Source organism: Acipenser ruthenus, chromosome 12, assembly GCF_902713425.1.
Source record: "Acipenser ruthenus chromosome 12, fAciRut3.2 maternal haplotype, whole genome shotgun sequence".
In the NCBI taxonomy this organism is placed as follows: Eukaryota; Metazoa; Chordata; class Actinopteri; order Acipenseriformes; family Acipenseridae; genus Acipenser; species Acipenser ruthenus.
The window spans coordinates 17,026,277-17,170,455 of record NC_081200.1 but is presented as its reverse complement, the minus strand read 5'-3'; the positions used below and the strand labels follow the sequence as shown (position 1 = coordinate 17,170,455).

The window sequence follows — 144,179 nt, the reverse complement described above, 5'->3', positions numbered from 1 at the left end:
ACAGGGGTGTTTACCCACTATTTTATTTACCACTACACCACTGCATAGTATTAATATTATCAATGTTACCTATTGGATGACTTTAGGATTTCTAGAGAGTTTAAACTTTTAATAAACGCCCTTCAGTTCAGATGTCCTGTTTTTTTTAACCTCAGAGGTGGTAACCCTACTGTCCTGTCACATCTTCAACTTCTTCTATACCCAGGCCTACCAAAAAATAGAAAGCTTCTGCTGGATTGTGGTACTGGGGTGGGGTATTTGTTATCTGTGTAACCACTGAATTGATAATTACCATTCTTCAAAATAGGCAAGCAAGTTTATTAAGCAAGACTGACACACATGCAGTGGTGCGCTAAATGTAATTCATTTATTGTCAATGTACAACAAGGGTGTGGATAGTTCAATTTATTCTTTGCTAGATCTATAAAAAATAATTCAAAGGTAAACATTATAACACCTTGTCAGGGTTTCTGTCTTACCTGTGCTTGTTGTCTGCCTGCAGGCTGGCTGGAGGGGCAGAGGCTGGGGGGAGAGAGGGGCTAGTTTCCATGGTGCTTTGTCAAGGAGATCAGCAATGAGCATGTGCAACGGAGGAACCTGTGGCAGAGACACAGAGTCCTGCAGACCACCAATAAACTAGTGAGCCGCTGCACCTCCTCCCGGGACTGTCTAGTCTCCACCTGCTTCAGATTAAGCCCTGCCCCCCTTACACCTTGAGGAGGCTAAGTGTAATGAGGTCAAGACCTACAGGACAGGGAACACAAATACTGTATGTGTCTTGTCACAAAGACGGCTGCAGTGGGTGACGTCAGACCAGAAACAGGAAGTAACACACAGAGACTTGGGGTTTTGGAGAAGCTGAGCGCGTGATCGCGCTCAGCATTTAATAATTAAACAAAACAGAAAATAAAAGGGTTGAACACAAAAACAGGACACGGCACTTATGCCAAAATAAATAGACAAACAAAACGAACTAACACACAAAACAAGTGGACGAACGTTTAAACAAGTACCGTGCTGGCACTTCCAGCACGCTGTAGCAATTGTTATTTCTAACCTCTTTCTCTCTCCCGTTCTCCACTCATGAACACCCAACCCTGAGTGAGTCAAACGTGCACCTATATATACTGTTGTGCTGGGATTCAACTACTAATTAATTATTGACTTGAATCCCAGCACGTGAATTAATTATGTGCAACCTCGTGCTCACATATTACATACTTTAAATGCACGTGAAGTGATGTGCAATCCCGTGCCTAAATAAAACTATACATTTTAAATCACACGTGAAACACAGACCCGTTTATATCCCGTGTACCAACTACAATACACCAACATTAACACAGCACACGCAACAAACAACACAGAAATGCACAGAGGGGCGGAGCACATTGCCACATATACCCCCCCTTGTGCTCAGCACATATGGCCTCAACGGCCACCTCCCCCCTTAAAAGCCCAAAAGTCCAACACAAAGTCCTGGGCCAGGACCGGAGGCTTCAAGGGGCCCACAGGTGGCAATGTTGCCAGTAGCCAGGCTGCTACTGGCCATGCTGTCAGCAGACGTGCTGACAGCTCCCAGACTGACTCCTTCAGCCGGGGCAGTTCTGGCAGCGGAAAGGCTGCTTGGGGGGTGGTCTCCTGACCTCCCCCCTTCTTCGTAGCCGGCAGCTCCCTCTTCCGGGGCTCCGGCCACAGTATCTCCTGTAGCACAAGTGCTGCAGTGGGAGCAGGTCTCCTGACCTCCCCCACGATCTCCGGCAGCAAAACTGCTGCTGGGGTTGGTGGTCTCCGGACCTCCTCCCCATTCTTCAAAGCCAGCAGCTCCCCCCTGTTGGGGAAGGCGGAACCAGCAGGTATTCACCCTCTGCTGGTGGAGGTGGGAGGGGCAAGCAGTCCTCCCACGACAATGAAGGCAGAACCAGCAGGTATTCACCCTCTGCTGGTGGAGGTGGCGGAGGCAGCTCCTGCTGCTCTCCTCCTGGTGGAAGCGGTTGAGGTGGTGGAGGCAGAGGCAGCTCCTGCTGCTCTGCTCCAGGCAGTGAAGGAGGTGGAGGCAGAGGCACCTCCTGCTGCTCTGCTCCTAGTGGTGGAAGCGGTGGAGGTGCGAGCAGCGTGTAGTCTCCTAGCGATGGAGGTGGGAGCAGCGTGTAGTCTCCTGGCGATGAAGGTGGGAGCAGCGTGTAGTCTCCTGGTGATGAAGGTGGGAGCAGCGTGTAGTCTCCTGGCGACAGAGGTGGGAGCAGCATGTAGTCCCCTCTTGCAGGGAACTGGTGCTGCTCTCCCTCTCTTGCAGGGGACTGGTGCGGCTCTGCCTCTCTTGCAGGGGACTGGTGCGGCTCTGCCTCTGAAGGGGAAACCAGCAGGCATTCTTCCTCTGCTGGTTGTGATGGGGAAACCAGCAGGCATTCTTCCTCTGCTGATTGTGATGGGGAAACCAGCAGGCATTCTCCCTCTGCTGGTGGTGATGGTGGAGGCAGAGGCAGCTCCGGCTCCTCTCCTCGTGATGGTGGGGGAAGTGATACCAGCAGGCATTCACCCTCTGCTGGTGGAAGTGGGGACAGCAGGCATTCTCCCTGCTGGTGGAAGTGGGAACAGCAGGCATTCTCCCTCTGCTGGTGAAGGTGGGAACAGCTGCCTCTCAGGCTTTGGATTCCCGTGGTCCCCCCGTCTGGGCGCTGGACACTCGCGGTCCCCCCGTCTGGGCGCTAGTTCCTCCTCTTCATACTGCGTGGGGCATATGGCTAACGTGTGCCCATAAGCCCCACAGCCAGGGCATAACTCTGCCGCGAGGTTCTTTAAAAAAACCTCCCAGCCATCATCCCCGACCTCCTCCTGCTGTTGCTGCGGTTGCTGTTGCTGCGGTTGCTGTTGCTGCTGCAGCTTTCCTTTCCCCCTTCTCTTCTTACTCCTCCTCCCTACCTTCCTCTCCTGGGCCGGTTGCTCTTCCTCCTCACCTTGGAAGGGGCAGATCGCCACCGTGTGTCCGTAGACCCCACAGGCAAGGCACCAGCCTTGGTCCTCAAGGCCCCCGAGGAGGTCCTCCAGGTCCTCGGCAGCCGTCTCTCCAGCCTTCCATTTTCCTTTTTTTTTTGAGAACAGTCCTGTGTTTTTTTTTTGTTTTTTTTTTAACACAACAACCCCTCTCCTGGTCTGACGCTTGGAGGCGCTGTTATCCCACGCAGGACACCATGTGTCACAAAAACGGCTGCAGTGGGTGACGTCAGACCAGAAACAGGAAGTAACACACAGAGACTTGGGGTTTTGGAGAAGCTGAGCGCGTGATCGCGCTCAGCATTTAATAATTAAACAAAACAGAAAATAAAAGGGTTGAACACAAAAACAGGACACGGCACTTACGCCAAAATAAATAGACAAACAAAACGAACTAACACACAAAACAAGTGGACGAACGTTTAAACAAGTACCATGCTAGCACTTCCAGCACGCTGTAGCAATTGTTATTTCTAACCTCTCTCTCTCTCCCGTTCTCCACTCACGAACACCCAACCCCGAGTGAGTCAAACGTGCACCTATATATACTGTTGTGCTGGGATTCAATTACTAATTAATTATTGACTTGAATCCCAGCACGTGAATTAATTATGTGCAACCTCGTGCTCACATATTACATACTTTAAATGCACGTGAAGTGATGTGCAATCCCGTGCCTAAATACAACTATACATTTTAAATCACACGTGAAACACAGACCCGTTTATATCCCGTGTACCAACAACATTAACATTAACACAGCACACACAACATACAACACAGAAATGCACACAGGGGCGGAGCACATTGCCACAGACTAATACGTGTTTGGGATTACTGTAGATGATGGGACTGAACATACCCTTGAATTCATTTAAGATGAGTGCTGGTGAACAGTAGGCAATGAATCGAAATAAAAAATAAAAAAACACTATTTCCAATGCTACAATTCAAATGTGATGTCGATAAATTGTGCTTGGACAATTTACTTGACTGCTTGTGCCTAAATTTCAACTTTAGCTATGGCCTCTATTATTGATCTGAACAGTTTAGATCTTAATCCTTAAGACTCCTAAACCTCTCCATGAACTTTTTACCAGTAATGTTAAGGTCATGGGAGGCATGATTCAGCATTGCTTAAATCATTAAAACAGACCCCAGCAAATTCCAGTTTAGGACATTACTTTGCCTAAAAAAGCTCACCAAAATGAATTTTGTAAAACTTTCCTTGCAATGGTATTAGTCTCAAATTCTAGTTTTAAAGAACCACCATTCATTTATCAGATTCTTAAAAATGTATTCTGACAGACTCCGGGGGAAAATTGTAGAGGATAGATAGCTGTAGCTGTACCCTCTATAACAGGGGTGCCCAATCCTGGTCCTGGAGGGCCCTGGTTTTTGTTCAAACTGTACACTAAATTGATTAATTGGACCAATTAAGCTTCTAATAAGGGCTTGATTGGTCCTATTAAGTAATTTATTGCACAGTTGCAACAAAAGCCAGGAGGGACATCGGCCCTCCAGGACCAGGATTGGGCACCCCTGCTCTATAACAAGTAAATATGGAGAATATGTAGTCCTATGAGTTTTAAAGTAGGTAGCGGGACCACACTCCCCAGAATGCCCGATGGTTGGTAAACATGGCTAACCAGAAAAAAACAGTTTCTTAATAAGGTGCACCTGTCAATAATTAAGGACACAGGTGTATATAAATAGGGCAATGTGGCAGTAGTCAGTTGGTTTGTGAGAAGGCTATCCTGTGTATATCACCCCCCCCCCAAAAAAACGGGATATTAAAACTTTGTTTGGATTTATTTTGTTACACTGCTTTGTATATCGGGAAATAGCTTATCCATCTGATATTTAGTTAAAAAAAGAATACAAGTTCAGTTAGCACACCACAGGAGTCAGGACTTTGTTTGTTTTTGTTTTGTGTTACTGTGGCCCTCCCATGTAAAAAGGAAAAGGACGCTGTGACAATAAATATACGGGCACTGCCTCATTGAAACATATTTGCTGTCGTGAGCTGTGTTTATTTATACCAGAAGACAGTGGAAAAGATCCTGAAAGTGACAGAGCTTACCCCACTTTGTCACAGTATGAATATCAAGTGGGATTTAAAAAATATATTTTAGTGCTCTGATTTCTAGATTGCTGGAATCACATGAGAATAATTTATTAGAGCGAGATCTGTGGTTTGAAATAGGGCTTAACAAGACATTTTGAGTTTTCTTTACATAGAAAATTGTGTTAAAGTAAAGGGTCATATATACTATTGTGTGGGTGTTCCAAAGCATATTTGTTTTTCATATTTAAATTTGTAGCAGGGAAGTCTTACGACTCGCCAAGCTTCAAAGCTCCCCACATCAACGTCAATCTTTAATCTGTAAAACAAATATAATTAAATAAAATCTGTATCATAAGTAAATAGTTAATTACGTGTCAAATAAACAGAAAAAAACAATGGTTCTTTGCAGATAAATAATACATTTGTGAGTCAAGACTAAATTGGGACTTTGTTACCCACTTTCCTACAGTAAAAAGGATTGCCTAGTACAATCTCAAGTATATGAAAAAGGATATGTGGTAAGTTGTTTTTCTATTTTTTTTTTTTTTTTTTGTATCCTTACTATGTTACTGGTCATCTCAGTGTCTTAATGCTACACTTCATTTTTGTATTTTAACGTTTTCCTAAAATAAATATTTTACGATAGTATGTAGTTTGTGGGTCAAGGGTTTTTTCGGCCAGTACACAAATGACATTGATTCTTTATAAACCGGCAGACGGCAGGCAAAGTTACAAGGTCCTGCTTTTTGTGCTCTGCCTGTGGATACACTACGATGCAATTTCAGTGTGATCAACTGCTTGGCATGAAAAAAGAACAATTCTCTTGCGTTTACACACATACAAAATCTATCCAATTAATACTGCTTCTGTTAAGTTTAGTAGGTTTTTTTTTTTTTTGATTAATAGACATTTTCATAAAAAAATCTATGGTACTTATGACTTGACTAACATTATTATTATTATTATTATTTATTTCTTAGCAGACGTCCTTATCCAGGGCGACTTACAATTGTTACAAGATATCACATTATTTTTACATACAATTACCCATTTATACAAAACTGGAGCAATCTAGGTAAAGTACCTTGCTCAAGGGTACAGCAGCAGTGTCCCCCACCTGGGATTGCACCCACGACCCTCCGGTCAAGAGTCCAGAGCCCTAACCACTACTCCACACTGCTCACATGAAATACACTTTGCATAGTGTATCTAGGCCTTTAAGGGGCCAATCATAGGCATGATTATTCCACATTATAACCAGTCCCACAGTATAAAGGGACGACTTACAGTAAAGGAGCACTGTCACTATTACACACATAGCGGTTTGCAAATTATTGTTCAAGGATGAAATTTAGCCCGGATATTAACCTTGGCGACCAGAGTTGCTGGGGACATCCAAGATGTCAACCAGCCTGTTTAAATAGAGAACAAATAAAAAAATGTAATACTGTGATTGAACAAAATAAAAGTGACAGATATAAAGAAGGGAGAGAGAGGATGTGACAGGATTTTAGATTTGTCAGTGGAGTATAAATGTAATATTTTCCAGTTTAAAGGGGCTACAACTAATTGGCTTAAGGTGGAAATCAAAATGCACTTTGACAGTGCAAATTAAACCCTACATGTCACATGAATGCTTTTTTCATTTCATCTTGCTAGAAAATGGCGTCACAGGAGGGAGCGAGTGGGTTTGATAGCTGGATCTTCAAAGAATATTTCGTGCGGCAGAATGACCAAACTCTATGTGAACTGTGCCTAGGAAGTAACTATTTGTATTGTTACTGTAACTAGTTACATTTTTTCATGCAGGGAAATATTCCTGAGAACTGTCTTAAGCCAGGAAAGCATTTAGTATGCTGTTATTTATCATTGGAGTTTATTCCAATTGTGCGAGGGGGGCAGGTTTGAACTCAACAGTTTCCTACATATTTAATTGTTCTGGAGAACAGGACTGTATGCTCGACAGTAAGGTAAACATGTGCTACTTAAACAGGTTATGTGATAATAGCAATGCAATGAATATATAATTTAATACTGTTGCCATGTGTTAGAACAAATGAAATACACTAAAACTGCATATAGGGCTGACATTCTATCTCAAGGTTTAATTACCAGAAACCCTTAAAGTGGTATCTAACAAAATACTTAATGTTCTTCTCTGTCATGCAATTGTATTGACTATATTGGTCATGGCAAACATGTATTTGTATATTTAAAAAATGACATTAGAGGGCTCCCAAAGTGTCCGCGGATCACCGCGCACCAGCGACCCCTGTAGTCTGGCCAGACGCCTGCGGGCTTGCCTGTAAGCTGCCCGAGAGCTGCGTTGTCCTCCGACGCTGTCGCTCTGAGGTGGCTGCACGGTGAGTCTGCAGTGTGAAAAAAAGCAGTCGGCTGATGGCACACGCATAATCGGTTATGCCAAATTCGGAGAAAATAATAAAATAATTGGCGATTACTAAATTTAAAAAAAAATTTAAAAAGGACACTAGCAGTGTTTTCAGGTTCTAGTATCTTATTGGCTGCAAAGAATGTCAATCATTAGAAGAAGCACCTGGTTGATTAATGACATGAAAGAAGCCATTGAAGGGGTAGGGACAGTTTTACCTCCTGGTGAAAATGACCATGAAAGAAAGGGCAAAACTATCAGAAAACAAGGCCTACTTTAACCTAGTGTAGTACCAGATATCATATACAGTACATAGAACAACATACATTTTAATAATTTATATAGCTTTCTACAGAAGCTGGCAAAAATCCTATGTTAATGTTTTGATTTGCTGTGAACTTTGATATCAGTTAAAAGTTTTTAATTTTGGGAAAGACATTTTCTCCATAGATAGCAAAAATAGCAAGCTGGTGCAATGCTGTGCTATACCCCTATAATGATAATATACATATATTACTGCTGTGCAAAAGTCAGACATGTTGCATTTTTCTACTCTAACGCATTATGAGCATCAACAATTTACTCAGAGTAGAAAAATGCAACATGTCTAAGACTTTTGCACAGGAGTGTATATACAGGGGCGTAGCTAGGAATACATTTTTACAGATTTTTTATCTACCCCCCCCCTGCATATCCTGTATGTTACGAAGGTGAAAGTTATCATCTTATAAAGCCTGGAGACTATTAATGCAAACTGCAAAGCAATACAAGTCGCGAACTCTTTAGCCAGTGGCGGTGTTTACATGCAAGTTTTAATCGCGCTACTATAGTGCATTCATGACGTGTCACGCGCAAATGACGCATGATTGTGCTTGTTCCAAAAGTGCACGGCAAAAAAAGTGTGTGACTTAAGTGTCATTACACTTTGGTAAAGCACGGTAAAGTGCGCGCTAATTGGCCTAATTAGTCCCACAGCAACAAACTCCACAGTCGTGCAAAATACTTAACGATAGACTTTCATGAAATAACACGATACCTCCTCCACTTCCCCTATGTAAAAGAACGCTCTCCTCTGGGAACGGTCTTTCTGTCCTCCTCTGTAGCGTAAGATTTTCCTTAACCCAATCTTACTAATACAAATCAGTTAAATATCCATCCATCCATTATTATCAATCCGCTTCTCCTGGTGAGGGTCGCGGCTAAATTATATATAAATTGTACATAAAGATGTTGATTTATACCAATACAATGATGTCAGTAGTTTGTAACATTATTTATTCATTTCAGTGTATTATGAACGATGCATGAGAACTACTGGAACATTATGACCAGCATTATTATCATAATAATAATAATACGAATAATGTAGCTTTTTTCCCCGCAGGATGTTTCAAGCTTCCACCCCTTCTGACAGCAGCAACACCAGGTCCGCTGGACGGATGAGGAAACTCGTTCCTCCTCCAGATTATTGCGCACCTGGGGGTTATGGATGAACTGGATCGACCTCGCCAAAGAAATGCCACAATTTTCACCAGTATTACCGGTGCTCTGGCTGAACTTGGTATAAATAGAACGCTCATGCAGGTACGAGATAAATTAAAGAAACTGAAATATCTGTACCTGCAGGAGAGAAAACGCCTGCAGTCCTGCAGTCAAAGCTTGAGGTCCCAATTTTGGTCCTGGGAGGAAATGCACTGGTTAATGGGTGACTGGCCAGTGGCATCGGACCATTTGCTGGAATCCTCATCCTCCCAGACGTCCTGTGAAATACCAGCCCCATCAATACAATATGGTAACTGAGCCAGCCATCATTTACTTTTCTAAACTAAAATATGCCACCGCAGTAAAGTTAGCTTGACGTTTGATATCACCGTTTAACAAATTTTTTTTTTTTTTTGTTCCTGGGTAGTAAGTGTTATTTCCTAATTGCTTATGGCTCAAAAGTATAGAAAATGTCTATTATTCCCCACAAACTTTGCTTTTGTGACCAGGACAGTGATATTTTGAAATGTACCTATTTCCAATGAGATAACGGGCAAATTTGTGTCTTTTCGTTCACATAAAGTCAGAAAAAAACATATGAATCCAAATTAACATGTATTTATACTTAAGTAATACAAAAATGACTACAAAAGATTTAGAAGTGAGTAGTTTTTCGAGATTTACGATTATACTGTAAATCACTTTCACGAATCAGCCCCCAAATGTAGTCTCCCATCATGTTTGGAAAATAATAACATACTGCATATACGCACACTATATATATATTTGTGAAAAAACAAATGGTTGGGAATATCAAGCCATTTTACGCATGTCAGACTAAGTGTGTGCGCATATGCGATATGTTTAGTTTTTCACATAGTATTCTTAGGATTCACATGTAAAACAAAAGCTGTGAAGCAATTCACAACTGTTCTTTAAATTAAAGTTGGTTTGAACGCTGTAGCTGCTGTAGATGCTGATCCAGGCGCATCGCCTGATGCGCCTGGAGTACAGAAGGATGTACCGTCTGATTGCACATAGGGACGAAGTTGATGATGGTGTCTGCTGGAAAGAAATCCCTAGATAAGAAAGCAATAGATGCACGATTCCTTTCCTGCAAACCCATTGCATGGGACTGAAGGAGTTCTTCCCATACAAGACTTAATCTAGCCAGTGTTTGTCTGCGTCTTCTCCATCCATCCATCCATTTTTGTCGCAACTATGTTGTAAGTAGGCCTATGATTTTATATACCCTTATAACTAATTAGCAAATACACACAAATTATGTATTTATATATATTAACAGTGTTTGTGTAAGTTTCCACATTTTCTGCATAATTAATTTGAATATTTCAACAAAGTGTTTGAAACCAACACATCAGGAGTTATTTTTAATATATTTGTTCCACATTAACGCATATTTGTGATTATTGAATGCATAATAATTTTGTTTAGCACATTAACAGTTACGCAGTTGGCTAAGACTAATATATATGGGTGTGTGAAAGGATATCAGTAGCCTAAGAAGCATAAGAAAAGCAGTAATGGGAATTGGGGAGTGCTGTTGGTTTTTGTACACATGCTACTTCTACCATTTCTAGAACAACTAATTCTAAACAATAATAGTAATAACTATTATTATTTTCTTCTTCTTGGCAGCATGAACTGTTTTAACTGCAAGCCCTTTGCATTCTAGACAGATGGGGGTAACCTTCTCTTCATCTCTGCCTAGCGGGTAAAGCCTCATGTAAACCCCTGTGCATTATTTGAACGATATCCTTTATCGAGCAGCTCTCTTTTCAGCGCGTTTAGTGATATTTAAATAAACCCTCCCATTATTTTATTATTAATGAGGTTGTTTCTCTCTAAAATAAACTCTCATGTAAATGTGGAAGCAGAACTGTCATGACCAAAAAAGCACGAGAGATCTCTTGACACACTTTTCAGTTTTTGCTTGTAAACTGCCCCAGTGACCCACCTTGGATGATGTTTGAAATTTCATGACCCATATTTTTTAAAACAAATTGTCTACCAGCAAAACCACACCAACCTAAAATTACCCTATTTACATTAACGCTGAGACTGGTGACATTGATGCTATAGCTGGAACTGATAAGACTGGGTGTTTACTGGACACTGCTGTAACTGGTAAGACGTGCTGGTAGTGCTGGGACTGGTAAGACTGGTGCTGCTATTGCTGGACTGTGCAGACTGGTGCTGACACTGCGGGACTTGTTTACAGCTCTGTGGCAGGCTGGCTGGGCGGTGACGTCAGACAGAAGCAGGGATGGGAAAAATACTGACACCAGGCAAGTACTGCAGTTAAAGGCGGCGCGGTTTTATTTTAAATACAAAAATAAATAAAAGGTTTTAACAGAACACTTGCTCACAGAGCGAAACAAAAAGGTCAAACAAAACAAAATCATGAACACAAAAACAACACAGGTCAGGCTGGGCTGTAGCCTTCACTGATCCTGTATTTAATTTCTCCCTTTAGTTTCATTTTCTCTCTCCACCCACCACGAGTGCAGACAGCTGCCGGTTTATATATCGTGGCCGAGGGGTTTAACTAGCTGGCAATTATTCTATTACCCCTCGGCCACAATCTGCACGAGTTTTCTAAATTATTGTGGATGGGGCTACCATCCAAGCTACTAAACAAAAACAAAACACTTGGATACGCCGTCACTAACAAAACAATAACACAACCCACGCCGCTCCGCTGTCATGTATAGTTTTAAATAACAAATACAATAATAATAATAATAATAATAATAATAATAATAATAATAATAATAATAATAATAATAATAAATACGACTACTACTGCAAAAACTAAAACAAACAAATGCAAAACAATACAATACATTTAAACAGCAGGGCTTACTACTGCCCTGCTACATATCCCCCTCCCCCCCCCCCCCCCCCCCTGTGCAACGCACACTTGGCCCCAATGGCCACCTCCCCCCTCAGTCTCAAAGTCCCGGAAGGGGGGGAAGCAAGGTGTTTCTGGGGGTGGCCATGGTGGAATGTCCTCCACCCCCAACTTCTTTGTGGCTAACAGCTCCCTCTTCCGGGGCTTAAGCCACACTATCTCCTGCCGCGAAAGTGCGGCTGGGGGAGCTGGTCTCCTGACCTCCCCCCCTTCTTCGTGGCTGGCAGCTCCCCTTCATGGGGCTCCACCCACAGTATTTCCTGCCGCGAAAGTGCAGCTGGGGGAGCTGCTCTCCTGACCTCCCCCCCCCTTCTTCGTGGCCGTTTATTTTTGTATATAAATAAACGGTGCCCAGCCGCATCTTTATTTTTGAACTGCAGTATTTGGTGTCAGTTTTGTTTGGTTCCTGCATCTGGCCTGACGTCACGACTCGGCCAGCCTGCCACAAATACTAACATTGTTTTTCATATAGTCCCTGATCTATGTGATTGGAAAATAGTCAATATACTTACAGTTCAGTGCGAAACTTGACTCTGTCTTTTGCTGATGAGCTTTGTCATCCTGGGGTGCAATGAGGCAGCAGCAGTTATTAAGCTTTTTTACAAATTTAGTCTGTTCCTGTGTTTTGTTTTGATTTGGGTCATTGCAGAAAATGACACTTCACACAAATAAGTTGATCCAAATGGTAGCAGTTGATCCAAAGCATGCTTTCCCAGGTCAGAGTATTCTTTCTGGACTAAACACCAGAACTGTGTTAGTGTGGAGTCAGTAAACCTCATTTGCAGGCCACGGTCTGAGGACAGCTCCAGAAGTTTTCCTGCGGACTCAAGTTGGAGGACAAATGCAGTAGCCACTTTAAGTTTTTCTACAACTTGTGAGACAATGTCCTCAGCCATCCCGTTGATCCCACGACAAACGGTGTCATTTGACAAGGGTACTTTCTTCAGAGTGTCTGCCGCTGTTTTATCAAGCATGTTCTCTGCTAGCGCCACAGCGGCGGGCAAAATTAATTCCAATTGTGTATGGCTGCTTCGATTTTGCAACAAGCAGTGAGACCGCATATGACGCCTCAAGTGCTTTGGCTGAGGTAGATGAAGCTTTGTGCATTGTAAACTGGCAAGTCTTGAACTCTGAAAGTTTTCTTTTAAAATACTCTGCTGGCTTACCGACATGTGCAGGGTGTTTTGTGTTCAGATGTCATCATAAATGCGCTGGCTTCATGCTGCTGTTTGACAAAATTTCTCCACAGAAGAAACATAATGGTTGAGGTGGATCGGCAGTTGTGGAGGTAAATCCATATCTGATGTAATGCTCATGAAACCTAGGAGTTTATGTTGACTCAGAAATTTTCATCTAGACAATGTGGGGAAGCTATAAAAAAGGACAACAAGATGCTCGGATATATTGTGAGAAATGTTGAATTTAAATCAAGGGAAGTAATGTTAAAACTTTACAATGCATTAGTAAGACCTCACCTAGAATATTGTGTTCAGTTCTGGTCACCTCGTTACAAAAAGGATATTGCTGCTCTAGAAAGAGTGCAAAGAAGAGCAACCAGAATTATCCCGGGTTTAAAAGGCATGTCATATGCAGACAGGCTAAAAGAATTGAATCTATTCAGTCTTGAACAAAGACGACTACGCGGCGATCTGATTCAAACATTCAAAATCCTAAAAGGTATAGACAATGTCGACCCAGGGGACTTCTTTGACCTGAAAAAAGAAACAAGGACCAGTGGTCACAAATGGAGATTAGATAAAGGGGCATTCAGAACAGAAAATAGGAGGCACTTTTTTACACAGAGAATTGTGAGGGTCTGGAACCAACTCCCCAGTAATGTTGTTGAAGCTGAAACCCTGGGATCCTTCAAGAAGCTGCTTGATGAGATTCTGGGATCAATAAGCTACTAACAACCAAACGAGCAAGATGGGCTGAATGGCCTCCTCTCGTTTGTAAACTTTCTTATGTTCTTATGAAACTGACAGTGTTTTGTTTCTGTTCTCACTTTTTTGGGGTTTTCCAAATCCGATGTATTTGTTTCACTGCTACTGCGCCAGGCACCGCGTTTAAAAAAAAAAATGTATCAATTTCGCCAGAAGCTAGCTAGCTAATTAGCTTCAAGCATTCAAAAGCACAATTGGAAACACGTACACAGCATGTGACAAACTAGCTAACTGACGTCGCCTCACCAGTTACCCTGGTTACAAACGCAACTACGTAAGCCGTAAAGTACGTTACCCTAAAATACCGTATATACCGATCTACTTAATAGAAGTGCCAAACGTTTTGTGAAAGTTTCGTTTGTAATTTTGATATTCACAACATTTTACATGCCGAACTTGACAAATATGTAGGTTAGCTCGCGTACCCCCTAGGAGACGATCACGTACCCCAGGTTGAGAACCACTGCTCTAGAGGAATTATCACTTTTTGACATCACTACTGCAGTGTTTGCTCCAGGACTTACACTCTGAGTGTCAATGTGTACCCCTCTCAAAATTTTAGGGGGACATTTTCTTCAGTAAGGGGGTCATTATGTTTGATGATTCAGAACCAACCACCATTTCTTATTTCTGTTTGTTTTAAATATGCCAACAGAGTTTACTGACCTTTTGTTTCTGAAGACCAAAAAATAAAACTGTAAAGCTGTAGATACAACCAAGGTGTCTCTACAATACTCACTGTCACTGTTGGGGAAAATATTGGGAAATGTGTCACAGTGATGCTGGTGTATCACTGAGTAGAGGATATTCGTTGCACCAAATCACATTAAAACAGGGGTTTTCAATCTTTTTAAGCTGCGTACCCCTTTCCAAAAAATGTAGTCCGTCCACAAAGGTCTGTACAATAACATGATACTGTACAACAAAATGCACAAGCCTTGGAGTGTGTGATGAATACAATTATAAAAGTTACAGTATTATACAGAAAAATATATATTATATTTACTTTTGGATAAAAATAGTCCTTCAAACAGGTTTCTACTTGTTGGAAACATCAACATAATTTTATTGTAATTATTAATGAATTAAAATCAATGAAGCCTCCGTGCTAAACTCAGTCACTCAGAAATGAAATAGGACTATTCTGTGATAGCAAATGGTAATCATGTATTTTTTATTCATAATAAAATTACAGAAAAGAAGGCAAAGAAAAGTTCACTATCCACACATCTCTGCAGCTGACCTCATTACGAAAACATATTATTGACATTTTTAAATTCATGGTGACTAAAACGTACAGTACTGGTGCTAATTAAAAAATAATAATAAACGCTAGTATCAGTGTGATGGATGTCCCTGCTTGTTACCACACATATCACTGATGATGGCAGGGAAATTGGAGAGAGCTTCAGGTCGCAAGACATTTTTGGTGTTTTTAACCTCTGACGGTATTTCGTCTTGATCGCCCTTTGCTCGTAATGTACTAGTATTGAGCCGACAATCCATATTTTTTCACTGGATTGAAAAGCTAAAAACTCTCACACCAGACGTAAAGACTTGTCAAATTAGACCTCATGGCAATACCTTGGTTTTTGATTGGCCATACATTCTGTATTTTGAAATGTAGTACTTAAAAGTTACAATAAACTTTAATCTGGTCATTGAAAAAAATAAATATCGATTTGCAGGCACGAACGCACACAGGAAATAAAATGAGTTAAAGACCAGGCTTTTAGTTTTTTAAAATATGTCATTTATTTATTTTTTATCCCAAAGACAGACTGCAGTAACTGCCCAACTGTTTACATGACATTTAAACAACAGGGCTTATTTAAAACGTACTTATTTAATATGTAAATTAGTTATGTGTGAATTGAAAGCTCTGTAACAGCACATCAGTCTGGTGTTAGCAATTAAACGTGGATTACATGGCAAAAGTTTGTAATAGATTGGCAAGTGGTACTAAATAAAATGCATTGTCCGCCATTTCAGAATTGTTCTCGCGTGCCCCAGTTTGAAAACCACTGCATTAGAAGAAACCACATTACCAACATTTACAGTTTAATAGTAGTAGTATTTAAATGCCATTGTCCTGACTGGTAAATTCTTTCCTTCCAGGTGACCTTTTATTTTGACAATTTCCATATCAAAAATGGCATTTTTTTTTTCTTGACATTTTTCATTCTTAGTCCCAAGTAAATATTTTGAATAGTTTTCAAAATAATTTTTGCTTTATTTTTTACAACACACGTTGGTGTTGTTGATATGATAAATGCGTATCTGCCTCAGGTACTGTATTTAATTATTTTCAAGGTTAAATGATGGCCCATGTTACACAGAACACTACAAATAAAATGTCAAATATACAATATTATTATTATTATTTATTTCTTAGCAGACGCCCTTATCCAGGGCGACTTACAATTGTTACAAGATATCATACAATTACCCATTTATACAGTTGGGTTTTTACTGGAGCAATCTAGGTAAAGTACCTTGCTCAAGGGGACAGCAGCAGTGTCTCCTACCAGGGATTGAACCCATGACCCTCCAGTCAAGAGTCCAAAGCCCTAACCACTACTCCACACTGCTGCCCATGTATGTTTCGTTGGTTTTGTGGATTTGCTATATTTTAATACTGCACATAATGATATGGTTTTGAAAATGCTACTTACCAAAACCGTGACTGCACATTAACTGTAATACATAATAATTTCCTTTATTCCGATTCCAGTGGTGTTTTCTCAATGCAAGATGTATTATATACAGTGCTGTATAAAATCACATACACTCTATATACAGTGGTTTGCAGAAGTATTCTCCCATTACCAATAATGTCACATTTTGTTGAATTACAAATAATGTATGCAGTATTTCAAACTAACATTTTTTTATTCAAAGCTGGAGTGGTTAAACTGAACACTGTTATATGAGGAGGAGGTTAAGTCAGCAAAACTTGCAAAGAAAATGTACAAAGTGAAATTTACTGGTTGCATAAGTATTCAGCCCCTTAAGTCAGTACTTGGTAGAAGCACCTTTTGCAGCAATTACTGCTATGAGTCTTTTTGGATAGGTCTCTACTAGCTTTGCACAGTAGGATGGTGAAATTTGTGTCCATTCTTCACAGAAAATTGCTCCAGTTCTGGTAAGATTGTCGGGGATCGTCGATGGACTGCGATCTTCAAGTCTTGCCATAAATTTTCGATTGGATTCAAGTCAGGACTTTGACTGGGCCACTCAAGAACATCTTCTTGTTCAACCACTCCAGTGTGGATTTGGCTTTGTGCTTTGGGTCATTGTCCTGCTGAAATGTGACTTTCCTCCCCAGTTTCAGTCTTGGCTGACTCAAACAGGTCTGCAGTATCATCTACAGGCTTTTTCGCAAACTCCATATGTGCTTTATGATGAGGCTTTTTGAGTAATGGCTTCTTTCTTGCCATCTGTCCATACAGGCCAGCTTTGTGTAGGGACCGGCTTATTGTTGATGTGTGAACACTGACTCCCATCTCAGACACAGAACTTTGCAGATCTCTCAAGGTCATTGTTGGTTTCAGAGTGACATCCCGTACCAGTTTCCTGCTTGCCCAGCTGCTCAGTTTGGGAGGGCGGCCTGATCTGGGTAGTGTCTGGGTGGTATGATGCATCTTCCACTTCTTAATGATGGACTTGATGTGCTGAGAGGGATAATCAGCGTCTTTGAAATTTTCTTGTACCCTTCCTATGCTCTGTGCCTCTCTACCACTTTATCCCTGACTTGTTTCGAAAGCTCCTTGGTCTTCATGGTTGCTTTGTTGGATCACTATGTGAGTTGCAGCTTGAAAAAGTGTTTATATACCAGAGGGAAATTATCTACAAGTTAAACCACTTTGAGTACACACAGGCTGAAACCATTTCACTAATTTTGTGACCTTTCAAACAAATAATTTGCACCTGACCTGATTTAAGGCTGCAGTAGCAAATGGGTTGAATACCTATGCAAATTAGATGAATCTGTTTTTCTCTGTAAATCTTACATTTTTATATTCTATTTGCATTTTTTTACTTTATCAGTGTGGAGTAGTTTGTGTAGATTCTACATAGAAAGTCTAATTTGAAAGCGTCGTGGAGTACGCTCAAGTGCCAACAAAATGTGAAAACTTTGCAGGGGGGTGAATACTTCTGCAAACCTCTGTATATATTTTTTATCATGCCGTTATAGGCCTACTGGCGAAATGTTGTTGACAGTTGGTGCTTAACACAAACTGAATTATTTAGACCCCGACTTTTAGCATTTTTTGGACAAATTTCACATATGTTATAATGTTACCGTAGGCTACTTTTTTTTTTTTTTTAAATCAGTGATGCGGTTTTCGTTTCACAAATCTACTGCACTTTGTCTATAAACTGTACTGTAGTACGCAGAAGTACACATTTCTCCCATTCACTTTCTAGGCCACTCCATATCTCCAAACATCAGACAGATATTTTGTCTAGCAAATAGATAAGTTTACAGTGGATGAATTTCACAGTAGGGCGTGTTTCACAGTAGGGCGCGTTAAGAGAAATTCAGCGGGACATTTTTTTTTTATTTCAGGGGGGCATTGACGCAATGGTGCGGCCTAGCACGAACAATGCTACTGTGGTATTATGACTTTTTTTTCGAATGGCTCAGGATGCAAATATAGCCTTCATCCAAATATATATATATATATATATATATATATATATATATATATATATATATATATATATATATACAGACGTGCTCAAATTTGTTGGTACCCTTACAGCTCATTGAAATAATGCTTCATTCCTCCTGAAAAGTGATGAAATTAAAAGCTGTTTTATCATGTATACTTGCATGCCTTTGGTATGTCATAGAATAAAGCAAAGAAGCTGTGAAAAGAGATGAATTATTGCTTATTCTCCAAAGATATTCTAAAATGGCCTGGACACATTTGTTGGTACCCCTTAGAAAAGATAATAAATAATTGGATTATAGTGATATTTCAAATTAATTAGTTTCTTTAATTAGTATCACACATGTCTCCAATCTTGTAATCAGTCATTCAGCCTATTTAAATGGAGAAAAGTAGTCACTGTGCTGTTTGGTATCATTGTGTGCACCACACTGAACATGGACCAGAGAAAGCAAAGGACAGAGTTGTCTGAGGAGATCAGAAAGAAAATAATAGACAAGCATGGTAAAGGTAAAGGCTACAAGACCATCTCCAAGCACCTTGATGTTCCTGTGACAACAGTTGCAAATATTATTAAGAAGTTTAAGGTCCATGGAACTGTAGCCAACCTCCCTGGGCGCGGCCGCAAGAGGAAAATCGACCCCAGGTTGAACAGAAGGATAGTGCGAATGGTAGAAAAAGAACCAAGGATAACTGCCGAAGAGATACAAGCTGAACTCCAAGGTGAAGGTACGTCAGTTTCTGATCACACCATCCGTTGCTTTTTGAGCGAAAGTGGTCTCCATGGAAGAAGACCCAGGAGGACTCCACTTTTGAAAGAAAAACATAAAAAAGCCAGACTGGAATTTGCTAAAATGCATATTGACAAGCCACAATCCTTCTGGGAGAATGTCCTTTGGACAGATGAGTCAAAACTGGAGCTTTTTGGCAAGTCACATCAGCTCTATGTTCACAGACGAAGAAATGAAGCTTTCAAAGAAAAGAACACCATACCTACAGTGAAACATGGAGGAGGCTCGGTTATGTTTTGGGGCTGCTTTGCTGCGCCTGGCACAGGGTGCCTTGAATCTGTGCAGGGCACAATGAAATCTCAAGACTATCAAGGCATTCTGGAGCGAAACGTATTGCCCAGTGTCAGAAAGCTCTGTCTCAGTCGCAGGTCATGGGTCCTCCAACAGGATAATGACCCAAAACACACAGCTAAAAGCACCCAAGAATGGATAAGAACAAAACATTGGACTATTCTGAAGTGGCCTTCTACGAGTCCTGATCTGAATCCTATCGAACATCTATGGAAAGAGCTGAAACCTGCAGTCTGGAGAAGGCACCCATCAAACCTGAGATAGCTGGAGCAGTTTGCTCAGGAAGAGTGGGCCAAACTACCTGTTAACAGGTGCAGAAGTCTCATTGAGAGCTACAGAAAACGTTTGATTGCAGTGATCGCCTCTAAAGGTTGTGCAACAAAATATTAGGTTATCGGTCCCATTGTCCATGCCATTTTCATTTGTTTTCTTATTTACAATATTATGTTGAATAAAAAATCAAAAGCAAAGTCTGATTTCTATTAAATATGGAATAAACAATGGTGGATGCCAATTACTTTTGTCAGTTTCAAGTTATTTCAGAGAAAATTGTGCATTCTTCGTTTTTTGTGGAGGGGTACCAACAAATTTGAGCATGTCTGTATATATATATATATATATATATATATATATATATATATATATATATATATATATATATACACACACACACACTAGGCTCAAAACTATTGATTGCTCGAAGTAGGTGTTGATCACAAATTTATAAAAAAAAAAAAAAAATAGGTTTAACTTTACTAGCGTGAAATACAATTAAAGCACTTGGAACTAAACTACCTATAGTCCGTATACATAGCAATTCAATCTAACATGTTTGCCTAGAGACATCTAGAGATATATTTTGCATTATGTATTGGTACAGAACTTCTGACAGACATATCTGTGACATTAGTCAGTGTTATATACATAATCAACCTGTTGGTTCATCAATAATACTCATAACTGCTGCGGACTACATTTTCAACCTCCACCATTTTTAATGACCGGGTCCATTCTTGCATTGTGGTCACATTCACAGGTTCTTGGTCAAAGGTCGCTTAACATGGTTCTGTTGCGGTCAAAACGCGAAAACGCACCCTAGTTTATAAACTGTCACAGTAACCTGAGATGGAATTATTCTCCTTTGACTCAATGAAGCCCATCTATAGGCTGCTTGCACGTCATTCTTCCGCATTTAGCTATACCGGTAAAGCAGCTTCTGGTCATGGATGAGAAAATGAAAAGGACTCAGCAGATAGACAAAATAGATGTAAAGGAAGGATGAATTTGTTGAGGAGTATATAGGGGAATGTATGGGGAGCAAGTATGAAAACATGGTTAATGATTTATAGAGCACTGATTAGGCCTATACTGGATTCTGGATGTATGGTATGAGGAGACTTGGGAAAATTGGATGTGATAGGGCTCTTTGAATATGTAGTGGAGCACTATGTTCATCTCCGGTTTCAGCATTGCAAATAGTTAGTGGGGAAATGCCACTCTATTTAAGAAGGAAAATACTGAGTTTGGTACAGGGTTAAGGCAATGAATACAGGAGATGGAAATCCTGTGCAAAATATTTTTGAGCCTTGTTGGGAATATGAGGTAATGAAGAGAAAAAGGAATGTGATAAAACTACTGGGGTAAGAATTCCAAAAGATATTGAGGATCAGGAAACATTATAGGAAGGGTGAGATTAAAAAGAGTATATTCTAATATTATTCCGTGGTGTTTCAAAACCCCTCTGATTAATTTATCTTTGTTGAAAGAAAAAGAGAAGGTGAAGGGCAGATTTGAATTTTGTAAACAGGCATCAAGATGGGTAAATAATGACTGGGAAAATTATTGTAAGATTTTTACAGATGGGTCAAAAAATACAGGTAATGGCAGGGTTGCTGCAGCTCATTATATACTGGAATTTGAGGTGGGAAAGCATTTCCGTATTACAGATGATGTGTCAATTATGACAGCAAAATTGATAGGGATTATATTGGCATTGCCCTGCTACGACATATAAAGAGAGTGGTCTATCAGGGAGGCATTTGGACTTCAAGTACAGAACCTCAGCCCAAGGTTCCCATGCCAGAAGAATGGGGGTGGACAATGGAAGACAACTACTGGCAGCCTGTCCGGATGACTCTTCCTGAAGCAGGTAAAGCTTGCAGTGAGCTGAGCAAATGCGGTTGCAAGTCTGAACGCGGTTGTCGAAACTGCAAGTGTTCCAAAGCCGGATTGCAGTGCACTGAACTTTGCAGTTGCAACTGTCAGAAATAGTCGGTCATAGCTTGAGCTGAGCAAATACAATAACCACATTGTTATCTTTAAGGTATCTTTGTAGAAATGATTTTGTTACTAGAAACCTTGTTAAGGAATGTTTTTTTCTGCTTATCACTTTTTTCAGCTCTTTTGGATAATCCCCTCACTAAAATGACATGATGACATCATTATGACTCTGCCTTATTTTTTTTCAGAACTTATTCACAGACCAACTATATCAATATTCACAACATTCAATTATAACCCCTAAAATGCCAGTTTGGCATTTTCAATAACATTTATCTGTGTTTTGAGTTATTTCTGAAGCATTGACATCACAACGATGTCACAATAGCTCGCTGTTAATCAGATTTATTTGGACCTTATAATTTTCTGAATATTTGACCTAGGCTAGACTGAATTTGAAACTGTTTCAGTTAGCATGTGTTACTTCTCGTCTGTGTATTTTTATGTGGTGCATAAAATTGTGGAAGCTGGCAGTCTGCAGCCACACTCCCCCACAGGCGATCAGAGACTGAAAATGCTGACATTAAAAAAAAAAAAAAAAAAAAAAACCTTTAAAAACATTTTATTTTGAATTGACATTCCAGCCTACTTAATTATGATTTGCTTTGAGATGTGCTACATAAATTGTGCTATATAAAATAAAGATTATTATTATTATTATTATTATTATTATTAAAGTACTCTCCATACTCATCTAATTCTTTTTTCTGTTAGGATAAGGGTTCACTGTTTAATAATTGGCTGTAAAGTTCAGGGTTCCAATTCTTGTAGCTTGCAAACCTGTTTTGTAAGAATAACAATGAATACAAAATTGTAGAGTTTCACGACATTATCATTAAAAAAAATCTGCTGTGAACATTTGTAAATACTTGCATGCTACGAATGTAGAATAGCTAACGCCGGGTACACAAATAAATGTGTGCATATAAACATACTTGAGCAAGCACGTGCACTACATTATGTAAAATAGTTTTTGCTTACATTAAGTGAATAATACTAACCGCGTGTACCATCGGATGGACTTGTCAGAGCCTGCAAACCTTTGGAGACCAAAACTTTGACTCGGGTCTATCTCTTCTAGCTTGAGCTTTAAAACCTTGATCTCATTTGACAACTCCTCATTCAGAAATGGAAGCTTGAAGGGCTGATGGCTCGGGCTTCGAAAAATAATCGTGACACTGCACTGCAGAAGCACAGTCCATTTCTTCTCCTGGACCCTGTTTGTACGGGCTTTTCTATTCCGTCCCACACACTGAGCCTTGGGCAGGCAAGCATACTGATTCCAGTCAAAAACAGTGATATTTCCTTAGCATCGCTAATTAAATGTTTTCACAGTAAACAGGTCATTAGCTGCAAGTAGACTATTCTTTTTTTTTTTTTTTTTTTTTATAATACATGGATATTAGTATATGTAATAAAAAAGACAATACATGTGTGTTAAGGTTCAAATTGCAACTGAGTGTAATGAATAATAATAATAATAATAATAATAATAATAATAATAATAATAATAATAATAATAATAATTAAATAAAGAATCTTAAATATAATTTATTTTTTGATAATTCAGGAACGGTGAATTAAACTGGGCAGATAATGAATTGCAAAAAATAACGTATTTTTAAGGGAAATGTGTTTCAATGAGGTATGTTTTTTATTTATTTTAATTTTTTTCTTAGTCGTAGTCAAAGTCGAAGATTATTTGTCTCGCTCGCTTGTTTGGTGCTCCCATTGGTGGAGGATGATTGTAAATCTTCACAGAGACAGATTTGTTAAGTGCCTAAAAAACACGAATTGTGGGTGTTGTCGAGTGCCTGAAAACGAGACAAAATTGTGTTTGTGGTCTCAGGGTCCACAGGAGTCAAATATGGGTTAACTTAAAGGTCAAGTATAATTTTCTAGACGAATATGCCATTTTGACGTGCACTGCGGTATACGTCTTTTTCGAATGGCTCGATCAGGATGCAAATATAGCCTTCATCCATGTATTATATAGTAAATTATATAGTAAATACAAGAAAGCAGTAAAATATATAATGGGTAACCTGGATATGACATATAGGCATTACAAAAGCCAATCAAATCACGTGAAAGTCGCCACGAGTTTAAATGTCAAAGTACAGAAACTGCAGACATGTTTCGCCCTGTTTGGGGCTCACCAGTGCTTCGAAACTGCACTTTGATTAGTGAAAAGCTCAGGAGAGTACAAATAGCTTTCGATTTATTAAGGTGGTAGAAAGCAGTAACTATAGAATGATGGGTACTCGGGATATGCAAATGTAAGCATTCCTTTTTTTCGCTGCATGTGAGTTAAATGTATATATCCATCGTGCATTAAGCTATAAAACATTATCCCCGACTAAATGTGCTTGAAAGTAACGAACCGAGAGGACGCCATTCGGCCCAATAGTCGTTCGGTTCCTTGTAAGGCTGATTGATCCCCGAATTTCGTCTAGCGGCCCTGGGATCCCAATGATTCAGCATCAACAGCCTGCCTTGGTAATTGATTCCATACGCTCACCACTTTCTGTGGTTGTAAATGCACGCTATCAGATCCAATATAATCATGAAACAGTACATTTACATAATCACATATAAAAAGGGGACTACGTTGCAACTTTAAGGTCAACCTGCACCAATCCAAACAAACGCACTTTAGTCTGCAGTCATCATAAATCTAACAAATCAACATTTCAGAGACACTCAACATCTAACCAATCGGAGATATTTGGTCTCGTAGTTACAACCAACGAAAATCGTGTACAGGTAAAGCGCAGGCCAAACTGGTTCTGTTATTTGACCAATGGGAGATGGGGAGGGTGTTAGTTCCGGCCAATGAGAGTGTGAAGTGGCTCGGAGTAGGTTTGCGATGGCCGTCTGAGTATTTCGCGGAGGAGTTCCAGGCAAAAGCAGCTGAAATCCAGGTAGAAATAATGCGAATTTATTTTAAAATTGTATACATTACATTCCTCAAGGAAGGTATATATTCTTCATTCTTGGTGCTTACTGCGTTTTCTGAAGGTTTGAAAGAGAGGTTTGCAAAAAATCCTCAACTAGTAAAAAAAAAAAAAAAAAAAATTAACGGTTTTGTTATCAATTCAGTAAGTTTTTATTTTTTATTTGTCTTTGGAAGGCACTTTTTATGTTAATTGAAATTAAATGTTTTTGCTGAATTGTATATTATGTTTTTGTTTTTAAAGCAAGACCGTGCGGTATGCCGCCGGTAAGCGTTGTCCATCACGGGGAAAAAGTGGAAAGAAAAAGTTATCAAAAACAAGTTTGTTTGTTTTTTTTTTGGTTGTTTGTTTTTATCGTTTTCTTTATTTATTTATTTTTTTTTTTTTTTTAAGTATTTTTGTGTTTATCATATGTTATCGAAGTTTGAAGTCGATAATAATAAAACGTCAATGACGGGAACAATTTATACAAAATATACGTAATTGTTTTGATAAGTCTCTTTCGTTGTTGTTGTTTATGTTTTCCGAACTAGTCTGTTTATCTTGGTGTTTATATAAACAAGAAAACACCTCGTCAGTTGGATTGAAGACAGACGTATGCAGTTCGTTCTTAATCGTTTACCATTTCTGTACTTTGTAAAGTCAGGAGGTACAATTAGTTATTCCAAATTAGTCAGATATGCTTTGCTTTTCACTTTTACTATCTTAAGACTTTAGCTTATTATTAAACTACAGAGACAAAATAAACATTTCGTTTTTTTGTTTTGTTTGGGGGAGGGGGGATTTAGGTTCGATACATCATAGGTGATTTGGTATATTTTATGTTATGTACGACAAATTAATTAGTTACAAAGAATCAAGTGGAATGTCAAACAGAACTTTAATTTCGAAAAAACTTCTCTAACACTGGAATTAGATTTGTCGATTGAGTGAAAGAATGTAGATGTGTAGTAAATTTATAGCATGCAGAATGTGCCCATGTTCCGAAGAAACCCTTGGTCTGCCTGCCTGGGTTTATTTAATTGTGCCAAGTTACAGGTTTCTTATTTTGAGAACTCGGGCTTGAGAACTACTAGGCCTATACTTAGGAATCAAGAAATGTAATGAAAAACGGCCAGCTGCTAACTTTAATAAACGGTATAATGCATGAATAAGGAAGGAGGAAGTTAAAGCTGGTTAACATTCATTACAAATTATTTCTTTTGGTTTGTTATTGCAACTTTACTGTCATAGGGTCTGTATTTATTTATTTTGTGCGAAGTTGGTTTCATTTTTTTCATACTAATAAGATTTACATTTGGCCTCGTCAAACTTTGCAATGGTGAAACAGCCACAAGGGCAGGCATGAGGCATGTGAAAAAAGTTTCAGATGATACTGTTTGTCATATTCTGTCTCTTTGGCGCAATAGAAAATAATTTAATGTGCAAATATTTATCAAGGTAGTATCTGATAGCTATGTAGGCACTGATTATGTCTCTTCTTGCTTGGCAGGGTTTCTGTTACCCTTGGGTGAGTGATGGGTGAGATTGAGGGCTCCTACCGTCCCCTGCAGACCCCAGGAACACGACTTGGGGTCAATGCCAATGTGGCGGTCAGAACCCTGGAGCCTGGCCAAAGTCTGTCAACTGCTTTGGCCAACTCTGCCAGGGACCCAAGCTCCGGGAATGGGCTACAGATCAGAGTGGAGGCACTGGATGAAACTCAGGAGGTCTATGAAATGGAGGTGAGTGCTTGTTGTTTTTGTTTGCAAGATTTGTCATATTCATTCAGATGAGCCTGAGACTAGGAGTAATATTGATAGAAATAATAATTTGTTAGCGGGGGGGGGGGGGGGTAGGCCTATCTCTGCTGTTGTAACTGTTTTCTTGTAGTATCCAACAGGGGTGTGCAATTAAAAATAAATAAAATAAAGATTATTGTACAGGGGACAAAATGCTAGAAAATCTACTTGTCCTTTTTAAAAATCTGCTCAACCCCTCACTGTCCCGCAAAACACACTCACAAATAGAATATCACTTTTTAGGATTTTGCTTTTGTTAAAGAATGAACACAACCAATTAGTGATTAATAAGTTTTGCTTCAGGCAATCAAATAAAGAAAATATAATTCAGTCCAAACAAAACCGAGCCCATCTAACTTGTGCATGACACAAACAAAAATAATTAAACTAAAGATTCAAACTACGTCAGACTTAGGTAGGAGATTTACTAAATTACACTTCTGGAGACATATTTCTAAAGAAATTAATTTGAGTACATTTTAACTTATTTTTTTCTATTCAAACTAGGTAATCATAGGGTATATTTCATCATAGAGTGATTCTCTTAATCTTCAGATTCTCAGCTATTTAGAAAGGTTTAATACGGTGTACTTTTGGTGGATATTTGTCCTGCTATACAAGCCAAAAGTCACGTTATGTCAGTCAGACCTTAAACAGGTAGAATGTTCACCAGATCGAAATTGGTTTCTAAACTACATTACCCAGAAGAACAGTGATGACGCTTGTTAAATACGTTTTGGTTTCCTATATGGCCACTGGATGAAGATAAATTATTTTGTTTTGTGGGCGTTTCAGTGGGAGACAGTACTCGGTGGAGAGTCAAGTCAGAATTCAGAATTTAGTTAGTTTTTACATTACGTACCCCATTGGTGCTTGCAGACAGCTGTCTTGGCAAGTTGCTATTTCATTGGTCCACAAACAAGTACAGTGAATTAAACAGTTAGGGTGCAGTGCTACAGTCCACATTGCAGAAAACAGCAAATATAATGGAACGGAAGGAAGTGCTGGCAAAAAATAAGATATATTTATCCTTTTTTTTTTCTGGTTAATTTGTGGAGCAAACGACAGGGAGGGGGTGGGGGAGGGGTGATCACGAACATTGTTGGCAAAGCCTGTAGACTGCCACTCTCCTGGAGTAATCCATAAATTAGGCATGTATAGCTCACCTTCAAACTGTGAGCACTGCGTCTCTTGTAAATGCTTTCCTGTTAAATATACTGATGGTACGCTTGCATCTTATACAACAATAACTAAGTCCGCAGTTTTTTCATTGGTCCGCATGCGTACCTGCGTACCACTTATGTGAAACCCTGATGGATCAAGAGGATACAAGACGTTGGAAAGCCATATTCTCTGTAGAAAACATGTAGACAGAATAAATACTCGTCACAGCAACTACAGCTTGTCGTGTGCATTTTCTTTGTGACCTGATGTTGATGGAGACAAACATGGACCCCATGTTTAAACAAACATCTTTTGAAAAACAAGAAGTTGCCAGACATTTGATTCCCATAGAAGACAGCATGTAAAATCAAGAGACAATTTTAAACTTTATTTTATTAACAGAACGTTAATTAATTAATTAATTTATTTTTAAGTTGTACACTGACCCTTGTTAAGTTGTATTAAACTTACATGACATTAGCAATTGGTGCTTGTTTTTATTAGCACTATTTTCTTATATATTTTTTTCCCATGGTAACATAAAATGAAGCAGAAAATGTCAACTTTGTGCTTAAAATAAACCTTTACAATATTGAATGCTTAGTATTGCAAATAGGCCCAAACAAGTGGATGAAAAGCTCAAAAAAGTGTAGGCTACGTAGTTCTTTTTTTATCTTTAACAATTAAGAGAGTGACTTTCTGATGTAAACAAGTTGCATTTGAGATTCAAAAGAAAAGACTGTACAACATTTATTTCAGCCCTTGTTCACAGGTAAGAAAAAATAGATTCTAATTGAAACTAAATATATGTTTTACCTCAACTTTATATGACTGGATACTTGCATCAAGTTTCACAGATCCTATTTTACCACCCTGACTTGTCAAAAAATAAATAAATAAATAAATAAACATTCACCTAATTTTGCTTGGCAGGTGCTGTTTTGTTCACCTCTCAAGTATTGGCATCTCTGGGTTTGTGAAACTAGCAGTTAAAGTTCTGTTATTTGGTATACATTCTAATTTTCAGGTGTAATCTGAACCTTAACTTCATTTAAGTTCGGTTCCTGAGCAAAAAAATCCAACACGGCAGTGGGTCCCAGATTCCTGCCACTTCTCAGCTTTTTCTTTTTACTTTTCCTCACTTTCATCTCTGATGTTAACCCTTCGCGGTCCATTTATTAAATGCGCGTCAGGCATTTTCACACGCGCAGTTAATTTTAGACGCGCTGTTTCAAAGTATTTTTTTTCAGTCAAACGGGTTTAAAAGGCCCTGCATAACAACAAAGCACTCACTAGGCATCTCCAGCCCCGCCCCACCCTTTCGTTCGCTATAGCTTTCACCTATGTAAGAAATAAATAATAATAATAAGTCGTACATACCGATCAATCACCTCCTGATCACTTGTTTTATCACCAAACTCATCAATAATGCGATCCAATTCAATATTTTATTACTATAACATCTCAAAAAAGCTCTGCAAATGTCCGTGTTCTCTGTGCGCTGACGCACTATCAGCCAGCTTGTTTACTTATGACCGCCCCGTTATCTGATACCTGGGCCATGTATGACTAATCATGAGATACGCCTTTTATTTATTTATTTTTTTCCCGACTTGTCTCGGCTCCTGTCGTTCCCACTCGGCCATTAAATGGTTTTCTCGGCTTTTTCCGGAGAAAAAACGTCTAAAACCCGTTTTTTGCGTTTCTATAATGACGACAATGGACCTGATAGGAATAATTGCAATGTCGGACCAGGTCTGACAATGGACCGCAAAGTGTTAATGGCAGAGGTGGATGTTAATGGTGAGAAAAGGCAGAAACAGCATGAGAAATATGGAGGAAGCTCTGTGTTCTGTAGGAAAAGCTGCCATGATACTGTTTTACAAGTCGTCTACATTGTAGCATGGTTTTGCTTGGCTTTAACCTGTCAACTTTAAGTGGTTAAGTGAAAATGGTTTGGACGCTTGTTTAAAGAAATGATCTGACTTTGGATGTCTGAGGACTGAGCTGAGCTATTGTCGAGGTGAGGACTTCGTCTTTTGTCTGAAGACAAGGTTAGTGGTGGGGACTGGAAAGCACTAGTGGTTACTGGGATTAAAATTGTCAGATTGTAGCCCCTATGTATTCCTCAATGTATCAATGTATCATGCACTTAAATAATGTGTCTTGTTCATTTTGCAGTTGAGTAATTTCAAATGCACCGAGCCACTGTTAGGGAAGATAAGTATAGAAACCAAAAAAGCCTACGACAACCCCATGAACTGCTACATGAATACAAACACAAATGCCTAGTCTCAGATCCAACTATAACAATTTGGAAGCACTACCATACATTACAATATTATGGAAACTAAATGAAGAGTTTCATTATGAATCAGTATTATGCTTCCAAAATTGAATTGTTTGGCAGGGTTATCCTAACAAAATATTTCCTGTAAGAAACAAGGCCTTTTGAGCACCAATTTGATAGTTGGAAGTATAAAATTAGGCTCAATAAAATCATATTCTGTGCATAAAATAACTGATGTAGGTACTGTCTAAAATAACACAATTTTACAGCATTTATTGGTAAACATTTTGCATAAACTGGTTATAAACTTACTGTTTCAGCAAGACAAAAGTGTGTTATTTGAAAACACGTAGATATTTAAATGCCTACCCTTTATTTACACATAAACAATATTTAAAGTGTACTGTAACTCAGATTCCCATTTAATCAGTGCCAAACTTAGTCCCATGTGAAAAAAACGTGCTTGCAGATTGCAGATTTCCTAAATTATGAATATATTCATGTGCTGCACCTTTACGATATTTTGGCGGTGTTGTGGGTTTCTTTCCACTGCAGAACGGTAAAGCGATAAGTGTATGTTAATATAAATGCCTCCCTGACCAGCAGCAGCTCTATTTACACTAGCTTGCAATATTAAATAGGATTGTACTGCCATGACTATTTTAAAGTTTTTTTTTACCATGTTTTTTCACCTGGGACTACTGACAGTAATATTGCACTGATTCGAACATTAAAACTCAATCGTAGTGAGACGAATCCTTCTTTTTAAAATAATAAATGTGTTTATTCTTAATTGTTCCTCTTCTGAATCTTCTTGAAACCATCCTGTCATTTCAGAATATTTTAAAGAGATAGCAAACAGCAACTGACTGTAGTAGTCGTATTTTTGTTTCTAATCAGAACCTCTGTCCCGCCAAACAATGTTTGCGCGTATGTTACGTAATCAAGCTAAATTGCTTTTGTTGGGCGAAATGAAATTAAACAAAACTCTCTACATTGATTCATCTACCAGGCAGCACACATTCAAAGTAATCATGCTAGCATAGTCCTACACAATTGCATTTTTCAAATCCTTTGGCACCGTGGCGAACTTGGTGAAAATTAATTGAGCCACACAGGAAAACATTTCACTTGTGGCGAGCAGCTAGCGGGAACATAGACGCACCGGACACGATGTGAAAAGAGAATGTGCTGTACGACACACTGAACCACGACAAAAAAAAAAGTGTATTTTTGATACGAGCCGTTCACACTGCCTGTGATGTGACACTGAAGCGATGCAAAAAAAAAAAAAAAAAAAAAAAAAATAGGAATGACCAATGACCATGGTCATTTTTAAACTAGTCTTAAATTTAAAATTACTATATTTATATAAACTTTCTTTTCAAATTCTGGTTCACTGTGCCCAGTGCTTTCGCACTTGCTTGATTTAAATAGGCTGTTCAGACAAGATTTGGAGGTTGCACTCCATAAATGGGCTGTGCAAAATGTTCTGCTTGGGATCATTGCCATGCAGGGCTGGCAAGAAGTGCATGTGGAAATCACTTTGTCTCCTCTCAGTCTGCTCCTACCCAGTCATTGGCTTAGTGGTGAAAAATACAGCTGACTGCACCCTGAATTGAGTTGAATTGCCTGCAGCCCTTGGCTTCTAATTTAACCCTCATCATCTAAATAAACTCCACCATATATCTGATGGCCAAGGAAATGTCTTAATGGGTAGCATCTATTTCGTTTCCTCTGAATCTGTGTAGTCTGTCTTTTCTGTGCACCACTAAGCTGCATAACATGAAGGGTTAAAACCGATTTGACAGTAAGTTAGTCAAAACAGTTAGTCAACAGTTTTTATTTTGTTTGTTTATTTTTAATTGTCCAGACTGCTGTCCCTGCAGATGGTGTATACGAATAGTCTTTTGCATTTAGTTTAAACAATGTGAACTGCAAGGTCATTTTTTTATTTAACTTCTTCATGACAACAGTATAGTAGATATAGATGTATTTATTTATTGCATTTTGTATAGCGGTTTTTATACAAAAGTATCTCAAAGCACTGGACAGTACATTGCAGAAAAAAAGAACAAACCACAATACATTTGTATAGCATTTCAGACATCCACCTGCCACAGTCAGACCATTTAAATAACAGTATACACATAATACAAAAGTAGCAATTTTAAAGATACATTAAAACCCACTAAGATAAGAGCCTTTTTATAAGTGCGTTTTTAGTCTTGACTTCAACTGTAACGGTCCCAGCTTCCCTGACAAACGAAGGCACAACATTCAATAATTTAGGAGCTCTACAAGAAAAAGCCCTACCTCCCGTGTTGCTTTTGTTGACCCTAGGAATAACCAGCAGCCCCGCATCCTGTGATCTCAAATTGTGGTTTGGAAGATACGGGGTCAGTAATTCCTGCAAATAACTGGGTACTAATCCATTCAGGGCCTTGTAAGTTAACAGCAAAATCTTTAATCAATTCTATACTGCACAGGGAGCCAGTGTAGAGGCCAAAACGGAGGTAATATGTTCACTTTTCCTGGTTTTAGTCAGAATTCTAGCGGTGGTATTCTGAACAAGCTGCAAGCGGGATATACCACATGTTTTGGGACACCAGAAAAAAGTGCATTACAATAAACAATTCTAGATGAAACAAAGGCGTTAGTCTCTTGTCACCAGTTACAGAAATAATTAAGTTTGGCTATTTATCAAATGGTAAAAAAGGTACTTTACTAACTTCCCTAATATGAGTCTCAAATGGTAGATCAGGATCAAAGATGACCCCCAAAATCTTAATTTCTAGTTTGTTTTGATGAGAAACTGCAAGATGATACTGGGTGTTGCAAGGTGTGTCACAGACTTGGTGGAAAGCTTCTGTGTTTATCCATATTTTCTTGAATGGCAAATAGGGAACCCATCTTATGCAATTTTGCTGCTTTGATTTTTAGTGTAGACCTTGTAGGACCATGAGTGTTGCTGTGCAATTTCTGCCATTTTCTCAAGTGTAGTATAATGCTGTTAGCACAACAGTACCCTTCAAGTGGACCTGACGGTATGTATTACTGGTATACCGAGTACTATTAAACCCCTACATTGAAAATAGATGTTTTCTCTTTAGAGAATGATTTAGTTTGTAGGTTGTAAGTTAGAACATAAGGAAGTTTACAAACGAGAGGAGACCATTCGGCCAGTCTTTGCTCGTTTGATTATTAGTAGCTTATTGATCCCAGAATCTCATCAAGCAGCTTCTTGAAGGATCCCACGGTGTCAGCTTCAACAACATTACTGGGGAGTTGGTTCCAGACCCTCACAATTCTCTGTGTAAAAAAGTGCCTCCTGTTTTCTGTTCTGAATGCCCCTTTATCTAATCTCCATTTGTGACCACTGGTCCTTGTTTCTTTTTTCAGGTAAAAAAAAAAGTCCCCTTTGTCGACATTGTCTATACCTTTTAGGATTTTGAATGCTTGAATCAGATCACCTCGTAGTCTTCTTTGTTCAAGACTGAATAGATTAAATTCTTTTAGCCTGTCTGCATATGACATGCATTTTAAACCCGGGATAATTCTGGTCGCTCTTCTTTGCATTCTTTCTAGAGCAGCAATATCCTTTTTGTAACGAGGTGACCAGAACTGAACACAGTATTCTAGATGAGTTCTTACTAATGCATTGTAAAGTTTTAACATTACTTCCCTTGATTTAAATTCAATACTTTTCACAATATATCCTAGCATCTTGTTGGCCTTTTTTATAGCTTCCCCACATTGTCTAGATGAAAATGTTTCTGAGTCAACAAAATCCTAGGTCTTTTTCATAGATTCCTTCTTCAATTTCAGTATCTCCCATATTATATTTGTAATGCACATTTTTATTGCCTGCGTGCAGTACCTTACACTTTTCTCTTAAATGTAATTTGCCATGTGTCTGCCCGGTTCTGAATGCTGTCTAGATCATTTTGAATGACCATTTCTGCTGCAACAGTGTTTGCCAACGTATACCTATTGTTGTGTCATCTGCAAATTTAACAAGTTTGCTTACTATACCCAAATCTAAATCATTAATGTAGATTAGGAATAGCAGAGGACCTAATACTGTTCCCTGTGGTACTCCACTGGTTACCGTGCTCCATTTTGAGGTTTCTCCTCTAATCAGTACTTTCTGTTTTTTACATGTTAACCACTCCCTAATCCATGTGCATGCATTTCCTTGAATCCCTACTGCATTCAGTTTGTCTTTTATGCAGGACTTTGTCAAAAGCTTTCTGGAAATCAAAATAAACCGTGTCACATGCTTTGCAATTATCCATTGCCAATGTTGCATCCTCAAAAAAATCAAGCAGGTTAGTTAGACACAATCTCCCTTTCCTAAAACCATGTTGACTGTCTCCCAGGATACTGTTACCATATAGGTAATTTTCTATTTTGGATCTTATTATAGTTTCCATATAATAGAAGTCAGGCTTATTGGTCTGTAGTTCAGTGTTTCAGTTTTGCCTCCCTTTTTGTGGATCGGTATTACATTTGCAATTCTTCAGCCTGTCAGTACAACCCCTGTGTCAAGTGGTTAGCGGTTTGTAAATAACTTCTTTCATTTCTTTGAGTACTATTGGGAGGATCTCATCCGGCCCAGGGGATTTGTTTATTTTAAGACCTCCTAGTCCCTTTAAGTGGATAGGAACAGGTTGACGTGGGGCATGCTGTCCGTATCCTCCTTTGTAAAAACTTGTGAAAAGTAATCATTTAATATTTGCTTTTTTTTTTTTCTTCGTCAGTGATTTTGCCATTTGTATCTCTTGGACATTGAACCTCCTCTTTGAATGTTCTCTTGCGTTATAATATTGGAAAAACATTTTTGTTATTGGTTTTAGCCCCCTTAGCAATGTTAATTTCTATCTCTCTTGGCCTTTCTAACTTCCTTTTTGACTTGCATTTGTAGTTCCAAGTACTCTGTCTGTGTGCTTTTGTTTTTGGTCCCTTTTAAACGCTCTGTAAAGTGCCTTTTTTGCTGAAATATATTTAATTGATCTATTAAACCATTTTGGCCATTTTGTTTTAGATTTAGATTTGTCTATTTTTGGGATGTAATTGTTTTGCGCCTCTAGTACTACATTTTTTTAAAAAAACAGCCACCCTTTTTCTGTGGATGTTTTCTCTTTTACTCCAATCTACTTCTGTTAGTCTCTTTTTCATACCTTCATAGTTTGCTTTTCTAAAATTGCAAACCTTAGCTTTAGTCATTACTTTTTGGGTTTTAAAAATCACTTCAAATGAGACCATGTTGTGGTCTGAGTGCCAATGGTTCTCTGACCTCTGTTTTAGTTATTCTGTCTTCGTTATTTGAAAAGTAAATCAAGGCATGCCTCCTCTCTAGTCGGTGCCTTGACAAATTGCGTTAGGAAGCAGTCATTTGTCATTTCCACCATTTCAATTTTGTCCGTCGTGCTCCCCATTGGGTTTTCCCATGTTATATGGGGGAAGTTGAAATCTCCCATTAGCTGCTTCTTTGCTACACGCATTTCTAATGTCATTGTATAACAATGTTATTTTTTTTAATTTTTTTTTTTTTACCAAAATTGTTTGTACATGAAGTGTACTATAGTAGTAATGCAAATATTAACACACCCAGGTGGTTTTCTATGCCAAATGAACAAACTAATTTAAGTTTTGCTTCATATCTTAAAGCCCCTCTTCCTCATAGCTATTTACATTGGTAAGAATTTGCTAGTGCAAGACATTTCCTTCATTTACCTAAAAATTCTATCATTTCATTTATAAAGCACAAACTGGCTTTCACCCACAAAGCATAGTACAACACAGGCTTTACAGTTCAGTCAGTCTTTTATTTATTAATGTTCATATCAAACATTGAAAAATGTCCATATTTCCATAATGTGTAAAATAAAATAAAATGAAATTGCCAATTGCCAGGGGCCCCTATTCCAGATTACCACCGTTTTCTCCAGTAGGCTTCAACATTTTAATTAAGCATAGAATTGCATCATTAGAATCCTTAGAAATCTGTTCTAATGCGAGAGAATATCATTGAGCCAGAAAAAGAAAAGAATGGTTTGATAAGCAGTAGATCTATCGCCCTATAGGAAGTAATAAGGAAATTGCTACAGCAGCCAGGATTTCCTGCTGTTTAAAATGAGTCGGTTATGGAGAATGTGAATCATTTTGTTCCTGGTTTAACATTTTAATATGCAAGTAAATGTTAATGTATGACACACTTGTACACAGTATTGAATTGAGCAAACATACTGTTGTGTGTTTTTCCCATTCACAACAAATGTGAGCTATTGGGAACAGTGCTCCTTTTTTCTGGTTTGTTTTTCATTTTATTTTATTGTAACCAATCGGAGAAGCCCTCCATTACTTTTTTTTTTTTATAAATGTACTGTATTTTTGTATAAGACTGTCTAAGATGTGCTCATTCATTGACCTACACAGTACACTGCCTATGTAAATAATTGGCGTACACTACTATTTAAACACCTGTATTTGGCCTTCATATTTTGGTTAAAAATTTTAGCAAAATTCTAAATGTTTAAGTCTTGGCTAACGTTTAAAATGTAAGCTATCAACACTGTAGTACACTTTCACATAGCTTCTCAAGCATAAAACCCACATTTTTTTAAATATTTAGATTTTAGCTTTTTTCTTTTTTCTTTTTTTTTTTTTTTTTTTTTTTTAAGGGAACACAAATCTTTGGCCCTCCTATTTTTATAAGGCTCATTCAAGCTGGTCAGGTAGATGATACCTAAACCACATTTAGAGTTCCAGGGTAGGTATTGTGTGCATGCAAAGGTCTGTGTAGCTCCTACCCTGCATGGTTAGTATGTGTCTGAAGTAAAGCTGTAAATCTGCATTCAATAGATTTAAAATTGATCCGTCTGTAAATTGGTCATTTTAGGGTTTAAACCATCGGTCATAAAGTACATTGATTTAGTATTTGTCTTTTTTACTTTTGGTTTTCTTTTATAATGATTTAAAAGTAATCAATAACAGTACACTTTAATCATGATAGACATACTATAAATGACAGATGAATGCAAGATCTCTATAAAATAGGACATTTTTGGTTAAACATTTAATAAAATACTATGCTGTTTGGGATTTTTAGTTCCATTTGTTAAAGTTTAAACATTTCCAGTCTGAAGGTGGTGAATGCCAATTTTGCTGACCTAATATTTGTCTTGTGGAGGTGACCCTCTGTGGCTGAAATAACCATGGTTTGCATTTAAAAATGTGTTTCATAAGCTTTCCAAGATATTTAATTGATGCAAGTCATTGTCCATTTTTGCTGGAATGACCCATAAGGAATCTTTTATTGAGTCAGTGCTTTTGGCCTGTAACCTTGACTTTGAGCATTTAACCAATTTGTGAGAAGGGGTGTTTTGCTTTTTGTTCAGCTTTATTAGAAGCAGGTCCCTCCCTGAGTTTGAAAAAGCCCTGACTCCTGCTTTCCCTGGCAGGGAGACAGGATTGGAAACACAGGATCCTTTATCAAGGATTTGGAACAGTGCTATGACCAATCCTGCATTTTACTGTTCTGAAATAAAAAGGGAATGTGAGGCTGGGGGGCTTCTGAACTCCAGGAGGTAGTGGAAGGAGCTTCAAGGAGGGTTAGTAAACAAACAGCATAGTTGGTTGACTCAAGGAACATAAAGCACAGGTTCTTGTTTAAGAGCTGGTGTATTGGGATCAGGCAGTGTCACCTGGTTGTTAAATTTGTATTTTCACTTTTGTCACTGTAGCCCAATGGCTGTAGTTTTTAGAATGCCAGCAAGAGGCAATGTGGTCTAATGGTAAGGAAGATTTTGGTAAGCTCATAAATATAGCTATTTTGTATGTACTGAGGTTGCTGTACAGTGTACAAATATAGTTTGTACACTGTACAGCAAGTTATTTTTTAATGTAATTTGACTGCTGTGTACTATCCTAAATATCTTGCATTCGAGGTGTCACTGAATGCAAATGTGAATTTTTTCAAATAGCCACGTTTTGTTAATTTTCAGTTTGCAAGTTTTTTTGTTTTTTTCTAAAATATAAATGAACACAATCTCTCCAGAAATGTTGTGGTGTCTGCTCAAGCTTGTGCCCTGGCTCATTTGGGAGGTTTGACCAATTCTATAGCTTAAAACTAATCCTAAACTCATTCACACTGGTTTGTGTGGACTGGCTCAGTTATAAATAGTTTGCCTAACTCTGTATTTTAAGCTGACCACTGTTAGATGACTGATCGTTCGTGGTATCTGTTTTTTATTCACCACAGGACGATGTCTCAGTAAACCACAAGCCACAACAGGGGTGAAATGGTTTATGCAAGGACACCCTCCTAAGGCGAATAAAAAAACATATACCACGAGCGATCATTCAGTAATCTGTCAGTGTTTTATTTATGATGGCTTTAGTGTGGAACGATCAATACATGTACTGCAGCATGGACATAACAGGCAAATATTTTCAAATACTATTTGTGTGAAATGCTTCTCAAGCACAATGCTGCTTAATGTTCATCGAAGAAAGGCAATCAGAAATCATGGAAATGCTGTGGAAATCCATTATCTATATATACAAATACATATAGCAACCATAAAAAAAAAAGATTAACACCAAGATGTGTTTTATTGGATTTATCTACTCTACATTGTACAAAAATATTTCTGCCCTTGCTTAAAACATTTAGAAAACTGTAAATAACAAAAGCACTTTGAAAATAAGTTGAGCCATTGAAACTTGTATTCTGTATCGCTGACAGTTTCTTCCAAAATACAGTAATCAATTCACACTAGATTAAAATAAACTGACTATTAAATTCAGTAGAGATGTGAATAAGATAACATATTACTGTAGTTTTTATTAGGCAGCATTATAATAAAATCATATCATCTTACTTTGAAGTAGTGTGGAGTAGTGGTTAGGACTCTGGACTCTTGACTGGAGGGTTGTGGGTTCAATCCCTGGTGGGGGGACACTGCTGCTGTACCCTTGAGCAAGGTACTTTACCTAGATTGCTCCAGTAAAAAACCCAACTGTATAAATGGGTAATTGTATGTAAAAAATAATGTGATATCTTGTAACAATTGTAAGTCGCCCTGGATAAGGGCGTCTGCTAAGAAATAAATAATAATATTAATAAATAATAATTACCACCGCCACCCTTGAATAAGCGCCACACTCAGATATCAGATTTGTAATAGACAGCGCCCTTGTGTAAACGCTTATAACTCCAATCTGTGTCTGCCTAGCAGCTGATTGCAGTGGTTGCTCAGGGCACTTGCAGCTATGTGCTTCCCCCAAGATGGCAGACTTATGGTTTCGTCCTACCAGTGAGTTGGTCCGTCTAGGTGAAAGCTTACCACCAACCTTACAGACTGCCCTTTCTGGTCAGGAGAGAGATTTACAGGTCAAATTCCTTTTCACTTTGTCACAGTCCCTTAATTTACTATCTCAATGCATAACCCAACTCTGTCAGCAGGTGCAGTATGTCAGTGTGGGCTTCCTATACAAAATAATAATTTTGTCATTTTTTTAACCGGCTGTGGTGTGGGAATTAATAGATTTTTTTCCCAGTGATTGCATTGCTTTGGCAGTGATGGAGTCGAGCTATCGGTTAATTGGCAAAATCCTACAGTAGCTTCATTGCACTTCAGTATCATACTTGAAAAAAAATACATGTTATGTAAATGGCTCTGAAATACTTTATAATTGTATGACTGTGCTGTCCATCTTGTTTCCATTTTCAACTTTGTGGATATAATACACAAGAATAAACATAGTAAAAATGTGTTCTGCTGACATTCCCTTTTGATTATGCCCCCCATGGATGCTTTGTTTTTGTGCACAAAAACACTCATTTCAAGTTCTGAATGTACCTTTCCAGCAAGCATAAGCTTGTTCTGCATTAAAACAATCCTGAATGTATGTGGATTACTGAAAAACTACTAGAAACTGAGTGAGCATAATTTTTTGCAAATGTTATTGTTTTCATATTATGTTTTAAAAGTGCTGTGGCTGGGAATGCTGTATCCAAGAATAAGTGATGTGTTTTCCTCAAGTGTTTGAATTGTAGTGCATATTAAATAATATCTAGGCCTAATTGGTTCTTTTTCATTTCTTTCCCAGTCCAAGTCCGATGGCCAGGAGTTGATGACAAAGGTGTTTCGACGGTTCAATCTGATTGAAAATGATTACTTTGGCCTGGAATTCCAAAACATGCAGATGAACTGGGTATGTGCAGAACTTAACAATATGTAAGAGGGGGTGTGCCTATTGGTAAAATAGATGATAAAGATTGTGGCTTTTAAATTGCAGTTAACAAGGCGGCCGTCTAGCCTCTACAAGTGAATTTGAAAACTTTTTATAAGTTCGCTTTTTTTAGATCATGAGTCTGACCAGAACTGCATGTTCTTATCTGGGTTTTTTGGTCATGATTTATAATTTCCTGCCCAACCAGTCATTTGGTATCCTGAGTTTCTTGGCTTTTGTCTATTTCAGTCAGCCAAAAAGTGTTTTCTGTAGAACCACTATTTGTGAAAATTCGCAGAGCAGTGTCTAAAACCAAGGAGAAAATGGTAAGATTATCGTTGGTTTTGTTTACCCTTGAAGGTTTTATGCTACCTTTAGCTTTAACATGTTTGAAGTTTAACTGCCTTGAATGACTTGCTAAATGTTCTTTCTAGTAGTGTTAATCTTTTGTTTTCACTGCTCTCTTGGTGCAAGTTCTATATTTTGAAGGTTTGTTTGAGAGGGAAACAGATCTTCACTTCTCCTTTTGCTCAGGAATATAAATATGTATTAATATTTATAAATAAATAATTTGCACCAATTGTGTTTTTTATAGATAGATACCGTATTACTGCTGCCTTGAGTAAACGCTGCACTCGGATATCAAATTTGTAATAGATGCCACCCTCGAATAAACGCCACTCTCAATAATGAAATGTGTACACTTTTTTTTTCTTCCTACCCAGCTAAAATAAATACAACACTTAATAAAGAAATGCATACAAACACAGTATGGCAAAACATTAAATAGAAACAAAATTAATTGAATAAACTTTAATAAAATAATACAATTACACACTGGAGCATACCGGTATTTTACTGTAAAGTTTATGGAACCCTGTGGCAGAGTAGTTGCAGTGCGCAGGTGCGTGGTGATGTCATAGACCAGGAAGTAGACCAAAACAAAAGGTATGGGGCTGAAACTGAGGCGTGTTGGCACTCTGCGTTTTATTAATTAAACAAAATACACAAAACAAAACGGTGCAAGGGCCAAAACAAAAAACACACACGTAACAAAATATAGGCACGTATATATTACTATAGCAATTGTTATATCTTGTTCACAGACTAGTGTCTTGTCTCTCCTCCGACACCCTCCTCATGAGCCGGGCGTGGGTCTTTTATATCTGTGGCTGGAGCCTTAACTACCCATTAATAAATTACCTCATTAAGGCTCCAGCCACACTCGCTAGTCTCAAACAACAATGACCGACAGTTTTGTCCTCCCGCATACAAATACAATAATAGTAATACTACCAAATAATAGATAAATATGCACAAGGGGAGGGCCTCCCATCACAAACCCAAACATAAAAAGAATACAGTAGGTACACAGCACTATGTACTGATACAGCAGCACTAATATATATATATATATATATATATATATATATATATATATATATATATATATATATATATATATATATATATATATTTATATTGGGGTTGTCAAAAATACCGATACTTTGGTACTACCGCAATACCAATTTTCAAAAACGGTTCTGAGCTTCATTAATTATGCATTTGGTAATATGGAAAAACAAAGTATCGGAGCACTCTGTACTTGTATAATGAAAATTGCTTGTTTGCGTCCTTCATGTAAAAGACGGAGTCGATTACTTTATATATAAAAAAAAAAAAGCTTCCCTTTATGTCCACGCAGGGACACCATACACTCCAGGTGGAAACAATGACAACGAGACAGCCAGGATTCAGGAGTAAAGGTTAAGATGGAAGGCACACAAGCCCAGTGGCCTGCGCTCTTAGAAAAAGAGAACAGCAGGAGTGCTGTGTGGAAGTATTTTGCTTATGAAGCGAATGAGCAGGGCAAAGCAAAAGATCCACCTAAGCACATATGCAAACGGTGCTTAAGACGGTACAAACATTTGGCGGACAGGCACCCTTACCTCTTCAAATAATTCAGACAGGTTAGCGACAGCGTAGATTATTGAATGAATGCATCACATATAAGTTAAATACATGTCATTGGGACTCCCGAGTGGCGCATCCAGTAAAGGCGCTCCTCGCAGGATGTGCTCTATAGCCTGGAGATCGCAGGTTCGAATCCAGGCTATGTCACAGCCGACCGTGACCGGGAGTTCCTAGGGCACTATAGGTCTGGTGGCATTGCTGTGGATCTGCAGTGCGAAAAATGACGGCTTGGCAGGAGCACGTTTCGGAGGACGCATGTTCCAGCCGCCGTTTCCCGAGTCGGCGGGGGGGTTGCGAGCGGTGAGCCGAGGATACAGATAATAATTGGGCATACTAAATTGGGGAGAAAACCGGGGTAAAAGAATTGGCGACGACTAAATTTATAAAAAAAATAAAAAAAATAAATACATGTCATCAATGAAAACGATGGGGGAGTGTGAAATTAAGAAAGCAAGCTAGCTAACTTAGCGCTAATGTGTACGGTGTTGTGCTCTACGTTGGAGTGATAGATAGTATTTTGTCTGCCTTCACATTAATGTTACAGATAACCAGCGAGCAAGCTAGCTAAGCTAATACATCGGTAGCTTTGCTAGTTAGCTCATTTCTTTAAACAACAAAATATATATATATATAGATAGATAGATAGATAGATCTATATATATATATATATATATATATATATATATATATATATATATATATATATATATATATATATATATATAATATATATATATATATAAATATTAATTTTTTTTTTAATTACATTGAAATAGCACAGTGTTTGTATGACAAGAGGCTTGAAGAAACACGTCATGGGAACGTATGAAAGTATTTTTGCACCTCTCAGCCACCATACAGGAACGGGATTTCAACTGTAAAACAGCGCTGCCTCCTGCCATTTCACTTGCTAGCTGCTGTTCGCATGGGGGGAAACAACACTAGTTATCTGTCAATGTATTAAACACACTTCACAGATTTCTCTCTGAAGTTAGTCTAGCTTTATTGCAGTCGCCTAAGCCTTCTACGACGTAGTACACGAGAGCGGTATATCATAGGCGCATATGGCTGTCACTCTTGGAAAGATTAAGTTTCCCTTGTTTTTGATCATTTTCTTGGGGCAGCAGTGTGGAGTAGTGGTTAGGGCTCTGGACTCTTGACCGGAGGGTTGTGGGTTCAATCCCCAGTGGGGGACACTGCTGTTGTACCCTTGAGCAAGGTACTTTACCTAGATTGCTCCAGTAAAAACCCAACTGTATAAATGGGTAATTGTATGTAAAAATAATGTGATATCTGTATAATGTGAAATAATGTATAATGTGATATCTTGTAATAATTGTAAGTCACCCTAGATAAGGGCGTCTGCTAAGAAATAAATAATAATAAAATATATTTTGCATTTCTTGCATTCTTTTGTTATAAATGGCTGTAACTTTTGTTCTGGTGTTCCAATTTTAATTATTTCATTTTAGACATGTTTCCAAGACCTTGAAGTTTGCTTGTAAAATACATTTTTTTCTACTCTGAGCACTGAAGAAAATATTTGACAACAAATGTTCTTTTTTTCTAAAAAGCGTGTTTTATTTATTTTCATTCTGCCATTCATTAGTTTATTTCTTAGCGGACGCCCTTATCCAGAGCGACTTACAATTATTACAAGATATCGTTATTTTTACATACAATTACAATTATACAGTTGTTTTTAGGCTCCGCTCACCGCTACCACCCCTGCGCTGACTCGGGAGGGCGAAGACGAACACACGCTGTCCTCCGAAGCGTGTGCAGTCAGCCGACTTTTTTTCACACTGCGGACTCACCATGCAGCCACCCAAGAGCTACAGCGTTGGAGGACAACGCAACTCTCAGGCAGCTTACAGGCAAGCCCGCAGGCGCCCGGCCAGACTACAGGGGTTGCTGGTGAGCCGAGGACACCCTGGCCGACCTAAACCCCCCTCCCTCCCCCCGGGCGACGCTCGGCCAATTGAGCGCCGCCCCCTGGAAGCTCCCATCCTCGGTCGGCAAAGGAATAGCCTGGACTCGAACCGGCGACCTCCAAAATATAGGGCACATCCTGCACTCCACACAGAGCGCCTTTACTGGATGCGCCACTCGGGAGCCCACATTAATCAGTTTTATTACATTGTGAAAGTTATTACCCTATAATATTTTAATGTTAATTTTAAATAATACTTAAAGTTAAATTAATTTTTGCATTGTGTAATTATTGTTAACAGTTTTGTTTTTGATAAAATATCAATATGTATTAGATTGTTATTTTTTCTTGTTGAAATATTGCGCTTGTTCGGACTGTTGCATTTTAAAAATATTCTATTTGATAAATACATATTTTCATGTTTAATTCTTTATTGTTTATTTAAAAATCATTAAACAATTTCAAAGAATACTAGTCTTATAATTCTTATTCTTGTCAACTTGGTCACGGTATTGCCACAAGTTTAATTTGCAAAATAAAAATAACTGCTCAACATTTTTTTTTAAATTGTTCAATGTTATGTTTATCCATTATACTAAAGATCATCAGTCGCATAGTTTTAAAAAAAATTCTTGAAAAATATATTTTTGTAAAATCAAACAGAAAATACCAATGTATTGTACTTGTCTCCATTTAATTATGTATATTTCTAGGCAGAAAATAGAAAAAAAAATATTTTTTTGCGTCTTTAACAAGATCAGATGGTAAAGTCTTCACAAACACTATAAAAATGGTTTGAATAATTGTATTTACATTTTTTAAATGTTTTTGCGTGACCAAGTTGACATTTATTGAGGGACCACAATGTATCTTGTTGCCATAGCAACACAAATTTGGTGGGAGCTTGGCAACTTCAGTTCCATGTACTCTAGAGGTAGTAAAACATTTTGGGACCAAACACTGGAGACTGCATTGGGGAAAAAAAAGTCAAAAAGTCCCAATTTTCTGAAATCACTGATTTATAAAAAATAACACCATGTAACAATTTTTTTTTTTGTTCCTGGGTAGTAAGTGTTATTTCCTAATTGCTTATGCCTCAAAAGTGTAGAAAATGGCTATTATTCCCCACAAACTTTGCTTTTGTGACCAGGACAGTGATATTTTGAAATTTACCTATTTTCCAGAACATTCCAGATAGATTCAGTGCTGAGTAAACTTGGAGTAACTTCTAGAACTTTCTAGAACTTTCCATTAATATAAATAGTAGTATAAATACAAGGGCCTTAAGCCCACCAGTTCAGTTTAGTTCCAGCTCCCTAAGTGGATACATATCTGCATTTTTCTGAGGTGGCAATGGTGGCATTCCTGATGGGTCTCCAAGGCGGTTTTACCAAGTTTCCCTGCTATCTTTGCCTTTGGGACAGCAGGGACACCAAGGCGCACTACCACAGGCGGGACTGGCCACAGCGGACCAAGTTCTCTGTGGGGAGGAACAACGTCAAGTGGGAGCCACTGGTGGACCCCCGGAAGGTGCTGATGCCACCACTGCACATCAAATTGGGCCTTATGAAACAATTTGTCAGCGCTCTAGATAAGGCAGCCTTCAAGTACCTTCAAGACTTCTTCCCTAAGCTGTCTGAGGCAAAGGTCAAAGCCGGTGTCTTCGTCGGACCACAGATAAAGAAGATCCTGGAGTGCAATGAATTCCCCAAGAAGCTCACTAGTAAGGAGAAAGCGGCTTGGAACAGCTTTGTCGCAGTGGTTCGGGGCTTCCTGGGCAATCACAAGGCCGAAAACTATGTGGAGCTGGTTGAGACTCTGGTGAAGAACTACGGCACAATGGGCTGTAGGATGTCCCTCAAAGTCCATATCCTTGATGCTCATCTTGATAAATTCAAGGAGAACATGGGAGCGTACTCGGAGGAGCAAGGCGAGCGCTTCCACCAGGATATACTGGACTTTGAACGCCACTACCAAGGACAGTATAACGAGAACATGATGGGAGACTACATTTGGGGGCTGATTCGTGAAAGTGATTTACAGTATAATCGTAAATCTCGAAAAACTACTCACTTCTAAATCTTTTGTAGTCATTTTTGTATTACTTTAGTATAAATACATGTTAATTTGGATTCATATGTTGTTTTTTTCTGACTTTATGTGAACGAAAAGACACATTCGCCCGTTTTCTCATTGGAAATAGGTAAATTTCAAAATATCACTGTCCTGGTCACAAAAGCAAAGTTTGTGGGGAATAATAGCCATTTTCTATACTTCTGAGGCATAAGCAATTAGCAAATAACACTTACTAACCAGGAACAAAAATTGTGTTACATAATGATTAGTGCTGCTGTATCAGTACATAGTGCTGTGTATTTAGGAATTAGCAAGAAAAGTAATGCATTTTAGTTGTAATCCAGGAGCAGTATGATTTATTATTTACGTTTCTTAAATGCATTTCTGTTTTGGATGTATGCACGGCATTTTGGGTAATAAGAGTCACTGCAGGATCCTTATCCAAACAGGAAGTTCGGAGTGTGGGGGGTGTGGTGGTTTGAAGTGTCAAGTAGAAGCTAGTATAGCTCTCGTTTGTAGCTTTGTTTTAGGGGGTAGCCACGGGATCAACTCCTCTTCCTCACCGAAACCCTGCCTGGACCAGGAGACACTGAGTGTTTAGTTGTCTTGCTGGTTGAAGAAAAATAAACACACCATATTTTAAAGAGTTCCGAAACTGCTGGAAGAAAAGAAAGGGAAAATTAAACCTACCTTCTCGGTGCTGAATTGACATGTCTCTTGTTATTTCCCTCTCCCCGCTACACTGGTATGTGTCCTCACCTAGTCAAACACTGATTTGATCTGCAAGCTCAACAGCTTTCAGTTTAAAGTTGTAGGACTTTGCCATCCTGATCAAATTGTATCCACAGAAATAAACTTTAATATACGCCGCCCTCAAATACCTAGCCAGGGCTTCTGAGGTGGAGCATCCAGTAATGGCTCTCCGTGTGGAGTGCAGGATGCGCCCTATAGTCTGGAGATCGTAGGTTCGAATCCGGGCTATGTCATTGCCGACCGTGACGGGTTCCTAGGGGGCGGCGCACAATTGGCCGAGCACCGCCCAGGTAGGGAGGGGATTAGGTTGCACCAGAGACCCCTGTGGCTGATAGGGCGCCTGCAGGTCTGCGGTGGAGCCATTCAGATCTGTGTTGTCCTCCATCACTATAGATCTGGTGGCTTTGCTGTGGATCCGCAGTGCGAAAAATGACGGATTGGCAGAAACACGTTTCGGAAGACGTGTATTTCAGCCTCCGTTTCCCTAGTCGCCGGGGGGTTGCAGCAGTGAACCGGGATGAAAACAATAATTGGGCATTCCAAATTGGGGAGAAAACCGGGGTAAAAATCATTGGTGACGACTAAATAAAAATAAATAAATAAAATAAAATAAAAAAACTCGCCATGCACACCATTGCTTCTTTGAGAAATTACCTCTCTTAATATCTCACAAACCTGCTTATTGTCATGTTTTGTGCAGCCTGTCAAATGCTGTGTGGCCGGGCTTTACTAAGTAACCACAGGATATAATTAATTTTCAACACAACTTAACAACCAATAATCATCTTGGCTGAAACTGACATTTTGTGCAGCCTGTCATATGCTGCGTGGGCGGTCTTAACGGGATAGAGTTCAGTTACAAAACACCAACGTCACCACATTAAGTCCGTCTACAGATGCACACAAAAAGAAACCCCACCAAGTGCAATGCCTAATTGATAGTTCTCATCAGTCGACAAATTCATGCCTTCTTTAGATAAGGACACAAAATGTTTTGTGCCAATTAATGATACAACACGTATTTGCCCTGTAGTAAACTATATGCATTTGTTTAAATGTGAAGACTAAATGTACAGTATTAAAACACTGCCCTTTAATTCACTAAGTTTTCTTTCTTTTTTTTTCTCGCACTTGTAATGTGCTGTCATAGGCAAATGTGAAACTTGGTTTATGTCATTACCCACTTTATATCGCGAATTATGCCTGCACGACAGTCATGATGCAAAGTGGGTTCATCTGTACTTCTAATTACCGCCGCACATGAATAAGAGCTGCAATGTTTTTAGCAATTTAAAATACACACAGCAGCATTAATTCAAAGTAATACGGTATATACATTTATTTATATTGAGCATTAGTATAATGTCTCCATAATGCATATCAATTATACAGACCACATACTTTGACATGGTCTTTACAGTTAGTACATGTTATGGTTCCCTCAAAGTTCCATTACAAGTGGTGTCCAGTAGAAAGGAACCTTTTCACTGTCACATTGTGTTTAACCTCTTGAAATAGCAATGATACAGATCTTTTTCACATGTCCATATTACTTCATGTTTACAAGTCATTTTATCTGATATGACAATCGCTTGGATCATGCTACCACGGGTGCTTTGTTTTTGTTCACAAACACGTTTTTTTTGTTTGAGTAGTTTTGAGTGAGAGCAGATACGACAGATCTGGAATAAAACTTGATGATGATAAAATAAAAGTACATTGTAACATGATCATTCTGTTCTGTAATGTCAAAGTTAAGTGATATAATGCTTGTATTAAATTCATATGTTCTAGTTTTGAAGTGTCACAGTCATGATTTAATTAGTACCTATTGTACCGGTATATGGAGTGTTACAATTAGACACCAATGCATGACAGTGTGTGTTAACAGAGGAAGCAGTAGACTGGTACAAGTTCAATGATAAACGTGTTAGGTGGTTAAAATATGGTAGTTAGCTGTTCATTTGAGACTTCATTATAGAGTATTAACGATTTCACAGAAGTCATTTATCATTTTAATCAAAATTACTCTTTTCCTTTGTCTTTTTTGTTTACTACTTTCTCACTTTTTTTTCCTCCCTGTTTAGATGTGGCTGGAACCAATAAAACCCATTCTAAAACAAGTGCGAAGTAAGTGATTTTAAAAGTAAATAAATACAGCAAAAAAGAGAAGAGCCCTTTTTATCCAAACAGCTCTAGAACATAAAGAGCATGAAGAGGGCAGTTTGAATTAAAGTTGTTGATTTCTAATGGGAGTTTTACTTTGGCTTTAATCCAAATATTGTAGTTGTGCCAGTGTAGCTATAAAAGCTAGGATACAAGTTGTAAACTATCAAGATTTTGGTACACCACCATTTTCCTAGTTTTATTGTATCATAAGGACAAAACCATTTTCGTTCAAACACTTTATTCAAGAAGACCAAATTACACCTGGTATTGGAATAATATGCTTTTTGTTTCAGGGCCCAAGAACACACTCTTTAGGCTTTCAGTGAAGTTTTTCCCACCTGATCCTGGCCAGCTTCATGAGGAGTACACCAGGTAATGCACAAACATCTTCTAGTGATGCTGATTATACATATCATATATAGATATATTAAATATATTATAAATCAGACAGTATTGACAATATTAAGTACTTTAACTATCATTTTGTTGATGCTGTTCTCATACACCTAATTCATTCAGTTAAAAAAATGGAACATTCTAAAATGAGACAATCTGAGTAAAACCCAAGCAAACATATACAAAGGTCCTCATAAACATAAATAAATATATATTTGTATAAAATCGAGTGTTTGTTGGATTTAAAGTCAGTTGTCAAAAAAAACTAAACAAGTAACAGCCATGTTCTTGTTTCATAAACCAAGAGAAGGACTGACCTGGAAAACTTTGCTATGTTTTTGCTTCTTTCAAAATAAAATACATTTTTGGTTGAAAATACTAATTTATTCACACAAATTGACTCCCTTGTCACACAAATGTTTACAGTACTTACCAGCACCACGATTAATCCAATATTGGTGGTATGAAATCCAATACAATAGGGAGCATACAAAGATTTACAAACACTGTGTTTATTGAACATAAATACACATTCTACTTGTCATTGTCGTTTTAGATTCTGGTTACGATTTATATTAAAAGTATCATTTGAAATGAGCTGTGTGTGGTGTCAGTCTGAGTTCTGACTTTATAAATGGTAACCTTTGTTTATCATTTAGGTACCTGTTTGCCCTGCAGATGAAGAGAGATCTGCTGGATGGCAAATTGAGCTGCAGTGAGAACACGGCTGCCCTCCTTGCCTCCCATCTGCTGCAGTGTGAGTGTAGGACCACGGCTTTCTTTGTTCTTTGTTCTGACCACCCCAGCTGCTTTATGACATGTACTGTGCTGCTGGAGAAAGATACTTATGGTAGTGTGGCATTAAGGATATAAGAGGGAGGTTTAGGCAGACAAATTCATGCCTGCCTTAAGAATGCTGTGGAATATATTTTGGTAGACACAGTGCAGGATGGAAAGTTCCTAATTTTATATTATTACCTTTGGGGGGGGGGGGGGGAGTATTGCATGGTTTGGAATGCAAAACCTGCTCTAAACACAGTGTGAGGTCCTTTTTAACAGCTTTCAGTCTCAAACCACCTTTTCTGCCACAACTTCAACACCTGGATGCCTGAGAAGCTGTCCTTATTGACCAAAACCATTGAAATGCATCCAAAAAACTTAGATAAGTCTTAGTTCACTAATGTTGACTTTGTACTCATATTTTTAATATAGCAATGGTCATTCTCCATGCTTGAATATGCTCAGTGTAATCTTTTTTTTAAAGAAAAGTCTGCTAAATTACAAGCAAATCAATTGGGCATCTTTGGGTTCTGAGACATTTCACAAGCCATGATGTCACAGAGCCCCAGGGTGAAATGTATTTGCTTGCAATTCACTGCAGCCCATATATTCTATATTTTATTCAGTTTCAGTGTTCTAGGATATTTCAACCAGTCAGAGCACAGAAAGCTGTTCGTTTATTACCCAGCAACAGCACAAATCTCGCCCAAACCACATTAATGTACTGTCAACCATGCAGTTATACTCATTATCATGTCCATGTAGTTATACTACAGACACAGATGAAACTTCCATTACAATTTAATTAGACCGATTTTATGTGCCATGGTCTATTTTAAACCCAGCACATCTCGGTTACATTACTAAATCCATACAAAGATAAAAGGAACCATAACACTTAATATCCAAAGCGTTGCAGAAAAGAAAAACTAAATGTAATGTTTCAAAATGTGCAATAAACAGAAGCAATTGCAAACCAACAACCATGAATTACATGTGGATAAGAGAATTAACATTTGTAAGCCCTTGCAATTTGACCTTTGAATTTAAATCTTTTTCTCCCTTTTTCTAATGTTTCTTCCAGCCGAGATTGGAGATTTTGACGAAGCTGCAGACAGACAGCACCTAAAACGGAACAAACTGCTGCCAAACCAGGAGAGGCTGCAGGAGAAGATCATGGAATTCCACCGGAGACACCTGTAAGGGCCCATCTCATGCATTTCCATTAAGCCAATCTTGTTTCTGGTAACCTGACCTTCCCCATCTTTTACCTTCCCCCAATCCCACACTTGTTGTTGTTCTAAAAAAAATAATAATAATAATTATACCTCCGACCTTGCATTTAGTTTGTAAAGTGAAATGGAAACGCTGAGATAAATAAGCCAGAAGGGCTTGGATCGCAAAAAGATAGTGTGTGTGTGTGTGTGTGTGTGTGTGTGTGTGTGTGTGTGTGTTTTTTTTTTCTTAATCCAACAACATTCAGACCATTTAATATGCAGCTATTCATTGCCTGCCTCCCCTCCTGAGCTGTGAGCAGTGGGGGAAGGAAAAAACAAAGTCCAGACAAGAATTAAATCAAAATTTATTTCTTTACAGTAGCTTGTGTCCAGCAAAAAAGATGCATATCATATAGCTAAACGGAGCTGTATTTTTTTCTATTTAAGAAATGCAATTAAAGGATCCCGGATTTGTATTTTAGATGTAGTACATCTATAAAGTGCATCTCTTATGTAGTCCAGTATTGGTAACAATTTTTTTTTTTTTTTTATTGAAAAATCTGTATCGTTCCCCCCCCCCCCCCCCCCCCCCCACAAGAGGTTTATAAAGTCTGTGTTCCAAATCTGCAGTTATCCCTGATGGCTTGCAATCTTTTTCAGTTGTGTCTTCAGTGCTTGCTCTTCTGTAATCTGCCGTGCAAGCTGCTTTTATTGGCCATACGGGCTGCAGTACTGGGGAGGGTGATAAGGAGGTTGTTCTTGCTTAAAATCAGAACACATTGATGCTCTTGGGAGCATCCAGAGTGCTGGGATTAGTTTTGATGAGACAAACATTTGAAAGATTTCTGTTTGTGTGTGTGTAAATCCACTGTAATCATTATTTTTGGTTTTATTTTATTGAGAAAAAACCTATAGAGAATTGTGTGGGTCATTGTCAGTTTAGCCATATTTTACATTGTGTAAATGCTCATCCGGTTCCTAGTAGCTGATTGATCCAAGAACTTCATATTGTTGATATTGGATCCTAATAATTAAGCAGCAATAACTCTCCACTTTAATGTAATAAATAAATACATTTACTACCCCTAGTTCTAAAGCTCTAAAGCTGTCTCAACTCAATTCCTCTTGTCATGTCCCTTTTTTTTTTTTTTTTTTTTAGGATTTTGTAAAATTCATATTTCTTTCCCTAACGTTTATTTGTGCTAGGCTTAATAAATTCAGTTCCCTCAATCTATTTTAGTAACTTATACTTTTTACCCTGGGATCAGTCTGGTTGCTCTTTGCTGGACTCTTCCCAAAGCCACAATATCCTTTTTTGTAATGCAGTATTATATCTGGTCATCATAATCTAATTTTAACATCATAACCTCCCTTGATTTGTGCCTTTTTTTTTTAACCCATTCAGTGCTAGGGGACGTATGGTGTACGTCCTCATATCGCACTGTCCCACAGGCTTTGAGTAACGAATCGTTTAAACAATTTTACGGAGTGTGTGGGAGGGTGTAATCTCTAGATATATGTGAATGGTGTATCAATTAGGTCATTTTAAACAGTGGATGATTGACGTCTAAATTAGCCTATAGGAGTTATCTGTGTTGTTCAGTCTGGAATCCAGGAAGTCGAGTCAGCAAACTAAAGTCTATTATATTGCGGCTCATGCTTTGATCAACTCCAATGAGCTATTTTCGCAAACTCAATCTTATATTCAACAATTCTTTTCAGAACAAAACAGTCGCTATTGATTGCTGTATGCGGCCCTATTTTTTACCGTACACAGTCTAGTGGCACAGTGCCCTGCAGGCTTGTGAGTGACCAATTGCTTCCACAATTGTAGGACATGTGTGGGATGGTTTAGTCTCTCGAACTTTGTGAATGGTGCACCGTCACATCTATCAAGTCATGCATCCATGATTGATGCCTAAACTAGCCTATAGGATTTCTCCATGTTGTTCAGTCTGAAATCCAGTAAGTCAGGTCATCAATTAAAGTCTGTAGTTTTTATATAGGATCGTGCTTTGATCTGAGCAAGTGGTGATGGCTACAACATTTAGCAGACCTGGAGCTATTTTTGGCAAACTGGATCTTATTTTCAACAGTTATTTTCAGATCACTATTGATTGCTGCAGGGTGCCCTATATTGTACCGAACCTGTTGCATATCAAAGGCTTTGCCCTGCAGGCTGTGAGTGACCAATCACTTCTAAAATTTTAGGACGTGTGTTGGAGGGTTTAGTGCCTTTCGAAATACTGTAAATCTATAAATATTTGCAACCAAAATATTTGGCTAATCACACCCATAAAACCTATTTTGCTCAAGAAATGTTGGCGACCTGTTGCAATATACGAAGTATGTATTATTAGTGTTATTTGATATTCGTGCCAAAAATGTTTGCGTTTTTTTTTCATACGAGAAAAACTCACAATAAAAGGCTTGCAAATATTTATGGCTTTACAGTATGTGACTGGTGTACCAAACATTCCATCAATAAAAAATGGCTTATAAAATGTCTTTTTTGTTTTGTCTGAAATTCAATTACTGTCTGGAAACTAGCTAATCTTTCTTTGTGAAATACATTTATCATTTTTTTGGTGAAATAGTTTATATATTTGCCAACACTGTCACAGTTCATTTCAGAAATTTTGTAGCTGGTAGATAAATGTACAACTACATTTAATTCCCACAACTAGTTAGAATACATTTTTCTATTTTTTTTTGTGAAATAATTTGTTATGTATTTGCCAACACTATCCTAGTGATTTTCAGAATTTTAGCAGAATTTGCGACTCTACATTTAATTCCCATATTTTTTTTTTTATTGTATACAGTGCTCACCCTTTATAACGCTATGGTGGGGCACCATATTTACAAGGCTGTGCTATTTGTGTTCCACCTTTATAACAAGTATAAAAGGGCTACTGTAATGGCTTTATGGAGCAAATGGAAGCCACGACCTTACCGTGTTATAACCGATTCCGCACTATAATCAGGCGCGTTATAACGGGTGAGCATTGTATTGTTTTGCTATTGTGAAGTTTATTTCATTAATTGCTATATATTGCAGTAACTACTGTAAATTACATTTCACACAAAATGGTTGCGCACAGAGGAGGTGGCAAGGAAGATGATGGAAACTGACAGTGACTCGGAGTCAGACCCTGGTCTGATTCCGTCCATACTGGCAGTTACTTTTACCCCAGTGACACCCCCAGTGATGTCACTGAGGAAGAGGATTCCCCCTCTTCCACAGAAGAGCCTGTTAGAAATCCAGAAAGTGAGTCTGAGGAACAGCCTGCACAACCATGGAGGCCAAGCGAGTATGTGCCAGTGTACAATTAGACAACCCCCCACCCCCCAACCACGGTTTATTGGTACTCCAGGTCAAAAGGTGGATACTGCTGGCTTCACCCCTCTGCAGTATTTCCAGCTTTCTCACAGATGACCTGTTGGAGCATATGGTCAGCATGACCAACAGGTATGCTGTCCAGTTCCTACAGCAGCAAAGAAACAGTCTGGGACCACATGCCCGTGCCCACAAATGGAAAGAAACCAGTGTCCCAGAACTGAAAAAGCCAGAAAAGAACAGGCAGGGTGCACGCAAAGAAAGACATACGTAAAGACAGCTGCTGCTGTTATCTGAAGTACCCCTCAAACCCAGGTCTTTGTCATGATGAGTGCTTTGAACTGTATCATTTAAAGCTTGAATATTGGAAGGCAAAACTACTTAAAGTGGTAAAAATGACACAAGTTTATATTTATTTCCACAATTGTGCAGGTTCCAAGGTTTGCAGGATATCTAACATTTATATTTAGTATATTGGGTTCTTGGCTTTTACACCCTCCAAAACCCATTGATACCACTGGAAAGATATTTCCATTCAGAACCAGATGTTATTCAAGCCGCTGTTCCTCAGACTCGCTTTCTGGATTTCTGTCTGGCCTGTCCCACAGTTAATCTCCCGGATAGCATCCTGTACTACATGGAAATATCCTTCCAGGGGTGTCGATGGGCTTTGGGGGGTGTGACAGGCAACAACCTAGTATACTAAATATACATGTTTGGTATCCCTACAGGAAGTGGAAATCTACATTTGTAGTTCATGTATGCATCCTTTGGAGCACAATTGTGGAACTAAATATAAACTTTTGACCACTTTTTAAGTAGTTTTGCCTAATATCGGAGGGGGTTATGGGTAACAGACTTTAGGTGGAGGTTATGTTACACATCCCTGAATTCTATAATTTAAATATATGGTTGTCCCTGGTTACCTTGCTGCCACGGAGTTTTGCCATGCTAAATGTGGGGAAGTGCCACATGCCAACATCGACAGAATTATAATGGAAAATGCCTACCAGGGTGTGTCTTGTTTTGAGGCTTATTGCAGCCAGGAACTTCTTGTAAAAGTAAACATGTTTGGTATCCCTGCAAACCTTAGAACCTGCAGAACATGGAAATCTACATTTGCAGTTTATGTATCTATCTTTTGTAGCACAACATTGGGAGTAAATCTGAAGTGTTGTGATTTTTGCACTTTTCTTTTTGGTATGGTTAACATCAATATTCTGCCCTTTTTAGAGCAAGAAAAGCTTTAAAGTATAAGTATAAAATGTTCTAGTTTTTGTAAAGCACTTTTTATAAATGAGCACAGCATTTGACAGTTATCTTGCCAATTTGAAGTTTAACTTAGAATAAGCCTTATAATGTGAGTTGGTAATCATTAATTTTGAAAATGAAAATTGGGCATGTTTTACTCTATGCATTGCACAAGGGGTTAAAGTTAACATCATGTTTGAGTCTAGTACCATTATAATCCTCACAACCTACAGGTTCGGAATGTATGTAGTTTTCCAGATTCTTTGGATACAGTATGTGCAGAGGGTCAGAAAATACAGAAAAGGCAAAAAAAACAAAACAATTTAAGGCAGTCATGTGCTGTACTTTTAGTCCATGCAAACTAATGTCATATAGTGTGTATTTTGTATTTATATAGTTTTAGAAAATAGTTTATATGCCACAAAGTTCACACTATGAAAAACGCCAAGATTATTTGACCTAGCAATGTTCTATTTTTTATGTTTATTTCTAATAATAATGTTTAAGCAGCTGTGACTTCTTCATATATTGGCAATGTGAGACGTATACAATTTGTCATGTTAAAAATGTTTTATTTAATTTTTTTGCAGATTTCATTCTTGGCCCTCAATAAGCAATTTGGATGGTTTTCAAAATAGTTTGCTTTTTTTTTTAAATACACACTTTTTTATTGTTATTATGAAAAATGGAAATGCAGTATTTCAGTAGAATTTACAGTGCCGTGAAAGTATTTGACCCCTGTCTGATTTTCTGCATTTTTGCATATTTGACACTGAATGTTATCAGATCTTCAACCAAAATCTAATATTAGATAAAAGGGACCCTGAGTGAACAAATAACACAAAAATGTGATACATATTTCATTTATTTATTAAAGAAAGTTATGCAACACCCAATCCCCCCCGTGTGAAAAAGTAATCGCCCCCTTAGACTCAATAACTGTTTACGCCACCTTTAGCAGCAATAACTGCAACCAAACGCTTCCTGTAGTTCTTGATTAGTCTCTCACAGCGCCGTGGAGGAATTTTGGCCCACTCCTCCATGCAGAACTGCTTCAACTCAGTGACATTTGTGGGTTTTCGAGCATGAACTGCTCATTTCAGGTCCTGCCACAACATCTCAATGGGGTTTAGCTAAGTCTGGACTTTGACTACGCCATTCCAAAACTTTAAATTTCTTGTTCTTCAACCATTCTGATGTAGACTTGCTTGTGTGTTTTGGATCATTGCCTTGCTGCATAACCCAGCTGCGCTTCAGCTTCAGCTCACGGACGGATGGCCTGACATTCTCCTGTAGAATTCTCTGATACAGAGCAGAATTCATGGTTCCTTCAATGATGGCAAGGCGTCCAGGTCCTGATGCAGCAAAGCATCCCCAAACCATGACACTACCACCACCATGCTTGACTGTTGGTATGAGGTTCTTGCTGTGGAATGCAGTGTTTGGTTTTCGCCAGACATAACGGGGCCCATGTCGGCCAGAAAGTTCCACTTTTGACTCCTGTCCATAGAACATTGTTCCAGAACTCTTGACGATCATCCAGGTGCTTTTTGGCAAACTTGAGACGAGCATTCATGTTCTTCTTAGAGAGCAGTGGTTTCCGCCTTGCTACTCTGCCATGAATCCCATTTTTGCCCAGTGTCTTTCTGATGGTGGAGTCATGAACACTGACCTTAGCCGAGGCGAGAGAGGCCTGCAGATCCCTGGATGTTGTTCTAGGGTTCTTTGTGACTTCCTGGACGATTTTACGCCTTGCTGTTGGAGAGATTTTGGCAGGACAGTCACTCCTGGGAAGATTCACTGCTGTCCCAAACTTTCTCCATTTGGACAATATGGCTCTGACTGTGGTTCGGTGGAGCCCCAGAGCCTTGGAAATGGCTTTGTAACCCTTTCCAGACTGATAGGCATTAACAACTTTTTTTTCCGGAGGTCTTCAGGAATTTCGTTTGTTCGTGGCATGATGTGCCTCTAGAACCTGTGTGCTGACAACTTCACTCTGATGGTAAGGGCCAAAGTTAGTCAGATTTTATATTGGGCAGGGCTGGCCCAAATCAGGCCTGGTTGTTAACCAAAGTACTCACACAGCTGACCCTAATTATCCCTTTAATTGGGTTGAGTTAACTAGGGGGGGCAGTAACTTTTTCACACCTGAAGATTGTATGTTTGATTTACCTTGCACAGCAAACAAATGAAAAGCACCAAACTTTGGTGTCATTTTTTCTCTCAGACTCCCTCTACATACTACTACAACCCACAAAATAATCTGACCAAATACAATGTGAAAAATGTGCAAAAATGCAGAAAATCAGACGGGGCAAATACTTTTTCACGGCACTGTGTGTGTGTGTGTGTGTGTATACAGTGCCTATAGACAGTCTACACCCCCTTGAACTTTTTTCACATTTTGTTGTGTCAGAGCCTCAGAGTTTCGTACATTTAAATGGGATCTTTTTCCACTTACCTACACACAAGTTTTTATTGAAAAAAAAATTATATATTTTCCCTTTCCAGTCCAATTTAGGACCCTGTCCGACATCATCAAAAAGATGTAAAGCACAGGTCTCTAGTCGTTTTTTCTCTGGAAAAAGCCGAGAAAACCATTCAATGGCCGAGTGAGACCGATAGGAGCCGAGAGAAGCCGAAAAAAAAGGGTGCATCTCATGAATACTGATAGCCCCGACACCACATAGGTAACACAGACATAAACAAACAAGATAGATGCTTCCGCATCCAGCGCTCAAAGAATATCACAGACATTTGCAGAGCTTTTTTTTTAGATGTTATAGTAATAAAATAACGACTTGGATCGCATTATTGAGGAGTTTGGTGATAAAACGAGTGATCAAGAGATGATTTATGGGTATGTACTATTGAGAGATATTTGAAAAATACAGCGAACAAGGGGCAGGGCTGGAGATGCAGTACTGAGTGTCCTATTGATATGCAGTGCCTTTTAAACTTGTTTTACTGTGAAAAAAAACCAAAACTTTTAAACAGCGCATCTAAAATAAACTGCGGGGCGTGTGAAAATAATTTGGACTTGACGTGCCTGAGACGCGCTAAATAAATGGACCGCTAAGGGTTAAAAATACAAAACTGAAAGATCATAACTGGATAAGTCTCCACCCCCCTGAGTTAATACTTGGTGGAAGCACCTTTTGGCAGCAATTACAGCTGTGAATCTGTTGGGCTAGGTCTCTACCAATGTTGCACACCTAGATTTGGCATTATTTGACCATTCTTCTTTACAAAACTGTTCAAGCTCTGTCAAGTTCCTTGGGGAGCGTTGATGGACAGCAATCTTCAAGTCATGCCACAAATTTTCGATTGGATTTAGGTCGGGGCTCTGACTGGGCCACTTAAGGATATTTACCTTTTTGTTCCTTAGTCACTCCAGTGTAGCTTTGGCTGTGTGCTTTGGGTCATTGTCATGCTGAAAGGTGAACTTCCGTCCCAGTTTATAGCTTTCTTGCAGAGGGCAGCAGGTTTTCCTCAAGGACTTCTCTGTACTTTGCTCCATTCATTTTCCCTTCTATCCTGACAAGTGCCCCAGTCCCTGCCAATGAGAAACATCCCCATAACATGATGCTGCCACCACCATGCTTCACAGTAGGGATGGTGTTCTTTGGGTGATAAGCTGTATTGGGTTTGCGCCAAACATAACGCTTTGCATTTAGGCCAAAAAGTTCAATTTTAGTTTCATCAAACCACAAAACTCTTTGCCACATGGCTACAGAATCTCCTGAGTTTTTTTGCATACTTCAAATGGGATTTAAGTTGGGCTTTCTTGAGTAATGGCTTCCTTCTTGCCACCCTACCATACAGGCCACATTTGTGGAGTACTTGCAATATTGTTGTCACATGCACACTTTGACCAGTCCTGGCCATAAAAACCTGTAGCCCTTGCAAAATTGCTATTGACCTCTTGGTCTCCTTCTTGCTCGGTCATCCAGTTTGGAGTAGGGATGTCAAAAATACCGATACTTTGATACTACCGCGATACCAGATTTCAAAAACGGTTCTGAGCTTCATTAATTATGCATTCGGTAATACCAAAAAACAGAAAGTATCAGAGGACTTTGTACTTGTATAATGAACATTCCGTGTTTGTGTCCTTCATGTAAAAGACAGAGTCGTACTAAAAAAAAAAAACCTTCCCTTTATGTCCGCGCAGGGACACCATACACTCCAGGTGGAAACAACGACAATGAGACAGTCAGGATTCAGGAGTGAAGGTTAAGATGGAAGGCACACAAGCCCAGCGGCCCACGCTCTTAGAAAAAGAGAACGGCAGGAGTGCTGTTTGGAAATATTTCGTTTTATGAAGTGAATGAGCAGGGCAAAGCAAAAGATCCATCCAAGCCCATATGCAAACGGTGCTTTAAGACGGTACAAACAAAAGGAGGCAACACCTCAAATTTAGTGAAGCATTTGGCAGACAGGCACTCTGACCTCTTCAAATAATTCAGACAAGTTAGTGACAGCGTAGATTATTGAATGAATGCATCACATATATAAGTTAAAAATACATGTCCTCAAAGAAAACAATGGGGAAATGTGAAATTAAGAAAGCAAGCTAGCTAACTTAGTGCTAATGTGTACGGTGTTGTGCTCTACGTTGGAGTGATAGATAGTATTTGTCTGCCTTCACAGTAATGTTACAAATAACGACTCTAGTTATCTGTCAATGTATCAAACACACTTCACAGATTTCTCTCTGAAGTTAGTCTAGCTTTATTGCGGTCTCCCCCGGGCTCGGCCTTCAAAGACGTAGTACACGAGAGCGGTATATCATAGGCGCATATGGCTGTCACTCTTGGAAAGGGGCGGACTGTGGCTTTCTAACTGTACCCAATATGGGCATCTACGTCGGTGAGAATTTGACTGACTGCTTCACGCTGTGTGAGAGAGCACTGGATGAAGCAGACGCGCAGGATAGCAAAGAAAACATTGCCAAACAAAATTTTTAAAAAATTGCGTTTCCCTTGTTTTTGATCATTTTCTTCTTTTATATATTTTTCATTTCTTGCGTTTTCTATAGTTTTGTTATAAATGGCTGTAACTTTTGTTCTGGTGTTCCAATTTTAATTCTTTCATTTTAGACATGTTCCCAAGACCTTGAAGTTTGATTGTAAAATAAATTTTTTTCTACTTGGAGCACTGAAAAAAATATTTGACAACAAATGTTCTTTTTTTCTAAAAAGCGTATTTTATATTCATCCTGCCATTCGTTAGTTTTTTGTTTTATTATTTATTTCTTAGCAGATGCACTTATCCAGAGCGACTTACAATTGTTACAAGTTTATCATTTATTTTTTACATACAATTACCCATTTATACAGTTGGGTTTTTACCAGCGTAATCTAGGTAAAGTACCTTGCTCAAGGGTACAGCAGCAGTGTCCCCCACCTGGGATTGAACCCACAACCCTCCAGTCAAGAGTCCAGAGCCCTAATCACTACTCCACACTGCTGCCCTATGTTTCTTTACTAAATTTAGTGGGTATCAAATCAAACTGGATTTTTTATTTTCTGAATCCCCAGTTTGTGCTGATTTATTCCACATATGGTACTTACCTGAAACCCCTGTAGGCACAGTTATAAGCACAAATATAATAACAGTAAAAACTTTTTTGAGAACTTTTCTCCGTCAATGTACAGAGCACTCGCCTGAATCACTTAATAAAAATCTCAAATTCATCCACTTTGTAGTTTTACTTCATCCTCTTTATTTCACTACCAAAAACAAGCAGAACTATTAAAGGGCCAGTCAATCATAGTCCTCCACAAAAAATAAATTCTTAAGTGATAATATGCAAATTACGTTTACTGCACCTGCACCGTTTGACCTAGAGTCAAGATTGTTTACCTTTATTAAAGGAACGTTCTCTTATTTTGCTTAAGATTTTTGTTTTTTTTTTTTTGCCGTGGTATTGAAGAGGTATCGTATCGAAGTTCAAAATTCTGGTATCGTGACAACCCTAGTTTGGAGGGATGGCCTGATCTAGGCAGGGTCTTGGTGGTGCCATACACCTTCCACTTCTTAATAATCGTCTTGACCGTGCTCCAAGGGATATTCAGGGCCTTTTGATATTTTTTTTTATACCCATCCCCTGATCTGTGCCTTTCAACAACTTTGTCCCGGAGTTCTTTTGAAAGCGCCTTGGTGCTCATGATTGAGTCTTTGCTTTGAAATGCACTACCCAGCAGAGGGAACCTACAGGAACTCCTGAATTTATCCTGAAATCATGTGAATTGCTTCAATTTAACACAGGTGGAGGCCACTTAACTTGGTGTGTGATTTTGAAGGCGATTGGTTACACCTGAGCTAATTTAGGATTGCTATTACAAGGGGGGGTGGACACTTATCCAACCAAGATATTTCAGTTTTTATTTTTTATTAATTTTCTACAAATTTCTGGAATATTTTTTTCACTTGGAAGTTATGGAGTAGGATGTGTAGATGAATGAAAAAAAAAAACTTTTAATGCATTTTAATTCCAGGCTATAAGGCAACAAAAGGAGAAGATTTTGAAAGGGGGTGTAGACTTTCTATACGCACTTTGTGTGTGTGTGTATGGATATATGTGTGTGTGTATGTGTGTGTATATGTATGTGTGTGTGTGTGTGTGTGTGTGTGTGTATATATATATATATATATATATATATATACACTCACACTGTATATATATATATATATATATATATACAGTGTGTGTATATATATATATATATATATATATATATACATACAGTACTGTGCAAAAGTTTTAGGCAGGTATGAAAAAATGCTGTAAGGTAAGAATGCTTTCAAAAATAGATGTTAATAGTTTATATTTATCAATTAATCAATCAACAGAAGGAAAATCTACATCAAATCAATATTTGGTGTGACCACCCTTTGCCTTCAAAACAGCATCAATTCTTCTAGGTACACTTGCACACAGTTTTTGAAGGAACTCGGCAGGTAGGTTGGCCCAAACATCTTGGAGAACTAACCACAGTTCTTCTGTGGATTTAGGCAGCCTCAGTTGCTTCTCTCTCTTCATGTAATCCCAGACAGACTCGATGATGTTGAGATCAGGGCTCTGTGGGGGCCATACCATCACTTCCAGGACTCCTTGTTCTTCTTTACGCTGAAGATAGTTCTTAATGACTTTCGCTGTATGTTTGGAGTCGTTGTCATGCTGCAGAATAAATTTGGGGCCAATCAGATGCCTCCCTGATGGTATTGCATGATGGATAAGTATCTGCCTGTACTTCTCAGCATTGAGGAGACCATTAATTCTGACCAAATCCCCAACTCCATTTGCAGAAATGCAGCCCCAAACTTGCAAGGAACCTCCACCATGCTTCACTGTTGCCTGCAGACACTCATTCGTGTACCACTCTCCAGCCCTTCGGCGAACAAACTGCCTTCTGCTACAGCCAAATATTTCAAATTTTGACTCATCAGTCCAGAGCACCTGCTGCCATTTTTCTGCACCCCAGTTCCTGTGTTTTCGTGCGTAGTTGAGTCTCTTGGCCTTGTTTCCACGTCGGAGGTATGGCTTTTTGGCCGCAAGTCTTCCATGAAGGCCACTTCTGACCAGACTTCTCCGGACAGTAGATGGGTGTACCAGGGTCCCACTGTTCTGCCAATTCTGAGCTGATGGCACTGCTGGACATCTTCCGATTGCGAAGGGAAGTAAGCATGATGTGTCTTTCATCTGCTGCAGTAAGTTTCCTTGGCCGACCACTGCGTCTACGGTCCTCAACGTTGCCCGTTTCTTTGTGCTTCTTCAAAAGAGCTTGGACAGCACATCTGGAAACCCCTGTCTACCTTGAAATTTCTGCCTGGGAGAGACCTTGCTGATGCAGTATAACTACCTTGTGTCTTGTTGCTGTGCTCAGTCTTGCCATGGTGTATGACTTTTGACAGTAAACTGTCTTCAGCAACCTCACCTTGTTAGCTGAGTTTGGCTGTTCCTCACACCGTTTTATTCCTCCTACACTGCTGTTTCTGTTTCAGTTAATGATTGTGTTTCAACCTACATATTGAATTGATGATCATTAGCACCTGTTTGGTATAATTGTTTAATCATACACCTGACTATATGCCTACAAAATCCCTGACTTTGTGCAAGTGTACCTAGAAGAATTGATGCTGTTTTGAAGGCAAAGGGTGGTCACACCAAATATGGATTTGATTTAGATTTTTCTTCTGTTCACTCACTTTGCATTGTTAATTGATAAATATAATCTATTAACATGTCAATTTTTGAAAGCATTCTTACTTTACAGCATTTTTTTCACACCTGCCTAAAACTTTTGTACTTTTTGGATTTTGGGACAATTAATGCATTTTGTGGGGTTTTTTTTTGTTTTTTTTTACATTTAGAATACATTTTTCTATTTAGTCCAAGGTTTATGTGGTTTTGAAACCAACGCTAGTCTAGTGTTGCTCCACAATGTAGTGGCAATTGTATAGTAATTGTAGAGCACCTGGGGCTAACATTAAAATGACAGCAGGCAAGGGTAGGGAAAAGGGGGTTTCACAGTCGTGGTTCATCCGCAACTTACCTGAATTCAAAGTTACCGATAAGCTACTTGGTTAGAGGTACTGTACTATATATCTAGGGAATCACTAATCCAGTTGTGATAAAAACTTGCTTCATACGTTCTTTAGCACTGGTTATTGAGAGTATCAGAATCTGGGATATGCAAGGTGGAGCCTGTTAGTCTTTAAGGTACAGTGTAACCCGCTTAATATCCCCATTACCGTGCAGAGTTATTTGGGGATATTATGCGGGTTGGGATATTAACAGGGTCTCATGTTCTCCTATGGCGCCACCACGCATTAGAAAGTACGGGACATTTAAGCACTCAGTTTTACATATAAACAAAGAAAACTGAATATAATCCATATCTGTATGTCTTATTGCAATATTGTACTAATATTACAGTACTATAACATCAAATAAGGTTTTCTAAAGAATGTTTACTTCAATTAAACAATAGCAGAAATTAATTATTTGTCTAGATAGCTCAAACAAGCAATTGCTGCATACTTTAATGAGCTAGATGACATTATATCAGTGCAGGGGGAAACCAGTCCACTAAAACACTTACCACACCATTTATTGCTGTAACGTAACATAATTACTGTAGCTAACAACTCAAACAACGCTATGTGTACAATCTAATAAAATCAGGAACAACAAAGCCAGCTACAGTTACTATATTTAATGTTAATTACTGTTTCTTTCAATTTCTTTGCTAGCTGTTGCTAGGGAAAGTGATTAGCCTATACTAACATTTAAACACATTTAAAACCAATGTGTGTGGTTGGCTTGGTAACGCTGCAACATAGTGTACTTTACCATATAAAACAGTACAACAGATCCTACCTTAAATTTTTTGATTGTGAAAAGAGAACATCAGTTGAGTCCTTACTTAAAAAAGTCATGCAGTGTTGCCTGGTGGGTGTTCCTAGTGATATTAAGAGTTAATATAACATAGAAACCTATGGTGAGTGGCATGTGGTTAAAAAAAAAAAACAAAAAAAAAAACGTGATAATAAGCGGTTTGGGATGTTAATCGAGGGGACATAAACTGGGTTACACTGTACTTATCCAATTGAAACTTGATTAGTACCTTCATCAGAACAAGTTATTTAAATTAATGTAGATTTGACAGGTGTTGAACTGTGAGATTATTGCTGGGGTTAAAGGCTGACATTTTATTTTTTAGTAAAGAATCAAATATCAGTTACAATAGAAGGGGTTGAAGTGCTTTTTGCACACATTTCTTACCTATTCCTGTTTATTTGATGTCTAAAATACGAAATCCTAAATTTGGAGCTGAGCAAAATTCAATTTTATTCTTTAGATGTAGTGATTATTTGTTTAAAGATTGCGCTAGCTGTAAGGTGTTTAACTGATAGTGTCAACACTTTTTTTTTTTCTAGTTTAGTTGAATTTGCTCTTTTTGATTGACCTTTTCTTGCTTTGTTGTGCCAGGGGCCAGACACCAGCCGAGTCAGATTTCCAGGTGCTAGAGATATCGCGCAAGCTTGAAATGTACGGAATCCGCTTTCATTGTGCTGCAGACCGCGAAGGAACCAAAATTAACCTGGCAGTTTCCCATATGGGTCTCCAGGTCTTCCAGGTACAGTACACATTTAACACTCATTTACATCACAAATGACCTCAGTTTATTGGGTGCCCTTACACCCATGACCTTCTATTCAAAATGGATGCACCCAGTCTGATGCAGTGAAGGACACTTTCTAAGCTTTAAAACAATTGGGTTGGGGTCAGTTATACATTTAAGGACAATCTTTAGCACAGATTATTGATTTCATCATAACCTTGAGGGTATGTGGATGCTGCCTGTCTATCACATGCATCGAGAGAATTGCTTTTCCAGTTAGGAAAAAAAATGACATTTGTTTGCATGTTAATAAGATCATCCGAATCTGGGGGTATAGGAAGTGAGTGATCTGACAATTTTAGATGTGCATGAAGTGAATACAATTCATGGAGATATACTTGTTTGTTGCTGAGAGGCCATTGAAGTAAAAGCTGTGGCTTGTGATGAATGTCAGTCTTGTGTAAAATAAACCAATAGCCCACATTTTAATTTCTGTAGTTAGCCATATTCACCACCTATAGTATCAATTTATTGTGTTCTATCAATTTAATGTAATGTTGATTTTGTATTTAAGTTGAGAATGTAAATTCTTGCAGCACTAATGTTGTGTCCTGCATTTTACGCAACCTGTTTTTTCAATTGTAATTCAACTACTATCTCCTAGATGTACCTGCAGCCACTCCAGTTATAGTAATCAAATTCACAATTAAGAAATCAACACATTACGCTTTGACTAATTCGAAAAATAAAAGATAATTATGATGAGTATAAATGGTAATTAAATAAATTGATGCATTAAGAAAAATTGAGAGACCTAAACATGGAGTCAAAGACATTGCAATCAAAAAGCATTTCATTGAGCACGCAACAATATCCACCTGGTGTTCTGTACACCGATAGGTATAATTTATTTTGCACAACTTGCAGTTTATCTTTGGACCACACTCACGTCAACAATAGACCGACATTTATCGTCAGAAAAACACAGAAAACGAAAGGCTGAGATTGACAGCTATGAGACGGCGTCCTCCAGTAAAAAACGTAAGGGGAATGAAAATTATGAACGCCGACGAGATGTTATTTTCGATTTGACAGAGGCATTTGTTTGTGCTAATATTCCCCTGGAAAAAATATTACATGCATCTCTGAACAAACGTAATAAATGCGGGAACAATTCCTACAGCAGGTTCACAGAGAAGGGAATATCTACCCCAAATTGCTGAGTTGCACAAGATGAAAATTGTACAACTGGTAAAGATGTCTGACAGTGTATCTGTAGTTTACTGACAAGTCTACAAATGCAAAAGATCAGTATGTTTTGCACATTTTGTTTGTTCTCCAAGGACTGTTGAATGCCTTCGAACTGAAAGTAATATTAGCCGATAGTTAATCTGCACTCTGTGAATTACTCATCGGTGGCACAAGGCATTAGGAAATGTTTTAAACGCATTTGAAATTCATTTTAATAATGTGACTGGATAACACCAGTTACATGATCAAGGCATACAATGACGTTCTTTGAGGTTTACATTTGACTTGTAATGCCCACATAATAGCCCTTGCCAGCAATATCTGTGCAAATAATTTTCACCAAACACTGTAGTGTTAAAGGACCTCCAGAAATTGCTTAAAGATCTCAACTTAAAATCTCAACTCTCCCTAATTGCGACGCATGCCAAGGGACTGGTGGATCTGATTCAGTGGTTTGAAAGCCGTGACATATAATAAAGTTGCAGAATTAATAAATGCATACCGAGCAATGGCACAAGAGGTACACAACACAGACGCCGCAAATAAACAAACTGTAAAAACCTTCCATGACGTTTCTGAAATACTGACTAATTACTACAACCAGGATCAATGCAAAAATAAACTGTTTTTTTCAACCAGCTCATAACTTTCTGATGGCAGTAAGGATATTTGACCCACAAGAAGTGTGTAGTTTGGCTCTGGAAGCCCTCCCATTATATTCTATTCCAGGATTTGATGCTGACTGTAAATCAGAAATGGACAAATACCTCCCATATGCAAAAGAAAACGGCAGTAGAATGACTTTGAATGAATTTTGGATTAAAGCTGAAGAATTATTTCTTAATTTAACACGAAAGGCTAAAATATATTTGTCAGTTGTTACCAATTCTGTAGATGTTGAAAGTTTTTACAGAACAACGTCAATCTATGAAAGAAGGCAGGGTTAACCAACTGACGATGCTTAAGTTTAATAGCAACATTTAATGCATGGGACATTCTTTCATGAAACTGTAAGTGACACTTAATGTGCTGCTTGCAAACAACCTTGCATTATTATTATTATTATTATTATTATTATTATTATTATTATTTATTATTATGATGATGATGTTATATCTGTAATATACAGACGTGCTCAAATTTGTTGGTACCCTTACAGCTCATTGAAATAATGCTTCATTCCTCCTGAAAAGTGATGAAATTAAAAGCTATTTTATCACGTATACTTGCATGCCTTTGGTATGTCATAGAATAAAGCAAAGAAGCTGTGAAAAGAGATGAATTATTGCTTATTCTACAAAGATATTCTAAAATGGCCTGGACACATTTGTTGGTACCCCTTAGAAAAGATAATAAATAATTGGATTATAGTGATATTTCAAACCAATTAGTTTCTTTAATTAGTATCACACATGTCTCCAATCTTGTAATCGGTCATTCAGCCTATTTAAATGGAGAAAAGTAGTCACTGTGCTGTTTGGTATCATTGTGTGCACCACACTGAACATGGACCAGAGAAAGCAAAGGAGAGAGTTGTCTGAGGAGATCAGAAAGAAAATAATAGACGAGCATGATAAAGGTAAAGGCTACAAGACCATCTCCAAGCAGCTTGATGTTCCTGTGACAACAGTTGCAAATATTATTAAGAAGTTTAAGGTCCATGGAACTGTAGCCAACCTCCCTGGGCGCGGCCGCAAGAGGAAAATTGACCCCAGATTGAACAGAAGGATAGTGCGAATGGTAGAAAAAGAACCAAGGATAACTGCCAAAGAGATACAAGCTGAACTCCAAGGTGAAGGTACGTCAGTTTCTGATCGCACCATCCGTCGCTTTTTGAGCGAAAGTGGGCTCCATGGAAGAAGACCCAGGAGGACTCCACTTTTGACAGAAAAACATAAAAAAAGCCAGACTGGAATTTGCTAAATCCATTCTGGGAGAATGTCCTTTGGACAGATGAGTCAAAACTGGAGCTTTTTGGCAAGTCACATCAGCTCTATGTTCACAGACGAAAAAATGAAGCTTTCAAAGAAAAGAACACCATACCTACAGTGAAACATGGAGGAGGCTCGGTTATGTTTTGGGGCTGCTTTGCTGCGCCTGGCACAGGGTGCCTTGAATCTGTGCAGGGTACAATGAAATCTCAAGACTATCAAGGCATTCTGGAGCGAAACGTACTGCTCAGTGTCAGAAAGCTCTGTCTCAGTCGCAGGTCATGGGTCCTCCAACAGGATAATGACCCAAAACACACAGCTAAAAGCACCCAAGAATGGATAAGAACAAAACATTCGACTATTCTGAAGTGGCCTTCTATGAGTCCTGATCTGAATCCTATCGAACATCTATGGAAAGAGCTGAAACTTGCAGTCTGGAGAAGGCACCCATCAAACCTGAGACAGCTGGAGCAGTTTGCTCAGGAAGAGTGGGCCAAACTACCTGTTAACAGGTGCAGAAGTCTCATTGAGAGCTACAGAAAACATTTGATTGCAGTGATCGCCTCTAAAGGTTGTGCAACAAAATATTAGGTTAGCGGTCCCATCATTTTTGTCCATGCCATTTTCATTTGTTTTATTATTTACAATATTATGTTGAATAAAAAATCAAAAACAAAGTCTGATTTCTATTAAATATGGAATAAACAATGGTGGATGCCAATTACTTTTGTCAGTTTCAAGTTATTTCAGAGAAAATTGTGCATTCTTCGTTTTGTGTGGAGGGGTACCAACAAATTTGAGCACGTCTGTATATGTTGCAGCATTGATGTTATGATTTCATCCGGGAATCCGTGCTGTTTTTTTAATATTTTGTTGAAAAATTGTGTTCCTACTAGTAAACTGAAACATTTAAATGATTTATTTACACATTCTAAGAAATAATATTGAATAAGACGTATTACTAATAAAGGGATGCATGACTTAATGTCCATTATTATTATTATTTATTTCTTAGCAGACGTCCTTATCCAGGGCAACTTACAATTGTTACAAGATTTCACATTATACAGATATCACAGTATTTTTACATACAATTACCCATTTATACAGTTGGGGTTTTACTGGAGCAATCTAGGTAAAGTACCTTGCTCAAGGGTACAACAGCAGTGTCCCCCACTGGGGATTGAACCCACAACCCTCCGGTCAAGAGTCCAGAGCCCTAACCACTACTCCACACTTCTATGTCCATAGCTGCTGCTGCTGCTGCCGCTGCCGCCTAATCAACACGCCAATGCGTATTAATAGAATGACTAATTGAGATGAGTTAAAGGAATCGGGAGTTTATTAATCAATAAGTGGTTTAATTAAGCAGACTACATGACCACCTTGCAATGTGAGGAATGAAGTGCAGCCTAAGAAAGCAGGTCGCGTAAAACGCCGGGCCCTACTAATATGATCCACAAATTTAAAGATGGGAATAGGCAGGACAGAAATCTCACCTGGGATTGTTTTTTGTCTAATAGGGAAACACCAAGATAAACACATTCAACTGGTCCAAGATTCGTAAGCTGAGCTTCAAGAGGAAGAGGTTTCTGATTAAGCTTCACCCGGAGGTCCATGTAGGTTTTGTGGGGTTAATGTGCTCTCGCAAATTATTTTGCTCCTAGATATGTTAATAGTGAGTTGAAGGTGTTTTGAGTAATGAAAGCTTATTTAGGTTGGCTTTAAAAACATTGAGAGAGACTTCTAGTTAAACATTTGTCAATGGAATTACATAGTTCATAGTCTGATGTTAAATGTAATATCTAAAGATCTTGATAACCAAATAGAATGAACAAACATGGCTTTATATAGGCCCAAACCTTTTGAAGTACTTTGCCTTTCTGATTCGAATGTTTGTGCTTCCAGGGACCTCACCAGGACACTCTAGAATTCCTCATGACTAGTCGCGATCAGTGCAAGGTGTTCTGGAAAAACTGTGTTGAGTATCACACCTTCTTCCGCCTGCTGGACCAGCCCGAACCCAAGTCAAAACCCATCCTCTTCAGCAGAGGCTCCTCCTTCAGATACAGGTATTGGGGTTCATTCAATGCATGCTTCCCTCCATTCTAGTTTGCCATTCTGTATGTACTTCAGCATGGTCAAAACATGCTCCTGGCTGCAAAACCCAAGGAAGCAGTTGGTTGGTAAATGACAGAAAATAAGGAGTTGTAGGGGTGGGTGGGGACAATTTTAAAGTAGTTGGATTGGTAATTTCTAAATGGGTCAAATTTTCTGTAAAATGAGCTGAGCTCTGTTTTCAATTAGTGAAATGGCTACAAAAACTAAATTAAACAAACATTGTATCTGTCTTAGAAATAGGGTCTGTACACATTTTCTCCGTATTTCATATTCATTAGGCTTTCTGTGTTGGGTAAGAAACTAAGGGGTTGATTTTGTATCAATCTGTACCCTGCTGAGAGAAGCCACAACTGGATTTTACAGCACTGGGAAATCCTCAGCCCCCTATCTGTGGTTATCCATCTAAAGATACTTCAGTAAAATCCAGCTGTGGCTTATCTTGGTGTGGTGGTATCGGTTGATTTAAAATTGACTTTTGTGGGAGCTAGTGCCTTTATCAGTGCATTTGTCTACTTAGCTTTTTTTCTTTTACATTTTGACCTTTTTATATACATGTTTGCAGCATCTGTTGGTACAACAAAATTATTTTAGCCCAGTACCTGACTACTTTGATTTTATTGCAGCGGGAGAACACAGAAGCAGCTGGTGGACTATGTGAGAGACAGTGGAGCTCGAAGAACACCATATCAGAGGTAAGGCCTGCTAATAATGATGGGATTTAGATTTTTACCTGTTTTGTGTTGAAATGTGGAAATGAGTTATTGGGCTGAGATGAATGCTTGTGCACTTCCTGTATAAATAGGCCGATGGCTATTGGAGAAAATTTCACATGTTGGATATGATTTTATAATCCGAAATGATGAGAATTAAGAGTTGTACCTCAAACACAATTAGTTAAAATTAGTTATTAGAAACTATTCCAGTCCCACTCTCGTATTTGAGGTCAGTGTTTGATAGAAGTCAATAATAATTAATCATTGTGTTGTCTTTTTTTTTCTTTCTGTCTCTCCCTCTTATAGGAGACACAGCAGAGCTCAGATCTCTACTCGCACTTTGTGTGCAGACTTGCCAAAACAGGTTAGTGTTGCGGCACTTTAACCAACACGGTCAGTAACAATACAACCATCAGTCCACCAGCAGGACCTCGTAGGCTCAGTTGGTAGTTGTGCATTGCTTTTTAACTAGAACATTTCACCTCTGTCTTACAAATATATGTCTGGTGCCCTTTACCTTTACCCACTTTTATTTGTATGTCTGTCTATCTCTAGTATCATCATTTCGTATTTGATTATCGTATAGGCATTTGTCAATGATAATCAATACACCAGATACAAACAAAAGCCAGGCAGTCTTCCCAGCGACAGCATGTGGAAGCGACAGCGTGGGAGAAGTACAGTCGTGGAAAAGTACAGAGCAGTTAGAAGCAGTAAGGAGAAATTACATCTTTAAATGCTTTAATCCGAAAACACTGCAGCTTAAAGTCCTATCAGCTGCGTGTCTTTTTCTGATAACAAGCTGAAGCTCAGAGCAGCTGCTTCAAATTCACCGCCGTTCTGAGACACAGGGGAGGGGTGGAGCCAGCAGCACACCAGATACTCGCCTGGAATATTGTGTTCAGTTCTGGTCACCTCGTTACAAAAAGGATATTGCTGCTCTAGAAAGAGTGCAACTACGTCACCCAGCTCCTGGTCCAGGCCCTGGTACTCTCCTGCCTAGACTACTGCAACTCCCTCCTGGCTGGCCTCCCTGCGTCCGCCACCCGTCCCCTCCAGCTCATCCACAACTCCGCTGCTCGCCTGGTGTTCGCTGCCTCGCTTCTCCCACGCAACTTTACTGCGTCGCTCACTCCGCTGGCTCCCGATCACCACTCGCATCCAGTTCAATACTCTTGTACTAGCCAACAGATGCCTTGACCAGACTGCACCCAGCTACCTCCAGACCCTCATCTCTCCCTACACCCCCACTCGACCTCTCCGCTCCTCCTGCACTAGAAGACTGGTTCTACCTCCTCTACGCTCCCCTGCCTCCAGAGCCCGCTCCTTCTCCACCCTCGCCCCGCAGTGGTGGAATGAACTTCCTACAGATGTCAGGAATGCCCAGTCTCTGACCACCTTCCGGCGCCTCCTCAAGACTCACCTCTTCAGACAGCACCTGTAGAACTCTTTATTTCCCTATGGACACTCTTCCTTAAACGCGCTTTACTTGCTCTTATCTGCCCCCTATTTTACTGCATTTAATTCTGTACTTCAGAGTACTGTAATCTGTCAAGTGTTATTTAATCTGTAGTATTTTGTATTTAATTATATCCTGATGTAACTATTCTGACACTGTTATCTGCTCCGTTATTGAATCGTATTTTGTCATACTTGTACTTGCTAGAACCAAAGTCACTGTATTTATCTTGCTCTTGATTGTATTATTACTTGTACTGTGATTCTTGAAATGTATTTTTGTTTACGACTGTAAGTCGCCCTGGATAAGGGCATCAGCTAAGAAATAAATAATAATAATAAAATAATAAAAGAAGAGCGACCAGAATTATCCCGGGTTTAAAAGGTATGTTGTATGCAGACAGGCTAAAAAAATTGAATCTGTTCAGTCTTGAACAAAGAAAACTATGTGGTGATCTGATTCAAGCATTCAAAATTCTAAAAGGTATTGACAGTGTCAACCCAGGGGACTTTTTCGACCTGAAAAAATAAACAAGGACCAGGGGTCACAAATGGAGATTATATAAAGAGGTATTCAGAACAGAAAATAGAAGGCACTATTTTACACAGAGAATTGTGAGGGTCTGGAACCAACTCCCCAGTAATGTTAAAGCTGACACCCTGGGATCCTTCAAGAAGCTGCTTGATGAGATTCTGGGATCAATAAGCTACTAACAACCAAACGAGCAAGATAGGCTGAATGTCCTCCTCTCGTTTGTAAACTTTCTTGTGTTCTTATTGACGTTTGTTTTTCAAAATAAAGAACAAACATTAGTTTTTTTAACAGAAGATCCAGTAACTAAAAACACAGTTGTAAAAACAATAGTAGTTAAACAAAAAGGCACAACTTCTATATTCAAATTAGAACACTTCCGATTGTAAAAAAAAATAATAATAATAATAATAAAGGAGTTGCATTTAACAACTGAAAAGCATATGCGTGTGTCTGCATCAGATGTGCCTTTTTCATTGTAATAATAATAAATATTCTATCTGAATTATGGTTGTTCATTACTGTTAACATTTTATGTCCACAAGCAAAACTCAGCTTCTTTTCATAATATTGCCATATAATCCTAACACAACATGCATTGAAATAAAAGGTAATCGGTAGATTAATAGATTTAAAACAAAACAAAAAAAAAACGTATTGCCTTAATTTTTTAAATGAAGAAAACATGAATACAATAAGCCTACTTCGGATTTGGCTAACGTGTGTATCCTAGCAATGCGCTAATCTACCGTACTTGCACCAAGAGCCGGACTCTCACACACTCAAGGTTTTAATGCAAACCAGCAACAGGAGACTGGGTTCTAATTTGATGCATCGATTCACCAATATGTAATCGAAGCTCAGGAAATTTAAGGACAAATGATCAGTAATCGATGCGTTGATTAATTGTTGCACCCCTAATCTCTAGTAAACCCATGTAACACACGTGACACTGTTGCTTTGACAGAACTTTAAGAAATATTTGCTAGCAATAATTGTCTGTGTAAAATAAGACTGCCATCCATATTGCCTTTCTAGCTGTGATGTAATTTCCATCATCATTCTGAAATAACAGCTCCACTTAACAGCTGTAATCCGTCCAAATTTTAATAAAGGTAACGATCTTATAGCGGCTGTCCTGCACAGTATAGTAATACTAAAAAATCAATAGAATATAAAAAATAAAAAAATGGGCATTTTGTCTTTTTTTAAAAGCATTTTTATTTTAGTATATGTAACAAATTTTCACAGAACGTCGTCAATCCATGAAAGTTTAATAGCAAAATATAATGCACAAGAACTGAGTGGATTTTCTTTGGCCTTTCATGCAAACGTAAGTAACAGTTATGGGCTCCTTATGAAAACCTTTTTTTTTTATATTCAAACAACAAAACCAGTAATAACTAGGGGTGGGGCAACGATATGAAAATTGTATATAGATATCATGCACGTATTTTGATATTGTTGATATCGAAGTCTTCCAAAACACAGGAATATAATGACACTATTGCAGTATCAAACATATATACATATATAGATAGTTAACAGATATTTACATATGAAGCAATAACTTACTTTAACTTTGTGGTGCTTTGCGTCACAGTATCCATGGAGAAAAACACGATCTTGATATATTGTTTTACTATTCCATCATCGGCCACCTCAAAACCAAAACATTCCTATACTTCACTGCGCACAGACTTTTTAGCCAATCCGGAAGTAATTGCATCTTCAGCTGCTGCCTGTAAATGCTGCCTCACGACACCTCTAAAAGTATTAAGTACGGTGTCATGCCAATTTTTGCATTCTTTTGAGATGTGTTTTGATGTTTTAAAAGTACATCTCATTTATAATAAAGTTCACATTTAAAAAATACATTAATAGAGTAAGTAATCGCACAGACAAAATGCAATTAACCACTTTCACATGCGCATATCTCAAAGAAATGGAAACAGATGGTCGGTAGTGCTTGATGTATCATGCAAATAGCGTTTGGTAGCTAAATGCCAATCAGAGGAATAAAATGGTTAAATAATACTTTAGTGTGTGGTGTTTGCCTATGAAACTGACAATGATTGGTATGCATAGGGTTTGTTGTATCTTAATATAAAATAAACTTGATTTATACCTGGATTTAGGAGGCGGTGTGGTCCAGTGGTTAAAGAAAAGGGCTTGTAACCAGGAGGTCCCTGGTTCAAATCCAACCTCAGCCACTGACTCATTGTGTGACCCTGAGCAAGTCACTTAACCTCCTTGTGCACCATCTTTCATGTGAGACGTAGTTGTAAGTGACTCTGCAGCTGAGTTCACACACCCTAGTCTCTATAAGTCGCCTTGGATAAAGGTGTCTGCTAAATAAACAAATAATAATAATACCACATTTTTTCTCAGCATTTTGTTGTTGTTGATGTAAGTCCTGTCTGTCAATACATGTTTTCTGTTTCATGCTATAATCTTGTTCGATATCATGTTGAATTAATATTAAATGTTGCCATGGGTAGAATAGAACAATTCCCTGCAATTTATTGTAGTACGGCCTAGTGTAAACCCAGCCCATAATCATAACATTAAAGGACTAGTATTTGCGGCGTTCAGTAACATACCATTTCCATTTTACTCCATTCTATGAGATGACGCTCTCTTAAATTTTATTTAATGAAAGTTTCTTTTTTTTTTTATTTAAAGGCAATTCTTTAAGCAAAATAAAAGGTCTGTTAATCTTTATCTACTTTCTCTTCCCTTTTTTTTTCTTTCTCTTTTGCAGAGTCTGTCGTTCAACGAGTGTCTGAAGGTCCCAGGTTCCCCATCTTCCGCCACTATCTCCTTCCACTCCCTGCATGCCTCCAGCACACCACCCTGCCCTGAGCCAGAGCCTGACCAGCCACCCACCCCCCTACAAGAGGACCCTGGGAAGGGCACTCCCCAGCCCCTGCATTCCTTCCAAGGTGCCACTTCTTACCGGGCAGCAGTGCACTGCAGCCCCTCTTCTATGTGTGTAGAGAGTAGTGCTTTGAACCCAGGGATGGGAGGCTGTTTGAGCCAACCCCGTCCCCAGTACCCCCAAAATGGCAATGATGATAATGAGCAGGAGGAGGATAGAGCTGCTGGGGGGATATTCCTCACCAGCGGACAGTTTGGTGCAAGCAGGCTGCTTGCCAGGCAGGCACCAATATATACACTTGCCAATGTACAACTTCAGGTGACAGAGGAGTTTATAGATGATGACCCTGCTGAAATATCATTTTTCGGCGGGGGTTCAGAGGCTTTTGCATATGCGTACAACTGCAAGCTTAGACGTGAATTTGGTTATGAGGATCATGAAGGCAGCCCTGGGACCACCAAGGTCCCACATGGCAAGAGCCCTCATTGTGGCATAAAGGGACACGGGTATGAAAGCCAGTATTACGGCACAGATTTATCAGAATGCAGATTTGAGTATGGGGATGGTCGAGACCTAAATGACAATTCAGAGTGCAACCTCTTTTCTGTGTGTGGGGTCCGCAGTAGCCAATCAGAAACTAGCTCTCTAGTTAACAACCGCTCGCAGTACAGCTCACTTGATAACTTGCCGCTTAACGGCAACTCTGACTCTGTATCCCTGAACCTGCCTCTCAACGGCATCTCTGATTCAGCCTCGCTCAAACTACCCAGTTCCAGCAACCAATCAGTGGCAAGCTCCATGGTAAACTTCCCAGCCTGCTCCATTCGCTCGGAATCCAGCTCAGCCTTCCAGTTCAGTGACATCGTGGAGCAGCTAGGGCAGCTAAGCTGCCCTCCCACTGCCACTGAGGGATCCAGCTCCAGCAGTGGCAGTGACTCAGACTCCGAATGGGGCTCTGAGAGTGCCCTGCCCCCCGAGCACAACCTCTTTTACAACAACCCACTGGCCAGTGAGCCTGGCGACAACTTCGTTCTGGAGTGCCACAGCCTTAAGACACTGGGGCTCAGGGATGCAGTTGGGAGGCCCCACATAAACCTGTAATTTCTAACTCCTTTTGTGTTCTTTATAAACACAGACTTTGGGGATGATGTTCTGAATTTGTACTGGGGGAGTCTTAGGGGGTCACAGTCATATCTTACTGCAGTTGTAAAGATAGATTGTATTGAGGGGCAAGTATATGAAATGGAGATAGACAATGAGCACTTTCTATATTGACCTGAGATAGACAAGGAGAAGATTAATACAATCCAGGAATTGACTGGGGCCTATTTTTTTTAATCTGGAAAATGTTAACTGAAGTTGTAACAAACAATAAATACTGTGGTCTTAATCACCAACGTGCCATATTATAAATGTCCAGTGCAAAACACTGAACTTTATTACTAAGCCATTATTAGGCAATGCGTTTTCTATAGTCCTAGGGATCTTTTTTTAAATCATTTTCTTTGTGACCCACATATATTATTAGCATTCTAGGAATAAGTATTTCCATAAGGTTTGAACTACTGAAGTTCTTGAAACCATAACAATTCAGGATACAGGTTGGATTATAAGAAAGCATGTAATTGCCTTTTAGCTTGGTGGAATTGTAAATTTGTGCAGTGAACAAAGTGAATGTGTCTGACTATTCGGTAACGTTTCTTTAACTCTCTAAGTTTCCCGAAACTTTGTAAAAAAAAAAAAATATATATATATATATATATATATATATATATATATATATATATATATATATATATATATTAAATCAAACACAATTTCTTGTCAAGTGATGTGTATGCTGTGTTAAATGTGAGTCACTTTTGAAAAAAGTGTAGTACAGCAAGTGTCTCTTTTTCTGTTTTGGTATTTGTGTGGCATAGATTCAGAAATGCACCACAGAGAAACGTTCCAAATTTTGAAAACTTTGCGCTTATGCAAAAGCATTGAAATGGTACCTTGCCTCCTGACACTTCCATCTCTATAATCCTTTTCAACATTTTGTTACCTATCCACATGCCTCGTTTTTAAAACATATGAAGAGCAATACTAGTCAAGGAGCCAGAACATACATCTTACAGCTTTATATACAGTTTGGCTTTCTTGCTACTAATCAGTCTTTTATGCAGTTTTTCTAAATCAGGGATGCTTTAGATTAATTAGTCTCCTGCATATCCTAAATTTTCTGCGGGTCAGTAATTACTAATGTTTGTGAATTTAGCATAATTTGAAACATTTGTTCATCACAATCATTACACGTATGCATGAATCACTATAGTTCTCTCTCTCTCTCTCTCTCCAAACACGTAGACATTTTGTCCCTTTATTTATAAAGTTTTAGCATGTCTTATGTACTTGTTATCTCCATGCTTTTCATTTGATTTCTGAATATAGCCTGTTTGTCATCTAATTCTAAAAAGAGAATAATGTGATGGCAGGTTTGTTGTGCTAGTGCTAACAGTAGATGGTCTGTTTGAGGGATCATTACTGTGCTGTGGATGGTGGTATATCTGTTTTATAATTAATTGCTGTGTATTATGTATATTTTCAAGAAATACAATTTTTATAAACATTTTTTATACATTTTATAATTGAAAATGTAACCATCTTTTTAAGTCATTTTTTTTTAGGTTATTGAATGTGATAGAAAAATACAATTTTAATTTTGAATGTTTTCAAAGCAAATGAAGAAGGAAAATCACTAATAGTTAACATTTTGTTTATGTAATTTTTTTCTTTTAATTTGGTGAATAATGTGCACTTTAGCCATTCTCATTATTGTCATTTTGCAAAAATAAAAGGGGTTTCAGGTTCCTTAGCCACTCTCACGCTGGTGGAGTTCACTTCGATGCACCTCTCTACTCCTAAAACCTCTCACAGCCATTTATTGCCTTCTCTGGCAAGAAGGTGTAATCTAAAGCACTGCAGTGTCTACTTTGTCTGGGGAAAATCAGTATGAAGAAACCAATAATATTCAGTTTTGCACTCTTCTCTTGTGCTTGAAGTCCAAATTTTGAAGCCCATGTCCAATCAATACGTAAGGTTCACACCCACATTAAAAACCCAATTGTTGTTCATATGGATGTGCCTGAATCTGAAAACTGGGACTTGTAGTACACAAGCATTTTGTAGGGTAATCCAGTCAGCTCAAAGCTAGATATCAAATGAATATCTCCACAAATTTGCTAAACAGATCACAGTTAAGGTGATCTGTTTAGCAAATTTGAAGGTAAACTTGTTTTCACTGGCTACTCTGGAGGGGTATTAAAACAAAAAAAAATCCTTATTGGGTAGCACCCCTACCACTTGAGAAATCCCTGTGGAGCAAGTGAACATTTAACTCTCCTAGAACTTCCCAGCAATGCAGTACAGTACATAATACCAGTATAGTATTGTACACTGAGATACATCTTCTGTGTTACGCCTTGGTTCATATAGCTTTCACTGAAGATGACTAGAGAAATAATATAATCTTATTCATAATGTGATTTTAAAATATTATTATTATTATTATTATTATTATTATTATTATTATTATTATTTATTTTTTAGCCTCACCTGTGTGGCTGGTTTCACAAGTAAGGTAGTTAAAGAATCTGGCAAAGGTAAGCAGTCCAAGTTAGTGCAATTTGTGGTCCGTGAACCTAGACAGAAGTTTAACTGCGTATTGATGACCATTGAAAGTGGATACTGCAATGCTTTGAATATTGGAATTAGAAATTAAGCAATTGAAAGTTATATTTTCTAGATAATAACAAAATAAGGTTGTCGGAATGCATGCTGAATGGAATAAAGCAGGAAATTGGAAACAAAAGATAAGCATGTTTATGTGACTGATGACTACATCAGCAAATGTGTAGATCCAAAAACCCTTTATTTATGATGTCGTAAAGAGGTATGTTTTGTTTTTTAGTTAAAATGTCTACATATCGGGGGGGGGGCTCCCGAGTGGCGCATCCAGTAAAAAGCACTTGCGTAGAGTGCAGGATGCACCCTATAGTCTGGATGTCGCGAGTTCGAGTCCAGGCGATTCCTTTGCCGACCGAGGACGGGAGCTCCCAGAGGGCGGCACTCAATTGGCCGAGCGTCGGCCGGGGGGAGGGAGGGTTAGGTTGGCCAGGGGGTCCTCGGCTCACCGTGCACCAGCGACCCCTGTAGTCTGGCCGGGCGCCTGCGGGCTTGCCTGTAAGCTGCCTGTGAGCTGCATTGTCCTCCGACGCTGTAGCTCTTAGGTGGCTGCATGGTGAGTCCGCAGTGTGTAAAGAAGTGGTCAGCTGACGGCACGTGCTTCGGAGGACAGTGTGTGTTCGTCTTCGCCCTCCCGAGTCAGCGCAGGGGTGGTAGGGGTGAGCTGAGCATAATAAAATAATTGGCCGTTCCAAATTGGGAGAAAAATAATAAAAATAATTGGCAACGACTAAATTTATTAAAAAAATAAAAAAAAAGTCTACATATCTTCTGATGCTAATGGGTTATGTTTATACATCTTGTTCTAGCTCTCTATTTCAATATTCCTTTCCATATTCCAAAACATGCCTTTTCAATGATCTTGTTTTCGTTCTTGCCTTAAACTTGCTTTCACTTGCTGTCCTTTCTTAGTCCCATATTGTAGCAATATCCGGGTACTCCATTAAATAGAAATATTCTGATATGCAGTATAAAAAAGATTTGTTACCTAGAAAACATTATTTAGATTTATCTTTTGATATTTTGTACTGGTGTTAAACAAAGTTGTATTCATTGTAAGTTTTACTATACCAAAAAAATAAAATAATCACATTTTGTGTAACTGGAGAAACAGACTTGTTAAATTCCTTTTAGATCATTTAAGCGCTTGTGAATTTCCACAGGCTGCAATCATTTAAAATAGTAAAAATCTGACCATTTCAAAATGTTCTGGTATGTTTTAGCATTGTAGTTTCATTGCAATGGATATGTTATTGAGGTTTTATTTGTATTTCTTTTCTTTTTTTTTTTCTTTCATAAAACAGGTTTAATTAGGCATGATTTTTAAAGTGACGATGCCTTGTTCTATTTTTTTTTCATACTCCTAACATTAAACATCATGAATACTAGAAGTGACAGCTAAAAATTAAATTATTTACTATGGAAGTTGATGAACTACCATACTACCATGGGTATATTTGCAGAAACTAACCTATTGAATCCTATGTAGTACACTTGTGCAATTTTCCTACTTTGCATTCATTTCTTAATGCCATCTTTTGAAAAAAGTAAAATTTAACTTTTGGATGTCACTTGTAGACAAAGATTACATCTTAAATTAAATTAGTATGTTATATATGTGTATGTATGTATGTATGTATGTATGTATGTATGTATGTATGTATATATATATATATATATATACACACACTCTGATGCACAAAAGAAATGCAACATCTCAGGTCTAATGGATTTAATAAAATATTTTAAACATAGATGTCAAACAAAATCACAGAAAATGTGAAAAATAGAGATCAATGAATCATAAGTTTTCAGTATGAAACGTGACACACTGTCAAAATGAAAATATTACAAAGTTAGTATCGGGTATGACCTCCCTGAGCATTAACACATTCTTTGTAGTGTTGGCGCGTAGACCTGATCAGTCTCTGGATATACTTCTGTGGGATGTTCCGCCACTCTTCCTGTGCAGCTGCAGCCAGCTGGCGAAGGTTGGCTGGTCGCGGTTGTCTCCTGTACTAGCGATTTGGTCCCACAGATGCTCTATTGGACTTGGGTCAGGAGAAAAAGCTGGCAATGGCAAGACCTCGTTCCACCACTCTCTCTGCCACCACCTAGGATGTTCTCTGGCCCACAGAAGATGGCGATTTCGTCTCTCAGCTGTCAATGTGTTACCCCTGAACGGACTCCAAGCGTGCAAATCATTTTCATGCAGATGGTGAGCTACAGTCATTCTGATGATGCATGGGTTATTTCTTCCTGGAATTTCTTGTGCTGTAGCCACTGTTGTCTGAATTTGATTATGCAAATATCAGTCAGATTTGACCGTCCTAGGCCAGTGTGGTGACCCTCTGCCTTCGAGGGTGTGACCTGTCCCTCACAGAGCCGGTTTCCTGGTTTCTCTGGAGTAGTATGCGGATTGTTGAAGCAGAACAGTTAATTCTCCCGGGCAACTTCTCTCACAGACAGGCCGCCTTCAATCATGCCGATAGCAACCAGACGATCTTCATTACTCAAGCGGGGTATGGTCATAGATTTTGCTGTTAATTAAAATCATGTCTTTTGAAATGGATATTTATACAGATTCTTAATCAACTAATTTTGGCAATTTTAACTCAAATACAAAACACTGAGCACCTGGTATTTTTATTAAATCAAATGACTTGAGCTCAGTATTTTGTTATCCCAAAGAACAATACTACTCAAACAATCAACAAACCTATCTGCTCACTATTTAAAATGTAAATAACATTATGTATGTGCCCAATGAGTTATTGATGTAAAGCTTATACTGATGCACAATGAAAACGCAACAGTCTATTTGTTGGGCAACCATGATAAATGGTTGCCCAACAACTGGATTTTTAAATAGTGTACAAGTACTTTATAATAGTTAATTGTGCAATGGGATCAATCTGTGAGGAAAAACGGAACATTCAATTGCCTGGTTGTTGATGGGCCCTTAGACTTTACATCAGACACCATTGAATTATGCAGCAGGTACCATCTTGAATGAAAGTAGCAATCAGTTCTTGACATCACTCTTGAATCAGTTTCCTTTGTCCACATGAGTCTAAGGCATATAGTTACAAAATGCCTGTTACTGCAGTTGGCTTCTTCCAAGTGCAGTGAAAATAAAGTTTAGTAACCTTGTCAGCATTTTTTTTCATGCTAATGACGTTTAGGAATTTATTACCTTAATGACATTAACCATTTAACTTGTGGTCACTGGTTAGAAAAGTGCAAGTCCCCAATGGGGTATCCAAAAGATTATATATATATATATATATATATATATATATATATATATATATATATATATATATATATATATATATGTAAATGTAAATCTAAGCACATTTCCCCTCCCCTAACTAAAAAGTGGTCCAAAGGCATGAAGTATTTTTTTTGCGTTTGTATGAATAGCTCTCCCTCCTTTCTGAAGCCTGCATATCTGCAGTTTCCTTTTGTGCTTTGAGCACACTGCTCCTGTGAGTCTCTGGATTTAGTTAATGTTTTGCTTCATAAGGATATATTGGAAATCTAAACATTCTTGCTATTTCCCCTGAAAAACATTTTCCCTTCTGTAAATGAATGTTTTAAAGTAAATGTAGTTGTACTATATCTAGATCTACAGTATGACTTTAATTCATTACCCCCTCCATTTTTTTATAGCTTTTATTGGATGTGTGTGTGTGTGCTGGTGCCAAATTTCACAGACCCCTTCCAGCTGAGACTCCATGTTTGTTTTGGAATGTAGCCAGTGCATGACAGTACTTTTTTCTTTACAGTAACTGCTGTGAGTGTTTTTCTACCTTTGCTCTGTCTGCTTTAGTTTTCTGCTGCAGGGTATATTAAAGTGCTGGGTTGTGCAAAAGGCACATTCCTGATAAACAAGTACCACAAATTAGTTCCGGGTCACAGAGCAACCTCTGGAGCTCCGTGTTTTCTTTTCTGTTTTACTTCTGGGTTTTCTTTTTATTTAGGGGAAGGAAAGCAACTCCTTGTCTGTTAAGGCTGCACTCCGGTAGTGAAATGACACTATTAATGTGTGCTTTCAATGACGATTCCATTGATATTTAAACAGTTGATATCTTTGCTCCCACGTTTGTCTGAATTGGAAATCTTTTCAAAGAAAGAAATAGATCCTGTATTTGGTCTTCTAAGTTTTCTGATCTTAGGTTCTGCAACTACAGTACACAAAAAAATGTTGGGATTGGAAATGTATTGCTCAGAGTTACAGCCTACAGTTCAATAAGCTTGTATATAAAATCAGAAATAGAAGTTTATAAACAAAGCCAAATCATTTTACAAAAATATTCCCCCATTGTAGGTATCGCATCTTATTATATTTTGTAGAAATGGTAGAAATGTCTGTTGACTCAGGCAGATATGTTGTTTAAGGTGGTATCAGGAGCATGTCTTAAATGGTTACTACACTGTGTATATTATTATTATTATTATTATTATTATTATTTATTTCTTAGCAGACGCCCTTAAGCCACGGCATTGAGTGGAGAAGAGTTTTTTGTGTTTTCTCCCAAACAAACTTAATTCACAGAACACACATCACAAGAGTTTAAAGGGTTGACGATCATACCCGTGATTTCTATTTTTTAATATAACACATTTAAACATCTTTGGAAACAGTGCAGAATTTTTCAAGAGGAATAAAAAGGTATGTATTATAAGGACAGTCCTCTTTTATTCACTATATTTTGTTTCAAGATATGCTGATTTGCATGCGATCATGGTGTCTAAATTTGTTTAGAAACAATAATTTCCACATTCGTAACATCTGTTGCAATCCTTATTCCAAAATTCAGCCCAGTTCTTTTAGATGATGTCACTAATGTTACTAGAAGGAAGAGAAAGCATTTTGCTTTGATGAAACAGGGCTGATTTTGATTCTTGTTATGATCCTCCTCCTCATTAACATTATCGTCTTGGTAATTATGTGGTTTTAATTTGTGTCTGTTTTTTCCTATTTATCAGTGTCATTTTCCCTCAATCTATATAACCCCCTTTTTTTTCTTTTAAGAAGTGCTGAGTTCACTTAATTATGCATGCTAAAAATCATAATTTGCTAACATACATGTATTAAGGTCAATGTTGAGTTGTATAGGTACATATCGCTTTATTTGTAAACCTTATTATTATTATTTATTATTATTATTGCAAAGTGGCTTCATGTTGAATCATGTGCTCTCAATGGAGAATATACAACAGCCTGAGCTGTTGGCTAACAGGTAAAGGTAAAGAAATGTTTTTAAGAATAAAAAGCAGTCACACACCTCTGTTTACGACCGCTGCCAGGATTTAGAATATGTAAGGTCACAGGAAGCCCTTTGCCTTGACAGTGTTGCCAACTGTCTAAACTGCTGGTGATTGAATAATGATTTGGTCAGGCCTTTGTCCATGATACTCTTTGTAGCGGGAAGCCCAACCATACAAGCTCATCATATCCATTTTGGTGCATCCGGTAATCTATTTTACCCTGTGGACGAGGTGTATGTCAAGATACCAGAGCAACAATTCACTGTGACAATGTTTTGATCGATTTGAAGAACAGAATTGGAGCTCATGGCTCACTGCACTAATAATCAAATGGAACTGGCTTACTACATTGCTGCCTTGTTCAAAACTTGGTTAAAAAGAATAAAACACTCATTAGCTGATCTTATGTTTAGTGACCTTAATTTTCAAGTTCAGACACCTGCAGTCACACTGGATACAAATTGTGGGTACACAAGTACAATCAGGTGAATATGGTGACAATACCCTGCAGATGGTGGTGTGAATATAGTAAATACAGTGATTTGATCTGCCATATCCTGTAGGTTTAAAATGAGCAGGATTTAAGTTATAGTGGTAGATATATCACAGCACAGTCAGGGCAGAAAAACAAATGTACAAAATATTAATACAATTAGCATTGATGTGTCATTTCCCACACCCTTTTGAAATTTACAAACCTCTGCCTTACAATTGATGCCGTGCTACCAGAGCTCTGTGTGCTGGTGTTGAAAGTGGATGCTTAAAACAAACAAGTCAGTACTATTTGATTTGCTATCTAAGGCTTTATGCCCATAGACCCATATATGATGAACAGGTAAGTTGAGTTCTCATGGAGCAGCTATTGGAATCCATACCTCTGAAGATTAGCTGTAATTGTAGAGAGAACTGTGGAATGAGGGTACAGAACGATCAAGCATTCATTCAAGATTTTTGAAGTCAAACTTAATTCCAAAATACATTGTCTACCAATGAACTACATTTTATGCCCATTTTAATGAATTTATTATCTTTGGAATTATTTTTGATTAGGTAATAGGTTCACAAGTGCAAATGTTCCAGAGGCCACATGTCTCAGTAAGTGCTGAGAGCTCTTTGTTTTTTATCCTGGCAGGGATATCGATGGACAACCCTCCGCTCTCTCCCTTTGCCCTGAAGAGCCATTTGACCCTGTCTCCCTCATTCCAGATGTCAACGCTCAGCCTGCCGGGCCAGGCACCCTCACCCCTGCAGAGCCCCATCCTGAGCGAGATGGGCACTGCCAGGCTGGATGAGGAGGAGGAGGAGGGCAGGAAGAAGGTACAGTGTGCACCCCAGCCCTCTGCTCACCTAACTGAGCCCTGCAGAACCTCTGCATCTAAAACATCATACCCTGCTCCATTTACTATACTATCCTACCTCCCAGTAAACCCCTGGCTTGACTACTGTTCCCTATCCACTAGGCTACACAGACTCAAAACTTTAGCTCCAACAAATAAGCTACAGTGCTTGTACTGTATACCATCCTCGACCCCCTTCCCAATCCTTCAGCTCTAACTAGGCCAATGTGCCTGCCAGCTTCCTGCTTGATCCACAGGGCAGACTTTTCTATGTATGTATGTATGTATGTATGTATGTATGTATGTATGTATGTATGTATGTATGTATGTATGTATGTATGTATGTATGTATGTATGTATGTATGTATGTATGTATGTATGTATGTATGTATGTATGTATGTATGTATGTATGTATGTATGTATGTATGTATGTATGTATGTATGTATGTTATAGGTGCAAGTAACAGAATATCTCAGACAGTGGCAGTGTTTTAATTTTAAAGCAATACGTTGGGCAGATGCTGAATTTAAGAGAATTTGCACCTACTAATGAATTGGGTAAAAAACTAAATTGTTGCTGCCATTTGTTTCGCCAAGATCCAACAGATCATGGTAACCTGAAGAGCCCATGTTTCTTGCTCTCGTGTGATTGTTACTGCACTGTGGCTTATGTTTTACTTGCAGTTTATGGAGCTGGTTCTTTGCTGCATCTTTAGAAACATCATTCTAGTGAAGCTGAAACCCAACAGCTAGCTACTGTATACAAGATAGTGCACTTTTAGGGAGGGGGGATTATTTCCTGTAAAACTAACACTGTACACCTATTATAAATGTGATATCTGAGACATTCAAGCATGTTTCCCCTGTTGAAAGGGTGAAGGATAGGTTGTATCCATAGATACAATGCTAGAATAGTATAATATAGAATAGTTCTGAATTACAAAATAATTGGTTGTGTTTCAGTGTCCATTTCATCTTGGTGGAGGGAACTGGAGCCAGAATATGAATTGCAATCAGTTTACTGCTGCCTGGCTATGTTGGAAGGTGAAAAAGGAGGATCTTGAGGGCAGTAGGGAAAAGGAAGTGTGTGTTCTTTTGAAAGCACCAGAGTTCTTTTGAAAGCGCCTTGGTGCTCATGGTTGAGTCTTTGCTTTGAAATGCACTACCCAGCAGAGGGAACCTACAGGAACTGCTGAATTTATCCTGAAATCATGTGAATCGCTACAATTTAACACAGATGGAGGCCACTTAACTTGGTGTGTGATTCTGAAGGCGATTGGTTACACCTGAGCTAATTTAAGATTGCTATTAGAAGGGGGGTGGACACTTATCCAACCAAGCTATTTCAGTTTTTATTGAAAAACTGAAGGCTGTGTGGTCCAGTGGTTAAAGAAAAGGGCTTGTAACCAGGAGGTCCCCGGTTCAAATCCCACCTCAGCCACTGACTCATTGTGTGACCCTGAGCAAGTCACTTAACCTCCTTGTCCTCCGTCTTTCGGGTGAGACATAATTGTAAGTGACTCTGCAGCTGATGCATAGTTCACACACCCTAGTCTCTGTAAGTCGCCTTGGATAAAGGCGTCTGCTAAATAAACAAATAATAATAATATTAATTTTCTACAAATTTCTAGAATATTTTTTTCACTTGGAAGTTGTGGGGTAGGATGTGTAGATAAATGAAAAAAAACGATTTTAATGCATTTTAATTCCAGGCTATAAGGCAACAAAAGGTGAACATTTTGAAAGGGGGTGTAGACTTTCTATACGCACTTTGTGTGTGTATATATATTAAAAAAACCACACATATACATATATATATGTGTGTGTGTGTGTGTATATATATATATATATATATATATATATATATATATATATATATATATATATATATAACAAATAATCACACTGAATACATACTGTACAGCATAGGGTACAGTATAGTGGGGTAAGTCATTAGTGGTCTAAAAACTATACTGATCTTGGAAAGATGCCATGGCATTACTTTATTTGGGGAAGGGATTTCAGACCTACCACATCTTTCCAAGCATGGAGGACTAGAGAGTGAAGAAAGAAAAATCCCCTAAAACTCAATTTGAAGAGAAAGGAAACCAGCTGTTGTATATGACAAAGTTACTTTGTTTTTTGACTTCTCAGAGGTATCCAGCAGACAAAGCCTATTTCATTGCCAAAGAGATTCTGACAACGGAGAGAACTTACCTGAAGGATTTGGAGGTTATCACAGTGGTGAGCATCTCTCCGCTCTTTCCTTAACAGGTTGCATGCCTTTTATACTTTGAGGGAGGTTTACAATATAAATGCTCATGTGAATTTTTTTTTTTTTTGCATATTTATATGCCATATTTTGCCTTGAATTTGTGGAGAGTGTTATATAACTGTCAAAATGGCTCTGGACTCTTGACCGGAGGGTCGTGGGTTGGATCCCAGGTGGGGGACACTGCTGCTGTACCCTTGAGCAAGGTACTTTACTGAGATTGCTCCGGTAAAAACCCAACTGTATAAATCTGCTAAGAAATAAATAATAATAACTTAAATGGTTTCTAAAAGATGTAAACCTGTTTGTCCTGTACCATCTAATTTGGGTTTCATGAAAAATGAGGCAGTGGATATAAAAGGCTTTACAGTGTTTGTAATTAAATAAATATATATTTATGTAATCTTCTAACAAAGCTAAAAGTCCACAGGATATTTATTCAACTGTTGCGTGCAAATATAAGCTTAGGGCACTTCTGCGGAACAAAGAGTAACTTTGATCCGTGAAGTAAAGTCAAAGCCATGTGGTTACCTATTTATTTCTTCTTGGAGAAGAGGAACGCTTACAAGTGTTTCTTTGTAAGCATGGTTCCATGCTGGAATAATTAACTCGTATACATATTGTGTGTCTGTGTCATTCAACCCTTTCTTAATAGCATCAAAAAGATTAACGCTTTCAGGCTGTAGCTGATGTGTAACAGCATTGCTTTTGCTCTGCAGTGGTTCCGCAGTGCAGTGATAAGGGAAAACGCCATGCCTGAAGGCCTGATGATCTTGCTGTTCTCCAACATTGACCCCATTTATGAGTGTCATCGTGGATTCTTGAAAGAGGTTGACCAGAGGCTGGCACTCTGGTGAGTCCGTGATCTTAAGTTGTAACGCACTCTTCCTGAACAATCGGGCGTTTCACTAGCCAGTGTTTTTTATTTTTCCAGGGAGGGACGCTCCAATGCTCATGTGAAGGGGGATTACCAGAGGATTGGTGATGTGATGCTGAGGAACATCTGCTCTCTCAAGGTAAGGCTGTCTCAGAACCGGTTTAACAGGTGTAATCAAGGCAAAGTGTTCTGACAAATTGTTTAACAAATTCGCCCGTTTTCTCATTGGAAATAGGTAAATTTCAAAATATCACTGTCCTGGTCACAAAAGCAAATTTTTTGGGGAATAATAGCCATTTTCTATACTTTTGAGGCATAAGCAATTAGGAAATAACACTTACTACCCAGGAACAAAAAAAAAAAAAAAATTTGTTACACGGTGTTATGTAGTGGTTACTTTGTCTCCACTCTCCTGATCACGGTGTGCGGATCCTTTTCGACTTCTGCTACTACATAAAATATGGCAAACATGTTTGTTCTGTGTTTTTTTTTAGATTTTAGTAAAGTGATTTTAATAAAAAAAAAAAAAAAAGAATTTAACTGTGACTTAGTTTTTATTATTTATTTATACTCATTAACTGTTTTTCATTAAAGACATTGCCGCAGAATTTTGCAGACAATGCTCTTCTTGTTGCAGATTTTAGGAAATCAACGTGGATTTCCATGGGGACTAGTTAATACATTTTAAAGAATAAAGCAGCTAATGACACTGACACTATTTACTGTACATATAACTGGCAACTTTTTACAATTTCCGTTCACATTATTGTTGTTTTTCTTAAAACAAGTAAATTACAGAAATCCACAAATGCTTTGGTAGAAAAAGGTTGAAATTCTCCTTTTTAACTGTAAGTATAGTAGTGCAATATGTTGTTACTGAGAGACTGACTTCACAGTACATTGAACATGTGATTGTGTGCCAAGCTGTTGTGTGCATGCCCTCACAGGAGTTCACCAGCTATCTGCAGAAGCACGATGAGGTGCTGACTGAGCTGGAGAAGGCCACCAAGCGACTGAAGAAGCTGGAGACTGTGTACAAAGAGTTTGAGCTGCAGAAGGTCTGCTACCTGCCCCTCAACACCTTCCTGCTGAAGCCCATCCAGAGACTCATGCACTACAAGCTCATCCTGGAGAGACTGTGCAAGCACTACACTCCCGACCACCAGGACTACAGCGACTGCAAAGGTGAGTTTACAAAAAGCTGCAGCCATTCTGAGCCAGTTAGAGCCCTGTCCCAACACTTCCCTCTTCTTCTAGATGCCCTGAAGGAAGTGGCAGAGATGGCTGCCCAGCTGCAGAGCAGTCTGATCCGGCTGGAGAATTTCCAGAAGCTCACAGAGCTACAGAGAGACCTGATTGGGATCGAGAGCCTCACCGCCTCTGGCAGGGTGGGTACGGGCTGAGCTTCTGGAAGCCCTTTCAGTGAAGGAGTGCTCCTGCATTTTCCAGGGTGGGGGACAGACGCAGACACATTACTGTACTTTCTTAATGGAGTAATACTTCATGCAGATTGTGGCAGAAACTTCTATGGAGAATAATGCAGACTAGCAAGACAGGACTGGGAATAGTGCCAGCAAACTAGACTAAGGGCAACATTTTGAATACAATGTGCAATGCAAATGCAAATAACTTATACTGCACTCTAAATATGACCTTTAAAAAACAGATATGGTGATGTTAAACTCAAATCTGCATTTGTTTGACTAAATAGGCAAAGTTGTCTTCAAAATTTAATATGATAGCTACTGTAGGCTTCATTACTGGTACCATATTTCAACTTAAACATTTTTTTTTGGGGGGGGGGGGGGGATAGTAAGTGGCTACTTAAAACTGACAATTGCAATGGCAAAATCTTTAAAAACATGGTTTTAGTTAACTCAGTAGGCCATTTAAGGTCCCTTTTTTAATTCAAACATTAAGTTAATGTGTAGTACAATATTCCATGTACCATATTATCATTTCAAATTGTTGTGTACTGGTTCCCTTTTAATAGGTCTGCACAGATGCTAATTTAAGTGGCTATATGAAGCCTAGAACTGGGGACTTGATTGAAATTGTAAAATCCTAAAAGGAAATGCGCCAATATTTTAAACAAGACACATTTTGAAATTTTAGTGGCGACAGACTTAGGCAGAGGATAGGATCCCCTCTTGAATGGGCTATGAATCACTGGCAATCATGCCGTTGATGCTGAATCATTGGGATCCATGTTTGGAGAAATTAGTTAAAAAGTGGTGTTGAAAAGTAACGCAAGTAGATGATAAAATAAAGAAATTTGAAGTTCTTTCATACGGTTATCGTTTTTATTACATTATGCAGGGAAAACTCATCTCAAGCACAAGCCTAAGTATTGTAAAGATACATGAATTCACACAAGCATATTAAATTAAGTCATTACATATTCATGCGAAGCACATCCCTGCTGCTGCTTCTTAATTATCCAATCAAGAGGGACAGCACCCTATTAGCACACCCCCCCCCCCCCCCGAGCTTTATCTCCGTGTTCTTGAACTTGGGTAACCTAGTTTTGCTGCTTTCTCCCGCAGCTGGGTTCAGTTTTTGCTGAGACCAGCTAATATCAGCCTTTATTCAGGGCCAGTTTTATGAGTATCTACCAAACCTTTTTACTTGTTTTTAAACCTTTATTTTCAACTTTCATGTTTTCCAACATAACTGACTACTTTTTTTAGGTTGAACCTTCAAAAAAGTGTGTTTTATTTTCTTGTTTTTATACCTCACAGTTTTTTTTCATGTATTTCTTTTCCCCAGGAGTTTATCCGGGAGGGCTGTCTTTTCAAACTGACAAAAAAGGGGCTGCAGCAGAGAATGTTCTTCCTGGTGAGTACATCCCTCCCAAAATGTACACCTGTCCCCTGTAGACTGCGGGACTATTGGAACCAGGAATGCTCCTAATTACTAACAGCTAATTGTGTAACCAATTAAAAGCTGTAGCATGGTAACTGCAGCTATGCATTTAATGTAACTGTTTTAAATAGATGTTTTGTTACAAAACGTACATACACTATGACTAGTTTTATTGCAGTGATATACCTTCTCATTTCAAAAATTAATCTCTATCATGGAAACTGCTTCTGAATTTTAAAGAAATTTAATTCACTTTTGTTAAGTGAGTCGTCACGTTTTATAGTGTTTTGTGTTGCTGTAACTCCACTACATTTTCAATACAATTGATAATGTGTGGCGGTGCGGTACAAAAAGTACAAGCTTTCTTTGCAATGTTTCTTACTGAATTACTGGAACTGCCATTTCTGTATCTTGTTTATGTAACCAGGGATGGAAATAAGCCTCGCATTGCATAGCAGTTTGATCAGTTCCTGGTTTTACGACAAGTTTATTTATTAACACACCTGAGCTTGTTATCAATACACTGTGGCTAATCAAGCTCATAGTAAAACCTGGAATGGGTGTAACCGTAAGCACATACTGCAGGAAGGTTAGATTGCTGATTGACTACATGAACCGTAAGTTTGCCTTGCACATCCAGGGCATGAAGTTAAGGTCATGAAGGGCAAGGCAATGTTGCCTTCATTGGGCGTGAAAATTCAGGGGCACCAAGGCAGTTCTAGGGGGCAAAAAGGCAAAACATAAATTCAACCCAAGGGCACCAAGGCAATTTCATACTCATTCATAAAATAACCAAAAATAGAGCGCCTCTTAAGTTGAAATTAATTCAAACACAATCAATGTTTTCTGAGTGATTTAACACTAATTCTTACAAAAATAAAATATAGGCCACTTTTCCATTGTAAAAATAAAATGGTATAAAAAATCTAATTTAAAAACAACAAACTTTTTTATAATGAAAAAATACAAAGGGTAATTTGGCAAAAAAAATTAAAATATTCAAGGTATTTTTTTTATTAAACTCGGTCACACACCACTGACAAATACATAGATTAGATAAGAGGCTTAGATACAGCCTTAGTGATACAACAGCACAAATAAGCAATGTCAGTGAAGGGAAAGTTAAACAAAAAAAAGATAGATTTTCAAGCAAACTGGTTGAAGATTTACCCATGGCTGGAGTTTGGTAACGATAGTTGTCAAATGAGTTGTTCGTCTGCAGTGTCTGCGCAACTGTTGCTAACCGCGGTTACAAAACCTGTACAAACAACACGGCTTTGGGGGAAAAAAAATAAATAAATAACCTCGAAATAGAAGCTTCGTTAGGCAATGGAGAGTGCACTGCATCACAATGATGAACAGCTGGATGTACATAATGTTAGATGTTTACATTTGAGAGACTTTATATAGTTTTACAGTTCTGGAAGTTTACAGTTGCAAAGGATTTAGTTTTGTTATGGTGCACTACTGGACACTATATTCAGGGGGACGGGGGGGAAAGGCATGCTGTTTTTAAGCATACACATTCTAAGCACTTTCGTGAAAGCACGCGTTTTACTAGTTAAAAAACAGAACTACATAAGGTAGTGAGGAATGTATTATACAAAAATAAATAAAACAGAAATCGATGCACTTCTCAAGATTGTGTTTCGTTCACTATTATGTTACCTCTCCTACTCGTTTCATAACACAGAGTTGCTACTTGAACCATGTCATAGCTACTTTCTCTGTGTGTGTTTTTTTTTGTTTTGTTTTTTTTGTGTGTAAGAATTTGAGCAAAACTAATTATCTACCTATTGTGTGTTCATTTTTAGCATTGGGTTTTGAGGAGGTGTAACAGGGCGAGGTGCCCTGTACATTGTTTTGTTTATTTATTTTTAGAACGGGGTCCCCCTCCACCCCTGTGTTATTTTGTATTTATTATTATTATTATTATTATTATTATTATTATTATTATTATTATTATTGTTGTCGTTATGTTTTAGTTGTATTTATATGACGGCGAAGCGCCGGTTGTTTTGTTGTATTTATTTAAAAATGTATTTACGACGTAGCCGTGTTTTTTGTTTTAAAAAACACCTCGTGGAAATGCGTGACTGTCAGCTGGCGATTATTGAATTAGCTGGCAGTCACGCATAGTATAGTAATGCTACCTGTGCAGACTGTGGCCGAGGGGTAATGAGAGAATTGCCAGCTAGTTAAACCCCCCGGCCACGGTATAAAAAGCCTGCAGCTCTCCATGTTCCGGGTGGGTGTACGAGAGGAGCATAGAGAGCGAGGAGAGAGAGAAAGAGAAAAACTGAACTTAAAAATAACATAGGAACAGTGAAGGCAATCTGCCCAGCCTGACCTGTGTTTTATTTATTTTGTGTTAGAGATTTGTTTTTGTTTACATATTTATTTTTGCTCTGTGAGCAGTGTTTTCTGTTTTAAATATTTATTTTATTTTTGTATTTAATTAAAACGGCAAACGCCACCTTAAACTGCAGTACTTGCCTGGTGTCAGTACTTTCCTTCCTGCTTCTGCCTGACGTCAGACCATTCGTCCAGCCTGTCATACGTGGTGTCCAGCGTGGGATCACCAGTGCCTCCTGGACTCAGGCAGAAGGGGGGTACTGCAGTTTTTTCGTTTTTTTCGTTTTGCGTGGCGAAAAGAGTGAGGAGGAAGAAGGATGGGAGGAAAACGGAGGATTGGAAGAAGGAGGAGCTGCAGACACAGCAGCTGCAGGAACAGCAGGCACAGGAGGAGATCAGCTGGGAAGCCCTCCTCCACAACATAAGCCAGACCTACTGTTGCTGCATCTGTGGGGAGCGGGGGCATTTCCCAGTTAATTGCCCCCTCCCCGAAGACTGGGATTACAGTTGCAGGAGAGGAGACAAGGGGAAGGAGTCGGTGCGTCCACAGCCCAAGAGGGAGGAGACTGAGCGTCCACAGCCCAAGACGGAGGAGTCGGTGCGTCCACAGCCCAAAAGGGAGGAGGCCGAGCGTCCACAGCCCAAGAGGGAGGAGCCGGTGCATCCACTGCCCAAGAAGGGGGAGGCCGAACGTCCACAGCCCAAGAGGGAGGAGTCGGTGCATCCACAGCCCAAAAGGGAGGAGGCCGAGCGTCCACAGCCCTAGAGGGAGGAGCCGGTGCGTCCACAGCCCAAAAGGGGGGAGGCCGAATGTCTACAGCCCACGTCTCTGCCAGCAGAGGGAGAGTTCCTGCTGGTTCCACCTCCACCACCCTGGGAGAACTGTGTGTCGTTCCCGCCTCCGCCAGCAGAGGGAGAGTTCCTGCTGGTTCCACCTCCACCGCCCTGGGAGGACTGTGTGTTGCTCCCACCTCCACCAGTAGAGTGAGAGTTCCTTCTGGTTCCACCTCCACCACCCTGGGAGGACTGTGTGTCATTCCGATCTCCGCCAGCAGAGGGTGAGTTCGTGTTGGTTCCGCCTCCACCTCCATGGGAGGACGACTTGTCGCTCCCACCACCACCAGCAGAGGGAGCATGCCTGCTGGTGCCGCCTCCATCGCCGCCACCAGCAGAGGGAGCATGCCTGCTGGTTTCACCGCTGCAGCCAGAAGGGGAGGAGCCCCTGCCGCCTCTGCAGCCAGAAGGGGAGGAGCCCCTGCCGCCTCTGCAGCCAGAAGGGGAGGAGCCCCTGCCGCCTCTGCAGCCAGAAGGGGAGGAGCCCCTGCCGCCTCTGCAGCCAGAAGGGGAGGAGCCCCTGCCGCCTCTGCAGCCAGAAGGGGAGGAGCCCCTGCCGCCTCCGCAGCCAGAAGGGGAGGAGCCCCTGCCGCCTCCGCAGCCAGAAGGGGAGGAGCCCCTGCCGCCTCCGCAGCCAGAAGGGGAGGAGCCCCTGCCGCCTCCGCAGCCAGAAGGGGAGGAGCCCCTGCCGCCTCCGCAGCCAGAAGGGGAGGAGCCCCTGCCGCCTCCGCAGCCAGAAGGGGAGGAGCCCCTGCCGCCTCCGCAGCCAGAAGGGGAGGAGCCCCTGCCGCCTTCGCCAGGAGCAGAGCAGCAGGAGCTACCTCTGCCTCCACCACCACCACCACCTGAGGGAGAGGAGCAGGAGCTGCCTCCTGAGGGACAGCTGCCGCCCTGTCATCCATCGCCCGGGGATGCCAGCTCGCCATCGCCCGGGGATGCCAGCTCGCCATCGCCCGGGGATGCCAGCTCGCCATCGCCCGGGGATGCCAGCTCGCCATCGCCCGGGGATGCCAGCCTCGCACCGCCCAGGGATGCCAGCTCCGCATCGCCCAGGGAGAGTTCCTGCTGGTTCCACCTCCACCCACCTGGGAGGACTGTGTGTCGTTCCGACCTCCGCCAGCAGAGGGTGAGTTCGTGTTGGTTCCGCCTCCACCTCCATGGGAGGACGACTTGTCGCTCCCACCACCACCAGCAGAGGGAGCATGCCTGCTGGTGCCGCCTCCATCGCCGCCACCAGCAGAGGGAGCATGCCTGCTGGTTTCACCGCTGCAGCCAGAAGGGGAGGAGCCCCTGCCGCCTCTGCAGCCAGAAGGGGAGGAGCCCCTGCCGCCTCTGCAGCCAGAAGGGGAGGAGCCCCTGCCGCCTCTGCAGCCAGAAGGGGAGGAGCCCCTGCCGCCTCCGCAGCCAGAAGGGGAGGAGCCCCTGCCGCCTCCGCAGCCAGAAGGGAAGGAGCCCCTGCCGCCTCCGCAGCCAGAAGGGAAGGAGCCCCTGCCGCCTCCGCAGCCAGAAGGGAAGGAGCCCCTGTCGCCTCCGCAGCCAGAAGGGAAGGAGCCCCTGTCGCCTCCGCAGCCAGAAGGGGAGGAGCCCCTGCCGCCTTCGCCAGGAGCAGAGCAGCAGGAGCTGCCTCTGCCTCTGCCTCTGCCTCCACCACCACCACCACCTGAGGGAGAGGAGCAGGAGCTGCCTCCTGAGGGCCCGCTGCCGCCCTGTCGTCCATCGCCCGGGGATGCCAGCTCGCCATCGCCCGGGGATGCCAGCTCGCCATCGCCCGGGGATGCCAGCTCGCCATCGCCCGGGGATGCCAGCCTCGCACCGCCCAGGGATGCCAGCTCGCCATCGCCCGGGGCTGCCTGTTGCTCCGCATCGCCTGGGGCTGCCTTTTGCTCCGTACAGGGTACGAGGGAAAAGTGGAGCTCCCGCTGCCGCCTCCATGGCCAGGGGCTCCCCTCCCGAGTTCGCCTCCCGAGGATCCGCTGCTGCTGCCGTTGCCTCCCGAGGGTCCGCTGCTGCTGCCGTCGCCTCCCGAGGGTCCGCTGCTGCTGCCGTCGCCTCCCGAGGGTCCGCTGCTGCTGCCGTCGCCTCCCGAGGGTCCGCTGCTGCTGCCGTCGCCTCCCGAGGGTCCGCTGCTGCTGCCGTCGCCTCCCGAGGGTCCGCTGCTGCTGCCGTCGCCTCCCGAGGGTCCGCTGCTGCTGCCGTCGCCTCCCGAGGGTCCGCTGCTGCTGCCGTCGCCTGGGGTCGTCGAGGATCCTGCTTCGCCTGGGGTCGCCGGGCACTCTGCTTCGCCTGGGGTCGCCGGGGATCCTGCTTCGCCTGGGGTCGCTACACTGTGGCCAGAGCCCCACGGAGGGGAGCTGTCGGCCACGAAGAAGGTGGGGGAGGTTAGGAGACCAGCTCCCCCAGCAGCACTTTCGCGGCAGGATAGTGTGTGGCGGGAGCCCCGGAAGAGGGAGCTGCTGGCCACGAAGAATTGGGGGGTGCCGGACCTCCCACCATGGCCACCCCCATGGACACTGTGCTTCTCCCTCTTCCGGGACTTTGAGACTGAGGGGGGAGGTGGCCGTTGGGGCCAAGTGTGCGTTGCACAAGGGGGTGGATATGTAACAGGACGAGGTGCCCTGTACGTTGTTTTGTTTATTTATTTTTAGAACGGGGTCCCCCTCCGCCCCTTTATTTTGTATTATTATTATTATTATTATTATTATTATTATTGTCGTTATGATGTAGTTGTATTTATATGATGGCGAAGCACCGGTTGTTTTGTTGTATTTATTTAAAAATGTATTTACGGCGTAGCCATGTTTTGTTTTAAAAAAAACCTTGTGGAAATGCGTGACTGTCAGCTGGCGATTATTGAATTAGCTCGCAGTCACGCATAGTATAGTAATGCTACCTGTGCAGACTGTGGCTGAGGGGTAATGAGAGAATTGCCAGCTAGTTAAACCCCTCGGCCACGGTATAAAAAGCCTGCAGCTCTCCATGTTCCGGGTGGGTGTACGAGAGGAGCATAGAGAGCGAGGAGAGAGAGAAAGAGAAAAACGGAACGAAAAAATAACATAGGAACAGTGAAGGCAATCTGCCCAGCCTGACCTGTGTTTTCTTTATTTTGTGTTCGAGATTTGTTTTTGTTTACATATTTATTTTTGCTCTGTGAGCAGTGTTTTCTGTTTAAATATTTATTTTATTTTTGTATTTAATTAAAACGGCAAATGCCACCTTAAACTGCAGTACTTGCCTGGTGTCAGTACTTTCCTTCCTGCTTCTGCCTGACGTCAGACCACTCGTCCAGCCTGTCACAGGAGGAATAACACCAAATTACAAAACAGCAAGAGTCATTAAAATGTGTATATAAATGAGCAATTTATATACACTGAAGACATGAAAGGAGTCAGAATGTGTATTGCACCGTTGCATTTTAAGTATTGCAATTTTAAGACCGTACTCTCAATTCAATTTAACTCTGTGTAATCTCGTCCTTTCTGCATTCACATTATTATTATTATTATTATTATTATTATTATTATTATTGGTATTATTGGTATTATTATTGTCGGGGACAAATTGTTGTGCACCCATTGCTTACCAGAACATTTGGTAATTCCAAACACTTAGCTGCCACTTTACCGCTCTTCTTCCTTCTTTCTTTTTAAACATTTTTGAGTTAACAAGTTGCTCACAGACAGAAAAATCAGTGACACTGCCAGTGAACACATGTGATTTGAAAATTTCGTGAAGCGCGGTCATATTGAGCTCAGTCTAACAGCGTCCCTCCCTCTGTTTGCCTTTCATTAACCAAAGATATAGTGTCTTTCACTAAGAATGTCAACAATAACGCATTATGATGAGTCATTTTCTCGCAGGATGAGATTAGACAAAATGGGCCAGCTGACGCTGAGCAAGTTTTGTGAATGGGCTGTAGGTCAGACGTGCTGGTGCTGACGGACACCGGCGGCAATGACGGGCAGGCTTTTACAGGCAACTTTTGCCGCAAGTTGTTTGTGTGTGTGTGTTTTTTAATTTTAATTTGAGAGGCATTGCGGCAAGCGTAGAGCTTAATTTGTGCCGGGGCTTGCTGGGACGCAGCCCCGGAACCTCTGGGAATGCAGAGTCATATTCCCAGTATCTCCCTAAAAAAAAAAAAAAATCATAAAGTAATAAATAATAATAATAATTTATTTCTTAGCAGACGCCCTTATCCAGGGCGACTTACAAGATATCACATTATTTTTACATACAATTACCCATTTATACAGTTGGGTTTTTACTGAAGCAATCTAGGTAAAGTACCTTGCTCAAGGGTACAGCAGCAGTGTCCCCACCGGGGATTGAACCCATGACCCTCCGGTCAAGAGTCCAGAGCCCTAACCACTACTCCACACTGCTGCCCTCCAAAGTGCTTTCTTTTTAAATTCTCAAAACAGTTGCATCAAGTCTGCAAGTTCTTGCGTGCACACTAAAGAGATACAGTCCTCTTCCACATATGTAGCCTACTTTAAAACTACTTTACGATTTCAGCTTGAGTGCCTTTAAGTAAGCTTACTTGATTTGAAAAACATCATGAACGATACAAGCAACTTCTTAAACTACTTGGTTTGATTAAATGAGTAGTACACAACAAAATATGTAAGCTGAAATCAGTTTCAACAAAGAACGACAACTTTAATGGAAAAAAAAATAATTATTGTAGCTTACTTCAGTAGGAACATTAGCCTGCTACATTATATTGTAGCGTCGGGTCTCGCGGACCCGCTGAATGGGACTTGTTGCTGTTGCAGCCTGGTTCCAGCCAGGTCCACTCTTTCCCGCCTGCTGACTCTATATAAAGCTGCACCTGCATGCTGTGAGGAGAGAGTGCTGAGAGAGTGACAGCAGCAAGAGCTAAAGACCATTTGCGAGCTAAAACAACAGCACTTATAAGCGCCAATCCATTTCTACAAAACAACGGCACTTAAAAGCGGCAATTGAATTCTACAATAAATGGCCCTTTCCAGCGCCAAAGAAATCTTTTTAAGTGTTTCCTTTCTTCCCACTGGAAGAGGTATCGCTGGAAGCCTTCCTGGCACAGTTTGAGCTCACAGCCACTGAGCACGGCTGGAGCTCCACGATTAAAATGTCTTATCTAACCCAGTCTCTTGAAGGCAACGCTGTAGAGATACTGCTGGATTTGGAGCCTGAAGAGAGAGCCGACTACCGAGTCCTTTTAAGGGCTTTGAAGAGGAAGTTTGGGGAGAGTTAGTCCTACCTCTTGCTCCAGAACCAGCTACAGAACCGCAGGCGGGCCCACGGAGAACGCTTGGGATTGCTGGGAGCTGACATCAAATGCTTGGTCAGGAGAGCATTCTGCAGTGAAGACAACAGCTTCATCCACCGCATCGCACTGGACGCGTTCTTACGCAGGGCTTCTCATGCTGGGTAAGGATCTCCAAGCACCTGCTGATCTAATCTTTGGTCAGCTGCCAGACCAGCAACACCCCCACCCTGGTCTGGAATCCGCCTGCCAGCTTCAGGACTGGTTGGACACTGCGCATCAGTTTGCTAGACACCCGGTCTAGGCAGCTGGAATGCGCCAGAAGCAGAATTACGATGAGAGAGAGAGAGAGACGCCGACCTGGCCCAGCTGCCTTGGAACTGAGCACGCAGTCCACTCCTGCCTCTGTCCCCCGGTACCTTCCCTGCCCGGTCTATACTCCACGCCAGAGAGAGAGGGACAACGCATAACATCGCCCACAAGTCAGTCCCCAACTGCTGGGGACTTGCCTAGCCCACAGACCACCACCAGGTGCCCTGTAAGGCAGCGCCGCTTGCCTCTTTGCTACCGGACTGAAGCAGGTTCTTCCCAGGCCAGGAAGTGTTTAAGCAGGGGACAGCGTCAGGTCTCGCGGACCCGCTGAATGGGACTTGTTGCTGTTGCAGCCTGGTTCCAGCCAGGTCCACTCTTTCCCGCCTGCTGACTCTATATAAAGCTGCACCTGCATGCTGTGAGGAGAGAGTGCTGAGAGAGTGACAGCAGCAAGAGCTAAAGACCATTTGCGAGCTAAAACAACGGCACTTATAAGCACCAATCCATTTCTACAAAACAACGGCACTTATAAGCGCCAATCCATTTCTACAAAACAATGGCACTTATAAGCACCAATCCAATTCTGCAATAAACAGCCTTTCCAGCGCCAAAGAAATCTTTAGAAGTGTTTCCTTTCTTCCCACTGGAACCCACTACACGCCGCCGTCACAATATTAAAACAAAACAATAAAAAATAACAATCTGATTCTCTTGCCTTTTTCAATTAATATAATGTAATTAATAGAGACTAAAAACATACTAAGATAACAACTACCTAGCCTAAGTTTAATTAATCGTTATTGTAATTTATCAGCGGCTTCTGTTGCATACACATCGCTGATAATAGTGCAGACAGAGTGGGTCAAACCAATGTTCGTGTTGGGGTGCGTATTTTTATTTTTTTTAATCAATGTCGTCCTTCTGGAGTCCTGAAATGCCTTTTTAATTTGTTTGTTTGTTTTTTAAACCATTAAAATGCAAAACCATAACAAAACATGTATACAAGCTTTTTTATTTATTTATTATTTGTCCTGCGGTTGCCTTTTAATTAATTTTTCTGCACATACTTCTGCTTTGTATATGATGCAGAATACGTGAATGTAAACATCTAACACTAGTAAGTACTAGGGATGCGGACCGGACCAGGTTTCGTGAGTGGTCTGATCCTAATCTATGGAAGTCCGTTACAGAGAGCGGGCCTGTATGTGGCCGGTCCATCGCGCAAACACTGGGCCAGCAAGCTTTTTTTCTCTGTTTTAAAAAGATTGGAACTCGTGCAATGAAGGAAACATGCACAATGTATTAACTTTATAAAACGGTCTACAGTAAAAACCAAAAAAAAAAAATACAAAAAAATACTGTAGCATTCTGTGCAGGCAGGAAAGAAGGGAGACAACACGCTGAAATCTATTCCAAATCTTATTTCGGAACGCTAATCTGCTCTGACTGCTACACTGCTTTCTGGAACACAACCAAATCGGGACAGCAACAACACCACAATTGGCGGCGCAGTGCCTTTTTATAACATAGCTCTGCCCCTTTATGTTAATTGGGTGCCGGAGCTTTAACCACATCCCACTGGTCCTCAGCCGCACACCAGGACCAATGGGCACAGACAAACAGCCAATTACAGGGGAGACACAGACAGCAACTCCGGTCTGGACTCTTGACCGGAGGGTTGTGGGTTCAATCCACAGTGGGGGACACTGCTGTTGTACCCTTGAGCAAGGTACTTTACCTAGATTGCTCCAGTAAAAACCCAACTGTATAAATGGGTAATTGTATGTAAAAATAATGTGATATCTGTATAATGTGAAATAATGTATAATGTGATATCTTGTAACAATTGTAAGTCGCCCTGGATAAGGGCGTCTGCTAAGAAATAAATAATAATAAATAATAACACATGCGCAGGTTAGAGTTACACATAGACATACACAAAGACAGGGTTATTATACAAGCAAACGATGGGAAATACAGAGCGGAAATGGAACACAATAGAGCAGGAATTACAGTACGCAAACACAGTAAGAACACAGTACAAAACATAATTGCACGGATTGCTACAATAAATTCAAAGCTAAATCCCACAGAGGCAATGAGAAGTTATGATAGTATACAACACAACGATCAATATGTGGATTTTATATGTTGTCATGTAACAACCCAAGCCTGTGAACATGTCACATTCAAATTCTTAGTCTTCAAACAAACCATTATCTTTTTAAATGATACAATATTTTAAAAGTTGTTCTCTATCAAGAAAATTAACAGGATAGAATAACATTCAAAATAGCAGAAAATTAAAATGTCAGTAAACAGAAACCCTGAGAGGTTGGCAATTTCTCTTTTTCACATGGAAAAGCAGGTCCTAAAGTTCAGTTAACTATTTTAGAATCTGCTTGGGGTGAAAACCTGGACTGGAACGGATCTTGAGGGCCAGATTTGACTATCGCTGGACTAGAGGAAAAATGTAACATTCTTCTAGCAAGCTTGACTCAATAGGTAAAAAAACACAGAATTGGCAGTATTCTGTAATTTAAATATTCTGATCCTAATCTTATACAATATAATACTGTTTATATAGCACATTTTATATAATAAAACATTCCTAATTGTTTTACAAAGTAATTATATCTATACTGTACAGACAGAATAGCTTTACAACAAAAAAATACAATGTAAACAATTTTGAATAGGGTAACCCCAACTGAAAACTGAGGAAAGGACAATTGCAGATAAGAATGCAAATCTGTACTACAGTGAAAGTCACTAGGCCTTTTTCTTACGACAACATTTAAAAGTATATTAAATATGTTATATGTATATTACAAAAATGTACTGGGGAATCCCTGGGCAACCTTTATGGACCCCCCTTTTACATTGACTTAAAGTTGACTTTCTGCTAGCTAGTTAGCTGTCAGATTATAAACAACAGAGTTTATCAGTCTGTAGGTAATTTTCTGTTCTTTTTGGCCAACAAAGACTGCTTCAATGTAAACAACAATGGAGGAAGATGGGGAGTATCTCAGTAGTAAGCATAGTAACTAACAATGAGTTATTAGACCAGAGAAATTCAGGTCACTCGTCACACTGTCATTCTTTCATAAAAGCACTAAACTGGGGTTGAATATTCTGTGTATTACAAAAGTGAATATGTTGGTTTATTCAGTCACAAGAAAACAATATGTACGTTCTTGTAGAATTTTATACTCCTTCCAATGGGTGTCGTTAGATGTATTTTCTTAAATTTGTCAAACCTCTGACTCCTTTAACTTGAGACAAACAATGCAATGGAAAATGCCTTTCTCTTCGCCTGAGCAAATGAAGTAAAAATCCTAAATAGGAGCACTATATTTTACTGGAAACATTTGCTGTAGTGACCTTTGGTGACTGCGACACGACCTGTCTCACAAGAACCTGTCTCATTTTCTGCCATTCTGAAAAGTTATAATAAAACTTTTGTGTGGTGTTATGCAGAGAGGTAAGCACACTAAAGTCATGTGACAGAATACCATGCCGGCAATGTCAGGCACCTGAAGCGTCTTTTTAGACTGATAAACAGAGTCCTGAGTCACTAATCAAGTTTTGGGAGCTTGATCTGGGATTTATGGCCTCGCTGACCACTTCAGTAGAGAAAAAACGGTATGGACCGCTGATGTTTGAAGTCCAATCCAATTTTTTTTGACTCGTCAATGGCACTACGGTATGTACAGCGGTACAGGGCTGAACCAGACTGGTTTTTGAGGTCCAATATGCATCCCTAGTACCTACAATACTCTTTTCAAATAAAAGTGTTCTGATTTTGAATGTGCAGTTTTTAAGGACGGTATTATTGTCATTGATTGCGCCTCGGCACCTCTTTCTTTACAAAAGAAGCACTGGGCAAGCAGCTTGGGCACTTCATCAGTTGCCGCTGGTGCCAACAGTTATTCCACGCCCTGCACATCTGTCAGGTGGTCTTACCCTTGATTGCCATGATGTGTCTACAGTATATATGCTATGATGAGGTTACACAGTGCATGCTTGGTCTTCATTGGGGACGTGTGTTTCACTCAAATCAATCCATAATAGAGTATATATTAAAGCTTGTATGAAACTAAATCTTACTTCACCTGTGATACTGATATGGGATTGAGAGGTTTTTTTTTTTTTTCCTTTTTAGTGAAATTATATCTAATAAAGATGCAGATATTACTTTGCTCAAACGCACAGTGCAATGCTAGAATGGTCTGGTGCTAAAAGCCTGCATTAAGGTGATTGACAATGCAAATGCACTATAGGATGTTATGGCAATCCATTATTCAAATGTAACCGCATCTGACCGACAGCTTTACTGAAGACACATTCTGTGTAATGTGTAAAGGTACATTTCTCACTTAATCACTTAAATGCATCAACAGAATTATTTTACAGATAGCACTTGAACGTTGTGTAATTTGCTGTTGGATGTCATTGTAATCAAGCTAATTATAGCTCATATGGCCTTTTTCCAAAAACAATATGTGTTTGTACCGGTATTTGCTTAAACTAACAATGTATTAATTAATACTGAAGACAGTGTGCCCTACAAGTGCTTTGCTGCTTGGCATGCAGAGATAATTTGCAGTCTATCTGGCTCCCATGCTGATTATGTGTTTCTTAGTTTTCAGACATGCTCCTGTACACGAGTAAAGGCGTCACGGCCACCAACCAGTTTAAAGTGCATGGGCAGCTCCCTCTACATGGCATGATCGTGAGTATCTCTGATCTACTGAATCAGTCTTTAAGGTTATAAGCACTGTATGTTAAGTGTGGGTGACAATGACATTTGTTTAATGACTGGCATGTTGCGTTTCATTGCCAGTAAAAATGTACCTTTTAACTGCTGCATTGTTTCAACCTCTGGCCATACCCATGATACAGTCCACACGCTTTGAGGCAGTATCTATAGTGTTGGTACATAGGTGTCCTTTTTTTATGATTCTCTCAAAGATCCATTACCGGTATCATCCAGTAAAATGTAACCATATCAGTGATTACATACCCATCTTTAGTTCATGTTTACGAATCATGTCATTGTAATTGCAGTTACCAGTCCCCTTACACCGTGCCTCTGGGAATACTACTCGCACAAAGCTCAAATGTATGTAAACTTCAAGTCTAAAATGAACACAAATAAAATGTAGCAAGTGGTATGTGTGTTGAAAAGCCACAGAGTTGTGTTTTGAGTTTGAAGTCTGGGACTATTGGATCCTTATTGGATACTCTGTCCATAACACCTCATGAGTGTCAAGCAGTAACAAGAGACTACTTCACTCCCCTTCTGCAGCTCATTTTTCTGGATGCGCCGGTAAGTAACTGGTGGGGGTTCAGCCCCAAACCCAGCAGCATCAACTAGCCTCCACTAGGGCCACCAATAGTGCTGTGTGTAGCTTCCCACTGTAGCAACCATAGAACAATCATTTGCCCCTTAGAAACGGCTGTGGAACTCACGTGTAAACAATGTGTGCTGTAATTCTCTTCAGATGCTGCTGCAGTAACGTAATGGTAATGGTATGACCTTTCTGCTAATGCCTAAGGAGGGAAGAGGAAGTGCAAACTTGATTATAATTAGGGCTGCTGATTTTCGGTGTTTTACCCTGACATTTACCTGTTAAGTCATTCATGTATCTCAATCACAACTGAGAAAGGTGTTAATATTAAAATTGATTTAATTTGCAGGTTTTTTCTTTCTGAAACAACTAAATTGGCCAAGCCTTAATTTTTTATTAAATTTGATTTATAAGCAGGACGTACAAACAAGATCGCCACATGTTAATAAGCGACTAATCTTTATTAAAGTTATAATGAAAAATAAAGTAATTTATGCTGGACACACTTTAGTACAATCGTTCTGTGTGACTATTTATTTACTTTGAGGCGTTGCTTCTGCTTTTGAAATAATAATAAAAAAAAAAGTCTTAGAATTTAAAAGCCATTTAGTTCAATTAAATCAATTTTACTATTAACATGTTTCTCAGTTGTGATTGAGATACACGAATGGCTTAACAGGTATCAGTTGAATTCTTAAAGGAGAGTAGAAAAGTCAGGTGAAAACACAGAAAATCAGAATACCTAATTATAATAGATATAGAAATATAGCCACAAGCTTAAATATACATTTCCCTGGACACTTTCCCCTTGTTTATAGCAAATAAAACTGGAATAGTTACAGAACCCCCTGCAGTTTTTTACAGGAAATACATTACTTTGCTTTATCTTTGTAATGTGTGTGTGTGTGTCTGTGTTTATTAGGGCTGTAAATCTACGTTTAATTGACTACACGTTTAAACTCATTGTTAATCCAGTTGTTTAAACGGCCATAAATTTAATGTTTCACTCATTTCATATTTTTATATTTTACTTACAATATTTTAAGTCAAATTTTAACCTCGGTTTGTTATTCAAAGCGTGTACCATATAGATCGACTTAGACAAACAATGGTAAACATGAAAGCATAAAGGAGGACTGTAAGTTAGCACTAAAATGTGATCTATTTTAATAGCATAAAAAAAGTCAATTTTACAACATACCATTTCTCCAGAAGCTCCATAAAAAGTGTGTGTATCCAACATCGAAAAAAAAAACTATTTAAATTAAACTTAAAACACAGTGACAAGACTACATTTTTAGTTTCATTCACTTGTATATTGTTGGCAGGAAACAAAAAAATCAAACCCATTGTCTGATACAATACTAGTTCCCAGCGTCCCTCCCCTTCACAGCGGCGCTTGCGCAGTCACGTGAAAATCAAGACTTCATTTCCCAGCGTTCCGGCTTCTCGGTTCAGCTCGCTTGAATAATTAAAAGCTGTTCTGTAATTGCAGATGTCATGTTGAACACACACAATAAAATATGGACAAATAAAAAGTTGTAAGCACTTTGTAACAGACATCTTATTTGCTGTTCTTTTTGTAAATAAATAAACAGTAGCTACATGTTTTTCTTTTCCAATGTGTTCCAGTGTTTTACTGTGGCGTCAATGGAGTCGTGAGGTGCCTTAATGACACAGGCTATTCACTTTACTGAAATAATGTACAGTACTAAGACTAGGGCGCTATGGAATACGTGTTATTTTGTTCTGATTCCCATTTTTTTTTTTTTCTGATTTCCGTTTTTACCATTTAAAAAAAATGTAATTAGGTTAATCTGAAATGAACTTATGCACACCGCAAGCAAGGTGAACAATACAAAACCGTAAACCTACAGGCTTCTACTTTTTCCATTTGGTTTGTGTTCGTGTTCATTGGATTAAGTATTGTTTTATCTAATGGTATTGAAAAATAGTATTGTTAACTTTAAAAACTTGTTTCATAACTTTTAGTTTTGAACTTGATCAATTCTATATTACTGCTGTGCCCATGGTTTCACTACCATAAATCTTCTCTGTGTGAACATTGGGATCATATTGTTCAAAGTGACTGCTGTAATGGCAGTCTGTGTTAGGTACTTTTTGTGTTGTAATACAGACGTTAAAAATAGTCTGCAATGTTGTCTAATTGTTTAAGTCCTATGTATTTTCCATGATTTGCATTTATTTAACACACTGGTGAATTATTTTCACTGACTCAGCCCTTCTTGTTGTTTATCCCTTACAGAATACCTCGCCTCATTTATAACCCAGCTACAGAAACCGTCCCCCCGCCACCCATTCCCCCACATTTCCCTTCAAATATGTAAATCTCAATCTTAATGCTCTACTGCCAAATGCATTTTTTCGTACAGCACTTAATTCCTCGTTAATATTCATTTGATTCCGTGATTCCGTCCGTGCTCTTGTTAACAGATTCCATAGGGCCCTATAAGACCTGAAAAAAGGCAATGTGATGGAGATACACAATAATGCAGGAAGCTGGTCTGTCCTTAATTTATGCAAGACGTATTTAGAGTGATCACATGGAAGAACAGGTCAGGTTTCCTTAAAGGGGAAAACCATAGAAAGGGAAACATATCTTTGCAGAAAATATGCAAAAATAATTTGATAATATATTTTACTGTTAAGTTGTGTTTAAACATATAATACAAATTTTAAACGAAAATATTTTTAATCCACGTTTACCATTTAAATGTTTAAACCCTTACAGCCCTAATGGGTTTTTTTTAACATATCATGGGAATTGCTTTTTTATGTTTTTACTTGGGAACAATCACCAGAAGAAATATTGTTTCCTCTAAACATATCGATGTGTCCACTTCATCTATCTATTTATCTTGCCACAACCTCAGTTGTACACGGTCAATGCTTGGCGCACGGGTCTCCATACTGTGTAGAAGTCTGTTGTTGGCTCTAATTGGTTTTTCAATTGCTTTCAGATTGAGGAGAATGAGAACGAGTTGTCTGTCCCTCACTGTTTTACCATCTACTCTGCCCAGAGGACAATCGTTGTATCTGCAAGGTAAGGCACAGGCCATCTGGCAATTCAGATAAATTAAAGTACCTTTTGAAACATTGTAGGTGCCAATTCGAGATTTGAGATTCCTAAATGTAATCTTCCTGTAATTTAGTTTCAAGTTGGCCTCCTTCATTGTTTGTTAGTAACCTGGCTTTGTTTCCTCGCTCCCTGCAGCTCCAAGGTGGAGATGCGGAAGTGGATTGAAGACCTGAACATGGCAGTCGAGGTGGCAAAGATGTCCCAAGAGAAGTCTGATTTGTTTCTGGACACCAGTGTCTGCGATCGATCCAACAGTAAGTGTAACATCTGTGTAGAGAAGACCTAGGCCAAAGTAAATCACTATGACTACTGCAATTACGATTATGCTGGGTGTGAAAGGAGATCCATTATAATTACAAAAAAGAAAAGGCGAAACTTAAACATTTAATCATAATTAAAGGCAAAACTATAAGAATCCAAGTAAAGTAGACAAACATTTAGGCCAGTGCCGCCTTCACTGTGCTAAAAACGGAAGTAGGTTTGGTATATCTGACCTAGCAATACGTTTTAATCTAAATGGGGAGGGGGGTGTTGGCTTTCTTTTTCAAAAGAAAATTAACTTTTTTTTGTATATGTTTTTGACAACTCTGAATACATTAATAAATGATGCACCTTTCAATTGTTGGCTCAAAACAAATGCAGTATGTTCCTCTAAAAGGTGATATATAAAAATATAATTTTGCTCAACTTTTCTATATCTTTTTTTTTTTTTTTTTTCAAACCCTACATATAATCCAACTTTTTGTCTCCTACTTCAATATACATAAGATTTACTAATATGAAGACCGAGACTGTTTGTTTTTGTTTTTTGGTTTTTTTTGGCATTAGTTCTGTCATGGTAGACTTTTGTTTAGAGTAGCATACATTTAATCTCCTGCATCTGTTCCAGTAAATAAAAATTAAAACTACCAAGTATACAAACGCTTCTGCTCCCCTCCCACACCCCCCCGCAGGGTCCTCTGATGAGGTGTCTTTGGAGCAAGAGTCTGAAGATGACACTCACTCCTCCTACAGCTCCTTGGACAAGCAGACGCACCACCGCGCCAACACCACCATGCACGTGTGCTGGCACCGCAACACCAGTGTGTCCATGTCTGACCACAGCCTGGCCGTGGAGGTACCCCTCCCTCCCTCCTCTCCTCTCCTCTCCTCACTCCACTCCACCCTGAGAACCCAGGGACACCATCAGCCAATTTTTAGGGTATAGGGTGGAGGCTTCAGGACATGCCCAGGCTTCAGATTCCACAGGTCTACACCAGTGAGACACCTTGATAACAACTAAGCAGATCCTGCTGCTGCATTCCGCCCCCATTCAGAACATCTTTGTCACGCTTATATCTGTACACCTGAACTGCTTCAGAACCACCTTGTGGGTGGTAATTGTTTGAGATGCTTTTCTGTCTGCTGTGGCTGTAGGTCATGGTGAACTACTTCATCATGGCTAACCATTTGCAGGGGATATTTGTTACTGACATGCCTTGTTTGAGTCCCCTTTGGTAAATAAAGGGATCCTTAGACTCATGTCATTGATAGGAGTGAAACGATACATTGGTCTAATGTCACGATACAGTACACATCACAATGTGCAAATCCCAATACCTGTGATGGTCCTGATGGGCTATTAGTATGATGCATAAGATCAAATGATTATATAAAAATGGTCCATCATTAAATGAGAGGGAGAATGTGTTTTCATACCAACTATAAAACGCACGTATTCTTCATTCAGGAACCACTTGGTGAACTTCAGAGCTATATTGTGCTTTTGGTCTTGTATCGCAATACAAATGATAGGAGAAAATCCAATCCAGTGGAGTCCCACAAGGTTAGAGAGTAGAGAGTAAGAGACCTTTTGGGACAGCAGCTAATCTAACCAGAGGGGTTCAGATATCAAGCTGCCTCTCTTGATGGTTTAGTGTTAAATTGGCGCTCTGTTTCCCTGGGTTACTCACTGGCCATGCTCACTCTCACTAACACTGCTGTTCACTTTCCCACAGGTCTGCAGCCAGTTCCAGGCGCTCTGTTCTCATTTTCTTTCAGCACTCGCTGTCTCATCAGTTTTTCTCTTGTTTCAGCACTACTCATTTGTCACTCTCTCTTTCCTTTTCTCTACTGTCTCTAGGGAAACAGAAACCTGTTGTCTCCGGCTCTTTGTGTGATATCAGATACAGTTCAGAGAGTTTTGCTTAGTACTTATGAGTGCACAGTGAGAAGCTGATGAGGCAGTATGAAGGATGAAGTGAAATTCTGCTTGTCAGTGTCCTAGCCTCTCAAGAAGCTGTTCCAGCACACCTCAATAACCCAGCTTCTGCCATGCAGACCTTGGCAGAGACTGCTAATTGATCCAAATTATGCTGATTTTTAGTGATGTGTTTCAAGACAGTTTAATAAAACCACTCTCTAGACCTTTTTCCCCATAATTGTGGAAAATAATTTGGTCTAGACCCATTACACCTATAGTTAAGTCCAAATGATTCTCTGTTTAAATGTATATTGAGAGGGATTTAGTATTAATGTTTTATAGAAAAGTGGCGCATCCGGTAAAGGCGCTCCGAGTGGAGTGCAGGATGCGCTCTATAGCCTGGACGTCGGCGGTTCGAGTCCAGGCTATTCCACAGCTGACCATGGACAGGAGCTCCCAGGGGGCGGTGCACAATTTGCCGAGCGTCGCCCGGTGGGGGAGGGTTTAGGTCGGCCAGGGTGTCCTCAGCTCACCAACCCCTGTAGTCTGGCCGGGCGCCTGCGGGCTTGCCTGTAAGCTGCCCGAGAGCTGTGTTGTCCTCCGACACTGTAGCTCTTGGGTGACTGCATGGTGAGTCTGCAGTGTGAAAAAAAGCAGTCGGCTGACGGTACACGCTTAGTCTTCGTCCTCCTGAGTCAGTGCTGGGATGGTAGCGGTGAGCTGAGCCTAAAAATAATTGGCCATTCCAAATTGGGAGAAAATAATAAAAATAATTGGCAACGACTAAATTAAAAAAATAAATAAATAAAATAATTATAGAAATGGTTGCCTGCAGATTCATGCCATGTCACCTTTTGATATTTCTCAGGAATCAGTGCTTTTTAATTGAAAATGTTGAGTTAAAAACTTGCAATTTATACGAAACCAAAGCAGTCTAGATTATTTTAGCAAGACCTTAAAATGCCTTATGCACATGCCACAGTTTCCATACTTTGTCTGTCTGGCACATCTAACCAAATCGATTTGGAAGTCTGTTTTCAGGTTGCCTGTAGATTCAAATCTACTGTTGAAGTTAATATCTTTGGTGCAGCAGTTATTTTGGAAATGGACCGAGGTACACATCAACAAAAATCTTTCAATCATCTTAATAACCTCCAGCGTCTTTTGAATGCGTGCTTCTGACCTTACTTATAGACTTGGGTAGGGATTTCATTGCTGTCCTGTCACTAACTCTGCTTCTGTGTTTGCTGTTCTCACTGTGCTAACCATCCTTTCCTGTGTCTTTTTTCTTTTCCTCTCCCTGTTCTCATTTGGGATCTCAGTCTTCTGCTCTCTTGCTGCCTCCCCGGAGTTCCCCCCTCGCTATCTCCTGGGTCAGGGCCAGAGACCCAACACCATCACTCATGTGTGCTGGTACCGTAACCACCACCTCTCTCTGTCTGATTACCAGCGCATGGACCAGGTACAGCTGGCACCTGGCCTCCCCTCAGCTGCTAGACAGATTTTTAAATAATGTCACCTTTCCTGCCCAGCCCAGCTCATCTAACTCACTGTTCTCTTAGCTACACAGAGAGGGGTGTATCAGCCTTTGTAGTCATGTGTCAGTTATTTACAGGTATAAGAAAAATAAATCAGCCCTGAATGTTTGCAGGATAGCTGTTGATGTAATTTGATGTACTTTTTTTTCTATGGAGCAGTACATATGTGATTTAAATTAAAGATCATGTTTCAGAGCCCCCCCTGTTAAAGGCACGGCCGTGTGGTTGGCAGGTGGGCTACACTGTCAGGGCTCAGTTGACGGTCTTAGCTGGGTATCCCAAGGGCAAAGTTCCAGTATAGACTGATTTATCTCACCCGACTGGTTGACACCTGCAGAGCTGGCTTGTCAACCCCTGGAGGAGAAATCTGCTTTGGAGCTCCTAGGTGTAGAAGGCATTTTGCTTGGAGGTGGGATCGAAGGAGTGTTGCTATGGTTTTAAAAAAAAAACAAAAAAAAAAAAAAAAAAAATTGTGTGGATTTTTGAAAGCTTTCAGGTAAAAACAAATTCAAAGGTGGCTTTTTGTTTCCAAGGCAGGCCAAGGTATGGTAAACCACATGTTTCAGAACAGCTAGCCACCTTCAGGTCTTGCTGACAAATAGATTTAATCAAATTAAAGTTTAGTAATGATGCAATTAGGAAAGCAGTAAGAACCTGAACATCACTTAACTTTTGGAAAAACAGGCTTTACCAGTAAGTTGTTAGTCAGAAAATAAGAAATGCTGGGAACAAAGTGAGGCGGTTGGGTCCATGCAGGTTTGCATCTTGCTTCAGTCTCTATGCTAGCAGTGACAGCAGTGCTGACTTCATTAGATTGTGTCACTCCTCTTGAGATCTAGTCTTGCTCCCGTTTCAGAACCAGCTCTCCGGATACCTGCTGAGAAAGTTTAAAAACAGCAACGGCTGGCAGAAACTTTGGGTCGTCTTCACCAACTTCTGTCTCTTCTTCTACAAAACGCACCAGGTATCTAGAAGAAAACCTGCTTTTAATATTGAGAACCTGACTTTACAATTAGAAGGTGGACGTTATTCATAAGTTGTGTGTTTTCTGGCAAATTTTATAAAATTGTTACAGCAGATACTGTTTTTTGCTCAGAACTATTAGCAAATTGCAAATCACGTGGTCTTTTTTTTTTTTTATTCAGTCCGTGGTTGTATGGTTTGTGGTTGTATGGTTTCATAAACAGTTTATACTGCCCCCTACTGGATTTTTGGATTAAAAACAAGAACATTCAAATTTAGAAGGCGATTCACACAAAGATAACTGCATGGAGCATAAAAACACAAATAGATGCACTCCAAAACTTCTTTAAAAACATAGAAAAAGGAAAGTGATAAACAATATAAAATTAAAAAATAAACTAAAAAAAACTTAAGTATTGCCTGTAGCTTTGCGGTAGCATCCCCATTTTTACATACATACAGTGCCAAGAAAGTTTGTGAACCCCAATGATAATTATGGAAATTCCATAGTTTTACCATGAGTCTTCTTGAAACTTTTCTTAAATATCCAATAGGGTTTGTATTATCCAATTCCATTTATTTTGAAACAAAATGATGTATGAATTTGACAAACAATGAATAATTAAGATTCAGGGTATGTGAAAAAGTGAACCCCTGGTTTTATCAGCTCAATTAAGGGGATAATTAGAATCAGGTGTTTAAATAATTAGGTAGATCTTCAGGGGTGAGTTTGGGAGGCCCTACCCTATACAAAGATCAGAAACTTTGTGAGTCTGGTCTGTGGAAACACATATGCCACGATCAAAAGAAATCTGAGGACCTCAGAAAAACAGTTATTGATGCTCATCAGTCTAAAAGGGTTACAAAACCATTTCTAAGGATTTGGGGCTCCACCAATCCACTGTCAGACAGATAGTCTACAAATGGAGAAAGTTCAAGACAACAGTCACTCTACCCAGGAGCAGTTGCCCTACCAAAATCTTGCCAAGAACAAACCGGAAATTCATCAAGGAAGTCACAAAGAACCCCAGAGTTACATCCAAGGATCTGCAGGCCATTCTCGCCTTGGCTAATGCGAGTGTTCATGATTCAACTATCAGAAAAAGACTGAACAAGAATGGTGTTCATGGAAGGATAGCCAGGAGGAAACCACTGCTCTCTAAAAAGAACATTGCTGCCCATCTGAAGTTTGCCAAAGAGCACATAGATGATCCACAAGACTTCTGGAACAATGTTAAAAGGTAGAACTTTTTGGCCTCAATGAGAAACGTTATGTTTGGCAAAAACCAAACACTGCGTTCGAACAGAAGAACCTCATCCCAACCATCAAGCATGGTGGTGAGAGTGTTATTGTTTGGGGCTTCTTTGCTGCCTCAGGACCCGTACAGCTTGCCATCATTGACACAACCATGAATTCTGCATTTTATCAGAAGATTCTAGAGGAGAATGTTAGGCCATCCATCCGTGAGCTGCAGCTGAACCGAAAGTGGGTCATGCAGCAAGACAATGATCCTAAACATACAAGCAGATCTACAAAAGAATGGCTGCAGAAGAAGAAATTCCGCATTTTAGAATGGCCTAGTCAAAGTCCGGACCTAAACCCCATTGAAATGTTGTGGCAGGACCTGAAACGAGCAGTCCATGCAAGGAAGCCCTCAAATGTCACTGAGTTGAAGCAGTTCTGTAAGGAGGAATGGGTCAAAGTTCCTCAAAACCGATGTGAGAGACTGACCAACAGTTACAGGAAACGCTTAGTTGAAGTCATTGCTGTTCAAAGGGGTGCCACCAGTTACTGAATCTAAAGGTTCACATACTTTTTCACACATGAATATTGAATGTTGAAAAAGTATCTTGTTTTTGTGTCATTTTGTTTAATCACTATCTTTATCTATTATTAGGATTTAGATTAAGGTCTAATAACATTTTAGGTTAGAAATATGTGAAAATCTTAAGGGGTTCACAAACTTTCTCGGCACTGTGCAAATGGTATTGGGGCATTTCAAATTTGAAGTCTGCTGACAAAAGGTTAAAGTGTTGCATAAAGCAGGAAAGCTATTGTAGCTAACAGATTAGACTGTATTCCAAACCTACGTGAGCCAGCATGCTGTATTTCAAAGCCACTGCCACTGCTTAGTGTCCCAGTTATCACTGCCAAAAAATGGTTTTCCTGCAACCTAATTCCTACAGAGCTAACCGACAGGGTCCAGGAACACTCAGTATCCCAATGCAACTAACCTAGTAAATCAATGAGGTCAGGGTCAAGTAGTGGCAATGTGTATCCCCCAAATGCCTAAAGCTGGAAATCTGGAGGGCCAATTCTGTCTTAAGACCATATAGCCCAGGGTTTCCTGACATTCTTATGAAGCAAAGTGATGTAGGTGACATTTTTAAGCAATTTCCATCATTTAAGTGGTTCAAGCCACAATATCTAAATCTTGATTTGAGGAACTTTGCTTGAAAATGTCCCAGAGTTTCTTGCAAATTTGCCTGGTCTTGCATGTGCTTTAGGGGTGAGGGATCTGTGGTGGTTTGCTATCCACCAAGTCTAGTGCATAGACTCCGGCAACATGTTTTTTTTTTTTTTTAATGTAACTGTGTTCACTCTTTTGGCAGGATGACTTCCCATTGGCAAGTCTCCCATTGCTAGGTTACATAGTCGGCACCGCAGCTGAGGCAGACAGCATTCACAAAGAATACGTCTTCAAACTGCAGTTCAAATCGCACGTGTACTACTTCAGAGCTGAGAGTGAATACACCTTTGAAAGGTACACAACACTTTCTTTTGATCTTTCTACTGTGAAGGACAATCTAGCATGGTACCTTTTCAAACCTTAGCCTGTTTTTCATTGTCAAGGAAATTGGATCCAACCTGCCAAGTCGATGAAATTTATTTTGTTAACATGCTCCAACTCATTTCAATTTGAAGAAACGTCACTCAACATAAGAATTTGCAAACGAGGAGGCTATTCTGCCCATCTAAGCTTGTCCGGTTACTGGTGCTGATTGATCTCAGAACTTTGTCAAGTTGGGTCTTAAAGGATCTAAGTGATTCTGTCTCAACAACATGACTAAGTAGCCCATTCCATACCCTCACAACTATCTTGTGAAGTGTCTCCTTCCCTCTGTCCCAAGTCTATCTCCACTTCATTTCTAACTGTGTCCTCTTGTCCTGGTTTCTGTGCTGCTCTTAAAGTATTGGTTAGGTGAACATTGTTGACTCCTTTTTGATTAAGACTTCAGTTTTGTCCCCCTAGTTCTTTTGTTCCAAGCTGAATAGATTCAGTTATTTCAGCCTATATTCATGCCCCAGTTCCCTGATTGGTTGACAGGCTTGTAGTGACAGCTTGTTGTTGACCTAGCCGGTGCCATTTTAAATGTTGTTTTGCTCATCAAATCAATCAGCTCTAATTTCCCTGACCATGAACAGTGCTTCCAATAATTTGATCAACTTGAATCCAATTCCTTACTGTGAAAACACACCTAGGTTCAGAATCCCAGCACTCTTAACAAATTAGCTACTGATATCTACATTGTTCCACACTGCAGCCCAATGATTTGTCTAACCACGAGCTTCTAAAACCCTGTACCCTATAGCATAACTAAGACAGCCCACTATCTTTAGAAATCTCTGTTGTAGCTATTAATTCTGACCTGCAGCCTGAGGTAATTTAATATTTTTTATAGTATGTATTTTATACTTGCCATCTACTTTTTTTTTTTTTTTTTTTTAAATAACATTTCCTTGTGCATTTTGCCCAAAGAATGCAAGAGGAACCATCGACATTGTCAAAGTTATGTTTAGCAATGCATCTCAACTTTTTAAACTGTTAACACAGCAGGGTAAATTCAGTTGATCTCAATGTTGACAGATCAAATGCGGCCACTGTTTCTGTTTAAATAACTATTAAAGGGTCCCAAGCAGTACAGCTTAGTTTATATAGTATTTCTAGTGGTAAAAAATATCTAAATAATTTAAATGATGGTATTTGTAACTGTTAAGATATGTGTAATTGACCCCAGAATGTTTAAGGGCGATCAGTATATTTGTGTCTCTAGTTTAAGTGACCTGCTCTTTTCTGGTTGGCAGGTGGATGGAGGTGATTAAGAGTGCTGCCAGCGCCACTGGGAGAATGAGCCTTCTGATCCCAAAGGAATCCAAGGAAATGAACGGGAGCTGAGCCGCTATCAGTGCTGGGGCTGTGTGGACTGGACAGGGCCTGCAGAGTCTCTGGGCGGGGCCTTTCAGACTGGGGCAGGCTTCTCTTCTTGGGCATTAAAAACACTATCTGCTGTACACAGCCCTACACTAGTGATTGGGTAGAAACTCTATGGGCTGTGGCACACCCGGTGCAAAAGATTGCTACCATTTGAACCTGTTAACAGGTGTGATTCAGAAATGTCTACCCCCACTAGGACCTGGGAGATCAGCTCACTTTATTGTAGCACGCTTTTATAACCCAGCCTAATTACTGTAGCTAGCAAGTCACCAAACCCTGACCAGGGGAGTAGAGCAATTGGGACACCACTAGGTGTGGGTGATGCTGCCTGCAAGACAATCTTAAAACAATAAATACATACAAATTAACCTGAAGAATAAAACGTAAAAGGTTGTGAAGGTAACAGTAAGTGGGGTTGGGGGGGGGGGGGGAGAAGGTAAGAGAAGGATTATGGAAGGAAAGTGAACTCATTGGTAATGCATCTGTTTTGTATAGCTTTCCAGCCACAGCTAGAAAATCTAAATAAATCCTGGCTGGACTACATCACTAAAATTCTACATGAAGTTCACTCAAATGGAGCGAGTCATAAAAGGGATTGGCATGTCTGAATTTCAGTAGGTTGTTGCTACCCTGAAAGAAATGCCATAGACTTTGGATAAGGAGGAATATACAAGACTGAAGACATGTTGTCCTGTGTTCTTGCCAATTTTGAAAATGTGTGATCTGTTTGAACCAGGTGCTAGAACTAATTTCTCAGCTGGATTGCAGCTGTACACAAGTTGGTGGGAACAGGTTCCCTTAGGGAGGAACTGGCCATTACAGGCAAGCAATTTTAACTGGGAAATATGCAGAATTGAAGAAGCACAACACCCTTACATTGTAATTCTTACACAGATTTACCTACAGAAAAGTGTTAAGCATGCCGTGGCTTTTATATAAAAGGCCAGTTTTTTATTTTTTATTTGATGTAGTTTAAAATGATGTGTGTTCAGGATAGTCATTTTAACATGTGATTCTTGGTAGCACTGATTCAGTTTAGTACGAAGAAGCTGCTCAGAATTTCACTTAGTTTTTGTTTTTTTTTTTGGGGGGGGGGGGGGGAGTTAAAATTTAAATTGTAATTAACATTAAATAGACTGAGTCGCATAAATGTTAGAGCTAGTGTGCCATGTAAAGTTCACCATATGGCATGTTCCCCCACTTCAAGGTGTGTGTTTTTGGCTACTAAAAATGGTACAGCTTCAATAAGCAGTGAAGTATCCCTGCTGTTTGTTTGTCCATTTCTGTGACACCTTTGAGTTTTGAATATCATCATGGTTGTACTTGTTAACATACCTTGGTTACCAATGGGCATCTTCATAAAGAATGATGGTTACAGGTTACTTTTATTCATATTTGTTGGGCTTTATGGTCAGTAGTGAAGGATTTGATCTTTAACTTTTTACAGTTTTAAATTTGAGTGCCCTATCAAGTATGAAGTGGAACCATTACCTCATAGGTTAATGGTTACATTTCTATTTCAGGGAACTAGGGTTATGATAATGTTTTCTTGTATAAAAGAGGGCACTATTGCAAGCAGTCCTCATTTCAAAATCCTTGTCTTTTGAGATTTGGTTATTTATCCTTTTTTTGTGGTTTTAGTCGGTTTGCCACTTTGCAATTCTGTGGGGTGCATATTTATCACTAAAAGCTGCAAAATACTGTGTTTGTACTGGAATAGCCCATTATTATTATTATTATTATTATTATTTATTTCTTAGCAGACGCCCTTATCCAGGGCGACTTACAATTGTTACAAGATATCACATTATTTTTTACATACAATTACCCATTTATACAGTTGGGGTTTTACTGGAGCAATCTAGGTAAAGTACCTTGCTCAAGGGTACAACAGCAGTGTGCCCCACTGGGGATTGAACCCACAACCCTCCGGTCAAGAGTCCAAAGCCCTAACCACTACTCCACACTGCTGCCCCTTTTTATTACCTGTTGGGATGTTTTTCCAATGCAGCACTGCAGTCTTTTATAATTGTAGTTTATTTGAAGATGTAAAATCCTCAATGTGTTTGTAATTTGTGTGAACTGGTGCCTGTTAAACACAGTTTTTCACATCCCTTCAAGAAGATTTTTTGGGGGGGGGTGTTTTAGGAGTGGGACATTCACTGTCACGTTCAAATAATACCGTATAATTCACACTTCCAGGGAGCTGTTTTAAAGTACTTTAGTATTACTTAAAATATCAAGTGCAGCTAATAAACATTTCAGCAAAAGTTTATTTTATTACTGTTTTTAAAGATACAATTGAAACCTTCAAAGAGACTAATACAGTACCACTAACCAGGTGCAGTATCACTAAGAGGACTGGAATCCTTAGCTCCTTTCTCAATCTGGGTAGCTGTGCATTTTCCAGCTGAAACACAATTCCATGTTGTTTTGCTACTGAACTGGGCTGTTTTGTAAATCGGGTTGTGTGGCTCTGCATTGACCTCCTACACTCTCCCTGAATTAGTTTATCTGGATACTTTGTTGTTTGAGAGAAATGTTAACCAGGTTTTAAACAGCCCCCTCCATTACAACTTTAATAACTATTTCTATTTATTGCATAGCATGTTGGAATAGCTTTTCTGTAACTGAAACTATTGTAGCTGTATGTAGGGTTATATATTTGTACCATGTAATTACAGAAAAATGATAAATTAAAAGTAACTGATTTTAAAAAGTAACACAGTGTTTTTTCTTTTCTTATGCATTTAGTTTATTTGACTGTCATGGTACCTGACAGTCAAGATTTGAGCAAACTTCACAGATATTACGCTAATAAATTTACTAGGTCACATTTATACAGTGCAGCAATGTGGAAGTGATACACATTACAACTACAAACTTTAATCTGGCTTTTTTCTAGGAATAATCTTTTAAATTGCATATATTCTCAGAAGTGAAATGAATACTGAGCAAATAAAGTTACATTTTCAAGATATTTAATTATTAAATCAGAGATTCCAGGTAAGGGTCTTTTCTAATAAAAACAAACATTCTGCAATTTATACAGTGTCCTGTCTCGACTGCACTTGGCTTGTTTGCTCAAACCTGATAGCGGTCAATAACTATTTCTAGACTTATGTTACTGAGCTTGTCTGTGACAGTATTCCCAGCTCTCACCTACAAATGTTATTGATTCATCTTTGAAAGTTTAGATTAATGTGACTGCAAAATGTATATTCATACTTGCTGATCAGGGGGTGAATATTCCAGATGCCCTGATTTTCAAGTCCAAACCCTCTTATTTAACCAACTTTCACCAGGCACAACATTCACCCATGAGCACTGCAACTCATTTACTCCAAAAAAAAAAAAAAAACCATCAAATAAAGTTCTAAAACAGACAGGGCTTTATGTGTAACCCATTTAACACTTCCAATCAATGTTATTGTATATGACATATCTAATACAACTTAATACATAGCGGTCTGTCTTTCTTTTTAAACGTTCTTCATTCATAAAGAAAACTGTAAAAATATCTTAATTATAACCTCTAATTAAAAGACCTATGAGGTGTTGACTCCCCCCTGGGGAGTGGCAGCTACTGTTCTGCTTTTCTCAGCAGCAGGTAAAATGGGGGGGGGGGGGGTTGGTCAGGTCCAGATCTGGCCTAGGGAGAGGGTGGATCTAGGAGCAGGAGAGGTTTGTCCAGATGGCTCTCCCTGGAAGGGACAGAGAATTTAAATAGACGCAGACACAGCCTCACCGCGCGGAAGGGACACTGTTCCCATTTAGTGAAAACCTGAGAAGCAAGAGAGAAAAGGCGGGTTATTGTCAAACAAGGAAATGTCCAGCAATACATGTCTGTAGACTTTGGTCTTAAAAGTAGGAGTACAAGAATAGCATTAAGGGTTGGCTTTATTATTGATCTCCACGGCCTCTAGGGCACATGGCATGTCTGCGGCAATGTAAGTATTTACCCTGTTCTACTTGCAGTCTATTCTGCAAAACTGCTGATGTTTTCACCGAGCTCGTCCCTCAAATAACATTTCCAGTACTGCAAGCTGGTTTGGGTTTTGTTTTTTGTGCTGGAGAGGTGGTGCATTTGTTTCTACTTCTACCTTATTATATCTATTCCTCAGACCACATTAATCTGCTGGCAGAGGGCGGGGTATAGCAATCCCCTGGAACAGTGTTCTCCTAAAAAATGATCACGTGAGACCAGTTTCAGTAAAGACACGCTCACCCTGTACATCGGTGAAAAAGGCCAATTTGTAAACTGTTTTAAAATAGAGGATTAGCTGGATTTTCAGATTAATCTGCCAGGGCAAGAAGTAACCATTTTGATTGTGTCAATATTAAAAAATAAAATTCCCCATAATCTAATGGTCTCCTCTTCAAATTAATGTAAACTAGGGTAAGATGTCCCACCAGCTAGCCCCTCCAGTTGCTCACCTCCGCACCCTCTCCAACATGTGTGTGACGAGGCGGTCTGAGATGCCTGGGCAAGACTCCTCCGCCAGGTTAAAGGCGTTCTCAAGCTCCTCTATTGCTCCTAGACTCCTACCACTCGCTCGTCTCTTCTCTTTCAACTGCAGAAAGCAAACAAAATGCCAGTGCAAAATTGGGAGATTGAATGATGTTTATAAAGCAGTTATTTTCAGATTTTATTTTATTTCTATGAGCTGAACCTTGACAAAAGTTTTGAAGCTGGCTGTGCTGTGAAATGCTGACAAGCAGAAGGACTGGACGCTCCTCCTCAGAGACGCATTTCAGTGAGGTTCTGTAGCAGACTGAAGAACCTGTTGTTCGTATCTGGTTTTGTATGTAATTTAAGCTCCTTTTAAAGCCTTTAAATTTAATTTAAGGTCAACTTCTATTGTCACAAAGGGCATATTTTACAACCACCTGAGGTGAGAAACATCTTAGATTAGTGATTTTTTCAGTCGGATGATAAGCATTTAAACTGATGTAAACTCTGCATGGAATTGCTCAAAACCTACCTCTCTGAAGATGGGTGTCACCAGTGCAGACAAACATTGTGATTTGGGCTGCCTCTTCACTGCATCTGCATTCTGCAACAGTGGAAATAAAACAATGTGTCAAACCCTGTCAAAGGACAGGAGGAAACAGTCAAAAAAAATGTATTTGTGCTCATTTTAACATAAGCGCCTACAACATGGAGCCATACATACTTATGCAGAGAGTCTAATTAAACCCCAGGCTCACCTTCTGTGAGTGTGGAAGGGATATTCCGTTCTGGAGTTTGTTTAGAGAGCTTGGCCGGACAGTAGGAAACGTCCAGACTGGACACTGGTCTCTGTCCTCTGCATCCCCATCCCTGTGAAAACAGACTGGCTGTCGGTTGAGGCTATCAATGTTAAGAGCTTAGAAAAATATTTGGAACCAAAAATGACCAAATTTCTCTTTGCCAGAAGTGTCAAATGTAATTATTTACACTAGTATGCCAAAACGATATAATTAAGAAAACCTCATTCCAGATTTTGTACATTAAGTATAAACTGATAGACAGCTGTTTTTTTGAACACCAGGACAAAGTGGAATCTTTGTTTACACAGCAAGGAATGTGCATTTCATTTTCTTTTATAATGGGACTTTTGGCTTATTGTATACTTTTAAATTAACATTTTGTTAGTGTCCAGATAACTTATTTTGTATTTTGCAATCAGGTTGACAGCGTTGTCTCTAAATTAAATTTATTTTAGACAATATCATTATTGAATGATAGAGTGCCATTGTTCCGGGACTGAGAAACACCAAGAACAACTTATTGCCTTTAAATGAAGATCCCAACCTAATTACACTGGCATCGTGAAAGCAATTCTTTAGTAAGCTAAACTTTAAAGTATTCTTGATCAGCAACTGGACATGGAATTTCCAAACACATCAACATTGTATTTAGTTATAATGACATGTTAATATGTATTCCAATCCTATACAAGTTATACATTATTTCAAATGTATTAAATGTCTTTACACTTTATATATTTGCAAAATGCATATTACATAAGAAATGTACAAATGAGAAGAGGCTGTTCGGCCCATCTAAGCTTGTCCAGTTCCTAGTGGCTGATTTTGATTTTGTCAAGTTGGGTCTTAAAGGATCCAAGTGATTCTGCCTTAACATGACTAAGTAGCCCATCCCACACACTCACCAGTGTTCTAAGCCTATTCCAACTGTGTCCTCTGATCCTGGTTTGTGTGCTGTGCTTATTGATTAGGGTGTATGGTAAAGTGTTGTAAATGCTATAAAGAACATACTAGCCTTTAGACTGTGTGGTGTATCCTAAGAGTAGTTCATTTCTTCCAAGTCACTGCTAGGAGTATGGAACATGAATACTCACATGTCTGAATCGTCTGAGCTGGATTCCTCCCCATGCCCCTCAGATTTCCAGCGCCGGTATCTGTCGATGAGCTCTGCCAAGTAGGACGTTTTCTTGGTGTAGCGTGTTATGAACTTGTGCTTGAGCAGCTCTTTGGCTGTGGGCCTCTGAGAGAGAGAGAAAGATAGATAGATAGGAGAGACAGACAGACAATCAGAAGAGGGTACGGTACCCAATATTTTTTTTGGTTTTGTTTTTTTTAGTGCAACTGTCTCCATTAAGGATTACCTCTAGGTTTTGTACTGGTCATTTGCTGGTTGCTGTACAAGATGGGTTTTCTGGGGGTGGACTCATTTGTCCAAGAATTTCAATTCAAATACGTATGCATTTCAAGTGTTCTGCTTTAATCATCTCAGAAAGCAATAAGATTCAGTAGCCAGGGAGACTATTTATTTTTTAACCTTTACAAAGAGATGAAAGCGCAGATAGCATTTCTGAATTCAATTCCCTGATCTGAGCAAAATGAGAGATATTTGCTGGCAAGTTAAAGTAACATTTATAAAGAGAAAAAAAACACCATTTACAGATGTAAAGGTCACATTCTGATGCTAGCTCTTTTGTTGGCCTCAATACACAAAGATGTCTGATGCTGGCTCTTTTGTTGACCTCAATACACAAAGATGGTTGACTATAATGATCCTGCAGCACATGCAAACATGTTTTTTTTGTCTTGGTTAACTGTGTCTTTACTCAAGGAAGTACTGCCTTACATAATATAGGCTAACTCCTCCTTTCAGCTGCAGTGATGTGTTAGTCCAGTTTTTTTTATTAGACAGCCATCTATTTTTCAGGGATTATCAAGATGACTAAGCCTTTGAATGGCAGCTTTACCTCTACTGTCCCTGGATAATCCACTTCACATAAGAATAACACTTACATCATTCCTGGAAAAAAAGGCATCTATTCTAAACTGCAGCCAGGACGGGGGCTGGAGCTGTAGAGAGTGAACAGAGATTTGAATACTCACGAATCGTGGGTCCTTGTTGAGACAGGCCTCCACAAACTCTTTAAAGGGTTTGCTGTAGGTACCCTCTAGGGTGGGAGGGTTGTTTTTGGGGATGAGAAACAGCACTCTCATGGGGTGCAGGTCTGAGTTTGGGGGCTCGCCCTTCGCCAGCTCGATGGCTGTGATCCCCAGGGACCAGATATCTGCCTGCAATGGTAATACAGGAGATTAGCTCCACACTATAATGAAATACTAAGCAGCACATTAATAGGGTCAGGATAAGGGTTACACTTTTAAAAACAGAAGGGATGTAAATGGGATGAAAAATACTGTGCCTGCAGTGAGAGTTTTGTTATACACATGGCTAATTTCACAGACCCTGATTAGCACTGATCTTGGTCTACTTTACCTAAGGTAACATGAGTTAGTCCAGGATTACAGGTAATCAAGGTCTGTGAGGTGCAGCTCAAGTCTCTGGGAAGTGTCCGGAGGCTCACCTTGAAATCGTAGGCTGACTGTTTTATAACCTCAGGGGCCATCCAGAAGGGTGTCCCCACAAATGTGTTCCTCTTGATTTGGGTGTCCGTCAGCTGTCCTGCCACCCCGAAGTCCGCCAGCTTCACGTCACCCTGTTCAGACAACAGGACATTGGCAGCTGCCAGGAGAAAAGAGAAAAGATATAAGTGAATCCAGCCCGAGGACATTAATAAAGGATAGCTCTTTCGACATGCTTGACAGTTCAAGGCAATTGAAGCTCTCTATGGAACACAAACTACCACATGGTGACCTGGGAAGGGTTACTGAGTGAATGCTGCCCCTTAGTGCTGGTACCTTTGATGTCCCGGTGGATCTTCCTCTCCGAGTGCAGGTAGTCCAGACCCTTCAGAATTTCCCGCAGGATGGTGGCGATGTAGGTCTCCTCCAGGGGGCCAGGCCTCAGCTGGGAGACAGAGGAGGGGGTCAAGGCTGTCTGTGACAGGAATCTATTTCACTGTTATTTACACTGTCAGCCTCTATTTCAGTGTTACTTACACCATGTCTGAGCCACACTGCTGTTGTAAGACACTGGTGTCGCTGACTTCCTTCAGCAAAGCAGATAGTATGATTTAACAGGGTTATTCCTTAAAATAATAAGCGAGAACACAGGCTGGTTGACTGAAGCTATTTCTCTGAATCCAGCAGCTGAGCTGGGAGGCATGGGCTGGGAGAACTTACCAGGTCCAGGGCTGAGCCACCACCAAGGTACTCCATAATGATCCAGAGCTTGGTCCCCTGCAAAGACAAGGCAACACAGAGAGGCTAATAAACAAAAAGAAAAGTACACCTTCATCCAAGACTTCCAAAACTATTACTGAAGCGCAGGCTTCCCAAATCTGTGGTTTCAATGCTGGAAAGTGGCAAACGACTTGACAATCTAGGCACTATAATTAAACTGCTTCTCACACATGTAATCAGATGTTTTAAAAAGTGTTGGGCAAGGTATAAACTGATGCTTTTAGTTTGAGTTCTACCAGTAACTGCACTCTAGGGAATTCTGTGATACTTCCAGGTCAGCATGTTATTATTTACTGGAGCACATTTGTAAGAAATAAGCTGCACATATTAACACAATTGTACAGTACTGTGCAAAAGTTTTAGGCAGGTGAAAAAATGCTGTAAAGTAAGAATGCTTTCAAAAATAGACATGTTAATAGATTATATTTATCAATTAACTAAATGCAAAGTGAGTGAACAGAAGAAAAATCTAAATCAAATCCATATTTGATGTGACCACCCTTTGCCTTCAAAACAGCATCAATTCTTCTAGGTACACTTGCACAAAGTCAGGGATTTTGTAGGCATATAGTCAGGTGTATGATTAAACAATTATACCAAACAGGTGCTAATGATCATCAATTCAATATGTAGGTTGAAACACAATCATTAACTGAAACAGAAACAGCTGTGTAGGAGGAATAAAACTGGGTGAGGAACAGCCAAACTCAGCTAACAAGGTGAGGTTGCTGAAGACAGTTTACTGTCAAAAGTCATACACCATGGCAAGACTGAGCACAGCAACAAGACACAAGGTAGTTATACTGCATCAGCAAGGTCTCTCCCAGGCAGAAATTTCAAGGCAGACAGGGGTTTCCAAATGTGCTGTCCAAGCTCTTTTGAAGAAGCACAAAGAAACAGGCAACGTTGAGGACCGTAGACGCAGTGGTCGGCCAAGGAAACTTACTGCAGCAGATGAAAGACACATCATGCTTACTTCCCTTCGCAATCGGAAGATGTCCAGCAGTGCCATCAGCTCAGAATTGGCAGAAAACAGTGGGACCCTGGTACATCCATCTACTGTCCGGAGAAGTCTGGTCAGAAGTGGCCTTCATGGAAGACTTGCGGCCAAAAAGACATACCTCCGACGTGGAAACAAGGCCAAGCAACTCAACTATGTACGAAAACACAGGAACTGAGGTGCAGAAAAATGGCAGCAGGTGCTCTGGACTGATGAGTCAAAATTTGAAATATTTGGCTGTAGCAGAAGGCAGTTTGTTTGCCGAAGGGCTGGAGAGCGATACACGAATGAGTGTCTGCAGGCAACAGTGAAGCATGGTGGAGGTTCCTTGCAAGTTTGGGGCTGCATTTCTGCAAATGGAGTTGGGGATTTGGTCAGAATTAATGGTCTCCTCAATGCTGAGAAGTACAGGCAGATACTTATCCATCATGCAATACCATCAGGGAGGCATCTGATTGGCCCCAGATTTATTCTGCAGCATGGCAACGACTCCAAACATACAGCGAAAGTCATTAAGAACTATCTTCAGCGTAAAGAAGAACAAGGAGTCCTGGAAGTGATGGTATGGCCCCCACAGAGCCCTGATCTCAACATCATCAAGTCTGTCTGGGATTACATGAAGAGAGAGAAGCAACTGAGGCTGCCTAAATCCACAGAAGAACTGTGGTTAGTTCTCCAAGATGTTTGGGCCAACCTACCTGCCGAGTTCCGTCAAAAACTGTGTGCAAGTGTACCTAGAAGAATTGATGCTGTTTTGAAGGCAAAGGGTGGTCACACCAAATATTGATTTGATGTAGATTTTTCTTCTGTTCACTCACTTTGCATTTTGTTAATTGATAAATATAAACTATTAACATGTCTATTTTTGAAAGCATTCTTACTTTACAGCATTTTTTCACACCTGCCTAAAACTTTTGCACAGTACTGCACATCCAATATTAAAGTTCATTAAATGTCGCTCAGTTATTGTTTTTATTTTTGTCGCAGGACCCTTTTCTCTGGTCAAACCTCTCTAGGTCATGCAGGGCTCCGATGAGAAGTTGTCCCACTTTAAAAATAGTAATTTCTGAGTCAGTTTAAAAACTTTACAAAAAATGCACACATTTTGCAGCCTTCTTAATTTATAGATTCCCATAGCATGGAAGAACATGATTCAAGTATTACATATTGAACTAACGGGAATCCTCATTTCTTTTAATACTGTACATCAAATATGTCATTAGGTATAGCCTTTGAACATCGTGTAGCCTATACCGTACAGTGTTGTTATACTCTTCAATGTAGCATATATAGTTTGCTTTTATTATAAAAAGCAGTGCATTTTGCAACTTTATGATTTGAGAAATAATAGAAGTAAATATGTGATAATGTTGTGTAATAATAAATGGACGTACTGTACTGTTTGTGTGTCCAGGCCTTAAAGTGATACAGAACCCTCTGCAATGGTTACAAGAAACACATGACTTTCCTTTGCTGTATTAGCTGTTGTCCATATCTCAACATTTTTTTTTCAACATATTCCTGACAGTTTTGATATTTTATCGTATTTACATCACAGATAATCAAAAAAGGGATTCAGTTTTTCAACTTTTACTAGGGAATGTGCTCCAGGAGAAGGAGATTTCTCTTCTAAACATTGCAGTGTACCCAGTGCCTGCTCCCTCCTGCAACAATACTGGTGCTCGGATTGAAATGAGAGGCGTATTGTGGGAACAGAAGACCAGCATTGTTGCAGGAGGGAGCGTGATCTGGATACACTGCGATCCTTAGAAGACATTGTTTTTTCTCCTGGTGAATGCTCACAAGTAAATGTTGAGAAATGTATTGCCTAGTTGATTTATGACCCATGATGTGAGAGTAATAGGTCGGCAATATGTTTAAAAATATAACGCTGCAATAGAGACAACACAGTACACAGAAAAGGTAACAATGTGTTTCTTGTAAACTTTCCATCGTGTTCTGTAACACAATAAGAAGCAGTTATGAATTGCACAATGATTCATAATAAACAAAGAAAAATCCAGAAATCTTCACGCCTTAATCCAGTTCATCCTGTTTTACAGTAGTATCTTGGCAACAAAGCAATTTGCATAGAATTTCACATGAATTTCCAAAAAATGATTAGTGCTTATCAGGTCAGCACAGGAACGGTCTGTGGAAATCACGATGACTAATAGTAAGACAGGTTTAATTACAATTGTATTTTCTTCTTTTAATTGTACATGTAAAAAGCAGAAATTCAAGTTCTCATCTTTGTGTTGTATTGTAGAAGTCAGACATGACTAACTTTAGGGGTTCAACTGATTTTGTATACTTCTAGACAAATCTTTAAAAGTGTTGTGTAAATGTACACAACCACAGTACATTTACATATAAAAAGAATGTAGGGCATCCCTGTTACAGTGTGTACATGCTTACATTTTTTGTACAGTGTGAGCCAAAGGCTGCCTCTTGTATTACACACACTATTATAAATCAGATGCCTCCAATAAAAGGGTTATTTTCTATGCTAAATTTTCCGCTAAATAAATTCACCTTTTTTGTTTGTCATTCAGATCAAGTCATGTTAGAATCAAATACGAAAGCGCTGGAAGCACAAGTGATTGACTGAACCGTGTTACATGGAATTCTATGTAACTTTAATTGTACATTAATGTTGGAACAGAGACATTTTGATGACTAGTTACATCTATTCTATTGCACGAGTGTACGAGTAGAGTAGATCCCATTATTTCATTCTTCTTGCAGCATTGTGAACATTTTGTCAAAGTTTCTCTTGGTTTGGTTTTAGTAAATCTATCTGGCTGTGCTGCGAGCTGTCCACAGTTTATCAAAACTTCACCATGTCTTATCACAGGATAACACAATCTGGAACCTCAATGCAGCTTGATGGGGCAGTGGCTTCTACTTATCATATAACTAAGCAATAATGGTTGGCAGATCAAACATTGTCGTGGGATAAAAGGTTGACTCAGGCTGAACAAAACCCAAGGCGCCAAGTCAAGGTTAGTATCTTCAATTTACACAATTTACTGAAACATTACAATTTAAAATGTCATCTCCTTTGGATTACCCAGCTGTTGATTTTAAATCCGTACGAAGCATATCTGAATGACACATGCCACCTCTGTATTCTGCCAAAAAACATGCTGAGTTGTTCTCGCAATGCTGTTAAATAAATGACTGACTCTTGTATTTCTTTTTTTTTTTTTTAATTAAGCAGTACAGTATGAAAAGCATTGCCTGTATATTATACTTATTAGTATATTTCTTCTCAAAATCAACACAATGTAGCCCATGGTTATACATCAATGCCATGTTGGTGGGGCTGGACTAGCTGTGGATTAGCAGCAAAGGTGTTTTAATATTCATTCCCGAGGAGTTTGTCTGTCTCTTATGAAGATGACATCATGGAAACAGCTGTTTAGGAAGTGAAAACGAATCAGGCCACTGACAAATTTTGCTAAGTGCAAGAAATACAAAACCAAAACAGACACCTGCCAAAACCTAGCCTTGTAGCATGTTGGCCATTTAAAATGTGTTTCACAAGGAGGTTTTCCACCTGTGCAACGGTAGGCATATTTGTTTTGAAGTATGTTTTTTACTAAGTTAATACATAATGTTTTATCTGGTAGATGAAATATTCATATCAATTCATAGTGAAAGTAAGAAGTTTTAAAATACATTCAGTCGGTTTTGCTTCTTGTGTGTTCATTTCTTTAACCAATGAGTTGCGACAATGTATTTAGGGTTATCTTTACATATTTTCAGGGCACCTCTAATTAGGTAGTTCAGTTTTACAATTTTAATGACTACGTTTGTGTTTTGCAGTTCATGAAATGGCTGTATTATACAAGTTCAATAAAACAGTTAGTAATTGTCCTGAGGTTTCCCTTCTTCACCGCTGGCATCTCTGCACTGTGTTCTAGAGGTGTAACAATACACGTCATGATACGATACGTATCACGATATGCATCACGATACAATTGATGGTCCCAGTGGGGTACATGTATGATGCAGAATAAGTGCAAATGGTCATTTAATGATGGACCATTAACATGAAAGACAAAAAATGAATGGGATAGGAAGACAAAAAGTGTGTTTTATAGTTGGTATTTATTCATACCAACTATAAACACACTTATTCTTCATTCAAAAACCATTTGGTCAACTTCAATGAACTACAGTGCCTATAGAAAGTCTACACCCCCTTAAAAATGTTCACTTTTAGGTGCCTTATAGCCTAGAATTAAAATGTATTAAAATAGTTTTTTTTTTCATTGATCTACACATCCTACCCCACAACTTCCAAGTGAAAAAAATATTCTAGAAATCTGTAGAAAATTAATTAAAAATAAAAACTGAAACAGCTTGGTTGGATAAGTGTCCACCCCCCTTGTAATAGCAATCCTAAATTAGCTCAGGTGTAACCAATCACCTTCCCTCCAAACTGGATGACCGAGCAAGAAGGAAACTGATCAGAGAGGCTACCAAGAGGTCAATGGCAACGTTCTAAGAGCTACAGACTTTTATGGCCAAGACTGGTCAAAGTGTGCATGTGACAACAATATCCCAAGCACGCCACAAATCTGGCCTGTATCTTACTCAAGGAAGACCACCTTGAATCCCGTTTGAAGCATGCAAAAAACACTCAGGAGATTCTGTAGCCATGTGGCAAAAAGTTTTGTGGTCTGACGAGACTAAAATGCAACTTTTTGGCCTAAATTCAAAGTGTTATGTTTGGCACAAACCCAACACAGCTTATCACCCAAAGAACACCATCCCTACTGTGAAGCATGGTGGTGGCAGCATCATGTTATGGGGATGTTTCTCATCGGCAGGGACTGGGGCACTTGTCAGGATAGAAGGGAAAATGAATGGAGCAAAGTACAGAGAAGTCCTTGAGGAAAACCTGCTGCCCTCTGCGAGAAAGCCGAAACTGGGACAGAAGTTCACCTTTCAGCATGACAACGACCCAAAGCATACAGCCAAATCTACACTGGAGTGGCTAAGGAACAAAAAGGTAAATGTCCTTGTGTGGCCCAGTCCAAGCCCTGACCTAAATCAATCGAAAATCTGTGGCATTACTTGGATTGCTGTCCATCAATGCTCCCCAGGGAACCTGACAGAGCTTTAACAATTTTGTAAAGAAGAATGGTCAAATATTGTCAAATCTAGGTGTGCAAAGTTGGTAGAGACCTATCCCAACAGACTCACAGCTGTAATTGCTGCCAAAGGTGCGGGTGGAGACTTATCCAATTATGATCTTTCAGTTTTGTATTTTTAATATATAATCTTTTTCTCAATAAAAACTTTTTTCCTCTTAACAGTGTGGAGTATGGTGTGTAGATAAGTGGAACAAATCCTCATTTAAAATGCATGAAACTCTGCGGCACTGACACAACAAAATGTGAAAAAAGTTCAAGGGGGTGTAGACTTTCTATAGGCACTGTATGTTGTTTGGTCTTGTATCACGACAGGATATATCACGCAAGGAAATAATCACCATTCATCGACACACAATTAATCATTACACCTCAGATAGTTTCTTGGTGTTCAATCACAGTAGGCAATGCAAACACAATATAAAAAATCAATACAAAAGTTCTGAGTTGTACTTTAAGCACAGAAGGGAAAAACATTACCTAGAACTAGGCTTGTTCCTTTTGAATGTTTATTTTTCAGGAGCTTACAAAATATCAAAATAAAACACTCACCTTTTAGAGTACACATTTGACTGGGATAGGAGGCTGTGTGGTCCAGTGGTTAAAGAAAAGGGCTTGTAACCAGGAGGTCCCCGGTTCAAATCCCACCTCAGCCACTGACTCCTTGTGTGACCCTGAGCAAGTCACTTAACCTCCTTGTGCTCCGTCTTTCGGGTGAGACGTAATTGTAAGTGACTCTGCAGCTGATGCATAGTTCACACACCCTAGTCTCTGTAAGTCGCCTTGGATAAAGGCGTCTGCTAAATAAACAAATAATAATAATAATAATAATAATAATTCATTGCAACACCATGAAACCTGTTAATTACACAACAGGTTTTACCATTTTCAGTTTGTGAGTCACTTCTGACCAGCTGAGCTGATGACACGCTGATGGGGCAGAGATACTGGTATCCAAAGACAACACTAGGAATACATCAGGTATGACCGACACCGGTTTCATTTGACTTTCCTTAGCTTGGATATCTCCGTCCAGACCGTACGGTCAGCTGCTGGTCGGACCCTGCAAAACGTTTCATGTGGTTTCAAAAAATAAACGTTGCAGTATTTTGTGAGCCCTTAGAAAATAAACATTGAAAAGGAGCAAGTCTGCACGAAACTTACTGAAATTGCATACCAACGGCATGTTGAGAGGAATGTAGACAGTATGACGCAGTGTTGCACTGTACCTTGAGGTAGGAGCCGTAGTACTTGGTGACGAAGGGGCTGTCGCACTGGCTCAGCACCGTGATCTCCTGCTGGATGTCCTCGATCTCATCCTCTGCCTCCTCCAGGTCGATGATTTTGATGGCCACCACCTCCTTGGTGCGGTTATCAATCCCCTTGTACACCTCCCCAAACGAGCCCTTCCCTATGCGCTCCAGCTTAGTGAAGTACTCCTCTGGGTCCAGCCGCGAGTTCTACACAGAAACACAGCACTTCATGTCAATGTGAGTTTGAATATGAGAGGGTGACTTCTCATGAAGGAAGCAAATTTACCCTTCGAACAACATTCACTGATACTTCAAACAAAATAGACTTCTGGCCCCTCTTAGTTTTAATTTCCTATTAAAACAAATCCAATCATACAACCTGAAAGTGCATCTAAAACGAGTCAGTGAAAATCATGAAGGTACATTTGTTTTATTCACCAAAACACCTGAAGGAAGTGTATGTTAACACACCAATAACAAAATAATACTGTACACACATACACAAAAATGACCCCCCTGGTCTCACTGTACTGCAAGTCAGTAGCTGAGCTTAGATTTGAAAGCATCTCCTGGCCTCCAAATTCAAAGACTTAGAGCAATTTGCCTTGATACACTATGTAGACCCTTTTTACGTTGACTTTGTACCATAGCAAACTGGGTGGTGCTTGCATCCCCGTATATAGACTCACTGGGAGTATAAACCAACAACACAGTCAAAAGTCTGCTTTCTGACTGAGTGCAGAGGCAACTATGGAAGAATATACAGGTAAAGCACTGATAACAGATAGCAAGGTATTGTATTTTAGTGCTTGGTCTTCTTTGATTTAATTTATATGTCAGTGTTAAATTTAACAACACTGTGCTTTTAAGTTCTGATTTAAAAATAGCAAATGCAGGCTAGTTGTCCCCTTGCGTATTGTACAACTGCTCCAAAAGTGAAGTGGGCCATATTATTTATAACTATTCAAAGTGTTAAAACTCTTCTGCCACCCAAATGCTTCATGCTTGTTTTGGTTAGACACTCTACATTGCTGTACACTTAAAACCAACAAATACATTGAACTGTCTAACATGTTTTGCACAAGGCAAGTAAAATAATAAGTTCACATAATACATCATTATTAAAAAAAAAAACAGAATGGGGCACATTCTGACCTGAATTGTTCAAATTCTCATATCTACAAATACCCACACATTACCCAGTCAGAAAAGAACAATACTGGAGATCAGTTTCATTTATTGAACAATACATTCAATGTAATCATGAAAATTCATCATCTTCGTTTAAATCTTTAACCTCCACCATCAACATTACCCAATTTAAGGAGCATTCCAATATTGTGTAGCCATTAGGGATTAGTTGTGGTCTTAGCATGCTCAGAAACTTTATATTCAAAAAGAATCTTGGATGTCACAAGACCTATCAGATTAGCAAATCACATCTGCATCAGTCACACTCAGAGCTATACCATGACAACCAAACAATACAATCCTGGAAAACTGGAATGACAATATCCGACGCATTATGTCATTATGAAAATGAATAGACCGCAGGATTTGCCCATCTCATGGGACTGAAAGACCCCTCTATTGTTACTTTGTTTTGGTCTCAGATCTAAGTGGAACTCGGGTAGACCGGTTGCCAGGGGGTGACCAGCTTATGACCAGTGTGAGCTTTGCAGGGATGTACGGTGGATAAAAGTCAGGCGCAGGGAAGATAATGCAAACTTTCTTGTTGATTGAACAGATTTTGTTATCACAATTTTGAACAACAACAAAAAACCCTATTCAGATAATGTGGCTTTGTTGAATGGTAGATCAAATATTGAATATTCTCTACACTCATATGTGACCTTTCATTCACATTATCAGCTTAAAATGTCAATGACTTTTCCCCCAGATTTCCAGTGCTTTATTTTCATTGTAACATGGCCCAGATGTAAAACCTGTCAGGAACTGACTACTCTCACTAGTCAAATCCACTAATTTTCTGGATTTTGAGGTGTGATTCAAACTCAGTTTCAATACTAGCAGTTTGTTATTGGCTGTTTTGGTCTACACATCTGTGGATTTTGGTCTTGGCATGGAGTTCCAGCTCAGGGGGACCAAATTCCTCCAGCTGTAGTCAATGTACACGTGCTTGAGAAAAGGCTGGGTAAATTATGCTTCACATGGTGAGAACATGTCTGAACGCTTTGTACCTCACTGACCTCCATTACACTGATGACCTACTCAAAAAAGATAGTACCCGATTTAAAAACGTCAATATGCAGGTTGCGATACGATACATGTAATGGTCCTGATGGGCTACTTGTAGGATGCATTATAACATCAAATAATTTGTTAAGATAAAAATGAAATGAGATAGAAAGAGTATGTACTCATACCAACTATAAAACACACACATTCTTCCATTCATGAACCATTTGGTGAACAGGAGCTATATTTTGGTTCTTGTATCACGATACAAATGATACATACTTCTATTACGATACAATATGTCATGTAAAGAAAGCTAGTTTAAATCCTTTCTAGTCTCCCTTTCTATTCTCCATGCCTGAACAGCTGTGTCTCTATCATTAAGCTGCAAGTCATGTTTCTTGAAAAAAATCACTCTGCCCCCCCCCCCCCCCCAAAAAAAAGGTGCTCCAGTTACCTATGAACCCAAAACCCTCTGTTCTGCATTTATTCTCTAAGCATTTATTTAACCCAATTATTGTGTTAAATCTCTCCTTCTCTTTCAGTCTGGCACCGAGTTCAGTGAACTTTGGACCTCTGACCTCCTTATACGAATGTTATTTGTCCTTACATGTTTGTGGCACTATCTACTCTGTTGAGCACACCTCCAACACTGCTGTTTACTGGGTCCCTGCTGCAAAACCTCCTGTCTATAGCCCCTTTCACACTGGCATGCTCTACCCGGGTCGGAACTTCCCCAGGTCAGGACCCGCTGTCATGCGGGTCGGCTATGTAATTTCACACTGCTTTTGATAAAGCAGGGTTGACCTGGGGGACAGACGCAAGTACACAATGTGTGTATCAATACCCCGGAAGCAGCTGCTAAGGATGCTTCCATCCAGGCTTCTCTGTATTGAACCGTCGGCCCAAATGTTGATTAGAGCAAATGTTTCTTCATCCCTGCTGCAATCTGGCTCATGGTGTGTCTCAATCAACAAAAATATGGCTCAACAGAATAAACAGAAATGTTCCTTGTGGAAATGAAACCTTCATGCAGGCGTGGCTGTTTGTTATTTTGTTGGCTTACGAACTGCTGTCATGCATTTTGTCTCGCTCAACCTGGGTCAAAGTGTGTCTACCTACATCCTGAGATGGGTCGCTGCAACCTGGGTACGACCCAGGTATGTGGTTTCACACTATGAGGGATTGTGACCTGGGTAGCCATTACCAAGGTCGGGAACTGGCTAGGAGTGCCAGTGTGAAAGGGACTTGCATGCCTTATAACTGAATCCCCCACTATGACTGTCCACACTGTTGATCAGCAGGCTTGCTAACAGCACCAACACTGTCCTCCACTGTATTACTGACCTGTTCTGTAGCCTGCTGCAACTCTTAACTTTCCTCCCCCTGGTTGCTATCCAACTCCTGTTCTTGAGACCCAAGAGATGGAAACCTGTTTGCAGGTTCTGGACTCTCGTCTCCTCATGCTGTTCTACCCTAGTCATTTTCCCTCTAGCTATTGTCCACTCCCTCTGATCCACCCACCTCCCTCTGTGTATACAGTGGGGCCACATGCAACTCTATCTGGGAGTCTACAAACTGCTCTAACTCCTTGATTCATTACCTGTCATGACTTCTCCTTCTTTCGGAAACAAAAATGAATACATCTATTCTATGCTCTCCTACCACAAACCCAGTCTACTACTTGACCACCTTGACTCTCCTCCGGTTGCCCCTCCTGCCCTCTCCTCTCTCCATTGCTGATGTCTCTGGTTTACTGTTTAAATCAACTACTGCCACGTGCCCGCTGAACCCCTGGCCGACTAACCTGTCTGTCTCTGTGCTTCTAATCTTGCTCCTTCCATTAGGCACACTCTCAACCTGTCCCTGGACTCAGGCTCAGTTCTTGCTGCCCTTAAGCTTACCCGAGTTATGCCGGTACTCAAAAAACCCTCCCTCGACCTGGATAACTTATCCAATTTCCGTCCCATCTCCAATCTCCCTTTTCTCTCCAAAACTCTCGAAAGGGCTGTAGCCAGTCTGCTGATGTAACATCTCACGGATAACAATCTGCTTGAATCTCTACAATCTGGCTTCTGGCCGCATCACAGTAGTGAAACTGCTCTGCCCCGGATTATGAATGATCTCCTGCTTGCTGATGCTGGTGCTCCCTCTGTGCTTGTCCTCCTTGACCTAACAGCCGCTTTTGACACCATAGATCATGGCATTCTTCTTGACCGTCTTCAGAAGTATGCTGGGATCTCTGGAACCTGTCTCTCCTGGATGTCCTCTTACCTATCCAGGCGCATGCAGACTGTTTTCTATGCTGGATGCAGTGGTGTCACAAACCTATTCACTTGTGGTGTCCCCAAAGGATCTGTTCTTGGGCCCCTTCTCTTCAATATCTACTGCTTCCCTTGGGTCACCTCATCAGCCAACACAGCCTCATGTTTCACATCTATGCTGATGATATCCAGCTCTACTTAAAACTCGACCCTGGAAGCCCCTCTGCCATGGTCCGGCTCTTGACTTGCATTTAAGACATCGAGGCCTAGATGTTTGCCAATTTTCTTCAGCTGAACACTAGCAAATCTGAACTCCTAGTAGGATCTAAAACTTCCCCACTGTATGAAGCCTTGGTGTACTTCTTGACAGTAACCTCTCATTTGATGCCTACATCTCCTCTGTGGTCAAATCTTCCGTCTACCATCTTCGAAACGTATCTAAAAGTCCGTCCCTACCTTTTCCTCCCGGATGTGGAGATATTTTGTCATGCATTTGTCTCCTCTCGACTCGACTACTGCAACTCTCTATATGGTGGTCTCCCGGCACGCACCATAAACCGACTGCAGCTAGTTCAGAATGCCGCTGCCAGGATCCTTACCAGATATATAAAACGTGATCACATCACCCCCCGTCTTGCCCAGCTGCACTGGCTACCTGTAAAGCTCAGGATTACTTTCAAAACTCTCCTGCTCACCTACAATGCCCTTCATCACACAGGTCCTGAGTACTTCCTCAACCTGCTGATCCGCTATGTCCCTCTGTGGTGCCGGGGCTATGTGTATTGCTCAGATCTTCCCCCTTTTTTTGTTGTTGTTTTTTTCAGCTTCTTTCAGCTTTCATCGGTCTCACTCGGCCATTGGAAGGTTTTCTCAGTATTTTCCGGAGAAAAAACGACTAGAGACCAGTGTTTTACGTCTTTTTGAGGATGTCGGACAGGGTCCAACATTGGACCGGAAAGGGAAAATTGTAATGTCTGACCGCAACGGGTTAAGCCTGCTGTCTGCTATTAGCTGCTGTGTTGTTGCTGCTATTTCATGTATTATGCTACTATATCATGTATTATGCATTTTTCACTGTATTTAATATATTATGCATTTGTCACTGTATTTAATGTATTATGCATTTCTCTGTATTTAAAGTATTATGGATTTTCTTTTTGTTATTGCATCTTGTAAAGCGCTTTGTGATGGTGGTCCACTATGAAAGGCTCTATATAAAATAAAGATTGATTGATTGATTGCCCACTGCTGGTCTAGCTGTCAGATCTTTGTACTGGCTTTCTGCTCTGCAGCTAGTGCATAAAGTGCTGTACAAAGACCTGCTACTTGTAACTCTCTCATTACATAATGCACTCCTAATTCTTTAGCCAGGATCACGACCTTTATTATGTTTTGTTCTAGTGGTGTCACCTGGTTGTATATATTAATTGATATGTTATTGATAGTTTCTTCAGCACTTTTTGATTTATATAAACAGTTGATCACTCTCGTAACTAAAGGTAATCAGGGCGACAAATTCGTCAATATCTTAATTATATTTTAACATAGCTAGCTAAACAGTAATATTATACTATATAATGCGTATTATGAAACAAGATTAATAAGGCAAAAAGGAAGCGCATAAATAAAACAGATACTTTTTTTTTTTTTTTTTAATTAAAACAAAAACTGACCCCGTCGGACAGTTACAAACCTTATAAATCGTCTTAGGTGCCGAAAAGACAAACGCGTTTAAAAATATATTTATCTAACATTGTCAGTTCTGAGGTTTCCAAAAGCTACAGGTACACATGTAGTCGTGCACAACAACAGTACACATCCGACCATTGGGATAAACTAGAGGAATTCGGGAATATTACATGTACTAGTGTAATAATTATCTTCTAAATGTATTTTGAGGAATTGCGTTCTGAATCTGACACTAAATTGGCCGTAGAATTTAAGATAACACAACGATTTGTTTTTGTTACTATACGGCTGTGATATCATGATTTAGTCTGTGTTTTCTCACCCATGCCAAGAAAAGTATTGCCCCCACCCCACCGGCCTTACCTGGTTCCTCAGGAGGTGAGCCATTCTGCAGGCGGGCTGGTCTAATACAGGGCAGCCGCAGCCCTTTCCGCCTGGAAGGAGGAAGATTTATTTTCTTTCTTTATTTTTTTCCTGTTCTTCTATCCTAGACAGCCTCCCCTTCTACTCGCGGTCTATTTGGTTTCAGTTGACACAACTAAAGGTCGCACAGCCCCGGAGATATTTATTTCGTACCTCCATCTATAAGATGGCTAACTTGAAAAAAATCCAGTATAAATATTTTATTTCTATTTGAAGAGACTCTCCCAGCTTCTCTCGCTTGACTCGAGACGAAGAGGTACGTACTGCGCATGCGCAGGTCCCTCCTGTTTACGCCATTGCATAATGGAAGTTGTATTTTGCGCTGTGAACTACAAATCCCAACGTACCATCATGCGGTGGTTCTATTAAATATATTTAATGGATATATTTGGTTCTATGGTTGCTTGCTTCTCAATTATTATTATTATTATTATTATTATTATTATTATTATTATTATTATTATTATTATTATTATTATTATTATTGTTAGTAGTAGTAGTATAACAGTGAGTTAGTTGATATGTGGTGAATTTTAACACGTTGCTATTTTCAATAAATAACAAAAACAATAACTTTATAATCATACTAGTTATATGAAAATGAAAAATACTACGCGTTCCATTTTGTTAACTACACGTACTATTTTTACTACACGTACACATTTGGGCCAATCAGTTCTTTAGTAATGAAATAAGAGCCAATGAATTTAAAGAAAATAGTACGTTACTAAATGATCCAATGAAAAGTCGCCTCACATTTTCCATGCTCTTCAAAAAGTGACCAGGGAATCTGAACCTTTGAATATTTTTAAAAGCCGTCTCAAAATATGCTTTTTAAAACTTGCCTGTCGATTTTTTTAACTTCCGTTTGTACAGTGTTTTTTTATGTGGCTTTACTTTTCCTGTATTATGTTTTTTTAGTTTTTATTTCTGTCATCGTAAAACTTCCAATAATCGCTAGGACTTTTTTAATCGGCGAGTTATGAATAATAATAATACAATGCGCGTCATACTGGATGTAGTCTTTTAGTGGATTTTATTGTTTTTATTATTATTAATTTTCAATGTAGATTCGTTCTTCTACTTGTTAATTTTCTAACGTTTTGCATATCCTTGTTTACTTTCGCTTTATACTTAGGGGGTGTACTCAAATAAAACTGTTACTTAATACCCACTGACACAACCTTTAAACGATGTTGCTGGGATGTTGCAATTTAGTTCTGTTAATGCTATAAGGTTGTATCATGTTGGTGGCTTCTCCATGATTGCATCTTAAGTATCTGACGATGTTAGTGATGTTACATAATAAACGCTGGGTCTCAATGGTCAGCGGGGCTTCTGGCAAATATTGTAAAGAAACGCCCCCGGCACTATAATAATAATAATAATAATAATAATAATAATAATAATAATGTGTTATTATTATTATTATTATTATTATTATTATTATTATTATTATTATTATTATTATTGTGATGAGCCTTACTATTTCTGACGGTAAAGCAGGAAACTGAGAGATAATTAGCAAATGTATTATGCTTGATAATAAACAAGTGCTGGTATATCACTTCCTGTGTTTAAGGTAAATTCCATAGTCGATAGTACTCAGGGTTCCAGTCTCCCATTGTTACAGTGGGCGTGAGGCTAACACAGAAATTAAAGGTACCAGTAAAACACAGTGTAAGCTTTCAAAAGCAATAGGATGATACTTGAGAATTAGAAAGTAAATATTATAAAATAAATCAAATGCTAAAAAGAGGTAAGCTTTAGTTATCACTGTTTAGCTTTAAAGCATTAGATATAGACAGGAACTTTAGTAAACTATAGTAAATACATAGTATAACTGGGGAAAGCATGGGAAAACTACTGCACTCATTTACTGTGGTCAGCTTTTATTACATACCGTACATACATGCAAATTGAATAGGT

The 144,179-nt window shown here is 39.6% G+C and overlaps 2 protein-coding genes across 7 annotated transcripts; one reads left to right on the top strand and one right to left on the bottom strand.

Moving 5' to 3' along the window:
• The first annotated feature begins 24,637 nt into the window (after positions 1-24,637).
• On the top strand, positions 24,638-122,373 carry LOC117417012 (FERM, ARHGEF and pleckstrin domain-containing protein 2-like). Of its 6 annotated transcripts, none has more exons than XR_009330697.1 (27): positions 24,638-24,776; positions 26,302-26,533; positions 40,164-40,268; positions 49,110-49,152; positions 49,485-49,563; positions 50,247-50,344; positions 51,452-51,566; positions 66,176-66,323; positions 71,014-71,109; positions 71,399-71,562; positions 72,235-72,303; positions 72,631-72,688; positions 77,079-77,259; positions 87,331-87,515; positions 89,691-89,780; positions 90,528-90,661; positions 90,743-90,824; positions 91,633-91,870; positions 91,943-92,073; positions 93,455-93,523; positions 106,942-107,031; positions 110,632-110,714; positions 110,886-111,004; positions 111,704-111,867; positions 114,255-114,394; positions 115,327-115,434; positions 119,521-119,630. XR_009330697.1 is itself a non-coding variant. In XM_034028613.3 (27 exons), the coding sequence occupies exons 2-27, from the start codon at positions 26,327-26,329 to the stop codon at positions 119,609-119,611; spliced, it is 3,075 nt and encodes a 1,024-aa protein (XP_033884504.1). In that variant the 5' UTR covers positions 24,638-24,776; positions 26,302-26,326; the 3' UTR covers positions 119,612-122,373. The 6 variants fall into 6 exon arrangements, 4 of the variants coding, with proteins under 4 accessions (XP_033884504.1, XP_033884502.1, XP_058890600.1 ...); XR_004546670.2 differs by lacking the exon at positions 119,521-119,630 and adding an exon at positions 118,047-118,182; XM_034028613.3 differs by lacking the exon at positions 111,704-111,867 and adding an exon at positions 118,047-118,198 and having other exon boundaries at positions 119,521-122,373.
• A 646-nt stretch (positions 122,374-123,019) lies between these two features.
• stk25b (serine/threonine kinase 25b) lies at positions 123,020-142,544 on the bottom strand. Its single transcript, XM_034029525.3, has 11 exons — positions 142,191-142,544; positions 135,652-135,882; positions 128,198-128,254; positions 127,814-127,922; positions 127,480-127,637; positions 127,004-127,189; positions 125,998-126,143; positions 124,862-124,973; positions 124,636-124,707; positions 124,088-124,224; positions 123,020-123,434 (listed from the first exon to the last, which is right to left on the bottom strand). Exons 1-11 carry the CDS (start codon positions 142,212-142,214, stop codon positions 123,395-123,397), a joined length of 1,272 nt encoding a protein of 423 aa, XP_033885416.1. The 5' UTR covers positions 142,215-142,544; the 3' UTR covers positions 123,020-123,394.
• Positions 142,545-144,179: the final 1,635 nt, after the last annotated feature.

Coding starts and splice junctions, on each gene's coding strand:
- LOC117417012 (XM_034028611.3), top strand. CDS start 26,327: ATGGGTGAGATTGAGGGCTCCTACCGTCCCCTGCAGACCCCAGGAACA. Junction 111,868..115,326: donor ACCACAGCCTGGCCGTGGAG/GTACCCCTCCCT, acceptor CTCCCGTTTCAG/AACCAGCTCTCCGGATACCT. Junction 118,199..119,520: donor AGTGAATACACCTTTGAAAG/GTACACAACACT, acceptor TCTGGTTGGCAG/GTGGATGGAGGTGATTAAGA.
- stk25b (XM_034029525.3), bottom strand. CDS start 142,214: ATGGCTCACCTCCTGAGGAACCAG. Junction 127,638..127,813: donor GATCCACCGGGACATCAAAG/GTACCAGCACTA, acceptor TTCTCCTGGCAG/CTGCCAATGTCCTGTTGTCT. Junction 124,708..124,861: donor CCCTTCCACACTCACAGAAG/GTGAGCCTGGGG, acceptor CCACTGTTGCAG/AATGCAGATGCAGTGAAGAG.